Genomic DNA, 121,896 nt, shown 5'->3' with positions numbered 1-121,896 from the left:
CTCCTGCGCTCAGCAGTGCTTCTCCCTGTGCCCTGGTCCTACACAACCACTGCCTGAGTGCCTTTCCTCCTGGTCCCTCTCACCTTGCCCTTTCACTTCAGTTAAGCCCCAAAGATTTCAGCTTCCTCCCCAACAAAACTCCAGTTCCCTCCAGGCTGGCTGGAGGCTAGAGGAGAAAAGCATCCTTTGGAACCTATTTAACCCTGAGGTATGAAGAACTAATGTCTCCTGCAGGGACCAGAGGCCTGATCAAGATGATGATAGCATTTCTGCAAGTGAGGGGAAGAGGATGGAAAGCATCCCCTCCAAGGATCGCAGAAACAGATGTTCTCTGTTCAGCCACATGGTGCTGAACTGTAGGAACAGGGTGATGTACAACCTGAAGAAATCAAGCGTGGCAAATTCGACTAAAGGCTTGAATTCAAACGTTCACAATGGCCAATCAGTGCAAAGCAAGCATAGCCCACTGAGGTTCAAGCCAGCCTTTAGGCCACCCCTTTTCATCTCTGCATCCAATGCTGAGGTGATGTGGGGGGCCCCAGAAAACAATTCTGCTGCTAAGCACACTTGAGACCACAAAGATTTTAACTCTGGGAATCAAATATTCTAACCATAATTTTTTAAAAAATTAAACCAAGTAGGCAAAATGTCAACATTTTCAATGTGAGACTTTTAATAAGTTTAATAGTCATATGAGAAAGTCATATCCTGTGTGCAGGCTGTGTTTTTGCAATCAAGGTAAAACAGGACATTTATAAGTTATCATTCCCTCCCCCCCATTTCCACTAGTGCACCAACGTCAGGAACATCCTTTATATTAGATAAATGGCTGACTATCCTATCCATACACAAATTCAAATGCAATCCTAATATTAAAGAACTCAGAGCATTTTTTTACATGAATCTAATCTACTGGGGTGAAAGACATTGGCTTTTGGCCAGTTAAATATGTTTGAAATACATGGAACTGAGGAGGGGGAGAGGGAAGGAAGAGGGGCAACGGGGAGAAGTGACCCAAACAATGTATGCACATGTGAATAAATGAATAACTAAAAAAAAAAGAAATGCAGTTGCAATACTAGCCACAATTATTTGATGTGATTCTGTCCTTATAACTCTGATAGAAACATTTTTATTTTTAAATACATTTTGTCTTCTGTGTACAAATGTGTAGAATGTTTTCTAACTATCTCCTGTTAGTCTATTAGCTACACCTTTATTCCTTTAATCATGATGCCAAAGAAAAGGTGTCATTTGAGAAGAAAAAAAGCTTTGACCAACAAAACATCAGCTGCTCAGATCTCTTCTGCACATGAGACTGGGTTCTCTTCTTATGAAGGGTCTCAGTTCCCTTAGAGTATTTTTCTTAGCATGTCTGTGATTGTTTGAAATTCCATTGTTTAATGACTTCTGAATCTTTCCACCAGATTGAGATAATCCTTGCAATGCAAAAAGCAGTGAACAGTACTTAGGTCTTGTGTTATTCAGCTTTTCATAGCTATAACAAAATACCTGGGACAATTAACTTAGAAAGAAATAATTGATTGTGGCTCACAGTTTTGGAGCCAAAACTATTCTTTATTGATTGGCCTCATTGTTTGGGGCCTGTAACAGGGATGCACAGCATAGCAGTGTTACTGGAATTGGCAATGCTCCAGGAAGGAAGTCTCCAAAAAGGAGAAGGCCTCTACCTAGCCTTTGGGGACTGAGTTCATGAGTTCATGAGGTTGTCACAAAAAAGAATTTTAGGACACATTAAGGTAGAGACCAAGAAAGTTTATTAGTAAAGCAAAGCAAAGAAAGGACAGTCACAGCCTAAACATTGATGCAGGCACATCTGATAACAGGTGCAATGAGTGATCTGGCATAAGGGGTGTTTACAGTAAAAAAGTGGGTTGAGGGTTTGGTTCAGAGTTAACGTACAATGAGTGCTCCTCTTTGTTCTGGACACCTGGTACATTTAATCATTCCGGCTCTTACACTATTTTGTATCAGTTGGGCCCAGAGATATCAAGGTTGGTCCATTTATTAAATTTGGGTCATTCTGATACAAATGTCTGAGTATTCCTTTAAACAAAAGATGGGTTCTTCCAGATGAGCCCTTCAAGACAGGTATTCATCCGTGTGATAAGTGTTTTCCTTTCCTTTGCATACACTTTTGTGATTAAAGGAGTCATTTTCCTGAGTGTTCTTTCCCAGGAAAAGTGCCTTTCTTCAAGACATCCTTGCTCAGTTCACAGAGCACCTAATTATTTGGACAAACAGGCAAGGTCAGAGGGTAAGAGCTTCTCTTTTTCCTTTACCAAATGTTGAAGCTTATTGAGGGGGTGTACCTCTTAAAGCAAAGAAAATAGTGCCTGTGTGCTTTTAATTGAGCTATTCATTAATACAATGTCTGTCTCTGAATTCCTGACCACTATCTCCCATGCCTCATTTTCCTGGATCTCTCTTGCCTCAGCAGGAGTATGTGGCAGAGCAAAACTGCTTACCTTATGGCCAGGGAAGCAAAAAAAAAAAAAGAGGAAAAAGAGGGCCAGGGTCCTACAAGCCCTACAAAAGCACACTCCCCAAAACCTAAGGATCTCCCATTAGTTCTCACTGCCTAAAGGCTCCACCGCTCCCAATAACACCACCCTGGGAACCAAGCCATGGAAATACATCTGTCCTGTGCCTAGGAGTATGTTGACCAATGTTGATCCTCCTTTTATAGATAAGGGAGCAAGTGTCACAGAGTAAAATACTTGTCCACAATCACACCACTAAAAAGTGACCTAACTAGGATTCAACCAATGCTCTCAAACTCTTAACCTTGTATAAGCTTGGACTACAGTGGAGAAAGCTGGGAACAGGTCAGAGATGAACCAGAAAGAAGACTAGTTATAAGAAATCAGATTCCAGATTAGATCGGACCACCTACAAATATGAGCCAATGCTGAACTCTGTATCTCTCCTGACAGAGGCTTCAGGAAGTCCTGAGACAGAGGCACAATGGAGTCCAGAAGTGTAGGGCAAAGTGTGTTGTAAACAGATAAGAACTACAGAAAGTCAAGTGATCAACATCTCCCTAACTCTGCTGAGATGCAGACCACCTGTGCAGGAAATCATCACTGAGGCTGGCCATATGTTGTCAGCGTACACACCTTTCTCCCAGGAGTTCTGGAAGGCCTCCCAACCCACTTGGAAGTCCTCACAGAAATGTCTGCTTTAGTAGGCTTCCTACCTCCCAAGGATGCTATCATGAGAGTTATTGTTTCCAGAGGGAGCAAGAGCAGAGCTGTCCCACTTGACAATCTGTGACCCACAGGTTGTGGGGGAGCTGAGGTATCCTGAGAAGTTCCTACTGAAGCATTTGCCTAGAACCTCTGCACTGAGTCTGAAATTCTACTTGTGGACTCTCTCCCCCTTGATGTCTTCAGGAACAGGTTGTTTTGAAATGGCTCCAGGGATAATTTCAGTTTAGAGCCTCCCAGCATCCATTCGTTCTTTGAGCATGTTTTGTGCAAATTACCTCTTCACTTTTGGATCTGGCATGCTGGGATGTTAATCAGGTCCTCAAGAGGTAGGCTCATGACATAAGCTAGGTAATTTAGATGTTTATCCTAGATGAGAGTCTCAAGGAGACAGGCCATGGTCTCTGAGTTACTTCTTTCTTATACCACAAAGTTATTTTGGTGTTTCCCTTTCATGGGGTGGGGGCAGGAGAAATGGAATAAAGGGTACAAAAGAGAGAGGATCAGAGGCCACTGACTAACTTGGCATTTCAACACCTGCTCTGAGCCTTCCATGACCTTCCAGCTATATTTTCCCTCACAGCAAGAAGTTGCAACATCTGAGGATGCCAATGTGTGGGTTTACCTCGAGCAGGGAGTAGGAACTTGGGTGTATGACACTCTGCCTCTTGTAAATACTCTGTTTGCTTTCTCCTTCCACATTCCCCTGTCAAAATGCTGTCCAAAGTATTACAATAAAATATTGAATTACAATGCACACAAACCATCATTCTAGCTTTTGAAGAATGGAGTCTTTCAGTGAATTTAGGAAATGAAGGACTCAGGTGAATTTAAGAAATTTCCTTAGAGACAACACCCATCCCTTGGGTTTCTCCAATCTTTCTTCAATCCCTCCTCAGGCCAAAATTGAGTAGGATGCCTCTTTTTTTTTTTTTTTTTTGAGTTTTTTTCTTAGTTTTTTTTTTTTTTTTTATTCATATGTGCATACAAGGCTTGGGTCATTTCTCCAGTAGGATGCCCCTTTACTTTTTCTTTCACCTCTGAGCTGGAAATCAGCTCATGTTCTAGTAGACTCAGGTCTGATGAACACTAACACTTCCACTTTCATCTGTAAGACCTGGGGTACCCCTCTGTGCCTTGGGTCATAGTCCTGCAAAGGCTCTTTGTCCTTTCCAAAGTTAGCCATGAATTCTGCCTCCACTGTGCTTCTGGAGGGTAGGGAAGGACCAATCTCAGTAAATCTTCTAATAGTTATCTTTATGCCTCATAACATAATTCTTCTTCTTCTTCTTCTTCTTCTTCTTCTTCTTCTTCTTCTTCTTCTTCTTCTTCTTCTTCTTCTTCTTTTCTCTCTCTCTCCTCTCTCTCTCTCTCTCTCTCTCTCTCTCTCTCTCTCTCTCTCTCTCCCCCCCCGCCCTTCCCTCCCCCCCACCTCTCCCATCTCTTTTTTGGCATTACTGAGGTTTGAAGTCAGGGCCTTGTGCTTGCTAGGCAAGAACTCTTTTTAACACTTGATCCATGCTCCCCCACCCAGAAATGATTCTTCTTTTTTCTTTGGATAATAATCTTCTAAAAGACAAAAAGATTAAGTTGATACTGACTCATTTGTTGGTAATTTGTAGTTTCAGACAGTATCATGTTTATGTGGCAATATAAAATTATTTCATGCTCTTTTCTGAGCCTTGTGAGTAAATGTAAAAGAAAGGAGAGGGAGAAAGAAAATGAGAGATGAGAGCAATTCTTTAATAAAACCTATGAGAAGTGACTCACTGTACAATATATCTTTGTTACCCAGAGCAAAATAAGGGCAATTACATCTTGGGTGTCTCAGAATATGTATATTTACTTAACAATAATGGCTCCTTAGGGAGCTTTATGAATTATTTTGAAATAAATATTCATAGGTGTAAAACTGAAATTATCCTACATGAGTTTCCCTGGAGTTTAGACCTATAGAACACATTTTTTGTTGAGGAGAGGCCTGCTTGGGAGTTGGTATGCTCAAACACTCATCATAAATAATTAAACATTCTGCATCAGCAGAAGATCTCCTCTCAAAGCAAAGCCAGCCAAATCTCTCAAAATCACAGAGATTTATAAGATTTTAACTTATATTTCATGATTCCTAAGGATGAACAAAGAGAAAAGGGCTAAGGGACTTCCGCGGGTGGAGGAGGAGAGGGAGAACTCAAAACAACCAGCAGAGGACCACTTCTGGATTCTCCATATCAACTATATTGGCCTGAAAGTGAAATGATTTCAAGGTCATGACCACCAATTTTGACTCAATGCAGGAAATGCCATGCTTTTAAATAGGTTATTTTGGGCTGGGTATAGTAATGTACACCTATAATCCTAGCTACTAGGGAGGCAGAGATGATCAGGAGGATCTGTTTGAGAAACGAACAGATCAAGATCTGTTATCAAATAAGTAAAACTTACCAAGATCTCATATCAAATAAGTCAGGTGTGGCAGTATGTCTCTGTAATCACAGCTATGTGGAGGCAAAGATAGGAGGATTGTGGTTAGAGATCAGCCCTGGTTAAAAATGCTAGACCGTATCTGAAAAATAACTAAAGCAAAAAAGGTCTGGGGAGGTGGCTTAAGTGGTAAAGAGCTCAACAAAGAGCAGGGCCCTGAGTTTAACCCTCAGTACTGCCAAAAATAAACAATAAATGAAAAAATACAATTAAATGGGTATTTTGGAATGAAACTAAACATCAAAAATCCCTGCTTTTTCAGAAGAGGGGAAAGAGGCTGTGGGTATCATAATGCCAGGGATAGAGAGAAGTTGCTACTATGGGGTGGAATGAACCCTAGCAGAACAAGATGAGGGTCTGACATCAGCCCCATACTGCTCAGCACAAATGCTGGAGGAGGGAGGGACCATGCACTTCTGCTTCCACCTGAAGCCCCACCCAGACTCTTTAACAGTTCCCCCAACTCTCCTTCTGCTTCTGGGCTTAGAGGGACCCCAAAGCTGCCACAATCTTTTGCATTTGTCCTTTCTGAGGGACTATGATTTTTCTCTTGGGTTAGTATGAACCCATCTGCTTTTATCTTTTGGGGAATCTTCATGAATTCTGGTCCAAGCAGACTACTCCCTTCTACAGTGCAGCACCAATATGTATATACACTGTGCAAACATTTTTCAATCCTGCATTACAAATACAGCATTTTGCACATGCTGGACTTGGAAGGTATACTCAAGAAACAGTTTCACTTCTTCTTTCATAGCCACCTTCAAGTATGTTCTGTCAAATCTCTCTTTTGATCCTTGAAAACTATCTCAAGTTTCTCTTTAACTCTGTACCAGTCCAACAGTCTTAACAAGACTTCCACAAGGGTGTTATGTGGGTGAACTCTTTCTCTGGTTTCTTCTGGAGATTGAAGTTGAAGGAGACTAGAGCATTCTCTCATTCTGCCACTTAGTCTAGTCTTTCTAGAGAAAAATGCTGAAGTCAAGGATTGTTAAAGCAATGGGTAAAATGAATGAAGAGTTCTCCCAGTGGGTTTCAGTACTCTGCATTTCTGCATCGTCTCTGCATTGCCAGAGAAGGTTGTAAGTAAGAACAACCTTCATTTCTAGGTCCAAGCCTCATGGACCTTATGGCTTAGTCTCCTTCTATCCAAGGCATCCTGGAATTGAGACACCTCTCTCCTCCACCCACAACTCTAGGGGGTTTGCACTTTGTTATGATTGCAGAGAAATATGCACCCATCACAGTGCTTGACACATAGTCAGCATTCATATCAGCAAATACAATGAATTAGTCATGGTGAGAGAAAGTCCAAATTCAATACTGTACTCCTGGGTGCTTTACTCTATATACAATTCATTTGTCTGTGGGCTCTCCAGTTTCCTTCCCTGCTCTATTCTGTGTCACTAGTGGGGACTGGCCTTTGAAAACTATTTTCCTGACTTCCCTGTCTGCTGTTCCCAGATAGGTTCAGTTGCTAAGAGGCACTAGCACTAAGAAGGAAAAGCCAAGGTGTCTCTTCCCCTTTCTCTTCTTAAGAGGAAGAGAGAGCAGTGGCTGCTGCTCTTCTGTTTCCAGCTCCTTGTCTGCAAATCCTGCCTTCCTAGCCCACAGAGGTTTCCCCTTCTATGAAGTGGCCTGTGTTTGTTGTTTGGAAGGATCACACATGCTTCCTTAATCTTTTCATTGGCAGGGGTGTAGTGGCAGCCTCCAGCTGCTAATCTCTGGTTTATCCTTGCCTTTTCTTAATTGGTCTTCCAATGTTTCTAATTCATGTATGTTATTTCCAGTATCAAATTCCCTTTATGGGTTTTATTTTCCAGGTGGGACCCTGATGGATAAACCTATTTGAGAAGCTATGTACAAAATGATGTTTATTCTAAATCCTGGTTCCTATAGATGTGTTTGTTTTCCTCCTCAATTCTTTGAAGGGATTCCTGAAAGACACTTTTCCCTATAGCTTTCTTTCCTCTCTCTCTCTCTCTCTCTCTCTCTCTCTCTCTCTCTCTCTCTCTCTCTCTCTCTCTTTCCCTGTGTGTGTGTGTTGGTACTATTTGAGATAAGATTATAATATCAGAATATTATCGACAATCAAAAGCTAAGTATGGGGCTGAGGTGTGAATGACTCAAGTGGTAGAGTGCCTAAGTTCAAAACCCAGTACCAGAATAAATAAAAAAATAAAAGCTAAGTCTGCTCAATATTGTAAAGATGTTAGCTGTTCCTATAATAATCCATACACTTGATGTGCTTCCTGTCAAAATCTTAACAGGGTTTTTACAACTGGAAATTGATGATTAATTCCAATATTTATTTGTAAATGAAAAGGGCCAACAGTGGCCCCAATAACCTCCTGAAAACAAAAACAACATGGGAAGACCTCCACCACACAAGACTTTTAAAAAATGATATGATTTAGAGAAAGTGTGGTGCTACTCCAATAAGGAGAAGAATGAGATGTGATGTGTCAATGTTCTAGAAGCTTTCAGAAACACATTCATGCACATATGACTCTGTATTTTTTTTCAGAGTGACATTGCAGGAGAGGTAAGAAAGAATGGTCATTTCAATAAAGACTCCCAGGACAGCTGGGTAATGATATGGTTAAAAAAAAAAAAAGACAATGTAAATATACCCCTGTCTCAAACCATCTTTATTCTAAGCCATGGTTCCTAAGAAACCATTGGTTCTTCTCCTTCATCTTGCATTGAGAGAATTCCTGAGAAACGCTCCTCCTGGTACAAAGTGATTTAAATGTGAAAGGCAAAATCATTAAAAGTTTATAAAATAATTTTTTTTAAAAAAGGAAAGCTGTCTGAATGTGGAAACTGGCTGTAACACAGGACTGCCTTTTTTCTCCAATCCAGTTGGCAATAATGACATCTTTCCTCCATCAAGACTTGTCTTGATGAGTAATAAACAGTCCCACGCTAACTTGATAAGCCATAAGATAATAACGTTGTTAAACCCTGTGCTTTTCAGTGGAGCGAAAAGAGAAGGAAAATACTGGAAAACTGGAGTGCAGATGCTTCAAGAAGCATTTTAAAGAATGATTGGCAATAGGTGTGTTTTAAAGAGCAGTTTGAACCCTTAGTTATTTCAATGGTAGAGAAAGAATTTCTCATAGATCCACACCAAAGAAGGGCCCTCACTTGACATTTCCTTTTTCTGTCCCCACTCCTTTACAGAGGTTTTTTAACAAATTCTTTTGTGCCCAAAACATTCTTTTTTGTTTGCTTTGGAGAAATTTCAGATTTTAGAAAAATGTAAAAATAGTATAAATATTCTCGTATACTGTTCACCTCATTGCCCAAATGTTAACACTTTGCTCTACTTCCCTTCCCTTTCTTTTTCTCAGTCTATGGTTTTCCTAAAAATTTGACACTAAATATAAATCCTTTTACCTCTAGAGACCTCGATGTGCATTTCCTAAAACAAGGACTTTCTTTTACATAATGGCAGTACTAATTCTCAAAGCCAGCAAGTTAACATTAATATAATATGATGATGTAATCTATACATCTTATTCAAATTTTACCAATTGGCCCACAAATATCCTTTTTAACACTTTTTAAATATTCTGTAGTTGTGGTTTGGGTGAAATAATTCCCAGCCCTTTCAAGAAGATGTATCCAACTACTCAGCACATGAAAAAAGAATTTGAGCCTCATTGATTTTCAGGAAAAGGGCTCTGAAACCTCATTTTGTGCACGTAGATAGCTTCATTAGCTGAATGAAGAGATCTCAAATGAAATCTCACTCTGTTCTCCCAATCCTGTGTTATCAGAGAGGATCATTTCTCTTCCCTGCAGAGCACCCGCCTGATGCTTTTTCCTGATTCCTCATTAGGCTGTGGAAATCCATGACAAAAATATTCTGGAAGAGGCTTTCATCTTCCTTTCACACATAATAACAAAGTATAGTCCTATCTCAATTTCAAAGCAAGAGAGAATACACAGTGCTTGTAGGATATACTAGCTCCAAAAGCACGTGGTTCCATAACCCACCTCTGAGCTATGCCTCTATTATAAAGGAGTAAAGGCCAGAGTAACAACCTAAATAAATGTCCATTAGAAAGGACTAGTAAAAGTACAGTATATCTATTCAGTGTCACACACAGCAGCCATTCAAAAGAAGATTCAGCTGTGTATGTTCCAAACTAAATTAAGCCTAAACTACAGAAAGTGGTTAAGTCATACTGATTCTTCAGAGGGGAATTGAGGATCTTGGAAATTGGTGACAGAAGAGGGAGACTATTTTACATCCTTTTATACTGCCTGATTTTTTTTTTTAAACCATGTCAATGTTACGTATTGGGAGGTGATCACGAATAGTACAGAGAATGATAAATCGGTAGATAGACACATAAACCAAAAGTCTGAAGAAGAGCAGGTTCCATATTTTCCAACAGCACTTTTTATTTTTGAAGCCATCACTGCCTTATTTCAGTTTCCTCTACCGACTGTTTAGCCTTCTGTTGTTAGCAGGAATCTTTTCCTTAGCTAGGTAGAAGTAACACAAAACAGATCTAGTTATTTTCACACTCTCAGCAGACCCAGAGGCATATGCACAGCTTCAAACGCACGTTTTTAGATATGGAGGTGTGGTGTGTGTTGGGGGTTGGGGTGGGGAGGGAAGATGGCGAGCAAGCTTGGGCAATCCAAGCGAAACCTCCGCCTCTCTCACTGTCTCAGATCTACCCTGCCTCCCTTCACTCTTGCCATTCCTCTATCCGCCTTCCTCTCCACCTCCTTTGCAGGCTGTGCGCACCCAGGCCTTGGGAATGGCGTAAATTTCCGCCTGCTTGCGCCGCCGCCCTGGGGGCTGCTTCTGACGTCAGGGCTGAGCGAGGGGGCGCCTCCTCCCGGCTGCTCGCCCCTCCAGGCCTGCCGGCCCCCACCTGCCCTTTAAAAGAGGCCGGCCTGCGCCAACCGCGCCACACCGCGGGGACCAGGACGCAGTGGTGTCCTCGAGCATCCCCAGCTCGCCTTCCTTCCGCACTCCGCCGCACCGGTCCAGCCGCATCCTCCACCCGCGAGCGGGGCCATGCAGCCCATCGCGCTTCTCGGCCTCCTGGGAGCCGCGCTGCTGGCCGGTGAGTGGGCGCAGTGCGCGGTTCAGCACCGCGGACAGCGCCGGCCTCGGGCTTCCCCCAGGATCCCCGCATCCTCGCTGGCGGATACTGGGTGAGAAGGGTGGAGTGTAAGGTTCCTCCCCTCACTCGAGGTTCTTCATTTCTTCTCTTTCCTCGGTGTTTCCCTTGGACTACCTACCCCGGCCCCGGTTTGACTCAGAAAGAGCCGGTGGGCTTCCAAGCCTAGCCAGGACAGTCCAGTGTTTTCCTGCCTGAATTTTCCTACAGATAGGAAGAAAGCATTTCCAAGAAAACCCCGCATTTTGTGCTCACTTCTCTCCCCATCTGGAGACACGCTAATGTAGTCTGATTTTGTTTGAATTTTTATAGCCAGGTGAGCACAGAGAGGAGGGAATACGTGTAGTTTTACATTAGTTGGTACCTGCATAATTTCATCTGTTATTGTTACTATTATTACAGAAACAGGAAGAGGTAAAACAAATCCCATAGGTATATAAGACATTTGGTTTTTTCTTCACGTTTTTATATGTATATATTTTGTTCATATGTCTGTATGTAAAGGTTAATATATCTCTGCTTTGTATTTCCAATCTAGACAGAGGTAATTTTCAGATTTAAATGAATCCATTTTTAAGTTATGAATGGAAACTACACTAGATATTTTGATTCTTGTACTCCAGGAAAATAACCAGAGTATAAAAATAATCACAAAAGTATCTCTGGAGTGGTAAAAAAATAGTTTTAGTCAATTCAGGAGGATGAAATTCAATAGTAGATATTTGATAGCTTCTCTTTATGTGTGGAGATTGTGACATTCATCTTTAAAACTACTATAAATCTCAAAGAAATGATCTCTGAATATTTGGATCGAGTGTGTGTGTGTTAAAGTAAAGTTGCTATGAGTATGGAAATTGTTGAGAAATAAGCATACCATAACCACATAAAACTCAAGCTTTTCTGCAGCTGTTTTAATGACCTAGAGAAAACCGTCTCTGAGATTGAGATTCCTAACTAGACTTGAGATATTGGGTATCCATATTCATGGCTTTTATTGATAGCAATTATTGGATCAAAAATGTTGAAACAAAATGAAAGTCAGATGTAACCTATTTTATAGCAGACTACAGACATTCAGAATTTTCTAAATTTTTGTCATTCATACAAATTGCTAATAAATGACCTTAGTTTAATTAAAGAATACTAAATGAATAATTCAGAGTTATTTCTGGTTAAAGATATTTTCAGAAAGGAATTGCTAAAGGAGCCAAAGCTATGGTACATTGTGTTATAGACCACAAAATAGTGACATTTTGGGGACTTATTTAACTATAGTGGTAGAATTCTTCAGCTCTCTTACATAATAGAATATTTCAATAGCAGCTAAAGTGGATATATATTATATATACTTTTATTGAGGTATAATTCACATATCATAAAATGCACCCTTTTAAAATATATAACTTATACAAGTATAACTTACACTCTGGCTTTTTTCTTCAGCTAAAAATCTTTCACCTTTTTCAAAGTATATAACTCAGTGGTTTATAGTATATTCACAGGTTATGTAACTATCACCACTATCAAATTTCTTCACCCTAGAAAGACACCCCCCGTACCCACTAGCAGATACCTCTCCATTCTCTCCCTTCCCCAACCCCTGGCAATAAGACATGATAGCCTTCAAGTACAGCTTTTTACTTAGCAAAATCACAGAGCTGGGGGAAAACCTCAGGAAACAATTTAGTCCATTTTCCACCTGTAAGAGCTTCTAGAGGGAGATCTGCAACTTTCTGTACACTTTAAAAATTAATATGAGTGAAGTAGACACATGGTATCCTTATTATTCTGCTGCTATACTGGGTGGCTTCTGCTACCCACATCTTGCCTGACCTTGGTTTTAGGAGGAATTTAGGAGTCGTCATAGCTTATTAACAGAAGAACTTAACAGATTTTGTAGCTCTTCTTTAAATCTGGGGTCAAATCTTAATAGCCTTATGAGATATTAATACCTTAGAGATTATTTTAAGATTTATCATATTATTTGATAGTTTTTGCATTTGGTTACTTCATTTCATTGTTGTTGTTTTGGTGGTACTGGGGATTGAACCTAGAGCTTTGCAGATGCTGGGCCAGCACGCTACCACTTGAGCTATGTTTCCAGCCCTGATTACCTCATTTTTAACAGAAGCAGATTTTTTTCTTTTGTGCCCCATAATCTTGCTTTCTACAACAATAAGTTACACTACTTTAGGGGAATCAACTTTGCTTCACAATTCTATTGAAAGAAATATGGTGGCACTTAGATGTCTCACCAAGATGCACAGGTGATTGCACAAGTAAATGCTAGTTCCTTTCCATTAAAAAGAGTCTGAAGATCCTCCGACAGAGAATCAGGGCTGTTCTGCAATAACAAGTGTAACCTACAAATTGTCTAGGATAACAAGAGAAATATTTCTCTCCCTCAAAATCTGAAAACTATCAATACTTTGGCAATATAAGTAGTTAATAAAATCATCTTTTACATTTGTGAAAAAAGAGAAGTATTAACATGAAACTGCATTACTAGAGAAGGTTTACTGAACTAAAATTTTAAAAGGGCAACTCGTAGTTTACTAGGGGCAATTCTCTCATATTTATTTCTTTCCAGAGCACTTTACTGATTTCAAATGAAAAGAGAAAGTTCTGAAGTGACTATGTTCTCAAATAGCATCTATTTTGTGCATAAAAGAAAAGCTCAGCATATATTGGACCTGGACACCAAGGGTTGGTTATTCAGCTCTCATCTGATCTACATTTTAGGAAGAACTCAGGGTTTTCACAGCTTGTTATGTTCTTCTCAATCATTTTAGAATAATTTAAAAATTATTCTAATCTTGGATAATCTTGGACCTCTTAAAACAATTGGAGTGAATTCCAGGCCTTGCTTTGTAAAGGAAAAAATTTGCAAAGTGAGCAAATGAGATAGGTGTTTTATTTCTAGGATAGGCCCTATGATATGTAATTGATGGGCTGGGGGAAGGTAGGTGTTTGAAGAGGGCTGAAAAGCAAAGCATTTTGGAAAGGAAGATCAAGTTCCTGGTCATAAGAAAACTGCATTTGAGTATCTTCCATGCCTGATGTCCAAGGGGTTTGCTCCTTCCCAGCTAGTTCTTTTATCTCAGGGACCTAGAGTAAATTTCTGAACTGAGTTTCTTCTATCACAATAGCGGTTGTCTACTCCAAGAAGTGCCAGGAGAACTAGCACCTATATGCAAATGCTTTGAGCTTTTCTAATGGAAAGGGCTTAGACAAAGCAAAGTCAAAGTGAAAGGTAAGAGGATCAAAGCAGCATTGAGAAAAAAAAAATGGCTGTGGAAAATTCAAATCACCAGCAGGCAAAGGGGGCTGGTGGAGTGTCTCAAGTGGTAGAGTATCTGCCTAGCAAGGATGAAGCCCTGAGTTTAAGTTCCAGTACCACCAAATAAATAAATAAATAAAGCAAGCAAAGGGCTGGAGGCATGGCTCAAGTGGTAGAGTGCCTACGTAGCAATCATGGGTCCCTGAGTTCAAACCCCAGTACACCAAAAGAAAAAAGGTAGCAGAATCTCATGACATTTGAGGTAAATAAATAAATTTTTTTGTTCTTAACATATATTATAAGCCAGTTGTTAAACACCAGTTTACATGTGATATTGCAGGCTTGACAATGTCCTAGGAGAACTTGATACTTTTCCATGTTCTTTACATGTTGGAGACAACCTAGGGGAAGGTAAACACAGTACTGATACAAATGTATAATCAAGCTTATTTAGGCAAAGGCCTTGGATAAAAGTCACGGTAATTAATTATTTAATAACCATGTTTTTATAAAGTGAGCTTGAGGGAGGCTATTTTCTTGGGAACAGGGATAGGCAGAGGGAGTCACAAATCTGTACCCATTAGGGGTAGGCAGAGGAAAAGGATTAAGGAAGGCAGCTTGATTCTAGTTAGATAATATATAGAAAACTGCACAGATCATGAATATACAGCCTAACACATTTCTCATACTGTGTAATCAGTAACCAGACCAAGAAATGGTATGTTACCAAAACCCAAGAAGCCTCTGTTTGTGCTCTATATTTTATTTATACTGGATGTAAGTCAACATTCATTTCCAAATGTATTTAAGCCATTACTAGAGTAAAACAACTGTGCATGTGCACACACGTATGTATATTGTGTGTGCACGTGCACACGTGTATGTATATTGCATGTATACGTGCATGTGTACACATATGTATATTATATGTGTGCATGTGTACGCGTGTATGTATATTGTATGTGTGTATGTGTACACATGTATGTATATTGTATGTGTACGTGTGTGTATTGTATGTGTGCATGTGTACACATATATGTATATTGTGTGTGTACGTGTATACGTGTATGTATATTACATGCATGCATGCACGTGTACACATATGTATATTATATGTGTGCATGTGTACACGTGTATGTATATTGTGTGTATGTATGCATGTGTACACATGAACTGGGGCCATTATGGTGACTGTTGCAGTCATGCCCAGATACCTTTCGGTACTCTTTTGGTCTTGACTCTGCCCCCCTCTCCAAATAATGGGGGGTGATTTTGTGAGTTTGGGTTTACATAGCCTCCAAAAATTAACTCAAGCTGTTTCCATTCTTTTGCAACTTCAAAGCTGTCAGTTCTGTGCCAGTGGATAACAGAAACCACAATGAAGAAATGGTGAGTTAAAATGTCAGTCTAGAATATAGACTTGTGTCTAGACTCTAGATATTTCCACTCCCTATGCTATCAAACCAAACACACACATACAGATACAGCCTAGTCTTACAAGGCTGGATTTTCATCCCTGAGAGAACAGGAGTAAGGGATGTCCCTTCTTACCCCCACATTCTTCCTGGAGAGCTTAGCCCCCCACCCCTTGAGGATAACTGTCATCACAGCATTTTCCTTCTGACCTGCTCAGAAATGGGTGTTCATTTCCCTTCTCAGAGTAAACACAACCCAGTGCCTTCTTGCATCATTTTTTGTAGCAGCTTCAGAGGCTTCATCATAGTCCTGGATATCTGTATTCCTGCCCTAAGAGATGCATGGTCCTGCATCAGTATAGGTCATAGACAAGCCTCCCTTGACAGCAACTCTGGGTTGAGTTGTGTTCTAGTGACATCAACTTTTCCAACTTGCTTTTGTGTTTTCCCCCAGGTGACTCGCTGTATCATTGAGGTCCTCTCAAATGCCCTGTCAAAGTCCAGCATTCCACCTGTCACCCCTGAGTGCCGGCAAGTCCTCAAGAATGGTAATTGTCCCACACTGCATGTAGACCCTGGTCCCCAGTTTTCCTTGCTCTTGCTTTCTCCACTAACCTGCAAATGAACTTGGGGGCATAATGCACTACGAAGAGTGTTAACTGACTAGAGTAGCTCCTGAGGAAACAGAGTTATGACTTCTAGCCTCTGCTCTACTACTTTGTAGATGTGTGACCGTGGGAAAGACCCCTTGCCTCTCTGGGATGAGTCTTCAAAGTAAAGCGGGGGAGTCAAGCTCAGTTGTAGTCTTTGAGATGTCTATTCGTTCTAAACTTCTTGGTTTCATGTCTTGGGTTTTCAAAACAGACTTCCATTTGGGTGGAGAGAGGCGTGGGGAGTGCTTGTTTGTGATTAGATGGGGAGGGGGCTGAGAGGGCTGGATGATGAGAGGAGAGCAAGATTTAAGGATTACTCTTCTCAAAAAAAGAAAAAAAAAGAATTACTCTTCTCTTTACCCTCCACTCTTCTGACAATGAGAAGTTAGAAGCTTAGAAAAATGACTTGAAAATTTCTGGCCTATTTACATGACAGATTAGTTAAGATATTTCAACACATTGCTTTGTAGACTGGAAGGCACTACCAAACAGCACCAGAAGTTCCAAGTCTGAAGACAGGGAGGGTTTAGAGTAGAGGCAGGGCATCCCAATGAACCAGACTAACAGTTTTCTGAGTCTACACTGGTTTTCCTCTGCACCAAAGAGCCGCAGTTGAAAACAAGTTTGAACGGTGATATAAGCAGTATTCATTGGTAGCTGACATCATGAGATCAGTCTTACAAAACTACACAGTTGCTTTTATGCAAGAAGTCAAAGTGGTTCGAACAAATTCTAAAAACACTGCTTCTTCAACACCTACTCTGCTTTTAAATTTTCCATTCTGCTGGGAACAGTGAACTTCTTTTCTTTATTCTTTTCATACTTAAAATCTCTCCTTGCAAGAAACAATCTCTTGCTATTGCTACACATGGGCTTTTGTGCATAAAATGGTAAAAACAAGTATTAGCCGTTGGCCCAAAGCCTAACCTACACTAACTTACTCTGCCTTTGGGAGAGTCAGGGTAATCATGGTAGATGTGTGGGGCGGGGGTGGGGGGGGGGACTGAGCCATTGGAGGTTCCAAAAAGGGGAGCCTATCACTCAGGCAACACACTTCTTTCTGATTTCTGCCCAGCTTTCTTTGCTAGCTAAAACAGAGTGGATGTCCAGCAGGGCATAAAGGCTGTTACTCTGGGCAAACCCATTTTGCTACCTCCCTCTCCCTTTCTTTGTTTACCAGATGAATGTAAAAGTGAGGGGTTTGTTTATGAAGTTATCAAATAATCTTGCTTGCTTAGGAAAAGTTTTTGACTGTCAGTGTCTGCTTGTCTAGCAAAATCAGATGACTGGCCCTTAGGCTGTCGCCATAGCTTCTGCCTGTCACTGATTATGTCCCGGGATCTTTTTAGTATCTGTTGAGAGAGCCTCAGGGAACTGGTAAAAACCAAATGACCCATGTCTATGAAGGACCTTGAAGAGAGATAGAATGCTGAAACAGGGAAGACTTAAGAGTGTCTATGGATTGTAGCCTCAAGCACTAGTCAGGGCTAGACAGATAACATAAGGAAGTAAGGCAGAGATTGGAGGCATTGCTGAAATAGTAGAGTGCCTGCTTTACAAACACTGAAGCCCTGAGTTCAAACCCCAGTCCCATCAAAAAAAAAAAAAAAGTAAAGCAGGTCAGAAGAGATCCACAAAGTGGAGGTCACATGCCTCTTCTGAGGGGAGCATATAGTTCTCAGATTTCATCCTACTAGGGAGAACAGCAGACTGTTATCAGATTTCATGAGTTTTCAAAAGCTGTTAAATTTTTTACTTTATTTTATTTTTTGTTGTTGTGCTGTGATTGAATCCACAACCTAAGCAAGTGCTCTACCATTAAATTATATCCTCAACATAAAATTTTTAGTGAACTCTCCTGGCATTGAAATATTGTCTCTGGATTTGAATTTACTAAAATGCTGTTTAGCCAAATGGAACTTATCTCTAGGCCACCAGTTTGCAACTTCTGTCCCGTTCTAATCTCTCTTGGCAATGTGTCCTAAGCCAATCATAAGACCAGAGGAGCTTTGGCTAACTGGATGAATTCCTCCATGTGGCCTTTGCCCCAGTCCACACCCATCTCTGCCCCCCACTCTCTCCGGAAGGTTCCAAGTCAGTGTTCACTCAGTGGGCAAATGAGCATCTGGGGAGGATTGTTTCATGGACATAGGGAATATGTCCAATTTCTTCTTTTTTAGGGGGAGGAGGAGGTATTGGTACTGGGATTTTTGAACTTGGGGCTTTGTGCTTGCTAGACAAGCACTCTACTACTTGAGTCATGCCCCTCCCAACTTTTCATTTTGGTTATTTTTTTAATAGGGTCTTGTGCTTTTGCCCAGGCTGGCCTGGACCCTGCTCCTCCTATTTATGCTTCCTGTTTAGCTGGGATGACAAACGTGTGCCACCATACCAGGATTGTTGGTTGAGATAGGGTCTTGGAATTTTTTTGCCCAGGCTGGCCTTGAACCACAATCCTCCTTAGCTCCAACTCCCAAGTAGCTGAGATTACAGCCAATTTTGTAACAGCTATAAGATCTCTTTGACCAGGGTTGGTCTGGTCATCTTTGCAGCATGACAAAGATGAAAGGTGCATTTTTCTTTTTTAACTTGAAAGCAAGGGTGAACTTCACACCTTGGGTTTACAGCTTGACAATGACTGTGCTGCTAATCACAGCCCTTTTCCAATCTCACCCGCAGGGGACTAGAGCTAAATTTAGGAGGAAGTGCTAAGCCTTAGGCATAAGTTGCTATAGGCAGGAAACAACAAAAATACTTCTGTTCCTGGCAGCTAAGAACCCCGCATACCAGCAGACTGTGACCCCTTCCCCTTGAGGCTGAGATTCTGTCTGCTCAGATCTCTTTCAGCATACTCAGAATGACATCAGCATCTGCCATGTGAGTCAGCCTGGGCTGCTATAACAAATATCGTAACTGAGTGGCTAAAACAACAAATATTCATTCCTCACAGTTGCGGAGGCTGGCTTATAGACAACCAACTTCTCATTGTATCCTCACTTGGTGAGAGACCATCTCTCTCATGTCTCCCCTAATTAGGTCACCAATGCCACCATAAGGGCTCCATCCTCATGGCCTAAGTACCTTCCAAAGGGCCAACCTCCTAATGTCATCACATTGCTGAGTAGGACTTCATCATATGAATTTTGGGGAGGTGCAAACACTCAGTTAAGAGTACCACACAAAGCTTCCCTGCCTGACAGTGTTCAACTGGTTAGGAGCCCCAAAGCTGCACGCACCATGATGGGCTCTTAAAAGGCATGGGGACTGTGACAGATGGGCCAGCCCTCAAGTATTTTGATGTGGAAGGTCAGAGACAATCCCATTGCCTCATAAATGTGAGAATGTTATTTATTATCTTGACATTCTGGGCTTTAAATAGAGGGGTACATATAGTTCACTATTTCTTGGACATTTTTATAAAACATACATTTTTGTAAATATAAGTTCAACATGACTCATCAGTACCATTCAATAGAAAGATAATGTAGCCACAAATATAATTTTAATTTCAATAATATATCTCATTTTTATCCATTATATTTTATCTAACATACAATTTTATATATCCAGTCTATTTATAATATATTATCTAATAGATCCAAAATATTATCATCTCAACATATAATCAACACATAAATTATTGAAATAGTTTACATTCCATTTTCATATGAGGTCTTGGAAATCTGGTTTGTATCTTACACATATAGCATGTTTTAGTTTTGACTAGATGCAGCTAAGACCTCCATAGCCCCAAAGGGCTAGTGGCTCCCAAAATGGACAGTGCAGAGGTAGACCCACAGCTGCCAGTGGCCTTGACTTCAGACTTTCTTCTTGAACTTATTGAGACAAGTTGAAATCCAAACCCTCTCAGTAAACAATGGAGACAGTGTTGACTGTATATCTCTTTTCATGGGGTGCCCTTGAATTAAGGAGGATTTAGTAAAGGAACTATAGATATTTGGAAAATATGGAAGAGAACAGCAAAATATCAGTTACACCATCTATTGCTGACTCATGGAACACAAAGACAACTCAGTCTCCTGACCTGTACCCTCAGCAGCTAAGAACATGTGGAGTGGATGGGACCTGAGTGAAGGAAGAAATGTCCTTTCCATTGCTGTGTACTTTTCTCAGGAAAGAAATATATACCTTTCTTATCACCAGTTATAGCCATGCATCTCTTAATGATGGGGTACATTCTGAGAAGTGCTTTGTTAGGCTATTTCATTGCTGTGTGGACACCATACTATATACTTATACTAAGATGGCTACAATATCACTGTTATACACTCTTATGGGACCATGATGGTAGATGTAATCCACTGTTGACTGCACCATCATTATATACTTCTATCCTTGCTAAATATGCAAAGAATGATCCAGAATTATAACACTCTGAATTTCCATGTCTTCCCCATCTGCAAAAGTAGGAGGTTGAACTGGATGAATTCTAAGACTTCTGTTTCTAAATTCTGATATTTCATAAATCTGTAACTGGGTTTTGACCATTAATAGTACCAATGAGAGGTTCTGATTGGGTATTATGAAAACTTACAAATATAGGGTTATTATTAGATTTAAGTACAACCAAAGAGCTTTTATAGCACTTGCTTTTTTTTTTTTTTCAGTACTGGGGTTTGAACTCAGGGCCTATACCTTGAGCCACTTCACCAGCCCTTTTTTGTAATGGGATTTTTCAAGATAAAAGAGCACAAATTATTTGTCCAGGATGGCTTCAAACTGTGATCCTCCTGATCTCTGCCTCCTGAGTAGGTAGCATTACAGGTGTGAGCCACCAGCGCCCATCTAGCACTTACTTTTAAAATGTATCAGAATGTATTCTTTAATAACAATAAATTAAGCAGTTTCCAGGGGCCTTGGGATTTATAATGATTACCAAGGCTGGTACTTGTTGAACCATGGCATTTCTGAAGTTATACTTCCACCCATATTTTCATTGTAGATGGAAAAGAGGTCAAAGATGAAGAGAAAAATGCAAATGAAAACACAAAGTTTGAAGTAAGATTGTTAAGAGACCCAGTTGATGTCTCAGAAGCCCATAGGCCCTACAGTAGGGAGGAAGCAGGACCTCCAGGGGAGGAGGACACTCAAGGCCAGACAAAAGAAGACACAGAGAAGCGGGCAGAGGGAGGACACAGCCGAGAGGTGGTGGATGAACCCCGGGGGAGCCTCTTTCCCTCTGACAGCCAAGTTTCTAAAGAAGTAGACACACACCATTCTGAGAAAAATGAAGGAGAGGACAGGGAGGAAGAAGAGGGAGAGAACTATCAGAAAGGGGAGCTCAAGGAAGATGCCAGTGAAGGGAAACACCTTGAAGAGCCAGGAGAAACACAGAACGCTTTTCTCAACAAAAGAAACCAGGCTACGGCTAGGAAAAAAGAGGAGTTAGTGACCAGATCAGGTACATACTCTGCTGGGCACTCTGAGGAGAAGACACACAGCAGGGAGAAGAGCAGCCAGGAGAGTGGAGAGGAAACAAGGAGCCAGGAGAAGCACCCTCAAGAGTCTAACATCCAACCCCAGAGCCAGGAAGACTCTGAGGAAAGTGAGGAAGACGCTACCTCTCAGGCGACCAAACGACGCGTGAGGCCCAGACACCACCATGGGAGGAGCAGGCCTGACAGGTCCTTCCAAGAAGGGAATCCTCCCCCTGAGGAAAGGGGACATGCCCTTGAGGAATCTGAGGAGGACAATGTGGGTTTAGGGGAAAAGAGGGTCCACCATTCAATTCACTACAGGGCTTCAGAGGAAGAACCCGAATATGAGGAAGAAGTGAGGAGTTATCCAGGTGTCCAGGCTCCTGAGGACCTGGAGGAGGGACACTATGGGGGAAGAGGAAGCGAGGAGTACAGGAATCCAAGGCCTCACAGTAAGGAGAGCCAGGAGGAGAACAAGAGAAACTATCCCAGTTCACAGCTTAAAAACGTGGTACACAGATATAATGAAGAAAGTGAAGAAGAGCGGGGCCGTGACGGGGGAAAGGGACGCCATTACAGAGTCAGAGGAGGGGAACCAAGTGCCTATTCTACTCCTGACACCAGAGAAGAGAAAAGGTTTTTGGGCGAAGGATACCACCGTATTCAAGAAAGCCAGGTGGACAAGGCAAAAAGGCATCCCCAAAATGCATGGCAAGAGCAAGGAACCAATTACCTCAACTATGGTGAGGAAGGAGCCCAAGGGAAATGGCGGCAGCAGGAGGACATGAGAGACCCTAAAGAAAACAGGGAGGAAGCCGGCCTTCAAGATAAACAATATGCCTCTCATCATACCCCTGAAAAGAGGAAGAGATTAGGGGTGCTGTTCAACCCATACTTTGACCCTCTCCAATGGAAGAGCAGCCGTTTTGAGAGAAAAGACAACATGGATGATAATTTTCTTCAGGGTGAAGAGGAAAATGGGCTGACCTTGAATGAAAAGAATTTCTTCCCAGAGTACAATTATGACTGGTGGGAGAAAAAGCCCTTCTCGGAGGATGTGAACTGGGGATATGAGAAGAGAAGCTTCGAAAAGGCCCCCAAACTGGACCTGAAAAGGCAGTATGACAGAGTAGCTGAGCTGGACCAGCTCCTTCACTACAGGAAGAAGTCAGATGAATTTCCCGACTTCTATGACTCCGAGGAACAGATGGGTACAGGCCATGAGGCAGAAAATGAAAAGGATGAGTCTGACCAGAGAGTTCTGACAGAGGAAGAGGTACGGTATGGGGCTTTAACTGAAAATTAACTTACAGTGGTCGATGTTAATATGTTATGTTCAACAATATCTGGTATATATATATTATATACAAGATAATATATATATTATTCTAGAGTTGAGTCAAGGTTGACAGCCACTGTTCTGGTGTCTTTCCCGTGATCATCTCACTGTCCATCACTGTCTCCCACGGTGGGTTGAACAGCTGGTACAGAAATCAGATGTTTTGGTCTATTTTTATTGGCTCATATCTTCCTACCATCACAAATTTACATGCAGGAGAAGTTGTATTATAGAGCTTTACCCTATCCAAAACATGTTTTTCCTACTGTTATTTTGGTTGGTGCTTCTCAAACTTGAATGTGCATGAGTCACAAGGGATTTCTAATCCCTAGAGTTTCTTATTCAGTAGGTTTGGGGTGGGACTCAAAAACATGCATTTCTGGCAAGTTCCTTGGGTGATGTTGGAGGTGTTGATGCCACCAGTCAGGGGACCACACTTTGAAAACCACTGATGGAATTTGACTCAGGCAGCGTCTAACATACCTAAAACCCCCTTTCTAATCATACTCCTTCAAACTATAGCAATAGAAGTTGACCTGGAACCTCATGTCTCTACTTTTCTGTATTTTCCAGGAAAAAGAACTTGAAAACTTGGCCGCAATGGATTTGGAACTACAGAAAATAGCCGAGAAATTCAGCCAAAGGGGCTGATGGTTGTCGGAGCAATGGCAGTTTTAAGTAGTTCTCACACTATCTGTTTTGCACTACTTCACTGAATGGCAGCATTTATTTAGCCAAAGGCAGAAAGTAGAATTTACTTCTCATTAAATGTTTGACACAATTGGAAATGTCTTTAATCTTTGCTGAATGCTATTGAAAATATGAATAGCATGACCTGTAGCATACTCTTTTTTGCAAAATAGACATATTAATATGCTTGTGGCAATGACTGTGCTACTGTCTTTGAAAAAAGTTTGTTTCAGTTTGAAATAATAAAAGATTCACCTGAGACCAAAAGCTTCATGCTTCTCAGCTTCCTTTGGGTTAATTGGGAGGAATGTGGTTTTCAAATCCACTCTTTAAATTCTGAAAGGTAGCATTGGGATTTGTTGGTCTTTCAAATGCATAAGGCAGAGGGGCTAAAAACAACAACAAGAAACCCCCCCCCCCCGATTCTTTTAAGGTAAAACAATGTGCCGGAAATAAAGAGAAAAGGATGCAGGAAAAAAAATACATATATTCTGTCCTGAGAGAGATTAGATAGGCTTGAAGAACCTGTTTCAATAATAATCATATTATATTTTAAACCTTACAAACTGGGTGACTGAGGGTATAGCACAGAGGCAGAGCACTTGCCCAGCATATGTAAAGTTCTGGGTTCCATTCCCAACACTGGAAAAAAATAGGGCAGTATGAAACAGAAATGCAGCCAGTTCTCATTATTAGCTGTGTGCATCACTTGAGCTTAGGAGTTCAGCAGTTTGTCATCCTGGGCAACACAGTGAAACTTCACCTCAAGAAAAATAAAAATGAGCCTGATGCTGGTGGCTCACACCTGTAATCCTACCTACTCAGGAGGCAGAGATCAGGGGGATTGTGGTTCGAAGCCAGCCCATGCAAATAGTTCATGAGACCCTATCTTGAAAAAAACCCATCACAAAAAAGGACTGGTGGAGTAGTTCAAGGTGTAGGCCCTGAGTTTAAGTCACAGTACCCCCCCCAAAAAATAATAAAATAAAAATGAAACCTATGAACTAGAGAGCTCTAGGAATAGCAGGTTAAGGCTGAAAGAAGACCTGGGTAATGGGAGGAACCCTGAATTTGTCTGGGTATGGTGGCATATACCCCTAATCCCAGCACTCAAGAGCCTGAAGCACAAGCTTCATAGGGCTTATAGCCCAGGGCTGCATAGCAAAACCCTGTCTCAAAACAACAACAACAAAACAAAAACAAAAAGCCTCTCTGGATCAAGAATCCAAGCGTCTGGTCTATCCAGATAGGCTCCTGGTCCCTCCCTCAGGGCCTGTTGAATTTTTTTCCCCATAGGAAGACGGAGCTCTGACGTAACTAAGTAGCTGTGTGGCTTTGAGGAAGTTGCTTTTCCTCTCTGGATCTCAGGTTCACCATAAAATAAAGATTATCTGTGTCATTGGGTTTTTACAAAGATGATATGAATTTATGTAAAACAATCAGCAACACATACATAGACAATATAGCTTTTTGCTCCTAGGGTCATGATAAACAACATAAGATCAAATGAAGTGCAAAAGAAAAGGATGTAATCAAGAGATGAGCTAAACATGATATAGGAGGCTGCTGCAGGCATAAGTCAGTCTACTGTTTTATAGTAAATTGGTTTAGTTTTGAGGGGGACAGTACTGGAGTTAGAACTCGAGATCTTGCTAGGTAGGCACCCCCAATCCTGTTTTGCTTTAGTTGTTATTCAAGTGGGGTCTCAGCTTGCTTGTGCTTTTGCCACGAGATCCTCCTATCTAGATCAGTCTCCTGAGTAGCTGGGATCACAGGTACGCACCACAGCCTGCTTTTACCGGTTGAGATGGAGTCTCACTGTTTGCTCAGGCTGTCTTCAAACCATGATCCTTCCATTTCCTCCTCCCAAGTACCTGGGACTACAGATGTGACGCACTATATCTAGCTTTAGTAATTTTTTTCAGTACTGAGGTTTGAATTCAAGGCTTTATGGTTGCTAAGCAGGTGTTCTACCACTTGAGCCATGTCTTCAACCCATAAATTTTCTCTTAATAAGTAGGAGCATACCCTAAAATAATGATTAAAAAGTATAGCCTAGTAAACACATAAACCAGCAACATAGGCATCTGTTCTCATTATCAGGTATTATGCATTGTGCTAAACCTTTACACAACTGGCAATGGTTTGTTTTCACAAACATGACCCAAATCATGTGACTGAGGCATTGGATTCTGACATTACAACTGCAATAGCATTACAAGGTGATAGGAATTTTTCAGCTTTTTTATGTCCATGGTGCCACTGTTGTACCCATGGCCCATCACTGATCAAAGAGTTGTTAAGCAGTACCTGATTGTATATGCTTATGGTACCTGGGAGTGTGAGCTTATTTGGAAATAGGGTCTCCACAAATGCAGTGAAGTTCTGATGAGGCTATTAGGGGAGGCTCATATCCAATATGACTAGTGTACTTTAAGAATAGAAAGATTTGAGGCACACATGGTGATTCATAGCTGTAAGCCCAGCACTTGGGAGGCTGAGGCAAGAGGATGGCTAGTTCAAGGCCAGCCTGGGATAAAATGTGACCCTGTCTCAAAAAAAAAAAAAATAAGAAAAAGAAAAAAAAATACAGAAAGAGGAAAGTTTGGACACACACACACAGAGAATGCCATGAAGACACAGAGGCAACACAGATGATGACAGAGGCAGAGACTGGAGTGAAGCTGCTACCAGCCAAGAAACACTGGAGTCGCCAAAAGCTAAAAAGAGGTAAGATAGGATCCTCCACTAAGGAAGGCTGACACTGCCCATACCTTGATTTTGGACTTTTAGCTTCCAGCACTGTGATGGTATAAAATTCTGTGGCTTAAAATTCTGTGCCACCCAGTTTGTGGCACGTTGTTATGTCAACCCTGAGGTCCTAACACAATGAGAAACAAATGGCTCTATCAACCCCCCCCAAATCCTCCTGTAACTATAGCCCCCTATAATTATTTTAGAGCTTTTATCTGAATATTTTAACTGCCATGGTCTCTAATATTGTATCAAGGAGTTATAGCACAGAGATGGGTCAGTAGGGATGGGTCAGTGTCATTACAAAGTAAAAACACTCATGCCATGGTAAAGTGCAGTATAATTGGAAGATCTCAGGTGCTGAAATAGTTAACTAACTGCAGTAATTACAATTCTGCAGTCTAGGAACCAGCCACTCAGATATAGAACAGGCCTCACTCAGAAAGCATCTGCTGATGAAGGACCTCAAGGAACTGAGAACATAAGCCATGTAGACACCGAGGGGAAAGGCATTTCAGGCAGAGGAAATCACAGGTGCAAAGGCCTTGAGACAGGAATGAATGTATTTGACAAGTTTGAAGAAAAGCAGGAGGCTAGCATGAGGGAACTGTTAGAGAAGGTGGATGATGTTAGAGAGGCACCTGGGCCAAGTCACTCAGAGCTTTGTAGGTCCTGGTAAGGACTTTTGCCCTTGTGATTGCAGAGTTCTCAACAGAAGAGTGACATGATTTGCTTTACATTATAACAACACTGGCCACTAGGTTGACAGTAGACTGTAGGGGAAGTGAGAAACCAATACAGAGGGCACTGTCATAATCTAGCTGCTCATCAAGACGGCTTAGGCCAGGGTGGTAGGGTAGGGGTAAGTACTCAAGTCTAGATCTACTCTGTGAACAGGCAGGGTTGATGGATTTGGTGTGACCTGAGGGAATAAGAGGCTGGCACCAGGTTTTAGGCCTGAACAACTGCGAAAACAGATGGGGAAGACTGTAGGAGGGACTAGAGAGTGGAGGGATGGACAGCTCAGGCTTGGATACGTTAAGTTTGATTTGTTGAGTTGGGTACACAGGGCTGGAGCTGAAGGAAAAGGCCAGTGCTGAAGGTGACATGGATGCCATCATCATTGAGATGTCATTTAAAGCATGGAAACTGGATGTGATCACCTAGTACTAAATAAACGAGTTCAGGATGGCCTCTGGGGATTGGTCCAGAGGATATTTAATGCTTGACTAAAGGCTGGCTTTTGTTTTGATTTCTGTACCGGGGCTTGAACTCAGGGTCTCACACATGCCCAGCAAGTGCTCTCCTCCCTTTCATGCCTAGCCCTCTTTCTGTTTTTGTTTTGTCTTTTGAGACAGGGTCTCCCTATGTAGCCAAGGCTGGCCTCCAACTTGTGGTCCTCATGCCTGAGCCTCCCCAGTGCTGGAATTACTAGCCTGTGTCACTGTGTCCAGCCTGCAGGTTAAGTAGCTTAAAAGCCTACCCAGGCCAAATACAGATTTTTTACAATACAATTATTTTAATCACACTTTAAATAAATTTCCTTGCCCCCTAACACACAAACTAAACTACATCCAACAATGGTCAATACTGGAGGCCATTGGTAAGACAGAGCCTTGTGGTTGTGAGACCCCAAGCCACTTCCCACCAACCTCCCAGACAACATCACCTACACATGCAGCCCCACTCTGATCTCCTTTCCCTGGGTGGGCTAGGTGGCGGGGTTTGCCCTCTCTCCTCCTCTTCTGAGTAGCAGCCCAGATGCTGTGGGGAAGGACTATTTCTTCTTCCCCATGTAGACCTGTTAGTGTTGCTGTCACTCAATAAAGCATGTGTGGTACTGCCACCTCATGGGGATACATTTTTCTTTGATCAGTCTCCAAGTTCCTTAATTACTATAGGTATTACCTGACAATATTGCTAAGAAAAAAAAAACCAGGAATGAGCATAGTAGAGAGGGAAGAGGGGAGTGGAAAGTATTTACAAGTCTCAGAGATGAGGAGGAGCCAGAAAAAGAGAGGAGGTATCCTGGGAGACAGTGAGGGAAACTGTGGCCAGGAGAGGGGTGGACAGTGTCCAATGCTGCTAGTAGATCTGGAGGGCCGAGAAGGAGCTCAGGATTTCACATTATGACTTTGACCATTGCCCACCCCAAACCATATCCACTGTGGCTGTTTCCAATTGCCACCCTCTGTCCCATTCTTGCCACAATCCATCTCATGGCTTCACCAAAATTAGGGATCATCAAACTTTTCTTAAAGGGCCAGAGAGCAAACATTTTAGGTTTTGAGACTGTAGGGTCTGTATCACAAATATTTAGCTCTGTCATAGTGGGCCGCAAACAAATGAGAGTGGCTGTGTTTCATTAAAACTTCATTCATATGGGTGTGGCCTCAAGTGGTAGCCACACTACAGAAGTGGCTAAAGGCTAGCATGTCTATCAACCTGGAGATAATACACAAGGCTGTGTCCACACAGATTGCTACTTCAATACTTTACCCAAAAATACATGGTGGGCCAATGCCATGCAAGAGAGGCATGTTGGAGACCTGGGCAATGTGACAGCTGGCAAAGATGGTATGGCCAAGTACTCATTGAAAATTCTCTGATCTCACTCTCAGGAGATCATCAATGGTCATACGATAATGGCCCATGAAGGACCAGAAGACGTGAGCAGTAGTGGAAATGAAGAAAGTACAAAGATGGGAAATACTGTTAATCATTTAACTGTGGTGTAACAGATCACCCAATGGGCAGTCCCTATAATGTACTTTGAGTCCTGATAACTCATGTGATATCTGCTAGCTGTAGAAATTTAACTTGATAAACATGATAAAATTTAAAATGCAGTTGTGTGACTTTATAAAGTATTGCTTTAAGTACCTATAATGAGAACTCATCTATGATCACTTGGAAGATTTGTATAATTTAACAAAACTCAATCAAAATGTCTATTTCAGTAGAAAAAGAAAAGATTTGGTTCTTCCTCATAAAAGTATCAAAAGCGGTGGGTGGTTAGTAAATGTTGATAGCTTACCTTTCCTCTTGAAGTAGCTATCCAAGGACTCACAGCTCTTGCCATATGACCTGTGCTTCAGTTATGACCAAAGAACATCTGTAATCCTCTTACAAAAATCCATTATCTGCCTAGAGACATTGTATTTCAAGTAAGGCATTAGGTACATTCTGTTCCTTTGAAGCACAGCCCTTTAATGCATTACAAATCAGGAACATTAAGGGCATTGTCTCTTGACCAGATTTTTAGGATATGCTTCCTAGTATTTTATATTGTTCTTGCAATATTTACAACCAATGCTTTAAAACAAAATGTAAAGTCTTCTTGGTTTCATATGTATTAAGACTATTTTTAGCTTTTCCATATCCAACCAATATAAAAATACTCAGTAAGATTTGCTTCATGAGTGTATCTTCCAGTTAAAAACATCCTTTAATGGCCATTATCAGAATAGCACATACTACTAGGGAAAAGATTTTTTTTCTGAGATGTTCCTCCCTATCCATTGAGGAGATACACTTCTATGAGGATGTGAACAATGCATATGGTTGTTCTTAACTTAAATGAATGGTATATTGTTAAGTGCCCTAGGCTAATGGAGACATAGGATCGACATTACAAAATGATTTAGTTGCTACTCATTTAAGTGCTATTCCACATAATTCCCCCGGTGACTGAATGCCCTGAAGTCATAAAATTATCCATTCATCTGCTCCAAAAACAGATGTTCACTTTACACAGAAGGTAAGGACATCCTGTATCTTGTTGCATCCACGATGCAGGAGCAGTTAATTGTTCTTGAGGGAGTGGCTCCCAGAGAGCAGAACCAGCATGTCACCTGGACACTTACCCCAGACCTACTGAATCAGAAACAGTGGGTTAGAGGGTCCAACAATCTGTTTAACAAGTCCTCAAGTTTCTAAATGTTCTAACACTAAATTTGTAGATTGTTGTGAACTACTGAATTAAGTCATCTATACTTAAAAGATGGAGTAAATCCTGATTGGGAAAAAAATAACACGTTAATTTTTCTTGGTGATCGTGAGAGTTCCTGTCATCTCCCAGGGCAGCTTCATGGGCACAGAGCCTTGGTAGCTCAGATCTGACCCTCTCAAGAAATGCTGCAATACAGGGTATGGAAGGGGATATGGAAACAGGTGTGTCCCATTTAGGAGGTTTTACCAGTTGCCAGTGGAGAACAGAGTACTGAACCTCATCTATGCAGTCCTGTGTTCTCCTGAATCAACTTGACTGTATGGGAGTGACAACAGTTGTCAGTTTAACGAGATGTCAATCCAGGTATGTTCTCTACTACACACAGACTATCTGTCACAATTAGCTGAAAGCCAGTCCATGTGGCATCACTGGCTGCATCATTTATCATAGACAGATCATAGTAGGAAACTTTATTTTTGTATTTGAGCATACAGGCAAGAAGTTTATTAAGAGGAAGGACAAAGCTTCCATGTGAGATAGGGAGGAGACCCAAATGGGCTGCCTAACACTTTTGTTCTTTAAAAGGAACTGCTTTAAGAAAAAGGAATCAAAACTGTACTTGTTGGTAATCACATCAGCATTATCAGAATAGCAGATGCTATTAGGGGAAAGAACTTTTTTTCTGAGCCGCTCCTCTTTGGATGATACATATCTACTCTACCACAGGAACAGTACTTGTGCTGAGCATATTCTAGTGAGCAAGACTCAGATTCTCAAATGGATGAGAGCTATGGCTTAAATACTTTTTATTTACTGCAACAGATGGTCAAACTATTTGACTAGTTTTTCAGAGCCTATAAAGGTGAACCACCTAACCATGGGAGAGCTTTCATACCAGTATTAATCATCAGAAAAAGGCACTTTAAAATACGCTTGACAACGAATGTGATACCAATGCAATGAGAACTGCTCTAAGTCTGGCATAAAGCTTTACCACGGTTCAAACAGTGTATTGTCTCTCTGTGTGGTATATTTATATAGGTAGCACAGTCCGTCCCCGTTTGTGTGTGCATGTGGGGTGTGTGTATGTATCTGTCTCTGGGGATGGGAAAAAAACTCAACTGTTTGCTTTAATTAAATATTACACAAAAATTGGAGTCACTTTATTTGGAACAAAGTACAAGAGGACTGGCAAATTAAGAGAAAAAAAAAAACCCTACTAAACCTTTCTACACACCAAAAAAAAAGAAAGAAAAAAAAAAGCAATAAATACTTGTAACTTTCCCAGGTTGTCAACCATTAAAATAAAATCTAGCATTAAAAAAAGTTTACTCCACTTCAGAGAGCAGGGTGGACATTTTTGGTACTGTAAATCTCATACACTCATACATCCATATTGCTTAGGCTGAAGAGAATGGAATGAACAAAGGAAATTTCATCCACAAATTTCTTCCTTTCGGAATCCACTAAATTTTAGCTACATCATGACAATCCACTTAGCTTAAAATATAAAGTCTTGTATAAATACATTTCAGGATGTTGAAATTTCCAAGGTATTCGCAGAGCGTTCAGAAGTACTGTTAAATAAACAGAGTTGTTGTATCAACCCACGAATGCACAAATGAGTTGCAGTTTTGACAGATTACACTCTTCTGTGTCAGAAGTGGACAAAAGGCTTACTCCTCCTTCCCAGGAAGGGGTGTACGTTCTTATTTTTAGGATACAAAGAAATAGTTAGTAATGGCATTTAAAGTTTAATTACGAACTACAGAATGAGAACAAAGATCAAAGCAATCCTTGAAGAGTTAAGACCCAGACTCCATGCATTTCTGTTTTTTAGGTGCTGGCTCCTCAGCCTTGGGAGATTCTAAAGTGCTTGTGCTGGATTTGAGGCTGGGGTCCACTCTAACGTTGTCCAAGACAACGGTGAAACCTGACAGAAGGTACCCTCCACCTCCACTCATCAGCAATTTGGGATGACTTCGATCTGGCAAAACCTAATCAAGAAAGAGAAATAGACACTCATGTTTTCTCAAGATGACAAAGTACATGCCAATAACACACCACTAAATTAGAATTCAGATGACACAAATTCTCTTGAAGATCTGAATGAATAAATTTCTAAGTAGCTCATTCTTTCATATTATGGTGAAAAGTGTAAAAATTGGTTATATTTACTTATTTATTTAATAAAATGGAAGCGCTGTTTCTGTCAAATCTTAAGCGAGTTTCTGTGGAGAATGGGCAAATGGTTTGTACACAGCTCTCTTCCTCTGGGCTCCAGGAAGCTTTACAACCAATGATGGAGCTTGGGTCTGGAAAAGCGGCTAAGGAATGAACATTCAGAACCTCCCTTCCCCGCTATACTGTTAACTTTGACAAGAATTCTTCTGACCTGTTACCTTAACTAAATAAGATGACTTCCATAAAGAGTAGGATTACTCAGGGCTCAACATGAAAGGTGCCTTCATGAGGGCACTGGTTACAATGTAGTCTGGGAGCAGCAAGCCTCCGGTTGCTCCCAGCTGGTAACTGAGCATAGGTTTTTGCTTTTAGACCATTTCTGTCCATCTAGGTCCCCTTTAACTCTTTGTTCCTGGGCTTCCCATCAGACTGGCTGAGGAAGAATGCTTCCTCCATCCCCTTCTTCCCAGGAGTCAACCTGCACCAGCTAATCCTGCTCCCTCTCCCTATTTTTCAAAGGCATTTCTCCCAAGAAATCTCTTAACATTTCCACTTCTATCTTTGCAATTTGTGGTTGGGGATGTAGCTGCATGTACAATGCCTTGGGTTTGATCTCCAGTACCTCAAAAAGGTAGGGGAGTGCCGTACGGGGATGGAGAGAAAGGAAGGAGGGAGTGAGAGGGAGAAATGCACCCTGTCATGCATGAAAAGAGAAGAGAGTCAGGAAGAGCCAGTGGCACTTTCTCTGATTCACAGGCAGGCAAGAGACTCTTCCACTGCTATAACAGTGGGAAAGAAATGGCCATTTCTCTATACAGCAACTTCCAGTATTACTGCAAGGAGCCAAAAGCTCCAGGGCCTGGCTGTAAGAATACACACCTGATAATTTCTGAGCCAGGTTTCAGACAGCCTGAGGTTGATGACGCCTCCCCTCTCCCGCAGTTTTGTGTAGCATTCCAACAAAGGCTGAAGGCAAAAATAGGGTTAAGAAATATTTCCTAGGCTGCAGTTTGAGGCTCAAAATTCAGATGTAAGGACTGCTGTCCATTTTGTCCCAGTATTACCTCTTTATACTGACAATAGACCACAAATGGCCTCGAAGGAGCCACAAAGTCCAACAAAGACAGCAGCAGAGGAGTGGGATGGAAACGACTGGCCACAATTAAACTGCAAGAAAAATGTCAGACAGATTATTTTCCTACTTCCCCAAAGTCAAGCATAGGTTTTAAGATGCATTTAATTCATGATTCACACAAGGGAAGGTTTAATATAACATTTTAGAAGTTAAAAGCTGAAGAAAATCATAAGCTTTTTATTTCTATGTGACACAAATCGGGCTATAAGTTCTCATGGTGCTGCCAACTAACTCTAAGTAACAATGACATTCTTAGTTTTGTTTTAATAATTTGGAAGCAAATCCAATGCTGTATATGTTGGTTTTGCAGATACCTCAATTTACCTCTCCTTGACAGGTTTACCTTAGCCCTTGCCATTAGCTAGTGCCAGAGCCATCTGAATGGAATCCTGCACCTAGTGGGACTACACAGCCCCTTCTGAGGTATCATCATTCAAGTACATTCAATTTCTTCTAAAACCTTCAATTTCCCACCTCTGCCAGATGCAGTATCCTTTCTTTAAAAACCCAAGATAGAATTCTCATCTCAGTTCCCTCCAGAATCACAGCAAAGCAGAAAGAGAATTCTGATCCACTAGAAGCAGAGCCCACTAGCACCAAGAAGTATCCTGCATTCAATTTTCATCAGCGTACCCATCCGCATTTCTTTCATTAAGCAGAGCAGCAGCCTCTAAATGTCTCTTCCTCTGTTCTTCTTGTCTCCTTTGCTTTTCCTGAACCTTCAAGGGAAGAAAGAAACCAATGTACTGAGGTAATTCAGTAAAGTTTATGGAAATGCTTTGGTCTATCAAAACAGCTCAATAATCCAGGCACCAGTGGCTCACACTTGTAATCCTAACTACTTGGGAGGCTGAGATCAGAAGGATCATGGTTCTAAGCCAACCCAGGCAAAAAGATTTGTGAGACCCCATCTCAATGGAAAAAAAGCTGGATGTGGTGGTGTGCATGTCATCCCAGTAATAGTGGAAAGCTTAGAAGGATTATGGTCTAGGTTGGCCTGGGCAAAAAGTGAGACCCTATCTCCAAAATAACCAGAGCAAAAAGGGCTAAAGGCATGGTTCGAGTTGTAGAATGCCTACCTTGTAAGCACAAGGCCCTGAGTTCAAACCCCAATACTGCTAACAAAAAAAATCTCAACAATATTTATCAACTTAAAGGAGGGTGTTTCAAGGAAGATGAAAAAACTCATTACACTACCTAAGCAATACTTCTGTATCCTAGAGCTCCCTCCCAAAGAAGTCATACACTTGTGTACATGTATATACACACTTTCTCTCCAACTTTGCATTTTTCTTTTTTGGCAGGGGTTTTGAGCTCAGGTTCTTGTGGTGGGTGCTTGCTAGGCACTCTACCACTTGAACCATGTACACAGCCCTTTTTTGCTTTAGCTGTTTTTCAGGTAAGGTTTCTTCTTCTTGCTAGGGCCTGCCTCAAACTATGACCTTCACATAGCTGGGATCATGGGTGTGTGCCACCATGCCTGGCTTGTTAATTCAGATAGAGACTATGAAGTTTTTGCCTGGGCTTGCCTCAAACTGCAATTCTCTTGATCTCTGCCTTCTTACAGATGTGAGTCATCATGTCCATCTTGGAACTGATGCTCTAAAGCCAAACCTGATCTCATTACTTAAAAGAAGTTAACTGAGGCCCTGAAATTATTATGAAGATAGTGACTCTTAACATGCATACATAATCTTTTTTGCTTCCTCTCTCTTTAGGCTCCTTATATTCTGGCTCTTCTTGAGAAACAATTTCCATTGTTTCATGCTCTTCTGGGTGGTTGTTCCCTGGAGCCTCTGCCATGCTGTCTTCATTGTCTTGTTCAGAAGTCTGCTTTTCCTCAAGTGCACCATTACTTTTCTCAGTCGGAGTACTGTCTTTTGACTCTGAAGATAACATCTCAGCAGAAAATGTTCCATTTAGGAGACTGTCCACTTTGTTGAGGGGGAATTCATAAAGACCACTGAGGAAGGATTTGGGAAATCCAAAACATGCTGTTGCTACCCGAACAGGTCCATCTCCAGGGTATAGCTGAATAATGGAGCCAAAACCTGAAAAGATAAAAGAAAGAAATATCTGCACAAATGGAGACAACTCTGGACTACGCAAACCCCGAGTCCTCCATGTAATGAGACTGAATGTCTCTCTACCCTGTTTACAGGCTGAAGAATGATGCAACTCCTGGCCAGGGGGCACTACTTGGGAGTCTACATTCCCAATGGAGATAATATAATCACAAAACAGATGAACAGAAGTCTTAAAGAAGCTTGCTCCCAGCTGGGCACGAGTTGCTCATACCCACAATCCTAGCTACTTGGAGGCAGAAATCTGGAGAATCACAGTTTGAGGCCAGCTTGGGCAAATACTTTGTGAAACCTCATCTCCAAAATAACCACAACAAAATGGACTGGAGGTGTGGCTCAAGCAGTAGACCACCTGCTTTGCAAGCTCAAAGCCCTGAGCTCAAACTCCAGTCCCATTAAAAAAAAAAAAAAAAAAAAAAGAAGCTTGCCTCCACCTGGTATTATGGTAAAACACTATGGTCATGCAAATTTGTATGTCACATGACAAGTGACTGGCTTTCTGCTTTCTCATACTCCAATCTTTAAATGGGGTAGTTCTTATCGTCTATAGCATCACAGACAGCACAGGGAAATCAGGATGGGTTGTATTCCAGGAGAAAGTAGATGACAAGATTGAGTCTTTCCACTCAATCCCCTTGTTTCAGGCCAATAAAATGTGCAGCAGCCATTTTACCAAAATAAGTGTACTGAAATCATTGTCCTGAATGTCTTAATCAGCCACAGATTCCAAAATCATCCCCACTGATATGGAAGCTGGAAAGGACAATCACCATCGTGAGGCATCAACACAGCCTAGACTAGGAGATGTGGACCTCACAGGAAGGCTCTGGGACAGGAATTATAAAGGCAAGCCAAGTCACTTCATTAACCTGAGTAATTCAGTTCAGCTTTCTTCCCCTTTAAATTTTTGGACCTCTCTGCTCAACAACAGGGTAGGGTTTAACTGAACTTGAAAATGTAAGTTCTTACCTCCCATTCGCTCCATCATTGCACCCAGCACCAAGCCTGAACACGTTTCCATTACAATCATTTTATTGCCAGCACGGATATTTCCCAAGGTCAACATCTGGGCTAGTGTATCATATCTCATGTGGCTAAGGAAAAAAAAGGATGATTAATTTATTTTTGGCTAAGAAAAGACTGTAATTTTAATCATTATTTTTCAAGTTCTGTTTGTTTTATAAAAATTATGTTGATAAGATTGATTGCTTTGGAAGTGACAGTAAAAGGACTTACAATTTATGAGGTAGGAGGACACTTTATGCAGGTGAGCAAGTTTTTCATTTTACTTAAAATCATGACTTTCTTAAAGACATATTTTCCCCCAATTATACTTTTGAAAGGAAACAAAGCGTACTTAATTTTTCCAGGTTCTCTTGCATAATACATAATTGAAAGAATACGGGTGGATGGCTTCAAAATAGTAATGATGGCTTCATATCTGGAGGAATTAAAAACAGAACATCAATTTGAAAAAAATGATTTAAAACACGTTTAGTAATATATAGTTCAAAATCATGTAAAAAGATTTAATGTTTTCAACTGTTTCAAACCAAAACTACTTACTTCTTTTTCTTCTTCTTAATATATTTATCTTGAGCAAATTCTGTCTTGTCTCGGAATGTTGTACTATTTTCAATTAACTGCTGAACTATTTCCTGTAAGAAAAGGAGCAAGCAGATATTCTGAAATTTCACTTTCATAGTGCAAGTAACTTCAAAGGTTTCTTATGCCAGAATATATCCACAGGTCTGATTCTTCAGGCCCTCTTCCACAGAAGTCCAAAAGGAACAACTCTGTATTTCTACCTCTATTTAGAATTTGTAACATATTACAAGTACTTTACAAATCTATTTAAACAAAGATAAAACAACAGAGATGCAATAAAGGGAGAAGAGAGATAAAGAAAGCTATCATTCCTAAGGACACTGGCTGAAAATATTACTGAAAGTAAAAGATCCTGATATGTACTGATACTACATTCTCTCCCACTAGTAATATTATTATTGTCATTCACTTGTATTCCTGCACATGAAAAACAAAATCTTGATATCCTGAGTTGCATGTACATCTCAACCTATTTCTAGCAAAAGCATAACACTAGTTTTTCATTTTGCCCTAGGCAAACCAAACAATTTTAAAACCAATTTCCTATATACCAAATAAAAAATAAAAACAAAATGAAAAAATCCTTTGACTATTACCTCTCCTTTAATGCCCTTGTCTTTCAAAGCTTTTATGTCATCTTGAGTAAGTTTCTGAGATTTTCCATCATCAATTATATTTCGATTATCAGTGCCTGCTTCTTTAGTTTCTAAGGAAAGAAAATGCTGATATTTATGATCTGAAATTACTGTACAGTCTTTCTTTTCCTAAGTTCATATCTGTATCCAGCCCATCAGTCACTCAAGCATGGCCTTCTAGTTCCACTGCTTCCACTGGCGTCTACGATTCTTCCTTGCCAGGGCTTCTCCAAGCCTCTAACTCATCTTCCTGCCCCCTTACTATCCACTTGGGTACCACCATACACACTGACCAAGGCCCTCAGTAAGATTTTGGGACTTGCTGCTCCACTGGGAGAAGAGGTATGAGACAGGATCTCCTGTAGCCCAGGCTGGTCTTGAACTCACAATTTTCCTGCCTCAGCCTTCCAAATGCTGGAATTACAGTCTAGCTTATGAGCTGTTATAAACACAGTGCTTAATCATGCCCAGTACTTATTTGGTATTTAATAAAAACACGGACATTAATTTAAACGTATCTTACTAACTGGCTTGGCTCAGAACTCTAACAGTATTTTAGTAATCTAATTTTTTAATTACTTAAATGTTATTGTTAAGATGTTTAAGTTATTTTAATAAATAAGCATTTACTTTTAATTAGGTATAGTAGCTAAAATTATGGTACCCTACTTCTGGCAAGGCACTGTCAAGATCTTCCTATAAGTGTTATCACTAAATACTACGACCCAAGCATTAAGTATTTCTTTATGGCCTCATTTTGTGGAAGAGTGTATAAAAATTACAAAAATCAAATCACCTGCTCAATGTTGTAAGGCAAGTGATGAAGCAGGCACTTAACTTAACCAGGTGGATTCAAACCCAGACCTCTTAATCACTACACTATCTGCTAACTAACCTGCAGGTGTTTCCTAACTTCTGTGTACTAAAAGGGCTCTATACACGTCCTTGCAATGAAGTGGACTCAAAGTCTCTGCTCAAGAAGCTCAAGGTCAAGAAGCCACTTAATTGTGCACTGGAGCTAACATTTCATGCACTTTCATTGTCAAAGGTAGTACTTGCCTCATTCCACTAAGCTACTGTTGCGGGGGAGATAGCCTGGGCTGGCACTTTGGAATTAATTAGAGATCTGACTTAGCCAGTTGGAGAGCATCTATTTCATATACCCAAAGTGGTGCACCTGAGGTGGGCTCTTCCTTCTTCTTCTTGGGCTGAAGACTTCCTCCATTGGTTACTTCAAATGTGGTTCCATAACTATGGCCAATGGCGTTATCCAGGTAGAACCACTGTTTTTCAAAAGTTACTTTTCTGGGGAAGAAAAAACAGGCAATTAACAGATTTCTTTTACATTTAGTACATAAAAGCCATGCTCATCCTATTTTATTTCAGAAGTATTCTCACAATGAATGTTCAGCATTAGTTCTGTGACCACAAACCCACAATAAACTAGAGAGAACCGGGGTGGGGCAGAAACGGAAGATTAATAAAGAAGCCAGGAAAAAATGAAAAAAAAAACAAAACAAAAAAAAAACCCCAAAAAACCGACATTCTTCTTCTGGGGCACCAGAATGACCCCATTTTGCGCTGTCTTCCAGGATGTCTGTACTAATGGGCTCACTTCTGGACAGCAGGCAGGGATGCCAACATTGTCAGGCCACTCTAGACATGAACTGTGACATCCCCTGAAACTCACACTAGGAAATCTCAAGAAAGAACACTCACTGAGATGACAAGGGTTTTACAAACTTCCTGAGTCTTGGTCTAACTGGGCATTTTACCGAAAGATTACATGATACAAACGTATCACATTCAAATCAATATAACTGGCAATCTACACATTTGGAAATGGAACCTAACACTGATGATACTCTATTGAGGACCAAGCAAGTTTAGGTTTTCCTATTACTTAGATTTGTACCTTACAAGTTAAAAGGGAAATCCCACAAAATATCCTTTCCTTTCAAAGGAAGAAAACTATTATCTGCTGAGTATCAACAAGAGATTAGGCAATGTGTGCCATGTCTGTTTCATACCTTTTAATTCTCATAATCCTAGGACACAGATCTCTCTAGAGCTGTTCCAGAATCACAGCTGCAAGTGCTGGGATTCAAATCCAGGTTTGTCTCATCCCAAAGTTTGGTTCTTTCTATTACATTGCAGAGTCTAGCCCAGCAAAGGCCACAAGACCCCAGGAAGCACCATCTAGCTTCAGGACCTGGCCCACATCCACATAATTCTGAACTCAAGGAGATGAACTGGTGAACTATTTGTGCTCCACCTCACTCCACTTCCTTCCTCTTTGCTCCTACAGACTGATAAAATGCACTGCTGCACCGCCCAGATTTCCCTATCAAATGTTTCCCACCACTGCTAGTTCCTGGGTGTGTGACCTTTCTTTCTGGATTCCCTATATTCTGCCACTGAGTGTCACAACTCTATTAATGTCACCCAAACCAGTGAAGTGAAATCTGGCAAGATCCTAAGTGATCCAGAAAGGGCCATTCTTATTCTTTGCTGGGTCTCCAGCAATCGGAACGTAACAGATAGTCAAAGTATTTGAGCTCAGCCCAGATATGCATCTTCACATCCTTTCACTCGGAAGGAGTAGGTCTGCACTGTCCTCCAAGAGCCACGACTGTTTCTATATGCACCATAGACAAAGAGGATGAGGGAGTTTGGCCTGGGATGCAGCTGAGTTCAGAGGGCCATTTTCTAAATAAAACAGAAATCTCTACGATGGTTCTGCCAAGAAGAGGGATTGATAAAAAGTATTTCTAAGTAATGTCTAAAGAGTACCTTTTAGAACTAAATATGTTGCTGTCTGTCTCCTTAAGAATCAAAAAGCTCTTGTCTAACTGAGCACATTATAACAAACACATTCAAACCATCGAAAGCCAGGCATGGTGGTTCTTCACAGCTGTAATCCCAGCCCTTGGGAGGCTGAGGCAGGAGGATTGCCATTTTTTTTTTATTTTTATTTTATTCATATGTGCATACAATGTTTGGGTCATTTCTCCCCCCTTCCCCCACCCTCCCTTACCCCCCCCACCCGGCAGAAACTATTTTGCCCTTATCTCTAATTTTGTTGAAGAGAGAGTATGACCAATAATAGGAAGGACCAAGGGTTTTTCCTAGTTGAGATAAGGATAGCTATACAGGGAGTTGACTCGCATTGATTTCTTGTGCATGTGTGTTACCTTCTAAGTTAATTCTTCTTGAACTAACCTTTTCTCTAGTTCCTGGTCCCCTTCTCCTATTGGCCTCAGTTGCTTTAAAGTATCTGCTTTAGTTTCTCTGCGTTGAGGGCAACAAATGCTATCTAGTTTTTTAGGTGTCTTACCTATCTTCATACCTCCCTTGGGTGCTCTCACTTTATATCATGTGATCAAAGTCCACATATCTAATGTGGATCTAATGTCTGCATATGAGGGAGAGGACTGCCATTTAAGGCTATCTTGAGCTATACAGACTTTGTCTCAAAGAAAAAAAGGGGAGGAGGAAGAGTGAGAGAAAAGAAAATAAAGCAAGTTACAAGAACAATGTGAAAAAGAAAAAGTTACTCTTGGATGTTCATTACACAGATGTGTAACATTGGGCTTACTCATGGAACTATGTACCTATAATCTAAGAACTCTGCTGCACTGTGTTAGACTTCAACTAAAAGGTTAAATAATTAGTATTGACAAACTCCAAAAATTATGTACTTGGAAGCAAGCACAGAATTTCTAACGAAAAATTCTGAAAAGAAAAAACACTAGCTTCAAGAACACACAAATACAATAGTGATGACAGACAGTTATTTCTCTAATTTCAAACATCAAAAGGAAATAAAATTTAATCAATGGGGAATTTTAAAAAGCTTAAAAAGTTGAAGATATTCCATTTCTCCACTAGAAGAAACATACTCCCTTTTAACTTTTTCTTTACCAAATTGTTGCTTGTGCAAAAAAAACCAAAAAAACCAAAAAAAACTTGGTTATCACCAGCTTGATGCTTTGGGGACTGTTACTTGACTAGTTTTTAATGTTTCCTGCTTCACTTTAAATACTAGTCAATTATTTGATGCAAAAATGGTAAAAATTTTTTTTATCTGAAATGAGCATTTACCAGAAATTTCAAGTTCATAATGCCTAGCTTTTCTGGTCTGACACTGCATTCAACTTACTGTTTCAATACAGGGCTGGAGATGTAGCTGAATAGTACAGCACTTACCTAGCATGCATAAGGCCCTGGGTTACAGAGCCAGCACTGCTACAAACAAACAAGAATAACATAACAACCCAGCTCAAAAGAAAACTTGGTTGGTCTCGCATAAATTAACCTAAACATCCCAATACGTTCTCACCATTAATAAGCTATTAGGATTTAATAACGTCACCATCTCTGCCATAAAGTTATCAAAATCTCACATCTCTAGTACTAAAACAGTGGTATTAGTCTTCAGGTTAACACACTAAACCTAATTTCAATTTTTGAGACCTGCACAAGCTGTTTTTGAGCAGTTCAACTTTCCTGGACCGTGACCACCTTGGTGTACAATAAGGATCCCCCTTCCTCCCCCCTACACTCTATGGGAAGTTGTCTCCTCTTCTTATTCCATATAGGTATTTTCATTTGGATAGGGTGAAGAGGCCTGCGAGAAGTCAGACCAGGTGGAAGAGTTCTCACGTTTTTTGAGACTCGTCCTGACTGAGGAATTCGGGAGGAAGGAGGATTTATGGGGAAAAGTGGGAGCTGGTAGGAGAGTAAGAGGCAATGAAACGATTCCAAAGTGAATGGGGGGGGGGGAGAGGTGTTTCTTTAAGAACATGGAGATCCTAAGAACCTAGAAGAAGAACCCACGCCGAGGGGTGGGGGGTTGTTTGTATCCGGGCACCCGAGGACCAAGAATGGAATTCTGGGGAAGGGACTTTGTGGCAAGTCTGAAAAGAATGCTGAAGGTAGAGGGCTGGGTATGATACTATACAGTGGGGCTTTGTGGGAAGACAGAAAGGGCAGAGAAGATCCCGAGAGCCTACGGTGGGAAAGGATCACCGTGAAAAATGCCTAGATGACAGGAAGGTCCAAACGGAGACAACAAGGACGAAGGAGGGGGAATCCAGGCAGCCAAGAATAGACCCTACAGGGAGGGGTCGGGCCTATGAGAAGATCCTGAAGAGAGCACCTACGTGGGGGGCGGGCGACCCCCAAGGCCAGCAACCTGACTTACTTTCTGCGCTGCACCTGCACTGCTTTAAACACATCTTCACGTTTCAGCACCACGAAGTCGCCGTCGTGGATGCGGTGGTCGCCGGGATGCAGAGGCTGTGGTGGGCTCGGCTGCTCCCCTGAGCTCTCCATGATGCTCGCTGGGTCTTCGTGCTTCGCGACGTCCCTCCAGGACCCCAGAGCTTTGCCCCTCCCCACCGTCGCCACAGCCACTCTCACCTCCTTCAACTAGGAGGGACCTAATTGCCCTACGACCGGCACCGCCCCCACGTGCCGCGCGCCGCTTCCGCTTTCCGGTCTGAACGCCTTGACCGCTTCCGAGAGCTTCGCGACGTCCGTTTAGCCGAACTCTTTCATTGGCTACACTACGCCCGCCCCTTCCGTCTGGCCGCTCCCTTGGACGGAAGTTGCGTCACAGAAGCGCCAAAAGAGAATTTAGAGGGAAAAGTGAACCGTACCTTGAGGTGTTTTTGCGGTGTTCTAAGCCGCGGTGAACGGCAGCTCTGAGCCGGAAGGGATCCGCGAGACCTAGCGGGGGTCGTCCGAGGCACTGGAGGCTCCTTGTAGCTGGGTGTGGGCGACAGAATCGTGCGTGTCCGAGCACATTCAGGCGTGACCTGGGAGGCTTGGGGACCTCTTTCTCGTGCCAGGAAGAGCTTCGACTGAGGAGGCGTAAATAAAGTAGGGAATTTAACGAAGCACAGCTGGCTGTTGGTGACTCTTCCTCTTCCCCTTACGTTCGCGTTGGATTAGTGGCTATTCTCACCATATTATCTCGTTTGAGAAGGGTATGGCAATAGCATTGCCAATAGAGCGCCTCAGCTTGGGAGGCTGAAAACAGAGTTTTGATCTCTGGACTGTCACCAAACAGTTTTGGTCACTTTGCTTGATTGCTCTGGGCTTCGGTTTCTTTTTCGGTTGTTTTGAGGAACAGGGGCTTGCTATGTAGCTCATGCTAGACTCGAACTCGCGATTCTTCTGATCACAGTCCTGTCCTAATTGTGAAACTTTTAAGTTACTGACTTACCTAAATTCCTTTAAGTGAAAATTCCGGTAGACTCTCTTGTAATGACTTGCACTACGGTGTATGAGTATTTTCTTATTTGTATACATAAGATATGAATTTTTAAATAATTTTTTAGAACAGTGTTAGGTTCCAAAAAAATTGCACAGAAAATCAGTATGACACTGCAGGATTGAGAGAATGTAAGGAACGATGATGATGCAATTCACAGGTCAGGATAATGTTCAGCCAGTACTGCCCTTATCATAAGTCACAAGTGCTGCAAACAAGTTATCTTTTTTATAATTTTCATCATGGTGGCTCCTTGAAAACTGGTACAATGCAGTATCTTTCCCTTTTTTCTTATCACATGAGCATTTAGTATCTTTAATTGAGCATCAATAGTATACTTTAAAAAACGATTAGGGCTTAAAAATCGGTGCCTAAGGATCCCTGTTCGAGGCCAGCCCAGGCAAATAGTTGGTGAGAACCCATCTCCAAAATAACCAGAGCAAGGTGGACTGGAGACGTGGCTCAAGCTGTAGAGTGCCTGCCTAGCAAGTTTGAAGTCCTGAGTTCACACACACACATAAAAGGACAAGGATTAAAAGGATAACTGCAGAATGTTTGGGTTTTATAGCATAGTATGCAAGTTTACAAGCCTTTATGCTAGTTTCAAACATGGAATACAGTAATTTCCCTTTTTTTACCACGTGTATACTTTTGTTTGGCAATAGTGAGGTTGGAACTTAGGGCCTCCCATTTGCTAGGCAAGAGCTCTCCAACACTCCAAGCCCCTTTTGCTTTAGTTATTTTTCGGATAGGGTCTTGGTGCTTTTTGCCTGACTGGCCTTGGACTGAGATCTTCCTACCTAGGCCTCTCACATACCTGGGAGTACAGGTTTGAACCACCACACCTGGCTTGTTTGTTGAGATGGGAGTCTTGCTAACTCTTTGGTCTGTTGGCCTAAGTTTCTGCCTCCTGAGTAGCTGGGATTACAGGGGTAAACCACCATGAATCCAGCTTACATTAATAAATTTTTAGGAGCACTATTTCTCCAGTTTTGGTAATGCCTTTTGGTTTTTTCTTCTTTTGGTATCTCTTGGAAGATATGAGTGGAGGGTATAGAGGCAGAGGATTTGGACAAGGACGATTTCAAAGCTGGAAAAAAGGAAGAGGTGGTAGAAACTTCTCAGGAAAATGGAGAACAAGAGAACACAGACCTGACTTGAGTAAAACTGTGGGAAAATATGCTTCTGGTAGGTGAGGTCAATGATTGTCAATTTTTTTTTTTCCTTCATGAAGAAGCAGTTCATGCCTAGCAGCCAAGGCAATTTAATTCAAACTCAAGTCTGACTCTCATTTGATGAGCATTTACTCCTGTGCAAGTATTTGAAAGTTAAAATTCAAAATTCCTACTGAAACCTCTATTGTAGATGCCATTAATGTCATATAAGATTCTTATTGTTGAAAGATGAAAAATTAGGAAAAATGACTTTGTTTTTATTAATATGGTTTTTTTTTTTTTTTAAAATAGGACAAACCCCACAGCCTTTACTACAGTCAACATTGCATCAATTCATACCATATAAAGGCTGGAAGCTTTATTTCTCTGAAGGTAGAGTTAAAAGTACAAAAACTGCCACAAATTATATATTTGTTAACTTGTTGCTACTATAATTCATTTAACTTACTGCAATATACCCCTTCCAAACAAATAAAAAAAAGCTTTATATTGGTTAGGAAAACAGAAACCACACTAGGTATTTCGAAAAAGGATTTAATATAAGAAATTGTATGTACAGGTGGAAGACCCAAAGAGCAGAAAGGGAAGAACTTTTGAGTTCCTGAAGCAGTAAATTCAGGAAACTGGTCCTGAAGTTACCTCCCTATGGTTGAGGGAACGAAAATTAAGAAATTCCAAGGTTACCGGAATGTAGGAATTCAAAGGTGAGGGGCACCTACAAAGCTGTGCTTGGGTCCCTGAAAGTTACCCTTAGACCACAGAGGTGAATGAAGCTGGTTGTTCATGATAATGGGACATGACTCAGGTGTTATGTGGAGGCTAAAATGATACACGTCCTGTGCAACTACAGAGGTGCTATAAAGAATTGGAAACAAGAATAAATTCCTTTCTCACTTCTGCCACCTTCCAGTTTCTAGAGTGCCTCCAGTTGGCAGAATTTAAAGGTAGTGTGGGAAGTATAGGGTGCAGATCTCAATCATACTACAGAACAAAACAGAATGATGGACTTGGAACTAAGCGAGTAACCAGCACAGGTGTGCATAGAAACATAGTTAAGGAACTCTCTGTGATGATCAAGAACATCAACCAATATCATACATCTGTATATAAAGCTATAGGGAACTATTTTTTTTATGTACTCTTATAGAATCTATGTTCATTACATCTCTTAGGCGGTATGGGTATTGTTCTTGCTACATGCGCTCACACACATCTGGGTTTTTTCCCCACTATACTATACTGCTTGAGGTCTAGGACCCTGCCCCATACCTAGCACTTGGTATTCATTTCATTAATGAATAAAATACTTTACAAATGCTTTTCACATTGGGAGTCTTGTTTCTGTTTTTCCTATTAAATAGATGTGTTTCCTAAGTGTTCATTTGTTGCTTTAGGATGAATTAGCCATCAACATTTGCATTATTTTCCTAGCAGTTAGCTAAGAACACTACACTATGAGTGATCTTTGAGTTAGCCCTAGGTTTGACTCAGCTGTACTTCCAAACTACTTCATTATACTGCTTCTCTGTGAAAGGCCAATTTGAAAAAATTACAAAACCTTAGGATATAAAAACATACAGCTTTATAGTTTTGAGATCAGTGTTAAGCATTGGTCTCTCCAGATCTTAGGAAGGAGTTTGACAAATGACAGTTTGGACTGGTAGAATTCACTTTGCAAAGAGTATGATTGTTTTTAGCTCTGTTTGAAAATAAGAGTTTAGTTTCTGTGTCTGGCTTTGACTTCATTATGTTTGCTTTAAGCTTATTGTGTAAGTTATTTGAACTGATAGGTCCTATTAAGTATCTGAGACTCAATACCAAGTTTCCCAGATATTGGGGCTTTTAGAGAGAGACACTTCCTGTTTGCATTTCAGATTATGCAGACCTAACTTGTTTTAGAATCTTAAGTATGCTTTAACACCAGTTCTTATCTAAATGTAACCAGGATGCAACTGGAAAAAAAAAAATCTACCACATTTATAGTGTTTCTTCTGTCTCATGGCTATATATGCTTGTAAATATGTGATTATTAGTGTTAATGCTGTATTTGTTGGGTTAGTTTACAGGGATAGCTCTCCTTTTATTGAGAAGATTCAAGCATTTGAAAAATTTTTCACAAGGCATATTGATTTATACGATAAGGTAAGATTCATTTAGTTGTCCACCTTTATGTGTCAGCTAACTGAACAGTATATTTGAGGCACTGAAGTCAGACTGCCTGTGTTCATATCCCAACTCCGCCATTTACTTGCAGTGTGTACTTTAGTGAAATACTAATCTGAGCCTCAGTTTTCTCATCTATCACTTGGAGACAATAGTAGAAATACCTACCTCAAAGGTTTAACTACATTAATATATTTAAAGTGTTAAGACCATGCTTCTCACAAAGCTGATACAGTACTTACCATTATTACCATATAAACATCATATGCCTTCTCAAAGTACATAATTGAATGCTCAGTTATTATAATTGACTCCATAAAAGGAATTGTTCTTTTCAAGCCTTAACTTTTTTTTATAGGATGAAATAGAAAGGAAGGGAAGTATTTTGGTGGATTTTAAAGAACTAACAAAAGATGATGAAATAACTAATTTGATATCAAATATAGCAAATGAACTAAGGGATGCACCTGAGAAAACCTTGGCTTGCATGGGTCTGGCAATACATCAGGTAAATATTTGCTAGAATTTTAAAGGAAGATTTTACCGTGTCAGTACTTGAAAAGGTACTTAGCTTTAACAAACAGATATTGGCTAGAACTGAGAAGCTGCAATCTTGTCCTAAAAGATACCATTCATCCCATATACAACAGCCTATCTAAATATAACACTTATTTCTAACTTACTTGAATTAGTTTAATCTCATTAAAGATGGTACAGAAATTAAACCCTGGTTTTGAGGAACTATCCAATCTCATAGGGAGTTATGAACTTGGAACAAAAGACCAATCTCAGATCTAGGTTCTATGGCATGAGGCAAATCACTGTATTTCCCTGACTGTCCCATATATAAAATGGAAATAATGTATCTGTGTTTGCCTGAGTTTTCTCAGGGTCAGATGACACAACAAAGTGAAAGCATTTTTTAGACTAGCAAACAGGTAAATGATTCAAGGTAAAGGAGATAAATCTCAGGACAGGCACAGATAAAGTACTGGGTTTATTCGGAGGCAAACGTAAGACATTTTCTGGAGAAGAATGGAGAAAGCTCAGAGGAAGACATGGAGTTGGTTTTTGATAGGTCTTGAGCAAGTAGCCAGAATTTAGACACAGCAGGAGACTTAAGGATATGTAGGTGCAAGGAACAGTTCATTACACAAATATGTACACTGCTAAGAACGCTAAGCTGGGAAGCTGGCCTCTTGTCTTCAGGCCCATTCATCTCATTATTATATCATATCCAGGCAAACACATTCTTTTATTTCTTTTTTTAAAAATGTGCATGTTCAAATCCCAATTTGAACTCAGGGCCTCCTGCTTGCTAGGCAGGTGTTCTAGCACTTGAGCCACACCCCCAGCCCTTTCTAGCTTTAGTTATTTTTCGGATAGGGTCTTACATTTTTGCCTAGGGCCGGCCTTGGACTGTAATCCTTCTATCTATGCTCCCTGTGTAGTTGGGATCACAGGTGTGTGCCACCACGCAAGATGGGGTCTTGCTAACTTTTTTTTTGTTCTGGACCTACCTCCTGAGTAGCCGAGATTATACGTGCCTATCTTTCATTTCTTCTAAAGTGTTTCTTAAGTTCACTGCTTTCTATCCTTACTGCCTCTCTTAAGCTAAGCCTTCATTATGCCTTTGTAAAAAATCTTTCCTTGGAAACTGTGGTCACTGCTGTCTACTAAATGACATCTAAACCCTTTATATGGCATTGAGAGCTTTTTATGATGTGACTCAACTTCATCTATCTATTGCTCTCCTTCGTTCTATATGATCCTCTAGTATTATCTAAATACTGCCTTTTGCTCATGCTGTCCATTCAACATAGAATTCTCTTCACCTTACATATCTAAATTCTTGTGGGTCCAATTTCATTGTCTGTCTGTAAAACCTTTCTTATGACCCCTTTTCAAAATTCACATTGTATTTTGTCTGTAAATCTCTATGGCCCTTACAACAATTTTAACTGGGCATATGTATCCTATTTTGCCTTAGATTGTCAGCGTATTGTTTTGTATATAAGTAAGTGTTAAATATTTAATGTTAAATGCCAAGGGAGCTAGTATTGGATATTTTAAAGGTTGTCTTTGTTTTTTCCATCATGATTATTCAGTGAATATGGAGGAGTAGAAAAGCATTTATTAGTGGAACCCAGGCTGTAATGGCTATGCAGACTACTGTCTGCATAGGTTATCACTGTGTGGCACGGCTGTCCTAGAACTTGGAATCCTCTTGCCTTAGCCTCCCAAATGCTGGGATTACAGATGTGAAGGACCATGCCCAGCTCCAATTTAAGGACAACCCCCCACCCCATTGTTTTCTAAGGATTTAATGCTAAGTTTATTTAGGACAAAATGTAGCAGATAGGAATGTTGGAATTTTCCAGTGCAGGGGACACTAAAGTCCCAAGTCAAATAATCCACTGTAAAATAAATAGTCATAATTAAATATCAGACTTTTGAAAGGCTATTAGACTTGTTTATTTTGTGTTTTGTTTTAAACTGTTTGTATTAATAAACTTTAGATTCTTTATAAAAGAGTTCTGCTTAATGAGAATATTTTATTTTCAACTTTTGAGTGTCTGTCCTGTTTAGATACTGACTAAGGACCTCGAAAGGCATGCAGCTGAATTACAAGCCCAAGAAGGATTGTCTAGTGATGGAGAAACAATGGTAAATGTGCCGCACATTTATGCAAGGTGAGAAACTTGCTGGTTTTATTTACTTATTTATTTATTTGTTTGTTTATTTTGCAGAGCTGGGGTTTAAACTGTTGATAGGCAAGTGCTCTACCACTTAAACCATTCCACCAGCTCTTTTTGTGTTGGGTTTTTTCGGGATACCGTCTCATGAACTATTCGCTCAAGCTGGCTTTGAACCACGATCCTACTGATCTCTGTCTCCCAAGTAGCTAAGATTACAGGCATGAGCCATAGGCACCCAGCTCTTGCTGATATTATTTAGAAGGGGAATTGAAGGATGAGAACTTAATTTTATAGAAACAAGGAAATCAATAAAAATGGTATGAGTTCTTTGGTAATAATCATACCAAAGTGAATCCACTGAAAGTCATTCCAAGAGAAAATGATAGAAATCAACATTTTCTGCTCAAATAAATTGATTTCCCAGCATAAAAATTTTTGTAAACACTGTTGCAGATGAGTACTTACCAAGACTGATGTATAAATTTAATACTCCTTGTAATACACAGAGTGACATATACTTTGTTACCTTATTAGTTTTCTGCTGGATACAAAAGAATAAGTGAAATTATTTTTCTTGAATTCATCTTTGTTGTATTTTAAGATTTCAGATTCATTGAAGTAAATAAGAAAATCATCAGGGTTTTATTTTTTTTCCAAAATTTGTAGGAGATAGGAAAAATTTCCTATCAGTTCTTTGAAAAGAATTTAGAACCCAGTGGTTCTGTTGACATTTTTTTTAACCACTCCCTTTTCCCTAGATAGTGGCCTATGCTTTAAGAAAAGGGAAGATTCAACATTTTTTATTTTTGAGAATAATTTAATTCTTAGCATGCCTATAATCCTAGCTACTCAGGAGGCAGAGATCAGAAGGATCACAGTTTGAAGCCAGCCCAGGCAAATAGCTTGCGAGACATTCTTGAAAATACCCAACACAAAAAAGGGCTGGTGGAGTGGCTCAAGGTGTAGGCCCTGAGTTCAAAAAGAAAGAATAATTTATTTCTTGTAAAATTTCTTATACGTAAAGGTACAATTCCATAGTTGCTCCTAAAAGAAACATGTAAAAATACAGACATCCTTAACTTCCTGTTCATTGTAAATTCACAAATATGTTCCTGTTTTATTTTTAGGGTGTACAACTATGAGCCCTTGACACAACTCAAGAATGTCCGAGCAAATTACTATGGAAAATACATTGCTCTTAGAGGGACAGTGGTTCGAGTTAGTAACATAAAGCCTCTTTGCACCAAGATGGCTTTTCTTTGTGCTGCATGTGGAGAGGTTCAGAGTTTTTCTCTTCCAGATGGAAAATATAGTCTTCCCACAAAGGTGATATATTCTTTAACTGCCTCTTTATTTATCTTGGTAATGAAGGCTAATCAATTCACAGAGAACAATTTCCAATGTTCTGAACACAGAGCTTCTCTTTATTTTTTTAAGTTATGAAATACTTCAGGGTACAGCAAATACAGAAGTAAATAAACATTCCTCTACCTGCCAGCCAGAATTTACATTTTTCAGCTCCATTGTGTTTTTATAGAGCATCACTTTCTCTTTTTAACCCTTTGCTTATAGCATTTCCAGAGTCTATTACTATCCTAAGTTACTGTGCATCTTTTCCATTCATATTTATTTTCCTTTTACTTAATAGATAACACACATCAAGTTTTCTTTTGCTTATTCCTTCTACCATTAGGAAATGACATGTTTTGTTCTTTTTCTCTATACTGACTTTTTTTTAACTGTAGATTTTAAAACTATAAAAAAAGTGCAGAGAATAATGTAATTGATACCACTTTGCTCATATGGTTGCTGATGGCTCCAAGACTAGGAGGTCCAGTTGATAGGCAGAAATGGCTTTGCCTTTTGTAAGCTAGCATTGAAAGTCATGCATTATGACTTCTGTCACAGTTTCTTGATTACAGAGTGAGTCACAAGTCTACCCAGATTTTAGGAGAGGGAATTAGACTCCATCTCTTGATTGAGGGAAGAGTTCTAGAAAAGTTTGAGGGGAATATTGTTGCAGTACAATTGGAAAGTACATTCTGCCACAATGTCTGGGTTTACAAATGCATCTTGAGGTCCAAACAACTGATGTATGAAAGTTGAACACAATTTGCTTACATGTTGAGGACTGTTTGTGTGGTACAGTAAATACACCATAAAAACAGTACAAAAGGAGACTGAATGGGAGTGGGAGATTAAAGAAGGCCTAGAAAACGCCTTTTGAATGGGAGAAGATTGGGGCTGAGTATCTGGGACTGTAGGAGAGGGATCAAAGAGCCCAAAGAGTGGGAGGCTGCATTAGTACAGAGGAAGAAACAAGTGCATAGTGTGAGAGGTGGGCAAGGAGACTTGTGTGCCCACAGCAGACACAATTGGAGAGGGACCAGCTAGAAAAGGTCCTCAAAACCTCGTGGTATCAAACCGTTGTAGAAGGAAGTAAAGAGTCATTATAGCTCTTAGTGTTTGTACTTTAATGAAGTATTGTAACTTGAATTTTCCTGAGATATGATTACAGTAGATCAAAATCTGAATGTGAATTACTCTTTTGCAGTGTCCTGTGCCTGAATGTCATGGGAAGTCATTTGCTCCTCTTCGCAGCTCTCCTCTCACAGTTACAATGGACTGGCAGTCCATCAAGTAAGCAGTCAAATTGTTAAATAAAAGGCAGGTTTTGGGGTCTCTTATACTGCTGTGTAAATTCTATAATTTTACTATGTTATACTGTAAACAATGATAAAATACATAGTAAAAGTTTATTTGGTAAGGATTTTATGTGTTGAAATAATTAACCTTTTTGAAATTTATTCTCTATCATATTCCAGGAAGGATGCTTCATACTATCACTACTGAGAAATAGCCCATTTTATATATCAATTATGTGATTCATTGAACTGAATGTAGGCCATAAACAAAGCTATAATTCATTCCATGATGAGTTGTGATAGAAATAATATTGAAGTTTTGAGATGAAGAATCCCTTCAAAGTGGATCTATTTAATTTCATTTCCTCACTGTCCACTAGGCATTTTATACTATTTACTATAGGCTTTAAGTTTTTTAAAATTTTTTTTTCCAAGTCAGGTAGTTTTCACTCTGTATTTTTCATCCACTAATTTATTCCATTTTTTTTTTTTCTGGGCATAGGCCCATAATTTATCCCTTAATACAAAATAATTTTTTTTTTTTGTATATACAGGGCCTGTGTGGCCCAGGATGTCCTCAAACTCAATATCATCTTGCCTCAGCCTCTTAAGTACTGGAATTATAGGGATGTTCCACTACACCCAGCTACTGACAGGTAGTTTTGAAGTCAGAGTGCTCTCTAGGAAGCCTGGTCCATAAAAACTAAGAACCTAGGGAAAAGTAGCTTTCTACTGTGCCCTGTCCACCCACTTCTGCCCTGTTAAAAACCAAGACCAACATATATAATAAGTATTGTGTAATATGCTGAGCTCTTTACAAGCACCTGGCTTTATAAAAGAGGAGGTGCTAAGACTCTTGAATGTGATTGTGTGCCCTGTGAGTGGTACAGCCTAATAGGAGATGAAGGCATCAGAGTTCTACAGGGTTCACAGTTGGATGAACGCAGAGAAGACCCAGGGCAATTTAACTATTTGATCAAAATCTCTTTGTTTTTAGATAAAAATAGCAGATAAGAAAATAGGCGTAAGTATTTTAATTAGATTTGAATGATGATCTTCTGATATTGGGAAATCATACTTAATGGTAGACAATTGAAAACAGGCTATTTAAATCCTTTTCTTGGGCAGGAAATGTTATTCAGTGGTAGAATGCTTGCTTAGCATGCACAGGGCCCATAGGTTCATCCCTAGCATCACACAAAAGAAAAAGTAAATAAATAAAAATAAGTCCTTTTCTTGAATCTTTAAAAGTAAGGTATTGCTCATATTCTAAGTGAGTTACAGCAAAACTTTATCAATGATACTAGTAATTTCTTCTATAGATAAGTGACTTTGCCTTAGAAGAAAATTCTTCTTTTTGCCATTTATATGGTAAATTTAGTTTCTACTTTCTGAGACAGCTTGGCATGCCCATAGGAATTGAGTTGTTGTTTCTCAACTAATGCCTTGAAACTCTTGTTGGATTAAGATGGTGGCCTTAGAATGTTAAAGCTTCACAGTTCCAGCAGTCTCTGTTCTTAGAAGTTCATCTAAAGAAAACAGTCATATGTCCAGAAGTAGTTTACAGAAAATATGTTTTCATAGTGCTGGTAAAAAATTGGGAACAGCCTAAAGCATCTGAAGAAAATTATAAGGAGCATGGTAAAAGTAGATTATTGAATGACCATTAAAAGTGGTGGTGTAGGAGAATATTTTTAAGTAACAACCAAAATATGTATAAAATGTATTCAGTGATAAAGCAGGTCATAGGAATGTATAATCTTGGCTTTATGTTCTGAAAAATCTTTTTTAAATTACTGGTAAGAAATATAAAAACATATCATTTTTTTACTGTCTGGGAGGTGAGAGCCATTGTTATTTTCTTCCTTCTGTTTATCTTGTGTTTTAAAATTTTTCTAAAGGGACACATAGAAGTATATGTTCTTGCCAAGTGTGGTGGTGCACACCTCTAATCTCAGCACTCTTGAGGTTGGAGCAGGAGGATCACAAGTTTAAGGCCTGCCTGAGTTATATAGCAAGACCCTATCTCAGAAAACCACACCCCCTGCAAAAAAAGAAAAAGAAAAATACATGTTCTTTTAATAAGAAAAGAACATTAGATGGTCATCAGATGGTTATCTAATGTTTTACAGCACAGTCATCTGGACATGTGTCATTCTAAGACTTTTCATTTAACTCTGCTAGTTTTTGAATATGTATTGAGAGTGAAAGGCAGTGGTTAACCATGGAGCAAGGTTTGAGGTCATGCAGATGATAGATGCAGGTGCCTGGCTATTTCCTGTAGCGCATGGGAGATGTATAAGGAATATTTCAAAGTTAGTATTTTAATGTTCAACAATCACATTTATATTAATTATTTAAATAAATGAAAATGTTTAATGTAACATTTAAATGTGTTAAAAAGGGGGTGGTGGGGAGGTGGCACAATGTATACCCATGTAAGTAAATGTAAAAATGATAAAATAAAAGGAGAATAAAAAAAAGAAAATAAATTTTTCCTGGACAAGTAAAAGCTCTATGATAAAAGAGACCAATAAAAATAAATAAATGTTTTTAAAAACTCAATTATTAGGCTGGCAGAGTGGGTCAGGTAGTAGAGCACCTGCCTAGCAAGCTTGAGGCCCTGAGTTCAAACCCAAGACCACCAAGAAAAAGAATTTCAATTATTATAGAAAGTCACATTCCCTGCCACTTCCTGCTACCTTATAACATAATTTTGGATAACATTCTTCGTCTCTTTTTTTTCCTTGCTTTACTAAATTCATCCTCTCTATGTAAATAGAGAACATTAGAGATGCTGTGTTTGCTTTCATGTCGTCTACTTCTAGACTTTCTGAGTTCCAATGTTACTTTAAATTGTCAAGGTATATTTTCTGTTTTCAAACCACAGTTTCTTCTCTTTTATAGATTATGTCTAACAAAAACAACAAATAGTATTTTCTTTTTTTGAACTCAGACGTTTGAACTCGGGGCCTCACACTTGTTAGGCAAGCGCTCTACCACTTGAGCCACTCCACCAGCCCTGTTTTATGTCTGGTATTTTCAAGATAGGGTCTCATGAACTATTTGCCCAGGCTGACCTTGAACCAAGATCTTCCTGATCTCTACCTCCTAAGAGATAGGATTACAAGGCTGGCCAATATTGTATTTTATGATAATGTAAATGTTGTTTAGCAGGGAACTAAGTAAAGGGAATCAAATTTCAAGAAATGGAGCTATAATTTATGGCTTGTTTGGTTTTGTTGTTTTTGTCACTTAAATTAAAATGATCCAAGCATCGGTCAAATGATGATATACTCCACTGGTTGTTCAGCATTATCCTATTTTAATGTGCTTTGTGTGTGGACTGTAACTTTGTTGTTTAGCACTTTATTTTTCCTGAGGTTTCTAGTTTGGGTTTTTTGTTTATTTGTTTTTTGGTGGTACTGGGATTTGAACTCAGGGCTTGTACTTGCTAGCCAGGCACTCTACCACTTGAGCCATACCCCCAATCCCTAATTTTAGTTAAAATTATTATTTATTTTACAGGTAACTTTTTTTTTTTTTTTTTTTTTGGTGGGACTAGGGTTTGAACTCAGGGCTTAGTACTTGCAAAGCAGGCACTGTACCACTGAGCCACACCTCCAGTCCCTGAGGTTTCTAAATGATGTTTTTTTCCTATTGTATGTCTTCATCATTTCACCATGATTTTCCATTCTGTAGTAACCTATTTTTCTTTACTATAGTGAAATACCTGAAGCTGGAGCTTATAAAAAAAAAAGAGATTTATTTAGCTTACAGTTTTAGAGGCTGTAATTCCAACATTGTAATGAGGATTCTGGCAAAGGCCCCCTTGACTACATCACTAACTAGCAGCAGATAGCACCACAGTGGCAGGAAGCATGCCAGAGGGAGAGATCATGTGGAGAAACTGGAAGTCAGAGCAAAGATAGGCCCCATCTCTGGCCCAACTCATAACCTCTCAGGAGACATATTCAGAATGTAAATATACTATTGAATGCATGGAATCCGGCTTTTATTTAAAACAAACAAGCAAACAAACAAAACCAAAAAATGCATCTTCCTGTGCTCTACTTGAATCTGGGCCACTTGTTCTCTAGACCTGCAGCCCTGCTTTACCCTGGGGCTCTCTTCAATGCACTGTTGGAATTAGGCCTTCTATTTACCTGGGCTTTGTCTTCTAGTTTTGAAGATTCTAAATTTGTTTTTTCTAGATGAATTACCAAGTAAATTTTCAGAAAATGTTCACAGGAGGTAAAATGTTCTGGGTCCTTAGCATATCTGGAAATGTCTTTGCTTCTTAATGGGGGTAAGAGTTTGCCTGGCTACTGAAGTCTATTTTGTTAAAATCTTTCCTGCTGTTGATGACAGGTCTGATTCTCATTCCTTTGAGGGAACTGGTCTTTCCCTCTCTTTGTGATCTCTAGCTCTGGTGTTCTGAAATGGTGAGGTTATATCCAGTGATGTCTTCCCCCTCCTTGACACAGATGGATCCTTTTGTCCTAGAGTTGTCAACTGCATAATACATGACTTTTCTCTTTTGGAGCTTCCTGACAGATGTATGCCAAGCATTACTTGTTTGTGTTTGCCTCACCCTTTCATTTTCTTTATGCTGTTTTCTAATTTTTTTTTTTTGCCTTTTCTGTCGTTCCTATAAACTTTGATTTTTATATACATATTTTTAACTTTCTGATTCCAAATTTGTTTTCTCATAGTTCCTTTCTCATAGGAGCTTTTGTTTACAATGGCAACATTTTCTCAAAACTTTTACACAGTTCTTTGTTTTAAATGTTTTCCCTGAATTATTGCTGTTTCACTCTGCAAAGTTTGCTGAGAATTATTTGGATTAGATGGGGTAGGATTCCTTTCCTATTTTGTAGATAGGAGTTTTTCCTCCTAAGTCCTTACCAATGAATAAGAGAGTAGGAGTTTTTACTATTAAAAATGTGTTTTTGAATTGATTTGGGCTCCTCATGTGTCAGAATGAGGAGACTTTATTCTGGAGCCCTGATAGCCTCTCTTTGAGTCTCAGCTGTAGAGGGAATAGCTCCACTTCCATACAATAGTGCTCATTCTTTCTCTATCTGGCTATTCATTTGCCTTCCAAAAAAATCTAAACAGCTGTTGCCTTTTAGTTGATTATCTTGTTTTCTTTTTACTCTCTATTCCTGCCTCCTGAAAATTGGGAGCTTCTTAGACTGAGTACACTGGCTGCCACTTCTCCTTGTACCCTTGTAATTTTTGCTTGTGTGTATTCTGGACTTCATTTTGTTTTATCCATGAGTACTTTTCCCATTTGCTGTTTTCAAAAATGTCACTAATACTTCATTTGCTGATGACACCTGCATGCCTCCAAATCTCTCTTCACACTTAGTGACTCTTATTTTGGGAATCCCTGAGGGAGGCTAGGTAAATACATGTGTTCTTTTTACCATCTTGAATTAGAAACTGCTGAAGTAATTTTAGATGCACCATTGAACTTTTTAAAAATGAATCTGCCCTTTATTTAGCTCAACCCCATGTAGACCCTGAATAATTAATAGTCAAAGAAACAACTGAAAATATGTATTTTAACTGAAAATCGTTCAACTTCTTAGAATCCAGGAGCTTATGTCCGATGCTCAGAGAGAAGCAGGTCGGATTCCACGAACAATAGAATGTGAGCTTGTTCATGACCTTGTGGATAGCTGTGTCCCAGGAGACACAGTGACTATTACTGGAATTGTTAAAGTCTCAAATGCTGAAGAAGGTATGGAATAATTATTTCCTCATGATTGTCTTTCAATAACGATCTGTGAGCATTCACCTTTTCTCTTTATACGATACTTTTGAATCTCAATTTAGGGAATACCTTGTTCATTATGTAAGATGGAACTTTCCCTTTAAAACAAAGGTTTAGCCTGAGGCTGATGCTCATGCCTATAATCCTAGCTACTTGGGATGATGAGATCAGGATGATCATAGCTTGAGGCCAGTTTGGGCAAATACTTCTTGAGACCCCATCTCCAAAATAATAAGAGCAAAATGGACTGGTGGTGTGGTTCAGGTAGTAGAGCACCTACTTTGCAAGCATAAGGCCTTGAGTTCAAACCCCAGTTTCATCAAAATCAAAATAAAATAGAAATAAAAGGTTTATTTGTAGCTCACTGTGACTTTAACATTCTAGTTGAGTTATTGTAGGGAAAATTAAAATACTGATTGTTACACTTAAAACTTTTAATTTACAGGTTCTCGAAATAAGAATGACAAGTGCATGTTCCTTTTATACATTGAAGCAAATTCTGTTAGCAATAGCAAAGGACAGAAAACAAAATTGGAGGATGGATGTAAGCACGGAACATTGATGGAGTTCTCACTTAAAGACCTTTATGCCATCCAAGAGATTCAAGCTGAAGAAAACCTGTTTAAACTCATTGTCAAGTATGTATCAAGTTCTCTGAAGTTTTGCCACATATCTGCATGTCTTGGCGTTAAGTAACAAAACCTAGTCAGAATGATCAACAAACAAGTCCATGGGTCAAATCTAACTTACCACCCATTCTGGTATGACTTGAACTAAGAATGTTTTTTTTTTTGTTTTGGTGGAACTGGGGTTTGAACTCAGGGTTTCACACTTACATAGCAGATGCTCTACCACTTCAGCCATACCTCCAATCCAAGAATGGTTTTTAAATTTTTTAATATTTGAAAAAAATCAAAAGAATATTTCATGACATGAAATTATATGAAACCCAGGTCTCAGTGTCCATAAATAAAAAGTTTTATTGAAACATTGCGCCATACTCATTCTCTATAAAAGCATAGTTGCTTTTTGTACTGTTGTGGCAGGAGTTGAGTAGTTGTAATGTTGTGGCAGTATAGTGAGAGGAGAAACCAAGCGACACTCGGAGTAGAGAACTCAGATTTTAATTTTACGCTAGTGGGCCCAGACATGTACCTGTGTCTGAGCCCTGAACAAAGGATTCACAGGATATTTAAAAGGCAGTGCGGGGTATCAGGCAACAAGGAATGTGCTCTCCCATAAAGTAGGGCTAGTAGTGGATTAGAGACCTAAAGTTTAGATAAGAACAGCAGGGGAGTCCTGCTTTGGAAAGTTTATTTACAAGTGGAGACAAAGGAATGCAGGAATGGGTGCTTATCTCTGCATGGTGCCCTTCACCTGGATCCTGAACTTTTGCATGGCTCTAATGGGCAATTCCTCATGTTTTACAGCTCTGTTTGAGGTTACAGCTTTTAATTGACAGTTTACCATGTTTTACAACCCTGTTTTAAGGCTATCTTCCTCTTCAGCAACAGAAAACATTATTCATAAATATGTCACTCATCGCTATTTGTACTATGCCTCCTTATAGGAAAAAGTTTTTGACCTCTAAATAATAAAGAATATTTAATATCTCACACAAAAAGCGTGTTACTCAACCTACTTCAGAAGGTTATTCTGAAGATTAAGTAGGATTTTATAATATATTCATCAGAATTAACACCCCCATGCCATTAGATCCTTATCTGATAATTTTTTGGATAATTTGAAGAAATAGGAAGAAACAAAAGACTGAATAATAGATATGCCTAGGGTGAGGTAAAGAACTGAGAAGATTTTGAAATGCCTTGCATCAGAAAAATTGATCTTGTAATGCTTTCCTTTTTACCTAGGCTTTGGGATCCAGGAGAATTTGAGACTTTTCTTTCTGCTTTTGTATGCCAACTGAGGAAATTATTGAGTTGCTCCAAGATTCTGTGCTTTTAATCCCTCAGAGACATCCCTCTAAATAGTTATCCACACCTTCCCTGGGGGAGAGAGTACTCTAATTTAGGGTGGGATTGTATGCTGGGCAGGTGTCTAAGAAGCTACCATCCTAGAGCATGGTTGAGGATGCAAACCCCTCTTTGATTATAAATTAAGACATTTTTAGTGGTCCTTCTTTAGCCATGGTCATAGAAGATAAATTAGCATGGAAAACTTGGTTTTCTCCCCCACCCCATGTTTGTGAATTCAGCATCAAAACTAGAATTTTCATAGTCTTCCATTATTAATCTGTAGCTTGGCAAACTAGGCCAGCTTCCTTTTTTTTTTTTTTTTGGCAAGTAGTTTTTAGTGGGGCAGTCTGACACAATTCCTTTGGAAGCGGTGATTTGGTTAAACATCATTTATTTGGGAGGTGATCCCAGAAATGTTGGTAGAGGAAGGGAGAAATAATTCAGAGAAGGGATGACAGTCAGCCTTAATGAACAGGTTACCACTAGTAGCCAGGACATAATTCTCCTGAGGCCCCTGGAACACTACTCTGTAAAACTAGCCCCAGGATTCCTTCTCCTCAGGGCCTGCATTTGAGGCTACTCCCAGGAAATGAAGCGCTCCAGCACTTCTGACCTGCCCATCCTGCCTAATGATGAGGCTTCTATGGCCATTAAAAGCACTTTGGCAAACAGGTGCAGGTGCTTGGTAGGAATCCAGCAGTGATGAGACTGAAGTATGCTGAACAGTGAATGCCATGGGGATATGGGCGGGACACCAGTCTTTTCTGTGTTTACATATATTAAACAGGAATAAACATTCACATTTTACTCCTGATTATATCTCTACCACCCCATCCATTTTGGCTTGTTCCTTGTTTATAAATGGATAAATGTAAATATACTTTATATTCATATTTTTATTTAATCTGACCCTTTCAGAATTAAACTGAAAAGATTATCCCATCCTAATATATCTCATACTGAGTTTACTTCTTAGTCTCCTTTTAGTGACTTGACTATATAAGTCTAACAATGTCTTTTTATATAAAGTACAATATAAGCCTATAACCTAAAGTGGAAGACCATGATTATAGTGAATTTTAAAGGCTGATTCTCTCAGAAGATCAATAGTATTTTTGGTTACTTTAATAAAGATTCCTTGCAGATATCCTGTTCTCCCTTTTGCAGGCACAGTTTTTAAAGCATTTTCCCCTTTATAGATTAACTAAGAAGTTTTATAAATTTACTGTAAGAGTAAAATTCCTTGAGTTGAGGGGATTTAAACATTTTTGTCTTTTTTGATGCTAAATAAAGCATGCTAAGCAAATTTGTAAAGTTAATCTTTGGATCAAAGTATAAATTAGAATTTATAAGTTGTATTCTGTCTTTCAGCTCCCTTTGCCCTGTCATTTTTGGTCATGAAGTAAGTATTTTACTTTTATCTTCAATTAAAAAAGTATGGCAACATTAATACCTTAAAATAGCTAATTTTTGTGGGCCAGTTATTCATATTTTACTGAGTCTTTATTTATTAATAAGTTTGATGATGTGGGAGACAAAGTACAGCACCTTTTATAAGAAAAAGCTGCCTGCTAGTTACAGTATAAGGAATGGGTTTCTTTTAGAGTGACTGGACACTAAATTAAAATGGAAACCAGCAAGTAGAAATCCATTTTGTGGAATGGATTGATGCCTTGAAAAATAGGATTTTACTTAGTAATTTCTGAGACACTTCTCTGATTTTTATATGTTTCAAATTTTTGCTTTTTAATCACTTATGATATAGAAGTTTGTTTCTAGACTTTTTTGTTTTGTCTTTTGAGATAGGGTCTTGCTGTGTAGTCCAGGCTGACCCTGACACTGTCTATTAAATGCTGAAATTATAGGCATGTACCACCATACCTGACTTTGGTTTTAGATTTTTATTATTAAAAACGTTAAAATTCAATCATGTTTAAAAAAAAAATCTTTTTTTTTTTGAAACCCCAACCAAAACTGTATATCATAGGATTATATGTGTATCTGTTTATATTTTGTATAAATAATTTGTTTTTTACATTTTCTTTTATTTATTTATTTTTTATTGTTTTATTATTCATATGTGCATACAAGGCTTCGGTCATTTTTCCCCCCTGCCCCCACCCCCTCCCTTACCACCCACTCCGTCCCCTCCCTTACCCCCCACTGCCTCAATACCCAGCAGAAACTATTTTGCCTTTATCTCTAATTTTGTTGAAGAGAGAGTATAAGCAATAATAGGAAGGAACAACAACAACAAAAAAATCTTAACTGGGGATGTAGCTCAGTGGTAGAATGTTTGACTCTCCTGGCTAAGGTATCCTGGGTTTGATCCCCAGCACATGTACACACACAATCCCCAAACAAATCAATGTTGTAAATATATAAGAAAGAATACCTCTTTTGCTAGTAATCATATTTTTACCTTTTTCACATTTGAGCTTGTTAAAGCAGGTTTGGCATTAGCACTCTTTGGAGGTAGCCAGAAATATGCAGATGACAAAAACAGAATTCCAATTCGAGGAGATCCACACATCCTGGTCGTTGGAGATCCGGGCTTGGGAAAGAGTCAGATGCTACAGGTAGAAGATCAGTTATTTAATATTTGACCTTTTGCTTATATAACATATGAATAATTGGTAAGCGAATTTTCTCAAAGCATGGAGTCTAGTATTCCATAGAACCTAGTTTATCTAGTGGTATAATTGAGTTGGAGTTTGTGTGAGTAATGTACAGTGTCTGACCCTGTTCTCAAATTGAGCCAGTTTCGTGTCACACAGGCTGTACATACATAACAATACTTTCTAGTTTTTATTGTGCTGTGACCTCAGCTGTGAACACAGTAGCTAAGGAATAGATAAGGAAGTAAGGCATGGCATTCATTCTCTTCCCACAAGTGTGTAAGCACTGTATTGGGCTTAAGAATAAGTCCAGTAATCATGGGATCAATAAACATGATAAACATAAGGGATCTGTATACCTCTCCACTGTTTCTCTTTGAATCCAAAATTAAGCAACTTCTTGGATCAGTCAGTTGTTGGTCACCAGGAAGATTCTGCCTTAGCCAAACAGCCCAGTGGTGTTTCCACCACTTCTGGCTCCAGAAGTTGTGCTTATTGGAATGCTTATGGTATCCTCAGAGTGATACCTGGTAAACCAGCCACAATGTCCTTTCTAAGAATGCCCATGAACCCCCTCCTCCCAACATAGTATGGAAAATGTGAACAGACCAAGGGCTTCATGGCCCCTTGGTGAGTTGTAGTCCTGTGACTACTGAGTCTTTGTCCATGGGTTGAGAACCCTGGTTGTATATCAAAGTCACCTTTGGAACTTTTTGAAAATACTGTGGCTAACCCAAAGACAACCAAATTAAGAGCCTCCCAGTTAGGATCCAATGTCTGTATACATGTAATACTCTGCAGTTGATTCTGGTGTGTAGCCAGGACTGAGACTGCTTTGACCTTGTCATTACATTACCATCCAACTGTCCTTTATGTGTGAGTTATTGGTTGAATGTTACACCAGTCATTTTAGTTCCATTAAAATATTGCATCCATGTTTGGTTTCTTTTGGTTAGCTGAGCCAATTTAAAAGGAAAAAAAAAAAGTGTTCTGAGCCCTTGCAACAGCCTGACAACTGATGCATAAGAGTGCCCAGTTGTAGGTGAAACAAAGTTCACACAAAAGTAAAAGCAGGATAGTTAGAATATTCAGGAGAGGTGCAGAATGGGAATCTGAATTGTTATAGCTTTCTTCTCTGCTTTTTGTAGTATATTTGTGTGTGTGTGTGTATATATGTGTGTGTGTGTGACTTTTGAATTAGTGTAGTATAGGCACTATGCTGAAATCCTTACAGTGTCTGAATATATATACAAATAAATCTTAAAATTAGATTTATACATGTTGCTTATAGTATATAAAATCTCCATTTTCTTTAGTACATCTTTTTTTTTTTTTAGGAAGTGCCTTGAGGCAGATAAATGGTTCCAAAATACTTTTTTCATATTATTGTTGTACTGGGGGGCACATTGTGACATTTACAGTTCTTATAATATATCATAGTTGAATTTATTTATTCTTCTTTATCCCTTCCCCCCCAGAATATTTTTTATCTCCTTCCTTCCTTCCTTCCTTCCTTCCTTCCTTCCTTCCTTCCTTCCTTCCTTCCTTCCTTCCTTCCTTCCTTCTTTCCTTCCTTCCTTCCTTCCTTCCTTCCTTCCTTCCTTCCTTCTTTCCTTCCTTCTTTTCTTCCCTTCCTCCCTTCCCTCCCTTCCCTTCCCTCCCTTTCCTCCCTTCCTTCTTTTCTTTCCCTTTCTTCTGGAATAGTGATTTGAAAACCCTTGGCTCGATTTAAAAATAAAAGGTGTGATATTGATGGAAGTTAAACATTGTAAACAGTGGAGGAGATTGCAAGTAAGCCAGGTTTTTAAAAACTAGGCTAACACAGGTATGAGCTGTTTACATTTTTAATCTCATTTTCCTCTTACCATTTAGTAAACTATCCCAGTCTCAGATTATTTTAAGATTTTTCAAAAGGACTAACAAGTAAGGAGTTGCAAGTTTATAGTAACCAGCACCATAGGTTTATTGAGCCAGCGTCATATGTTTACTTGGGATGTGCACTACACAAGTCCAGAGCACAGCACTGACAAAACAACATGAACACCATCCCCTGGTGCAGAGCAGTGCACAGCCAAACACAATGGTTTTGCACTGGACACTTACCATGCTCCGGGTACTAGCTTAAGTTCTTTGCATACACAATTTCATTTATTCCTCAGGGCAATACTAGGGTAAGATATAAGGAAGTTGAGCCTTAGTGAGATCCAAGTACCACATAGTTGAAATGTGGTAGAACCGGGATTTAAATGGTCTGCCTGACTCCAGAGATGTATGCTTTCAAGTCTTTGTGGTATTTACTTTTCTGATCTGCCATGACTTGTGTGCTCAGAGGTGAAGTTTAAAGAAGTGCTGGAACTTTCAAAATTAAAATTAGTACTCAGGATTTGCTATTTGAACTTGCAAGTGAAGCATACAATGGAAATGTGTTCAGTGTTCATATGTCCACAAACACCAGAGTCAGACTGCCTAGGTTTGATTGAATCATATAGCTTCCTGCCTTCATAGCTGTGTTAATTTTTCACCCTTTGTAGGTCTTGGTTTCTATATGAGTGAATTAGAATATGATAATTTCTTCCTCTTTGGTGGTGATAATGGTAATACAGTGAAAATCTTAAGAGGCCTGTAGCTAACCTTTGTGAGCAATTGATTATTAGCGCTTATTTCCGTTACTCTGAATGATGCTTTCAAACTTTTTTTTCTTTAGGCAACATGTAGTGTTGCACCACGTGGTGTGTATGTCTGCGGTAACACCACGACCACTTCTGGTCTGACTGTAACGCTTTCAAAAGACAGTTCCTCTGGTGATTTTGCTTTGGAAGCTGGTGCCTTGGTACTTGGTGATCAAGGTGAGTGTTGAAAGGGAATAGTACTTACTGGTTTGTTTACTTGAGACAGCCTCGAGCTCTCAGTCCTTTTGCCACAGCCTCTGAAGTGCTGGAATTACAATCAGGTACTACCACACCCAGCTTAACCTTTTTTCCCCCCAATTAATTTCTTTACATTTGGCTCAAGAGGCATTTGGACAGCACTGTCAAACTAATGAACTGACAGTGACTGTCAGAAATAATTGGAAATATAGTACTATTATTTTTATCTATACTACACAATTGAAATTAGTACTTAATGCCATTCATTTTCAGAATCTTATAGCAGATACAGTCATTTGTAAGAATTAAATAACTGGAATATGTATAGCTCCATACACTTCTATTTCATACCATCCATCACATTTGTGATAATTTGTTTAAAAACCTGTGTGTTTTTGTTTTGTTTTGTTTTTGGCAGTACTAGGGTTTTTGCACTTGCTTGGCAGGCACTATCACCTGAGCTACACACTTAGCCCTTAAAACCTGTTTTGAAGCTTTATAGTAAGGTTCTTATAAGGTAGGATTTGGGTATCTTACTGACTGCCTTGTTCCCATTGTTCATAACATAGCTGCACAGTAGATACTTTGCATCGTTGTTAACTTAGCTCAAAATAGTCTAGTTTTTGGAAGTAAAAAGAAAGTAAATGGCATCGTTTGATCGCACAGGACTTTTCGTAACAGCTGTCTGAAGCTGTTACTTTAGAATTAATAGTTTTACTGTACTTAAACCCATCTCATCAATTTTTTTTAGGATTTGAATGATAGTTTAGAAGAAATTCAGCAAGGCTCAACAAGGGATCCTCATGTTGGGCTTTACTACTTCAGTTTGTCTTTGTGATGCCTTAATCCAGATTCTAGCCCAACTGAGTGTGTTTGTTTTACTTTTGAGACAGGATCTCACATATAGCCCAGGCTGGCCCTTGAAGTCTCAATCCTCTTGCCATGAGACTGCCTTCCAAGTGCTGGGATTACAGGTGTGTGCCACCACACCTGATACTCCAACCCATTTGAGGTCATTCATTACATGAAGTTTACCAGTGACCTCCATTATTTCTGAATCCAGTATTGCCAACTACATTTGATGCAGCTGATCACTTTTCCCTCTGACACACTTGACTTGCTGGTTTCCAGGCCACCATACTTCTTCTAGATTCTTATTTCACTCACTGCTCCTTCTCAGTCTTTACTGGTTCTTCATCTCCTCAGCTCTTAACTAGTTGGTTCCTCAGGTGATTAGTTCTTGGGCCTTTTGTCTTTAGGTCTTTACTTGTCTTTTTGGAGATCTTCTATAGTGTCTGGTTTTAACTACTTACCTGCTAAAAATCCCCAAATTTATATCTCTTCTTTGAAGTTCAAGCACTTATTTCTTATTATCTACACAGTATCTCCATAGATTTCTTGAACGTAACATGCCTCAAGCCCAAATCCTAATCTTGCTCTTCAAATCTATTCATACAGTCTTCATCTCATTAAATGGCAACTCCATTGTTGTATCTGCTCAAATCAGAAAATATGGAGCCATCTTTGACATATTTTCATACCCCATAGCTAACTGTTGGCAAATCTTGTCCTTCTAACTTCAAAATGTGTGCAGTATCTACTTCACTGCTGCTTCACTGTCATGCTTTTTGATCACCCTTGCCTCTTCCTATTGTTTTTAATAAAGCAGAGTAATACCATAAAAACTTAGAATATGAGGCTTGAAGTATGGCTCAAGTGGTAGAGCACCTGCCTAGCAAGCATGAAACGCTAACTTCAAACCCCAGGATTTCCAAAAAACCAAAACAAACTTAGGTGTATTCTTTTGCTCACATCTCTCCAGTGGCTGCCCATTTTGTTCAGAGTGAAAGTCAAAGTCTTGAGAGTAACCTCAGGCCATTCACTTTCTGGCTTTCCATCTCCTCTTTTTTTTTTTTTTAAACATTTATAACATTTCCCTTTAGTAGTAACCAGAGGTTAGCAAACTTTAGTCCACAGGTGAATCCCAGTTTATGGCTGTCTTAGGATACTACACAGGCTGAGACTGGTTTTTATATTTTTAAAGGATTATAAAGAACAAACGACCTAAGAATATGCCAGACTGTGTGTGGGCTATACACACACACAGAGAAAAAAAATATATATATTTAGCTCTGCTGCTTTTTTAGAAAGTTTGCTATCTCCTGCTTTACACTTTGAAAAGTGACAGCCAAAGAAAGAAGTACCTTGACTTTGCTCCTAATCTGTCCCACCCTCTGAAGAAGTATACTTGTCACCTTGAGAATTTCTAATAACACCATGTAGTGTTATTAGAAGGGGCATGGACAGTCAGTGATAGCAGCTGTTCTGAACAGCTGGAGCAGGCTAATACCAGTCTAGACAAAATTGTAATGAAGTTAACAAAGTCCCCATGAATTTTTCATGAATTTTTGGCATGGGGATGTAAATCTTTAATCCCAGCACTTGGAAGGCAGAGGCAGGAGGATCACAAGTTTGAGGCCAGCCTGGAATACATAATGAGACCTTATCTGAAAAAAAAACCCAGGGGGGAAAAAGTAAAACATGACTAACAACATAAAAGTAGCCTATAAAACTTACCCTCCCAAGTGATAAATTATAGAAAGGCTTGAGATAATCTCAGTGAATGCAAAAGAAGAGAACAAAGTTCAAAATAGAGGGGAAATAATAGAGATAGAAAACAAAGAGAATTCAACATATGGCATAATTGGTCTCATGAAGTAGAGAACCTGAAAATGCAACCAGAAATGGATTCAAGGATATGAGTAAGTCTCGATTACCTCATGTGCATGAAGGTTTGGCATCAATCCCTGATGGAAAGAAGGAAGTTAGGGAGGGATGGAGGGAGAAAGGAAGGGAGATAGAAAGGAAAAGAAAATTTGACTACAGAGTAGATACAGATGAGTTTAACCACAGCAAACCCTCCAGAGAGGTTACTAACTTAACTTGTATGGGGAAGCAGGAGGAAGAATATTTACAAGCCAATGTTAGAGGGTCTCTAATTTATGGATTAGAAGTAACATTTCTGGCACATGAATGCCTTTAGTCAGTGGTGATACTTTGGGGCTTTTTTTTTTGGTGGTACTAGGGTTTGAACTCAGGGCCTCACAATTGCTAGGCAGGTACTCTACCACTTTAGCCACTTGCCAAGTATGTTTTATGTTGGGTGGTTTTTTTTCCTTTTTTTCTTTTTTTTGTGGTATTGGGGCTTGATCTAGGGCCTACACCTTGAGCCACTCCACCAGCCCTTTTTTTGTGTTGGTTTTTTTCAAGATAGGGTCTCAGGAACTATTTTCCCAGGCTGGCTTCAAACTTCAATCCTCTTGACCTCTGCCTCCTGAGTAGCTGGAATTACAGGTGTAAGTTACTGGTGCCCAGCTATGTTGGGTATTTTTGAGATAGGGTTTCAAGAACTATTTGCCAGGGCTTCAAATCTCAATCCTCCTATCTCTGCCTCTTGAGTAGATAGGATTACAGGGGTAAACCACTAGCACCTAACTTTTGTTTTAGATTTGAAGAAGTTAAGTGATTTTCTTACAAGTTATAGCCAGTACCTAGTATTACTAGGAATTGTGCCAGAGTCTTTTTTTTTTTTTTTTTCAGGCCTCAGTCATATGACCAAGTCTTATGATGGTAGAGTACAGTGCTTTTCCTCCCAAATCATACTAAACTACAGTCCCCAAAAGACCTAGCTCAAATAGCACTTTTTTCTTGAAACCTTTCCAGATTCTCCTCCTTCTTTAAGTATCCCCATTCCACAAAAGTCATAAAATTATGCATCTCATGTGTTTTTTGAAGTGTATTTCTTTTTCTTTTTCTTTTTCTTGGTGATCCTGGGGTTTGAACTCAGGGCTTTGCACTTGGTAGGCAGGTGAATATATTTCTTGAAAGTATATGTCTTATCTCACTTTTTAAATTCAAGTACTTATAAGCATTTTGAGGGTCACTCTTATAGCTTCATTTTTGGAGCCCTCATCACATAGTGCCTTTGCATATGGAAAATGGGGAAATGAATAAATATTGCACAAAACCTAGTTTTTAGGACAAGTATGTTATTTGCTGTAAAATAATTCTCCATTGTATGACATTTGATAATTTTTAACTGTTGGAAAAAATGTAAATAATTTATTATTGTGGAACAATAATAATAATTCTTATAAAATTTGGAATTGGGCCAAAGGAAAATGTTTTTGTCTATTACTCTATGATTGTAGGCATTTGTGGAATAGATGAGTTTGATAAGATGGGGAATCAACATCAAGCCTTGCTAGAAGCTATGGAACAGCAAAGTATCAGTCTCGCTAAGGCGGGCGTGGTTTGTAGCCTCCCTGCAAGAACTTCCATTATTGCTGCTGCAAATCCAGTTGGGGGACATTACAATAAAGCCAAAACAGTTTCTGAGAATTTAAAGTAAGTCTTTTCAAATACTTATGCCTTGAAGATATACAATCCCTGAAATCAATAAGAAAAAAATAATTGAGGACATAAATGGAGTTGTTACAGAAGCTATAAGTGTCCAGTAAATGTGCAAAAAATATGCTTGAACAATGAAGTGCCATTGGTACTGACCAGTTTGGCAAGAATTCTAAATATAATAATCATTGGCGAAGGGGTGGGGAAATGAGTTCTCCCATATACAATTTAGTACTTTGAAAGGACAACTTGGTATGTTTATAAAGTATTTTAAATGTATGTTCCATTCTTTCCAAACATTCTACTTTTAGGAATCCTGCTTAAAGATACATAGGACAGGTATTCCAGCATTATGACTGCCGAAAATCTGAAACAAAGACCATACAATGGAAAGTGGCTTTGTACAATGACAGGGGTTTGTTTACTATTAGTGAGAAGATTATACTTACTTAGTTACATACTTACATAAGTTACATACTTAGTAGCATGATCCCACTTTTTTCAAAAACAGTGTTTACATCTTACATGTGTGTACTTTCTCTTCTAATTCATTTTGTGCAGGTTGAACAAAGTGTGGAAAAGGGAAAACAGATTTAAGTGATGCAAAAGTGAGGAAAAGACAAAAGAGTACTTCATGAAATAATGAGAATCTTAAGCCTAAGGGGGGAAAATGTTTGTTTCCTAATAATTTTTTCTACCCCACCCCCACTCCAGATAGGTCTTGCTATGTTGCCCATGCTGGCCTCAATCTCATGGCCAAGTGCTTTTTCCACTTTACCTTCCCCAGTAGCTGGGACTATAGGTGTGTGATACCATGTCTGGCTAACTGTAATGTTTAACAACTTTTTACATTTAAGATAGAAATAGTCTTTGATGTATCGTAAAATACACAATTGTACTTGGAGGTTTGGGGCATTTCTGTACCACTGGCACCAAAAAAGTCACTTTTTCTTTAGTGAAGATCAAAAAGATCCTGTTGGACACAAATCCAGCATACTTGAATTCTGGCTTAGTGGTATCCAAAACCTGTTTTGGTGCCTTCATTAAATTCTTGAATCATTCTGGATCTCATTTTTTGGATCTCCAATAGAGGTGCTTCCCTGGGGTCAGGGAAGAGGACTAAATAGAACATAGCATTTTTATTCCTGTTTTTTTTTTGCCTAATATTACATTTATTTATTTACTTCTTTATTTTATTATTCATATGTGCATACAATGCTTGGGTCATTTCTCCCATTTTTATTCCTTTAAAAAAATTTTATTATATTATTGTCATACTAGGGGTACATTGTGACATTTATAAAAGTGTTCACAATATATCATAGTGAAAGTCACCTCCATCATTCTCCTTTATCCCTTCTTCCCCCATTGTTGCAACAGGTCTCATTTTTCTATTTTCATACATGAGTTCGTAAAATTTTCACCACATTCACCTTCCTACACCCTTTCCTTCTATCTTCCCCCCTCCACTTGTACCAACCCCAAGACACAGGACCTGTTCTCCATTTTTGAAAAAAATAATTTTTGGTTTAAGATAGCTGTACAGAGAGTTTCATTATGACATTTCAGTGTGTATATGTAGTGTAATCTGAATTGGCTCATCTCTCCATTTTTCTCCTTTCTACCTTAGAGCATTTTTATTCTAATGACTAGTCAATTAGGCATATAGATGCCTTTGAATTAAAAATATGTTTTTGTTTCTAAATGTGATATGGGAGCTTTGAGAGACTCAGTGTTTTGGTGAGACAAAAGATATAAAAGATGAAGAACTATTCAATTAGGTAATGTATGACATAATGTGTAACATCATCAGTTAGCATAATAGAACCTAAAGAACTCAATGGTTTTGATGTTATGAGAATCTCCAACCTACTGAGGGTATATGTGTGTAAGTCTCATGTACATTTTGGAGGGGTTCAAGTAAGTAGAAATATTGAATCCAAAAAAGTATTTGCTTATTTATTTAACCTAAAGCTTATTATTATTATTATTTTTAATTTGTTTGAGACAGGGTCTTATTGTATAGCCCAGGCTGGTCTCATGATCTTCCTGCCCAAGTGCTGGGATTATAGGCTTGTACCACCATACCTGAAAAAGCTTGATTTTTTTTTTTTTTTTTTTTTTTGAGTAATAAGCAAGAAAGTGAACAGTTTTCTAGGTTTTCTGGTTGTTTTGATATCAATCATTATTTCTTCTTTCTTTCACAATTTCTAGAATGGGGAGTGCCCTGCTATCCAGATTTGATTTGGTCTTTATCCTGTTAGATACCCCAAATGAGCAACATGATCACTTACTGTCTGAACATGTGATTGCAATAAGAGCTGGAAAGCAGAGAGCTGTCAGCAGTGCCACGGTAACTCGTATGAATACTCAAGATTCAAATATATCAGTACTTGAGGTGATTTCTGAGAAGCCATTGTCAGAAAGACTAAAGGTATCATGTTTTTCCTTAACCATGCAGTTTGGTCTGTTTGAATGTTAAAGTTCAGTATGTTGTAGAGAACGGGAGCATGGGGTAGTGCTGCAGCATGTGTTTTAGCATCTGTGGGTTACTGGGTCAATCCTTAGCACCAAACAAACAAACAAAGCAACACTGTGTGGCTTATTGTACAGTAGAAACTTTCATACTAAAACTTTATATTATGATACTAGAGTTTAAACTTACTTAAAATCATCTCAGTCAACTAGAATGAGAGCTGTATAGTGTTTGCTTTATTTGGAGAGGCTTTACACAAGTTATGTTAGCAGCAAGATTTTATTTGGTACTTATCTTGTAATCTTGAGCTGTTTTATCTGCTTTAGGTAGTTCCTGGAGAAACAATAGATCCAATTCCCCATCAGTTATTGAGAAAGTATATTGGCTATGCACGACAGTATGTCTACCCAAGGCTATCCACAGAAGCTGCTCAGGTTCTTCAGGATTTCTACCTGGAGCTCCGGAAACAGAGCCAACGGTTAAATAGCTCACCAATCACTACTAGGCAGCTGGAATCTTTAATTCGCCTGACAGAGGTTTGTGTGTTCATTCATGCTCTTTTTGGCTTAAAGAAGGTGGTAGGTTCTAGTGTGACTGCCCTTTTGATACATTTCTTCACAATTCGATTCAGTTTTTCTTCCTACTGAGAGACATTAGAAATGGGTGGATAAAAGTTTTTGAAACAATTTGGTCACATCTATAACATGTCAAAGTTACAGATTTCTTTTTAGGCACAGGACCAGTTATTTACTATGTAACTTTTATTTTCTTTTAATGATACTTAGATTGCTAGAGTTTCTGAAAAGTAGTTAGATTAACTAGGATTTTGGGATTCCAAGTGGAGTACATGTGAACGTGGACTGCATCAAATATTTCAAGTATAGGGGCTGGGCATGCTGGCTCGTGCCTGCAATTGCATCTACTCTGGAGGTTTATGGTTTAAGGACAGCCCAGGCAAAAAGAAAAAATTAATCAGGACCCTGTCTCAACAGACAATCTGGGCATGGTGGTACTCTCCTCTCATTCCTACATGGGAGGTAGGAAGTAGGATGATTCAAGACCAGGCCAACCAGGGCAAAAAGCACATCAGCCTACCTGAAAAATAACTAAAGCAGAAAAGGCTGAGGGTATGCATTGGCTCAGTGCTAGAGCACCTGCCTAGTAAGTGCAAGGCCCTGAGTTCAAACCTCAGTACTGCCAAAAAACAAACAAACAAAAAACATCTTGAGTATTTGATTTGATTACATGACATATCAGTAAGGATAGTGTCTGTTTGGTTTTTTTTATTTTTTAACAGCAATAATCTCTTTTCACATTGCAGAATGCTAAGAGAACTTTGGCAGTTAAAATTAATTCTGCCAGACATTTAGGCTTTTTGCTCCTAAAATCTGATTATGTCCTCTTTGTTCTAAAAAACTGGTTAGGTTCAACTTCCTGAAAATTAAAGGCAAGTTAAAACCAAATATTGTTGTACAAATCTGAAATGACCAGTCTCAAAAAGAAATGTTAGTAAGTAAAGTAAGTTTTGCCCATATTTTAAATGAGCTGCTTTTATATGCAAAATTTCTATTTTTTAAAAAATTCTGAGTTTTAATATTACAACTCTCAAAATCAGTTTTTATGTACAGTGAATAAATACACTTAGACATACCAAACAGTGGTAAAAGTATTTATCTTTTTTTATCTTAATATGGCTGTTTTCTTTCAAAGGCACGGGCAAGGTTGGAATTAAGAGAGGAAGCAACCAAAGAAGATGCTGAGGATATAGTTGAAATTATGAAATATAGGTAAGGCTAAAATTTTAAATGCTGTCTTGGTTTGTTTGATACCAGATCTTGATATGTAGCTCAAGCTGATCTAAAACTCTCATCCTCCCAAGTTCTGGGATTATAGGTGTATGCCACCATACCTGTCTCTTAAGTGCTGTTTTAAATGAAATATTGGTTACCTTTCAATCTCAAATTATATTTTTAATTAGACTAGCCAAAATTACAGTCACTTATTTTCCATTGAGCAAACTATACTTTCTTGGTTTAAGATATTTCTGGTTTTTGTTAATCTTTACATTAAGAAGATTTTTGGGTTTTTTGGCAGTACTGGTGTTTGAACTCAGGGTTTTGCACTTTCTGGGCAGGTATTCCACCACTTGAGCCACCTCAACCCCTCGAAGAAATATTTTTGAATGAGTTAATACATTCATATAGTTCTAAAATCAGTTCAAAAATATATATCCTGAGAAGGCTTATTTTTGTCCCATTAACTCCCACCCTCCCTCTCCACCCAGCCACCTGTTACTTCTCCGTAAAAAGTATGCTGTTTATCCTGCTGTGCACTGTTTTTGAATTTTACAGTATCTCCAGAGGTAGCTCCTCATTAGGACATAGGGAGTTCCCTTTTTATTCACAGCTACATGTTACTGTGTGTAGATATACCGTGGTTTATTTAATCAGATCCCTATTGCTAGCCACATGAATTTTTCCCATTCTTTTAATAATAGAAACCATGAAAGGCTCTATATAAGGTACTTCATATAAGGGAAGTTGTATATATACCTCAAATTCTCAGAAGTGATATTGCTGGGAGCAATGATTTTGATAAATACTGCTGAATTGTGTCCTTTGCATTTTATATTATTTGGTAGATCATGATATTTAGGTGGTAGAAATGATCAAAAATTCTATTTTAACTGAGCATATGTCTACCTTAGACAAAATCTTTATCAATAAAAGTGAAAGCCAACTATTTTAAGGTTTTTTTTCACTGCAAACTAAAATTTTTTTTCTTTTTTTTTTTTTTTCATTTTTCTTTTATTATTCATATGTGCATACAAGGCTTGGTTTATTTCTCCCCCCTGCCCCCACCCCCTCCCTTACCACCCACTCCACCCCCTCCCGCTCCCCCCCTCAATACCCAGCAGAAACTATTTTGCCCTTATCTCTAATTTTGTTGTAGAGAGAGTATAAGCAATAATAGGAAGGAACAAGGGGTTTTGCTGGTTGAGATAAAGATAGCTATACAGGGCATTGACTCACATTGATTTCCTAAAATTTTTTTTCTTTTTGCAGTATTGAGGTTTTGAACTCAGGTCCTTGTGCTTGCTAGGCAAGTGCTCTACCACTTGAGCCACACCTCCAGTCCATTTTGATTTAGTTATTTTTCAGATAAGGTCTCATGCTTTTTGCCCGAACTGGCCTCAGACCAAGATCCTCCTGTCTGTGCCTCCCACATACCTGAGATTACAGTTGTGAACTATCACACCTGGCCTAAAAAAAATTTTTTTTTTGAATAGGTTTATACATTCATTCATAGGCTTCAAAATTCTAGTGTTCAAAAAGTACATAGGAGACAGTTTACTCCTGCAGTTCTTCCTGCCCTAGTGAGAGGTTTTTGTGGGACTTTAAGATATGAAGTAAACATTACAAATATGTATCTGTGTATTCTTTTACCCTCTTTTGCAGACAGATGGCAACATACCATACACATTTTATTATACCTTGCCTTTTTCACTTGGAACGCATATTGGAGATTTTTCTGTGTCACTCCCTAAAGTGCTCCCTCATCTTCTTTACAACTGTATCGTAATTTAGAAATTAGCTTTATAAAAAATGTGCTGTCAGAGCAATTAAAATACAGATCTATTAGGAATCTATTTTTTCCAAGACCAAAAATATATTAAGGTTAAACTATTATATCTTTTGTTGGGTAATTTCTATTTCTTCAAAAGTAGATGGATTTGTTTTCTAGTTGATGTTCTGGGGCTTGCGTTATGTCAGAATCAGTTGGCTCTGCCCAATTGTTCCTTTTCAATTGTGAATAAAAGCAATGCTACGCCACCAGAAGAGCCAGGGATGTAGAGTCTAATCTGAGGCTGCCATGGCAAGTTACACTCTGCCCCTAAGTCTCCTCTTGTGTAAAAGCACCACAAACATTTGTGCTCTTATGTGTCATGCAGTAGTACCATATGGTTCTTGCACATTAGTGGACACTCAGGAATGCTGGCTGTGATGGTGATGTTAAGATGAGATTGAGCTGGTGGGGGAGGAGGATAAAGGAGAGTGATGGAGGGGGTGAATTCAAGTATGATGTATTTGATATAGTTTAAGAACTTTTGAAAATGCCACAATGTACCCCCCCCCAGCACAACAATAAAGGGGGGGAAAAAGATAAGATTGAGCAGATCCCTTTATCTGACTCACACCATGAACAACAGAAGGCTTCAAAACCAGGCAAGTCTTGGATTCCAGAAGTTTCAAAATTATACTTTCCAAAGAATTTCTAGGGTCTAGTCTTCAGTACTTTCCTTCTGAATTTTCCAGGAGCTCTGAGTTGTGGATCCTTTCTCCCTTTCCTAATAAGAAAGACTTTACCTGGTTTTCTTTATCCCCAGTTTGGTATTGGCCCTGTACCCTCCATCCCTGAAGGCTACCGCCATATGTATGCATATGGGTAGAATAGTACAGCCTCCTGAAGGCCTGAGCAACAATCTGGAGCTTATTCTTTGCTCTTATAAGCAACCTGTGGAAGAAGAGGAACCTTTCTCTTTAATTCAGTATGTCAGAGTTTGCTGACAACAAATTCTGGAAAAAAAGAATAGCTTGATTCCAAATGTTTGGAATTACCTAGCCATTATTTCCATGGTACAGATTAAGACCCAGTTAAACACACTGAGATTAGATTGTGAGTTACATTTTACCTGACATGCTTTCTCCTTAGTCTGTGAGAATAGGGACCTACCTCATCTACCAGTGTATTTTCATGGCCTAGAATCATGCCTGACACACACTAGACCCTTATTAAATGTACTGCGTCAGTACTAAAGCTGACTTTAATAACCATTGTCCATACTTTAATTTTCTATCTGTTTCTTTAGCTTCATTGAAAGCTTGCCCTTAATGTGGTTTTGAATCTGTAAAACTACATTTTACTGGGAAGCAGAAGTCTAAATAAGAAAAATGTAAACTGTGACATAGCTCATCTGAGTTAGCAAAGTGCATACATACACATTTTTTAAACTAAATGTTTATATTTTGTAAACAGTTCACACGAACATTCTAAAATTGAAAATATACTAGGAAGCAGAAGAGAACAGAATCACTTTTGAAAGTTAGAGATCATTTGGAGTCTTTTCTGTTTCAGGAAAGGTAACTCAAATATTTTATGAATCTTGCTTCAATTCTGAAGCCGTGTAACATAGATTAAAGTCTCACATATGCCACTCAGTAGTTATATAGCCTATGGTAAAGTCACTTAACCTTCAGACTTTGTGTCTTCATCTGTAAAGTGGGAACAAAATAGTCCCTGAGAGGGGGTGCCTATGGTATAAGTAAATATAACTAATATTACCTATTATTAACTAAAAGCATTTCTGACAACTTTCTTATGAGATAGAAGCATATGATAAATTAATCATAAAAGCCTTAAACAAGAGTGTACTATGTTTCAGAAAGGAAAATGCTCATGTATCTTATTGTCTTATCTTGTCATTTATTACAGTTGACTGACTGGTATTACAGTTTTCTTCAATATAGCCTCTTGTCTATTCAAAGAACAAAGTGAAGCTTTATTAGTAACAATTTAAGATCCTTCCTACCACCTCATTAAGGGCAGAGACTGTACTTGTTTTGTTCACCATTATAAACCCACCATGTAGCTGATTGATATGTATTTGATTAATTATTTCCTATTAAATAACTTTGCCTTTTAACCTGGCTGTGAGGTTTTACATGTCCCTTTGTACAGACAGGGATGCCTGTTCTTTGCCATGCTGCACTGGGATATGGAACCATGTCTTTACTCAGAAAAGGCTAAATTTATTATGTTTAGAGTTTCTTTTTTTTTTTTTTCAGAAATCAAAAAGAATGTTCCAGGAATTTATATTGCAGTTTATCAGTGCTGTGTTTTTATGTATTTCTTTTCAAATTTAGAAGTTTCTTAAAAACAGTAAACACTGTGTCCAAAATATTTTTATTCCAAACAGTCCATACCATAGTGAACTTCAAAGTGGACACTCAATAAACACATCTGAAACTTTGCTAGTGAGTCTCATGGCCACTTCCAAATTTTTCTTTTTTTTTGTTGGCACTGGGGTTTGAACTCAGGGCCTCATGCTTGTGAGGCAGGTGCTATTACCACTTGAGCCACTCCCCCAGCTCTTTTTCATGATTTTTTTTTTTTTTTGAGGTAGGGTCTTGCAAACTATGCAAACTATTTTGAACTACTGACTTCGAACCATGATCCTCCTGATTCTGCCTTCTGAGTGGCTAGGATTACAGGCATGAGCCACTAATACCTGGCAAATATTTTTCTTCTAACCTGGAAACCCAGTAAAATAATTTTTATAGCTTTGCCACATTGGGTAACTTTTTCTTTCCTTCCCTTTAAGCATGCTAGGAACTTACTCTGATGAATTTGGGAACCTAGATTTTGAACGATCACAGCATGGCTCTGGAATGAGCAACAGGTCAACAGCAAAACGATTTATTTCTGCTCTCAACAACATTGCTGAAAGAACTTACAATAATTTATTTCAATTTCATCAACTTCGGCAGATTGCCAAAGAGCTAAATATTCAGGTAGGGGTAACCTAAATACTTAACACGTCTTTTTACTTTTTTGTAATAATTTCAGGAGAGCCTTACTAAGGAGAACAAAATGAGTTTTTATTTATTTAGATTCATGCCTACCTCTTCTCAAGGCTTTTAGGGAAGTATTGTAGTGAGACTCAGTCCCCATGCTTTCCTGACAAGCCCTTTGGGTGAGTCATACTAACATCTTTGAACCTCAGTTTTCTCCTCTATTAAATGGACATGATTCTACCTTCTCTTTCTATAGTGAGTTAGCAAAAATCAGTGTAATTGCATTTTAAGCATGTAAAATAGGTTATATGTAAAAATTACTCACTTAATTTCAAGACAGTCTAATCTTTGTTTTATGCAAATATAAGGTTATTTTGCATATTGGAGTGCTATAAGAAGTACAAATTATTTTATTTTCCCAGAAACTTGATAGTTTGTCATTAAGAGACTAATTTCAAAAGTCATTATTTTAGCATATTACTCAGTGCTAACTCTTGATGTTCTCTTTCAGGTTGCTGACTTTGAAAATTTTATTGGATCATTAAATGACCAGGGTTACCTCTTGAAAAAAGGCCCAAAGGTTTACCAGCTTCAAACTATGTAAAAAAGATTTTTATCAGATTAGGACCTCCTAGTGTTTAATAGTTTAAAGCTGTCTTAATGAAGACTATCCAAAAAAAAAAAAAACAAATAAAACCAAGGTTCTCTGAAAAATGATGTCTCAAAGTAATGTAATAGGAAAAAAGTGTTAGACATAGTCAAGTAATTTAAGAAGGGATAAAGTTGTATGTTAATGTTATACAGTTTCTCCAAAAGGCTAAAAGTAACTTACAGTATTTTATCTAAATGATACAAATTATTTAGAGTTATATTCTTGACCTGTCTTATTTTTGTAATTAATAGATTTGCATGAGATGTCCATTAGGGTAAACATTCTGATAATCCTTAAACAAATGAACATGTGTTCCAATAAAACTTTATTTTTCAGCACTAAAATTTGAAGTTCATAAAATTTTCATACTGGCAATAAAAATTACTCTTGATGTTTTGAGTTGTTTAATAATTACACACAGTGGGTCTGATGTGGCCCACAATCTGTAGACTCTTGGTTGGGAATAATAGAAACTGACTGACTTAAGCAGGAGAAAGAATTTGGTTAGCTTACAGAATTGTAAGAGGGCTAATAATCCAAGAGGACAAGCTTCCTGGAACAGTTTGCAACACCATGGTTTAGAAGTGGTCTGAAAGGGAGCTACTGACCTCCCACTGCCACAGAAAGCATAAGAGGAAATACTTCTGTCCTACTCACCCCAGAAAAGACTCTTCAGAGGACCTCCTCAAACTGCTGAATTCAAAAGAGAAGTCTCATCCAGAAATGTGATTGAAGAAGACTGGGTTATATGCCCCTTTCATAGGATCTAGGGAGTTTTCCTGGTTCCCCTTCAAGGAGGTAATACCAATAAAGTCACATGGAACTGGGCTGCCAAACAAACACTTTAACATACAAGAACTCATTTTCCATTGTTGGAAAATGTAAACTACAACATTCAGTAGACCAGAAGATGAATGAAAAATTAAAAAAACAAAAAAAGCCTGGCAATGTATATTGAATATTTAACCAAAATAAGACCAAAAATACTGGTCTGACACTGGATATTTAGCCATCAGTAAGATTTAAAAAATAACTGGGATTATTGCCATAGAGCATAATGTAAATATTAAAATCTTAGTTTTCAAAAGGAAAGCTGGGTATAGTGGCACACACCTGTAACCCTAGCTACTCAGATGGCAGAAGCAGGAAGATGGAGAGTTAAGAGGCCAGCGTGGGCAAGACAGTAGCAATATCCTCTCACAGAAGCAAATGGGTGGGGGTGTGGCTCAAGTGCTAGAATGCTTGCCTAAGGAGTTGGAAGCTCTGAGTTCATTCCCCAGCACTACAAAAAAAAAAAAAAAAAGGGGGAGATAATAGTGTAAATAGGATGTCTGCAAAGGCTAGGGTGGGGGCTAAAAGATTTAAAATTGATAAATCTCAATAGAATTAAAACCATGTTTTACAAAGATACATCAACACAGGTGCCAACCAAATAAAAGTAGTGGACATAAGGGAAACTATATAATTTATTATTGTTCAAAGAGGAAATAAGGATTTTTCAGACAGTTATCTAAAAGGTCAAAGATTAAGCTGTTAAGTTACAGAGGAAAAAAGGTATAAACCTAATTCATCAGAAGTAAGTGCTTTTGTTTTTAGATTCTGTATCTAGTTAGCATCCTCTAATCACAGGATCAAACTAACAGCCAAAGTTGTTTACTTTCCCCTGCAGTCAGCTTCAGTGGATTTTCAAAACCCATTACAAACCCTCAGCCCATTGTTTTCACTTTCTGCCTAATAGGCCATATAACAGCTTCCCCCACTACAGCAATAAAGGCTCTGCCCACTTCCCCTTGCCAGGACTATCCAAAATCCACATCTATGTGAGAAATGTAGATGTTTGAGTCCAGTGGGTTTTTTGTTGTTATTTGTGTTGTTTGATTACAGTGGTTTAAAACAAAATTGTTCTTTTTACATTGCTAGCACAAAATTTTAAATTTTTCTCAGTATCAGTGTTCAGATGGACTTAAGAAACTGATAAATCTTTTGATACAATGCTCAGATCTACAGTTATGTCCCATTTCAATTAGTCTTTAAGAACAACTTTAAAGTACGGATGCCAGCGCAGGATGAGAGGGATGCTGTAGAGACTGCAAGAACCATTCATAGTCTGCTTGGTAAAGGGGAATAGTGATGTAGCTCAGTGGTAGATTGCTTGCCTAGCATTAGAAAGCCCTCCGTTCAAACTCCAGTACTGCAGCAACAGCAGAAAAAAAAAAGAAAAAAAAATTTCAGAGCCAGGTGGGTCCACGTTGTAATCCAAGCTACTTGGGAGGCAGAGATAGGAGAATGGTGGTTTTGAGGCCAGTCGAAATTAGCTTGACTCACAAAAAACGAGCTGGACATAGTGGTGTACATCTGTAATCCTAGCTACTCAGGATCGAGGTACATGGCCAATCTTGGAAAAAGCAGGAATTCTGGCTGAAAACCAAACTAAAAGCAAAAAAGGGCTGGTGTGGTTCAAGTAGTAGAGTGCTTGCCCTAAGCAAACGTGAGGCTTTAAATGCAAACCCCAGTATCGAGAAAAAAAGTTTGACACCGTAAGCAAAGTTGTAACACTGCAGTGTTAATGTATCAACAATATGTATCAGTTCTAACAATGAACAGATTACTATTTTGGATTTAAGAATACGTAAATTTCTTAATCTAAGCCTAAATGTCACTACCTGTAAAAGTAAAAATAGTAATAGATTCTACATTAGAGTTAGGATTAAATACAGTAATGCAAGCAGGTAAACAATTAGTAACTGCTATTATTGACATTTTTCCATTCCTCCTTTAGACATGCACCTTCACTTAATACTCAGGAAAAAAAAGAGCAGTTAGCTAGAACTTACTCCTTTTATACCAGACACCTTCCTAATGTCTTTGACCTCCCACAATGACCCGATAGTGCAGCACACATCTCGGAGGGCGGACACAGAGATGGCTCCTGTCTTTGCGGCCGCGTAGCCGCGCGGGCCATGTCCCTCCCTTCGCGGCGCACCGGCCTTGGCTCCTAGCTGCTGGCTGACAGGCGCTGACACACCCACCATTTTTCCAAAGCCCTCAGGGCCTCAACTGCACGCGCCTGCCGCTGCCGCCCGGGGACGCTGCGAAGCCGGGCCTCAATGGTGTCGTAAAAAACGTCGCAAAAGCGTCCTTCCTTGGCGGTTCCAGGCCACCTGTATAAGCCGAACGTGCCGAGGTCTGAATATTAGTATGGAGGCAGCAGTGGCCGTTCATCTCCGGTGTTGCTGGGGCTCTAGGGAGAAGCAGCTGGCTGGGCCCCCGGTCTGCTGAGCTTTCCCCACCTGCGTCCCCGTGGCGCGGCCGCAGGCCATGCTAGCGTGGCGTCTGGCGCGCGGTTCCTGGGGGTCCCTGCGCGTGGCCGCATGGGCGCCGGGGGCGCGGCTGGGCAAGGGGCGCGCCCGCGTGGCTCTGCTGCCGCCCGCGTCCTGTTTCCTGGGGTGCCTGGCCGAGCGCTGGTGGCTGCGCCCTGCCGCGCTCGGCCTGCGGCTGCCGGGGACCGGCCCGCGGAACCACTGCTCCGGCGCGGGCAAGGCGGCCCCGGGGCCTGCGGCCGGAGGAGATGCCGCCGCGGAGGCCCCGGGCGGCCGGTGGGACCCGGCGAGCGCCGCCAGCCCGGTACGTGGCGGGAGGGTGGCCCGGGGCGGGGGACGCCGGCCTGCGGGGCTCGCTCCTGGGCCGCGAGTGATCGACTCTGGGCGGTCACTTCCGTTTCAGAGCTCTCACGCGGATTCCCGGGAAGTTACGGGCAGGACGTTCGATCCGAGTGGTTTTCAGGGGCACCAGCCGGGTCCCCCTAACAGTCTCGACGGGCAAGTTAGCACCCCTACTTTAATCCGTCGCTGCAGGGGTATCTGCACATTGCATTGATAAAACCGGCCTTCGCTCATTAAAAGTCTAATTTTAGTTTTCTGAAGTGAATCCCCAATGTGGGTCTGGGGAAGTCTTGGGAAAGGCATCCGGACCCTTTTGATTGCTCTTGAGCAGGTTCGCTTCCCCATCATTTGACCTTTGTTAACCTTACCCGTTAGGCGGGGGTAATAAATAGCTTAGGTGGTAGTTAAAGATCCTTCAACTTCTGACTTTTTTTTTTTTTTTTTTTGACGTTACTGGGGTTCGAACTCGGGGTCTCATGTTTGAGCCACTCCACCAGTCTCAACTTCTAATCATAGAACTCTTGAGGCAACGGAAAGAAATACTTGTCCACTCACCTTTTGAGTTGTCCAGTCAGGAGACACCAGAGCATGCGTGTGGGGCAGCTTTTGATGTCATGTTAACAAGACTCACGCAATTATTACATCTTCAATTGTTAGGTCTTCAGCGGACCACTGAACTGCTTTCATCAGCTGTGCAGCATGGGTTAAGGTAGCCACATCCTGGCAGGGGTCTCAGCTCCACTAATAGCTAGAGTATGTTGGGGTTTGAATGCTGGAACCTTTGACGTTGCACTCATCCTGGCTGAAGTCCTTCCCAGAACGGCAGTAGTTGGTCGAGTATGCCACAGGTTATCTGGTTGGGTAATCTGAGATTAGCTCTCCTAATGTTAAGATTGAAACTGTTACAAGTTTGACAATTAGAAATTAATGAGGTACTTTATGTGAGATATTTTATTCGGAGTGCAAAAGAACCCCTTTCACTATTCAGCAACATCCCATTCTGTTTATTAATCAAATGAAATGATGTGGCTGTTTGCAAAATTTGGGGTTCATTTTGCCTCCTTAAATATCTCAGATTAATATTGGAGCTCTTCATTCTCATCTTTTGCTTTGTTAGTCCATTCTCTTAATCATAAATTAACTGCCTTTCTCTCCTCCTCCCAGTTCTGTGAGGTGCTGTAACATTGGATTAGTATTTGGCTTACTCTGTACCACGGTATGGTCAACAATCTTATCTTTCATTTCCTCTGGACTCTGAAACACACTAATCTTTGAACTTGAATTTGGAATATATTCTGAGAATGTGTTCATATAATTATATGCTACTGTCAATAAAAGAGTCCATAGCAGAGGATTGTATTGCTTTTTGCTTTGTGATTGATCTCTGGAGAATTGGAATTTGTTCTGTAGCTTTCAGTGACATATTCTGCTACATGACCCTAACAGAAAACACTCCATTGCCCTGCAAAGCTGAGGTGCTTTCCTGCTGGGTTCTATTTATAAACACAAAGGTAGTATCTTTAGAGAAGATCTTTTCTTATAAGGTGGTTCATGGGATTTTAAAAGATGTCTTTAGAAATGGACAATGCCACTTTTTTTTCTAAGTCAATGTTAAGGTTCAGGCAAGTTGGTTACTGATTTTAAAAAAAGGTTAAGTAGGATTAGTTCTTGATGACAGAGTTCCATAGGGTAGAACTGACAGTCTTGACTGGGGAGGAAATTTAGGCTTTGGGGAAAGGTATTTTCTTGCTGTTATTTCTGTACCTTCTTGTGCAGTGTATCTTGGGCTAGACTGAAACTTTTTAAAGTTGAAATACCTCTCACAGATCAGTTTCTGTTTGGCAAGGAAGGTTCTTCAGAGCAGCTGCCAGAGAGCCCTTTTGTTAGTGCCAACTTCTAACAGCTTGATTCCAAATGAAGTTTCAAGGAATCAAAGGTCACATGGGAACTATGAAAGCCCTTGGCTTCTAGTTGGGAGAGTCTTAACTTTTCCATGGCTGTTTTGAACAGATTTTCACATTTATTTTCTTCATTTCCATGTATCTCAATTTCCCATCTCTTATTTTCTGACTTGATGACTAGATTATAGAATGAAATCTGGGTCTCCGCCCTGCCCCCCTTTTCCCACATTTGCATACACTGCATACATATGGCAGTTAGCTTCTTTTTGGTGAATATGTGTAGGGGAGTGAGGATTAATAATTTGGCTTTTTTTTCTTTTCCAACAGGTTCTAGGCTGTTTATCTACTTAAGATCTTTCGGAAGTTTTGCTTTTAAAAACTGTTGAAAGTTCTATTAAAGGCTTAACTTTGTCTCTTCTGTTTTTGTGATGAAAACTTTCTCTTTCTATACATGTACATGTGTGTACTTATAGGAGCACTTACGCATAAGTGAAGTTTATGTAGCTTCTTACCCCTAAGTTGGTGAAGTGTATTTTTCTAATGTACAAAACTACTTAAAGTATGAACTTAATGGTATTTCATTTAAATTTTGTAATCTTTGTGTTTCAGTATGAAAATCCATGGACAATCCCAAATATGCTGTCAATGACGAGAATTGGCCTGGCCCCAGTTTTGGGCTATTTGATTATTGAAGAAGATTTTAATGTTGCACTAGGAGTTTTTGCTTTAGCTGGGCTAACTGATTTGGTAAGTTATAAATGCATTCTTGTTTGACTCACTTCCAAATCCCATGGTCTCTACTACTGCTCTGAAATAGCACAACTTTAGTCAGCTTTTCCTTAGAAGAAAATCCTCAAGATGAATTTGATCTAGTACTTTGTGTAAGAACTCATCTTTAGCATCTGTTTTAGACTTTTTATATGATCTAAGGGAGGAAGTAAAGGTTGTAGAGAGGTATAAGAAGGGGCAATCTTTACTCTTGGTGTCATACTTCTTCATGAAAGAAATAGCCTTAGAAATTTCTGAGAGCTGAGTGTTTGCTTTATAGATAGAAAGGAGAGAAGCTGCAAGAGTGTTTTCTATTTATTGTGATAGAAATAATATAATTTATAACAAGAGTTGGTTTTCCTAATAGAGAAAGAAATAGTGGACCAGTTGTTATGAACCAGAGAACTAGGATATGATCAGGGAGTTTGTAGAGGCCAGAACTCTGCTCAGTGTTAATGCCAGGAGGAGGCTGTAGATTCTGTTCCTAATTCTGTTTCATACCTCTCTGACTACCCTGCAGAAGATCTTGGTGTGGGCTGGACATGGGACATCCTTCCCCTTTCACTGGCCCAGCAGATGGACAAAGGAGAAAAGACTTCCTTGACACTACTGTGCCAGTAGGGAGATGAGGATTTGAGTGATCTCAAATTAGAACTGGAGGGATTGGAGGCGTGGCTCAAGTGGTTGAGCTCCTGCCTAGCAAGCATGAAGACCCGAGTTCAAATTAGAAGTGGGAAAATGATTTTATAACAGAAGATTACATTACTTTTATGGATTGAAGCTGTCATTAGGTATGACCTTTGTATTTATCACCCACCTTTTCCCATAAAGGATTTGAAATGGCTTATAAACACCATGCCTACCAAAACAGTTGGGGCCAGTGGGAAAAAGGAAGAGGAAGAATTTCAAATCAGGGCAAAGTTACCATGTGGAAATACATATGGTATCTTCTTGCACAGAGCTGGTCTGAGTTCCATGTAAGCGCCCAGACAGGCAATAATATTTTGGTGCTTCTTCAAACCAATTTATATTTGAAAAGTTTTGATTGATATTTATCTGGTAAGAGGAGAAACTAATTTTCTATAAGTAAAAGTTGTATGGTATCTTTCTTTGTAATGTCAGCTGTTCCTTTAGAGGTTCATATAGACAATTCTAGCTGGCGAGTAGCATAGCATTGATGAGCAATACAAACTTAGCTGAAAAATTTGAAGGTAAACAAAGGAGAGCATTGGCATTGTTGTATGGCATTTCCAAGTATGCATCAAATACAGCCTCTCAAATTAGCTCTTGTCTTTCTTTTTCCACAGTTTAGTTCCTGTTTTTCACCATCTCTTCCCATCTCACAATCTCTCATTTTCTTTTGTCCCTGCTTTTATCTCTGAAGCCTGAAGGTCTTCACTCATTGTTAGTGTGACCTCCAAGTCTGTCAAAGATCATTATACTGGTAATGAAATTTTTTATGTAACAGACAAAGGTTTTTTCAGTTTGGGGCTCACTTGTTTTGTTTGTCTGCTAGTTTTGGGAGGGTGTGCAGGGGTCAGCATGAGATTCCAATATTCACTTCATGGGAGGGAGATCTCATTAACATTTTTCTAAATGTGTAGGATGATGTAGATGGAAACCTGAGTTAACTGATACTATGTTTCACATTTATTCTGTGGAGGTTTTGATACCTACAGATTGACAGTTGAGCAGATGGCCCATCTCATTGGTTTTAAGCAGGAGAATGGCAGGGTCTGATTGGTATTGTGTATGGGAAATGGGCTGTAGGAGGGCAAGAGTAGAAGCGGAGCAACTGGTGAGAAAGCCTGCCTGGGAGAGAGATGGTGGGGGCTTGGACTGAGTGGGAGTTTGGAGTTAGAGGTGTATGGGTTTGCTCGCCTGGAGTCATCAGTTGGGCATTGAGTGTAATAGTGTGGAATTGGAAATCATTTTTACAGAAGTAAAGATTTGGGAGTCATCAGATATTGATGATCAAATCTGGATGAAGTATCTAGGCTGAGTTAGAATAAGAGAAATGAGCAATAAGTACAGAAACAGAGAAGCCAGTAAAGGATGCTGAGGATAGTTGGTGGGAAAGTAAGAAAATGAGGCAGTGAGATGTCTCAGAGAGTAACTGAAGAAAGTACTGTAATCATGACAAGATCATCTAATCTTAAAATGCAAAATTCATTGGGGACCTTTATGAGAGTCATCCCTAGAGGAGAGGAGCTGATTGGAGTGGGCTGGTGAGCAAATATAAGGTGGTAATGACAATTGACACTGCTTTAAGGACGTTTTGCTTTGTTGGGGAATAGAGAAATAGGATCAAGGAAGGGTTGTACCGTTTTAAAGATGTACTGGGAGAAATTTTGTTGTTAGCTGATTAATAAACCATCTGGTAGGAAGTGAGAGATAGATGGTGCAAAGGAATTGGAAAAGAGGGAGGCAAGTCGCAGAAGGTGAGGGCTTGAGAATAGAGATCAGGGAAGGCAGAGAAAATAAATGCAGCTGGGTCGTGGACTTGGGGGTAGGAATATGTGAAAGTGTTTTCAGTCTTTCCCCACCCCTACAAGGAATGAGGCTAGAGAGGGTTTAGGAGAAATGAAATAGGTTGGAGGTGAGAGCACATAGTACAAAAAGAGAAGGTAAATACAGTAGGCAGGTGTAGGATAGGCAGCCAGCATTGACTGCTCATGGGAGATTTGTGGTCATGAATTTGAAGTGAGATCATTTGGTCCTCTTGTTTATTTTTCTTGGGCTGTGTTCAGCTGCTAGCATGCAAGCCTGGGATGAATGGACAGTTGTCTTGTGGCAGGGCTGAGGTACAGTGAGGGAGTTGTAGATGTGTGTAGAGGAATGATGATACTGACTACTCTGGAATCTGCAGTGAGTTAGAACAATAGTGAGGAGGGTGATGATGGTAAAAAGTAGAAAGTTAAGTTCCCTGAAATCTGAAACTCACTGAAAGCTGGGTTTTCCAAAGCCCATTCCCCATTCTAGACACTTTGTTAGACAGCATTACCTCTAGTCTACTTAAGAAGAAAACAGAGCATTCCAATTGTGATAGTAATAGCTAGTAACTGCTTTTTTTTTTTTTTGAGGATTTACTAAGTATTGAGCATTGAACAAGTATTAATCATGTGTGTGCTGAAGATACACAGCCCTTTGAGGTGGGTAATATGACCTCTGTTTTACAGGTGAGGAAACTCAGGCTTAGAGAGGCCAAATAACTTACCCAAGGTCACACAGATAAGTGGCAGAGCTTTTAACGCTGTCTTCTATTACTGCTATCTCACTCATTGGAATACTTGTAACATGGAGTATTTTTCTTTTAAAAATGTATCATAATTAATTACATCTGAATTAATTATGTCTTTTTCCTTAGAAACGGGAATAGAAAATTCAAACATTTGTTGAGATTGTAGCTAAATAAAATGAGTAAAAGCTGGTGGGGCCTCAGAGAATGTCTGTCTGGCTTAGTGTCGCTAGGAAGTGCTTAGTTTCAGTCCTTTTCGTGGACCCTGGATGACCGGATCTTTCCCTTTCTCAGGTTAGGATGGATGGAGATATAGATTTTTATGGTAAATTTTGAATATTTCAATGCTGTCAACCAGTTAACTATTTCTAAAAGCTCTGGAAGATCAAATAAAACCAGCCTTCAGGTCCATTGGCCCACTGGCCACCAAGACCTCTGTTTTAAAATACAGTTTGTTTCCAGTAACAATAAGTAATGAAATAATTGAAGTATTACCATTTTAAGTAAGCCACCTACAAAGGATTGAGTTTTTAATCCAAGTACAGGTAATACAAATACAATCAGAACATAAAACTAACAGTGTTACTGACCTAAATAAATTCTAAAATTGAAAAATACTGTTCTAACATAAGGAGTTAGATCATATTATAGAAAAGAAGGTAGGATGCTGGGTACTAGTGGCTCACGCCTGTAATCCTAGCTATTCAGGAGGCAGAGATCAGGAGGATAGCAGTTCGAAGCCAGTCTGGGCAAATAGTTCATGAGACCCTATCTGGAAAAAAAACCTTTCACAAAAAAATAGGGCTGGAGGAGTGGCTCAAGGTGAAGGCCCTAAGCCTCAGTCCTGCAATAAAAAGAAAAAAAAGAAAGAAAGAAAAGAAGGTAGGGAGTGTGAAAGTTTAGTGTCTCGCAGTAAAGAGCAGTTCTTGCAACTAAATGCAACTGCTTGGGCTGTAAAGCAAAAGAAGCCCAGACATTAAAGATGAGGTTCCTTGAAACCCGGTCTGAGTCCTTAGAGGCAAAGTACTTAGAGACAAAGGTAGGAAGATCAAGAGTTTGAGGCCAGGCTGGGCTATATAGCAAGATCTGTTTCATCAAAAAAAAAAAAAGATCCTAGTCTGGGCTCTGTCAGTCAACCTTTCTGAGTACTTTATGGGTTCCTTACGTGTCTAGATTTGTGTCTGGGTTCATCCCACAAGAGGACATTGTAAAAAAAGAAATGAGTGGAAGCTCTTGGAATAAAAACGTAATGGAAAAACATGCAGTTATTTTAGATGAGTTGCTAAAAAGAATGAGTATGTTTTGGAGTAAAAAAACAGAAGCGATTTTAATTTTATTAACATTTTATGAAGGTATAGTTATTATTCTGATGTTTCTTAAGCTTCAAGATATATACTCTATTCCTATCGTGACATTTATAAAAAAAAACACTTTTATTTTCAGTTGGATGGATTTATTGCTCGAAACTGGGCCAATCAAAAATCAGCTTTGGGAAGTGCTCTTGATCCACTTGCTGATAAAATACTTATCAGTATCTTATATATTAGCTTGACCTATGCAGATCTTATTCCAGGTAAGAATGCCATCATGCATACTTTAAAATAGCATAGGGAAGAATGGCATTAGTCAGCTTAACATTTCTCTTGAGAAACAATTTTTGTTCCAGAAATATATTTTTCAACTTTAAACTGTTCCCCAATTTTAAACTGTTGAGCTGTTTTGCTTGTCAAGCTGTTTATTTTAGAATTAATGTTATTGTTATACTAGTAGAAGCAGTTTCTAATTGTAATTTTTAAAATTTAAAATTTAAAAAATTGTTTGAATTTTAAAAATTAAAATTAAGCAACTATTTCACAGTGCCAATTCATAGCACTCTAGAATCTTTCGGTGCTATTATATATACTATGTATATTTTAGTGTCTAGCTTTTTGGAAGTAATTTAAAATTTTCCTAAGTTTCTGATTATAAGTACAGTTTAATCATAGTGAGAACTCTGAAATTCTGATGATATGTAGATTTTCACCTTGTTATAATGTCAGCTTATTAGACAGTTGCGCAATTTCAAATTATACACTGTTTGACTACTTACTCTAATATAATTGTATGATCTTTTGCTTTCTGTTTTGCATGTGCTTTTCTGGATGTTCATTTCTACTTCAGCTGTATTTCTCTATCAACTTTTCTTTCTCAGTCCAGATTAAGCTGTCTTTTCCCAAGAGGTAGAAATAGGATCTGAGAATAAACAAGCTGCCCTGTGGTCCTTCAGTGTTCATTATTATTGACATTTGGTAGGAAGAACTCTAGTGTCATCTTAGTATAGTGCAGTCTCTTGAAGCTCAAAGTTCTTTTTCTTCTTGACCTTTAACCTAACTTAGAAGGCTACCAAATTAAGAAATAAATTAGAATGTTTATATTTGTGTGCTGCTTTAAAAGTCAGCATTGGGGTGTGTATGTAATTCAGGGGCGGCAGGTAGGGACCAGGGGTGCTCTCATTAATGCATATGAATAATTTTGAGAGAAAAAACCTGCTGAGCATTCTGTCAACATTTAAAATTCTTTTTTTTGTAGTATGTGTGTGTCTTCATACCTCTCATATTTCACAGTTATATTTGTGTTTTGTTCAGGTTGCCTAGGTCATTTCCTTTTGAACATAGAAACTGTTTCTAGGTTTTGGCACTATGAAATGTTACTGTGAGTTTTACTTAAATAATTGGTGTTAGTAATTGCTTTCTAAGCTGGAACTTCTCTTCACTGTTTTTTTCTTGTTCCCTTGTCTTTCTTTTCGCTAAGTACTTTTAGTGGTTATTCTCTAGTTTTTAATAAAAGGATGTGGTTTCGCAAAAAACTTGTGGAGGTCTTGAACATCTAAAATGTCTTTATTCTACCCTCCTCCATAAATTACACTATGTATAATTTTTCAGTTTTTGATTATTTTCACTCAGAATCTTGAAGACCCTGTTCTATAGACTTGCAGATTCTACCTTGCTATAGAAAAGTCTTGTGCCATTCTGATACTTCTTCCTTTACGTGTTTTGAATCAGAAATCTTTAAGGATTTTTTTCCTAGTTGATGTTTTAAATTTTTTTTTCTCTTAATTCATTTTCTAACATCTTATATATCCAGTTATCCCAAAACTTTTTATTAAGAAATGATTTCCAGATTTATTGAACTGTCCATAAATATGTAGGTCCATTTCTGGTTGTCTGGTTTTTTTCTCCATCTATCTTTGTACCAGTAAGACTCTTGTTGCTTTGCTAAAAATCTTGATATCTGGTAGAACAAGTCCTTCTACCTTGGATATTCTAGGCTGTTTTCATTTGTGTTTAAATTTTAGAATCAGCTTTCATCTATTTGTTTTTATTTATTTATTTTTGGTGGTATTGGCGTTTGAACTCAGGGCTTCGCACCTGCTAGGCATTTGCACCACACCCTGGGTTGGCCTGGACTTCTATCCTCGTACTTATGCCTCCTGCATAGCTGGTATTACAGGTATGCACCATCACAGCTTTTAAATGGTGGCTTTTAAGTTTTCATTTAGTGATAATTTCTATTAATGAGATGATAAATTATTTTTCTAATGTTGATTTTGCGTCTAGCAAAACTTGCTGACTTACTATAATATGAATCCTGTTGGATTTTCTACATCCTCAGTTAGGTACTTACTTATGGTTCGTGACAGCTTGTATTTCTTCTTTCCCAGTCGCCTTTCACCTTTTATTTCTTTTACTTTCCTCACTGCAGTGTGCAGTACAATGTTGAGTAAGAGTGGCTTCTGTCTTATTCCCAATCTCATGGTCAGAGTTTTTAACATTTCATTATTGAAGATGATTCACGTGTCAAGTTTTGTAAAGATCTTTTTTTCATGATAAGTAGTTCACTTCTCTTGGGAGTCTGTGAAGAGTTTTTATCAGGATTGAACATTGAAAACTCAGTGTATTATGATTGTCAAGTTATTTTTTTTTCCCTTTAAGCTGTTAATGAGTGATTAATTACATTATTGCTTTTCTTAGTGTTAAAGCAAACTGCATTTCCTGGTATAAATTAAACTTGGCCACAGTATGTTGCAAAGATATTGCTAAATTTGGTTTTCTAGAATTTTGTTGAAGATTTCTCATCCAGATTCATGATGTTGACTTGAATTCTTTTCTCCAAATACCTCGTTAGGTTTTAGTATCAAAGTTATAACTAGCCTCATAAAAGAGTTAGGAACTTTTTCTTCTTCTTTATTCTTCTATTCTTGGGCAATGTTTGTGTGAGATTATAGTTATTTCCATTTTAAATGTTTGATAGAATTTGTTGAAGCCATTGAGGCCTGGGGTTTTGGGGAGAGTTTTGAAAAGGTGATTTAACATTAAGTTCATCTTTTGAGCATTTTGTAAGTTGTGACATTTTCCCAGGACTTTTCCATTTCATCTGGATTATAAAAAAGTTAAAATTGATGGTATCCTCATTAAGGTTTTCATATCCATAGGAAATACAGCAATGTCTTAATTTTCATATTAGTTATTTGCCCTCTTCTCTTTTTCCTTGATCAGTCTCACCAGAGGCTTGTCAGTTTCATAACTCTTTTCAGATAATCAACTTTGGGTTTTGACAGTCTCTGATAACATTTATTATTGCATTAAATCTTGCTGTTTTATTTTCATTTTTTTTCTCTTCTTTCTTTGAGTTTTCCTTGCTATTCTTTTTTGAAATTCTTTAGATCAATTCTGTATAGTGGAAATAAAATACTTTAGTGACTGTATAAGAGGAAACAGGTGGAAATAATTTTAATGAGATGTTTTATTTATCCCACATTTCAACATGTAGTCAGTAAAAAATTGACTTTTATCCTACATCTTCAAAGTCTAGTGTTTATTTTGCATTAACTGCACCTCTCAGTTTTGACTACACATTTCTGGTTCTTCACAGCTACACAATGCTGTTGTATTGAACAGTGAAGTTGTAGATGGGTACTTCACTCACTGCTTTTCAGCTTTTCTGTTCTAAAATTTGCATGAAAGACTATATTCTCATCTAAGTATCATTTTCTCTGCATCTCAGATGTTTATGTTAATGCTTTTGTCATTGTCCAGTATAGAATATTTTCCCATTTTCATTGTGATTCTTTCATCTATCTGGTTAATAAGTATTTCCTGCCAAAACTGAGTGGTAGAGCACTTATTTAGCATATATATAAGGCCCTAGCTTCAACCCTTCAGAATCACAAAAAAAAAAAAAAAAAAAAAAATTTCTTAATCTGTTGTCAGCTTGTGGGGATTTTGTAGTTATCATTTTGTTAATAATTTCAAGCATAATTACCATGTATTCAGAGAACATGCTGTATAATTTGTCTTTCAGCCTTCTAGATAGTCAAATTTTATCAGTATTCCATGTGTGCACCAAGTGAATGTAAATTCTGCAGTGCTTCTGTGGTCTGTATATGCCCATTAGATTAAGTTTTCACTACTGTTGTTTACCTTTCATTTCTTTACTATTTCATCCCCTTTTGCTCTGCTGCTGTTGGTTACTGACACAGTCGATTAGCATTTCCTCTGTGAGTCTAGTTTTCCACTATTTTTCTTTGCGAATCTACTTTTGCTTTGTTATCTTTTGAAGTCATGCTGTTAACTACATATAAATATGAATTGTATCTTCTTGACGAATTGAATATTTTATTGTGAAGTGATCCTCAGACAGTTATATGTAGTAAAATGAGTCAGAGATGCTAATTGTCCCAGTGCCGTTAGAGCTTATGCACTGCCCCAAGCATAGCCTGGATTCCAGAGACCTCCATTCCTCCTAGATGCAGTGTGGCATGTTCCTTCATGCATACTGTACATAGATTTCAATTTTCATGGGTTGCTGCATATTAAAAATGTGATCATTGTTAGAATTTGCTAGCTAATGTTACTATAGAAAACTTTATAGGTTGCAAAATACTTCTAAAATCATGGCTTGCTGTTTTCTAGCCTGATTAAAAATGTCTTTTGTTAGCTCCCAATGTTGTCAGTTGAGAACATAGCATTTTCTCTTTGGAATATTGTCATAGAGGACTAAACCAAGGACCAGCATTTACATCATAGCTATTACCAGCAGAGATTTAAAGTTTAAATCTGTAATCCATTGTGAGATTTAGTTCAAATTGCAGAACTGTTAGAATGTAAAAAATATTAGAGGATCATAGATACAACTTCAAATATTTCATGAATTGTTTGAAGGTATTATGGAAACACTGAACTGAGTTTTGAACTCAGAATTTTGTTAATTAAAAAATTTGGGGGGGGAGCAGATTGGGAACATGGCTTAAGTGGCAGAGCAAGAGTGAGGCCTGAGTTCACACCCCCGTACCACCAAAATTTTTTTTTTTTCTTGTAAAAGATGCAGGTTTGTGGTTAAAGCTTCCTGTAGCGCAGAAGGTAATGAAGTGAAGTAAGTTCTCAGGCTTCCATTCTCATTCAACAAAGGAGTACAGGTGCCTTAGATACCCATCTAAAATATCCTCAGTCAGCTCTGGCTCTGAGAACATGCTGCAAAAAAGCTTAGCATCCCTAATGATATTTCACCCAGTTTTGAATGTTGGAGCGTTTTGGATTAGGGATGCACAGCTGGTTAAAGTCAATCAATGCAAATACTCCAAAAATTTGAAAAACTCTGAAATCTGAAACACTTCCTGTCTCAAGCACTTGAGTAAGGGATACTCTCAACCTGTAATAAGAGAACTGCTAACAAATTGATTCATTCCTGCCTGGGCAGGAACTCGATAGAGAAGAATGAAAATATTTCTGTTTACTCACATGTTGTACATGTAACAAATTTACTGTTTAGAGAATAGTCTTAGATGCAGATGTAAATAATGAAAGCTTCTAAAACTCCAGAACAGTTTAAGTCCTCTGACATCCTTTCTTGTCTCCTTATGACCTCTTTCCATTTAACCATAATGAATATGGTGATCTTTTTTTCAAATTCACAAAGCTGAGAATTAAAAAGCAGAAGATGATGGTGGAGGTGAGGGAAGGTAGCACTGATAATCTTCAGATTTGTAGTCTGTAAACACTAAGGGAAAAACAAAACAGAGAGGCAAGAGGATCAACATTCTGAAAGGCAGATGTAGACTTCCAAAGTCATAGCTTGGATTTCACTTTATTTTAAAAAAAAATAAAGGTCAGTGGTTCATTTTAGAGTTCTTAAATCATCAAGTAAATATTTATTATAAAATTTTTACTTATGAGAAACATCAATTTGTGGTAAGGCTGAGTAAGGCTTTACTATAGGGATAATGTCTATTACTAATTTTCAAAATCTTCATTAAAATTATTTTATATTTGATTTTCAGTTCCACTTACTTATATGATAATTTCAAGAGATGTAATGTTGATTGCTGCTGTTTTTTATGTCAGATACCGAACTCTTCCAACACCGGTGAGTTGGTTTCCGAAAATATTCTTTTAGCATTACTGATGACTTATGGCAAAAGTAAATACTCATTCTTCTGAATGTCATTTCACTTTGTGGGAGTTATTTATGACAATTATTATTGATTCATTTACTAGGAATTTTAAAAAATTAACTGCCCTCCTGTTTGAATTACACACTAAGGTAGTTATTTAGTGAACACATCAATAGTCACTTTCCAAAATGCTGAACTCTGTGTTAAGTCTAATTCTTCATTGATGCACATGAAAGTCAGTCCAGCTGGCTCAGTCCCTAACAGCAGAGTGTTGGAGGTGTTTCATGGAGCTCCATGTCAACTGGATTTTATTTAAAAATCAGTTGTATGAGCATGGGATGGTTTGCTTTCATATTTATACATTGGTTCTGTGAATATTTTGAGCATATAGCTATAGCATAATAACCTCTTTTGGTTCCCAAACTTGTAAAGGTAGAGCAGTATATTACTCATTTTGTTTTTTAACTGTAAAAGAAATACTGGTAAGTGAGAGTTCTTGAATTTCTTTAGTAAAAATATATGATGAAGCAAACTTTATGGATAGCTATTGTGTTAGAATTTTATAGGTCTGGAGAAATAAATTGTAGATTTTAATGAATGTTTTCAGTAGCATATGTATGATTTATAAAGAATATAAATACTTCTCAATTAATGTAAAGAGCTACGTATAAAGAGCTTTTCTAGCACAGGGCCAGGCATGTAGTAAGTACTAGATAATTATTATCTACACATAATAACAGAATGTTTGTTTTCAACTTAAATAATAAATTGAAACTTTACCTTTTTTTGTTCTCTGTCAGCGAACGCTAGCTAAGTATTTCAATCCTTGCTATGCTACTGCTAGGTTAAAACCAACGTTCATCAGCAAGGTAAGAGGCACACAACATCTTTTTAAGTTATTGCTTTGTGAATTTTTATTACAATGAATATAAATCTTGGTCAAGAGCTGCTGAAAATGAGACAAATTTAACTGTATTAAGTAGAGAGGATAGAGAGTAGGGTCAGGCAGATACCTCTAACCAAATCTGTTTGTCATCTAAAACTTTTTTTTTTTCATTCTCTTAAGCTTTTTAGACCTTTAATGTACACATTTTGTCTTGCGTTGGTGGTCTGAGCCAGGGAAGGGGAAGAGAATTGAAATGTAGTGGCTTTTTTTTTGTACTGGGATTTGAACTCAGGGCTTCATGCTTGCTAAGCAGACACTCTACCACTTAAGCCACTCCACCAGTCTTTTTTCTGTGTGCATGCTGAATATTTTCAAGATAGAGTCTCGGGAACTATTTCCCCAGGCTTCAAATCTGATCCTCCTGATCTCTGCCTTCTGAGTAGCTAGGATTATAGATGTGAGTCACCGGCTCCTGGCTTGCCTCTTGATTGAGATGTAAAGAGGAAGAATCTCTTGTGGTTTTTCTCCCTCCCTCCATGTGGTAAAAACACCACATAATAAGGCCCTTTTATTTCCATGATTGGCTGTTTCGTAGAAAGGGATAGAAGAAAGTTTTATTCACTAATAAACACCTCCTCCTCTTACTTGTCCATTTCCTCTGTCTTTCAAGTTAACAACTGTATATCAGACTTTGCACATTAAAAGGATACTATTATTGCCTCTCAAGTCATATTTGTTTTCCCAGTAGCCTTGATAAGTTTACCTAAGTCATCCTTTTATCCCATCCCTTGTGACAGAGATTTAACAGGTTAGGGATGCTGATTATTTTGGGACAAAGGAGCCATTGCTTTTGTACCATGACTTCCTAGGGTGGCCTGTTATCCACATATATAGGGACTTTTTTTAGCTTCGTGTGACTTGTATTTGTAGCAAGTACAGCAATTTGAATGTAGCACTCCATGGAAAGTAGCTTAAGAAAATGCCAGGACAAATAAATCACACAAATCTTGTTCTTGTTAGAAGTCTTCCAGAAATGCTTTATCATTTATTTTTAAAAGTGAGGTGGGATCCTTGTCATCTGGCTGCAGATGGCTGATGAACCAAAAGTCTTTTTTATACACTACTGTACCATATTCAGAGATTCTTCCGCAAACACTTCTCATGTCTCTAAACTATTTCTAGTTCTGTTTTTTGTTGTTGTTTTTTTTTTTTCCCCAGTGCTGTTTTTTAGGATAGAGAGTCCTGCTCATATCTTCTTGAGGTTCTTTGTTGGAGGTGAATGTATTTCAGTTTTCTGACCTCACAGGGTTTGACAGGTAGACAGTAAAACGGAACATTGGGTAAAGCATCAGGAAATCTGGGTTACAGTTTGTTTTGTGGTCTGCTATGATTGCAGACAGACCACATAACTCATTTCCTTCTCACTTAGGAAGAGGCAGCTTAATTATTTTTATATTCACAGGGTTGATTTTTGGGGTTTTCTTTCATTTTTTTTTTGTTTTGTTTTGTTTTTTTGGCAGTACTTGGTTTTGAACTTAGGGCCTTATGCTTGCTAGGTTAGGTAGGCACTCTACCACTTGAGCCATGTCCCCAGTACTTTTTTTTTTACTTTAGTTATTTTCCAAAAAGGGGTCTTAAGTTTTTGCCTGGGGCTGGCTTCAGTCCCTGATCCTCCTATTTGTGCCCTCCTGTGTAGTTGGGGTGACAGGCACTGAGAGGAGTATACCACCATACCCAGTTTATTGATGAAGGTAGGGTCTCCCTAACTTTTTCCCTGGGCTGCCTTCAAACAGCTGTCCTGTTTGACGTCTGTCTTAAATAGTGTGAGCCACAGCACCAGTCTATAGGGCTGTTTTAATGGATGGCTAGAAAAAAGGGAAAGAATTTTGTTAACATTATTGAATTGCTATGGAAATTCATAGTGGTGGCATTTTTCTGGTAGTTGTTAATATCTTCACTACAAAGAGCATCTGTGTGGACAGGTGAGTCAGTCTGTGAAGCTGATACTTTTTTGTGTGTTCTCACCTGGGAATGCCAACTTCTTTGGCATGGGTATTGAAGACCAACATCAAACATGCTGAAAGTATATTTTGAAATAGGATTCAGTTGGCACTATTCATTTATAACTTTTTTTTTTGTAAGGTAAATACAGCAGTCCAATTAATCTTGGTGGCAGCTTCTTTGGCAGCTCCAGTTTTCAATTATGCTGATAGCATTTATCTTCAGATACTGTGGTAAGCTAAATTTAGAATTACTCTTTGAGAATGTCAGCCCAATGGCTTATTGTGATGGTCCTAGAATGACTTTGTTACTTACATGATTAATGTACACAAATTGGGTAAAATTGTGGCCATGTTTTATGATTGATACCATTTTTTTAAATTGTTGTACTGGGTGGGGGTTCATTGTGGCACTTAGAAAAGTTCTTACAATATAGCAGATATATACTTGAATTCACCCCTCCACCATTCTCCTTTCTTGATTGGTGCCATTCTTAAGTTTACTATCAAGCCTGAGGTGGGGAAGTTAACTAACTAACTCATGCAAGTTCAAAGGAATGAGTGGTACTGCTAATTTGTTAGGGTTTCAGAGGAAGAAAGATACTTTGTGATAGGAAGAAGAGGGTTAACTTCAGAGAAGTGTCCTTTGAGCCATCAACTGTAGATAGACCTTGCACAGGAAGAGACAGATGGGTAGCCTTCAGCAGTCAGTGTACAATAGTTGTAGGGGAAGAGGAGTCCAGCCTATTATGGGGTGAAGTAGAAAGGACACATAGAGAAAGGACTTTGAATTTTTTTATTATGCTAATTGCTTATTTGTAGTCTTAAAAATGTGTCAAATTAAAACTTTTGTTCTAAATATACTGCTACCTTGATTTAGAACTGTGTTTTGGTCCACTTTGAACAACAATTAAAATGTGCTTGATGCAGTCCGGGCCATAAAGTAGGTGGTTATTCAGTCAGTTAAGCTAACAACTCTCTAAAAATGGTAACTACGCTCAACTTTTTATTTTAATTGAAAATATGTGTATATTCATTCTCATTAATATTTTCTATTACAAGATGAAGGCTTTTTGGTTGTAGGTTCAACAGTGGGAATTTTCTCTCCAATAAACTAATCCATAATACAACCACTCTGATACTAATTTTTCTTCAAGGTGATGCAAGACACAGGCAAAGCAATCCATGCAGGAACCATCTAGATTTTTACCATACTTCTCTAGTCTTTTCACATACTTCTCTAGTCTTTTGTTTTGTTTCTTCATTTGTTTTTTAGTATTTTTGAGACAGGGTCTTGCCATGTGCCCAGGCTGACTAGGAACTCACTATGTAGTCCAGGCTTACATAGTAGTTATTTCGACAGTGTTTTTGTTTGTTTTGTATCAGGTTGCCTTTCTTGACTCTTCCAAACTATTCATCTTAGTTCTTAGAAACAGCGATTCTTCCTCCACTTAATTTCACTGATTTACATGTGCATTTAGGATACCAGACTGATAGGAGCAGGTTTGGGATCAAACAAAAATGATTCTGTCTCACTAGATGGATGAAGGCAGAGGTGTTTGGGTGTCCTAAAAAGGAGCCTGTTGTTGACTGCAAATATTCAGCATGCCGTAGGCATCGCTCATCATTTCAAGAAGAATCTGGTTAACCTGGCAACTCACTTAAGGAAAAGCTGGTAAAGAAAACTGAAAGCCAAAACCAAGCCAGGCTCCAGTTTGGTTCTCTCAACTTGCTGAGCAAGTTCTCTGGGTCTCCAGTTCTTATCTGTAAGAAGAAGTTTTTGTGAGAATAAAATGAGAACATACAATACCAAGAGTAGTAAATGGGTAAAAATACATCTGCTAATATTATCATTAGGGTTCATTAGTTATATTAATTTTTTTTGGCATTACTAATTCGAATGATGTCATAAAAGCTGCATATGTAGATTTTGATTGTTAAAAAATTGATCACACAGCCCTTTGTACTTTTGAAGTAGGTGTTTTACATGTTTACAGTATGATCCCCATAGTTAATTGTATTTTAGATTTGAATCTGAATCCTGTTTCTTCCCTTCCATAAAAGGTGTTTTACAGCTTTCACCACAGCTGCATCAGCTTACAGTTATTATTATTATGGTCGGAAAACTGTTCAGGTGATAAAAGGCAGATGAAAGTCACCCATCACCATTAGCAAGGGAGCGATACACATCGGCAGCAGCGCCAGTGGAAATCTACAGGAGTTTCCCTGTTCTGATGTTCAGCTTGAAAAGGGACTTGTCAGAACAAACCATGTCATCAGAATCGAAGTGATGTGCATTGAAAATGAGCTTGATCATGGCATACGCAGAATTTCCAGTGTATTTTTAAATACAAATAAAACTATAATTTAGAATTTTTAATCTTAGGTTTCTGGATTAATTTTTAAGAGGTGGCTTATTCCAATTATTGTCAGTTTTTTAAATTTTTTTTTTAAAGTAGTTCAGAGCATGAAAACTGAAGAGTTGGCATTTCTCTAAGCAGAATTAAGATTGCTCACAAAGTAGTAAGGAATTTCCTAGGATTAAATATATATCCTACACAACTTCACTGTATGTTTTTATATTTGATTTTTAGATCTGTGTACGCATTAACAGTCCATGTGCTTAACATATGATCATTTAGAATAAGAATAAAGCTAGCTTAGCTGTGGATGAAGTTGTAAAGAGATTTAAAATGCAGTAAGTTTTAAATGTGAAAATAAGTAAGATTAACAAAATAGAAGGTATTGAAGTTCATCAGTAGTCTTCCAACCTCTCAGGTACCTAATAGTTTATGTATCAGGTAACAAAGGTTATTGAAATATGAGAACATGTCCATTTGCCTTTGCATCTAAAAGGCAAAATTATACCTTCCCACTGTGTTTCTAATGTAGCAATGTTTATGATATTGGAATCTGTACTCATAGTGTGTAAATAATATGAAACTGTATATTTTTCAAAGATTTTTTAAACTTTAGGGAATCTTTTTTGTTAAGATATTAAAGGAATAAAAGAGCTGGAAAAATTGTACCTTCAACTTGGATTGTTCCATGCTACATATTTATCTCTGCTAGTGCGTAAGTTTCCTGACTCATAAAGTCCATTCAAATGCATCACTTATATTTATAGTTTAAAAATAATTGGTTTGGGACCACCTGACTCAGAAGATCTTACTGCTACACCATCTTGTTTAGGATGGTGGGTGATTCACGTAGGGAGAGGAAGATGATGGCCAATGCTGGTTAGTTCCTCTTAATAGTGGAGGCTTACTGCTGCCTCTTGTCCCTGGTTTTAACCCAAGCGTAATATGGAATCCTAAAGTGAGATTATCCAGTCAAAACCTGTTGAGCTGTGTTAAAAATGGAAAGCTTAAAGTAAAACCCATACCTTTTGATGCTATTGTGCATATCAGTGTGCCCCTCTGTTGCTTGCTGTTGCTGGTTTCCCTGTTCCCAGACTAGCAGCTCAGCTGCCCTGGCTTAGAATATTCCAAAGGAACTCTACCACTGAATCATATGGATGAGGTAAGAGGGAATGGAAGGGTGGTGTGTGACCCACTGTTCTTCTTCTGAGACCTCCTATATGGTCTCATAGCTAGGAGATGCTAAGGCTGGCTGACACTGGTGGCTCACACCTGTAATTCTAGCTACTTGAGAGGCAGAGAGGAGGATCGAGGTTCAAATCCAGGCTGGTCAAATAGTTCGTTAGACCTTGTCTTGAAAACACCGAGTATAAAAAACAGGGCTGACAGGGTGGCTCAAGTGGTAGAACCCATGTCTAGTAAGCATGAGGCCCTGAGTTCAAATCACAGTACAGCTTTAAAAAAAAAAAAGGAAAGCTTGTAGTCCTTATGGGAGAAATTTGAACTTTGTTATTCATGGTTTAGTGTTGATATTTGGAGCGATTTGTGGGTTGAACCTGCAGTCTCCCTAGTTTTAAGGTCCATGTCTCCTCAGGTTTCTGAGTACTGAATTGTCATAAAACAAATTCTGCTGTAATTACATTTAATTGAGCAAGTTAAAGCATATATACATGTGTACAGACTAAAACATGACAAATTTATTTTGGTGTGTTCACAGAATAGACTCAGTCGATGGTAGGATAAAATCATTGGGATCATCTAATTATGTGAGGATTTAACACTCACACTTTTGGCTTTTATTTTGTAATTTTTAAGCAGGAACTCGGATAGTTTTTAAATCACTCAGTCCAATTCTCTTGGTTACATATGTGATGAAATTAGGGATACATTTTAGAGTTTTGAAAAGCTCTTTCAAAACTTCAAACAGTGGAAATCCATAGTGTAATTCAGTTTTTCAGGCCAAACACGGTGTTTTTACCTTGTTTGGAAGCAAGGTATGTGAGAATCATACTTGGCTTTTTCTTATGATAGAAACGAGTGCTCTTGTGGGTTGAATTGCATTTCCCAAAAAGATATGCTCAAGTCCTCCAGGAATGTGGCCTTATTTGGAAATAGTGTCTTTAACAGCTATGACCAAGTTAGGATGGACATAATGGATTATGGACAGTGGGCCTTAATCACATAACTAGTGTCTTTCTAAGGAGGGAAATTTGACATAGACACAGAATGCCATGAGATGATGGGGGTCAAGGTTGGAGCCATGTTTTCAAGCCAAGGAGCTCTGAGGAATGCTGCCAACCATCAGAAGCTAGGAAAGGGGTGTGGAATGAGTCTCCCCAAGCCTCTGGGAAGACCCAACCCTGCTGATGATAGTCTTGATTTTGGTCTGAACTGTAAGAAAATAAGTTTCTGTTGTTTTAAGCCACTTAGTTTGTGGTAATTTTTCACAGAGGCCACAGATTTGTTAATAAATGCTGACATAGAAAATTAAACCTAGAAATCTGGCCCCAATTTTAATTTTATAGAATACTTTTTCCCTACATTCATATAAAAGTGAAAAAAAATATAGTAGACACTCCACACCAAGACACAAATCATAAATACACTGATAGATTTGGGAGTGGAGATGGTCTGACTTTTAGGGAGAACCCAGAGATTCTCTTTTTGCCTGTTTCTCCCCTCTAATTAAAAAAAGTTCTGAGCTTTTTGTCCAGCATCTTAGTGAGGCTGCAATGGTCGCCATTGCTCCCCAAGATTTTCGATGCCGTCCTAGGACAAGAAGAGGAGGAGAGACATGGGAAAGTTGGCCAAGAAAGAAAAGGACCCAATAAACAAATCTGAGGGCAAGGCCAGATAGAAGTGGTCCAAAGGCAAAATTCAGGACAAGCTCAACAACCTAGTCTTGTTTGACAGAGCCACTTACAACAGATTATGTAAAGAAGTTCCCAACTATAAGCTTGTAACTCCAGCTGTGGTCTCTGAGAGACTGAAGATTTGGGGTTCTCTGGCCAGGGTAGCCCTTCAGGAGTTCCTTAGTAAAGAACGGATCAAATTGGTTTCAAAGCACAGAGCTCAAGCAATTTACACAAGGCATCCTAAGAATGGAAATGCTCCAGCTGCTAGTGAAGATGCATGAACAGGTCCAACCAACAGTACATTTGAAAAAATAAAACTTTATTAAAAAAAAAAAAGTTCCTGAAAGTGAGTTTATTATGCAACCCCTACCTCCTCAAAAGGAATTCATAATACCTTTGTCTACTTTGTCTTGGGTGAAATGCTTAAGTGCTAACATTTAAGCAAACAGCTTTTTCCCAAAAGACCAGTTTTAACTAAACCTGGAAGTACATTTTTTTTTTTTTGCCATACCTGAAAATGCAATTAATAAACGAAAGAAGGCTCTAGGAAAACCACCAGTGGCTCTTCCCCTGGCTTCCAGTTCTTGAGTAACATGAGGAACTTTCGGTGAAAAGACCTAAGGACGCCATCGCCAGTATGGCGGAAGAGGCTGGATTATGTTACTGCTCTGTTTTATCCCTCAGTATCTATTATGCTAGATACTGAGGGTGCACTAAATGCCGAAAAATCCAAAGGAGACAACACAAACATGCCAGGAGCCAAGGGGAGTATCCGGCATGTGGTTTCTGGGAACAGTGTAAAGTTGAAGGAAGAGAAGGCAGTTGTTCCTTGGAGAGAGAAGCAGTTGGTGTGTGCCACAGGCAGGCTACCTTCAGGGGAATTAAAGCTGACAGGACTGGTTTGGGGCCCTCATTTTCCTTACTGCATGCAAAAGAAGGAAGCTGGGCTAATAGAAGGTCTGGAACTTCAGTGGGTAGTCAAACACCAGCTTGTTTGGTTTGGGTGCTGGGATCAAGCCAGAGCCTTGCATTTGCTACATAAGCATTCTATCACTGAGCTACACCCCTAGTAGCTCAAAAAAACATGGTTTTTGAAGTCTACCAGGTGCATGTCATAGTTCTGCCTGTATGGCATCGGGCACTGTCTGCAGAGGAACACGGACAGCACCAGGGTACTGACCAGTAGCAGGCCACTGGCAGCACTCAGCACAGTAAAAATGACCACTGAGCTGGGCTTGGTGGTGAAAGTGACACATGGCCTTCTCCAGTCCGAGGCTCTCAGTGGGCTCAGGCCTGCCCTGTTAGCTGCCAGCACACACACCCTGTAGGTGGTGCCCGGTGACAGCCCATACAACGGGTGCTGCCGGGCAGTGGCATAGATGTCCCCCACCACAGACTGGTTCCCCACCCCACCCTCTGCAGAGTAGAGGATCTGGTACCTGAGCACTACTGAGTTGGGGGCACACCAGTGGATAAGTGCTGATGTGTCCGTCATCTCCAACACCCCCTGCAGCTTGGGAGGGTCCGGGATGGTGTCCTCCCGGCTGAGGCCAGGGCAGAGGCACCGTGAGCGCCTCTGCAGTTCTGCACATGGGATCTGCAGGTGCTTGCAGGGGTGATAATCACATAAGACATTCTGGGGAGGTGCTCCCACCTTTTCCGTGGTCCCCTCTTCCTCTTCACTGTCATCCAACAGCAAGATTGGGATCCCATCCTCCGTAGGACTTGGTTTGGGAGCCTGGGTGGTGATCTGTGTCCTCTGGTGGGGCTGAGACGTGTTCATGGGGTTCTGTGAGGGAGGGAAGGGACCAAGGCGTTTGCTGGCCGGTGGGGTGGAAGCAGGTGAGATACCAGGCTCAAGAACAAGCCTGACAGTTTGTTCTCCATGCTGTGCCCCGGCTGTGGGGGAAGTTCTGAGTGGAAGGCTGTCATAATCTGCTGTAGAGTTGGTAGTGGACAGGGCAGTTCCCTCCCCAACATCATTGTACATCCATGCAGCTTGTGTGAGGGGAGCCACCGTGTGGGAGGGGACCTTGGTGACACTCTGCTGGCCTTCCACAGGCAGAATAGAGTGGACTGTGTCTTGCCCAGTGGAGAGACCCTGTGTCAATGGTGCATAAGCTAAGCTGTCCACATGGGGTGGGGTTGAAACCGGGAGGCTGGTGTTTTGATTAGACTTGCACACACCAGGCAGCTGGGAGAGGGAAAGAGGAGCTGAGAAGGGGACTCCAGATCCCACCACTGGTATGCACACAGTGTCTTCTGCCCTAGAGGGGAAGCCAAACAGTTAGAAAATGTCTAGCTTTGGGGCTACTTTCGGCTGGGCTTTGAATCCTCAATATGGATGTCATCTCCTGCCATGCCCCTGTCAGCACATCTCTGCCAGGTAACAGCTAGAACACAGTACACACTCCACGTGTGTCACTACACTGACTCTCAGGAAGACTTTGGAGGAGGTTCCTATCACTCTCATTGGGTAGTTCAGAAAGAGGAACTAACTACCCAAAATCCATGGCTAGCAAATGGCAGAGCCCAAACTGGGGGCGGGCACTGTGAGGGGCATATCCACATTCTCTAAGGGTAGTCTATTGTTCTGTTCTCATCTGTCTGCTTCCTAGCAGTGGTAATGTACTCATACTAGTTCTAACATTTCTGAGCACTTGCCATGTGCTGGGTACTATTCTTCACACTTCTATCAACCAAGTTAATTTGTACTACCTTATGAGGTAGGTGCTATTCTCCCCATTTTATAGACAAGGCAGTAGGGGTAAAGAGAAGTAATTCAGCCAAATCAACAATATTAAATGAACTGAAGCCATCAGAGTCTCTGGCTCCTATCTGCACTCTCAACCTCTTCATTAATGCCATGATGAGACTTCTCACTGCAAAGAGACTGGATGCTTGCCTTTGGGAGCAAAGTGAAGAGGGTGATGTAGAATGAACCCCACATCACAGTCAGGCTTGGGTGGGAGGTGAGAAAACCCTACAGCATGAGGGTTGACTCAAGAGGAATGATTAGGTGATGGATTTTGCTCAGGATGGGACATGGCGCTAGCACCCCAGCCTCCATCTTTCCCAGCCAACTGCCTTCCATCTTTCTTAAGAATTCTTTTTTTCCTGTCCTATGAGATAGCTTCTTAAGCCTACTAGCCTTGGGCTGAATGTCCTAGGAGCAGGAAGTGAGACTCCATCTTGAGTGTTCAAGGGCCCAGTGGTAAAGAACACAGATTAGGAAGAAGATAGATCCTGCTTCCTCTATCCAGAAGCTGCATGAATTTAAGCAAGTTCCTTACTTACTTGGGCCCCGTTCTCCTTGTCTATAAAATGGAACAATGGTACACCTATTTCAGCAGAGACAAGCTAACTGTTCACTTAACCCACTTTCTTTTCCCCCTGGGTACATGGCAGACCACATTGCCCAACATCCTTTGCAGTTAAGGGTGACCTGTTGACAGACTCCTGGCCAATGAATGTGAGTGTAAATCATAAGCAACCACCTCCCAGCCTGGCCCATTAAAATTTCCCAAGTCAGTTCTTCCATGTACTTTGGCCTTTCCGGCGGGCTAGAATGGGGGGTAGAGCTTCCATCACTACAGAGCGTGACTATGTTGGGGGAGGGCTGCCTTGCCCAACACTGTCCAATGCCTAGCAAGGGCACATGAACAAGTTGTAAACTGGGACAACTTCAACTCACCAACGCTAACCCTCAACCCTCAGCCATCTGCTTTGTAAATGTGTTACCTGCTTAAGACAGTTCTGTTTGCATCCATGAGGAGCCAGGACAACTCACAGCTACAAGTGAGAGGGTTTCCAAAGAGGTTGACTGTTAGGACCTGGGAGGAATTCACTGTCCAAGGAAGGAAGGAACTCAAGTTGCAGCTGAAAGAATACACACCAAAAATCTATTAAGCCAGACTTTTACAAATGGATTGAAAATGTTCCGGAGAGCAATCCGGTGGTGTCATGGACAAACCATTCTGTTAGGTATTTAAATAAAACCCTTAATGACTAAGGTTCATTTTTGCCAACCCAATTCAGTCAATGTCATCCCTCATATGAAAGAGGGTAATACCCCTTTGCCAACTGGTTATATCAGAAAGATTCTGTGATGATGAAGGCACTTATAAATATAAAATCTTCTCATCAAAGTAGGTATTGTTATTATAGACCAGGGCAGGGGATCAAATCCAGGGCCTCATACTTGCTGGGCAAGTCTTCTACCATTGAGCTACACTCCAACCCAACATTCTCAATGAGATCTCTATTGCATGTATGCTATTGTAATTGGACAGGAGCTGATGACACACAATATCAGTCATTTAGAAGATGCCTCACTTAGCTCTTGCTAAGTAGACTATCACCAAAATTTAGTTGTTTAAGGCAATAATTAATTTTTTCTCTGTCATGATTCTGTGGGTTGGCTTCATGGTTCCTGTAGTCTGGGTCAGCTCAGCTGGGGCTGAATGATCTAAAATGGTCTCATATATATGGAGCCTGAATGGGGTGTGCCAAGACCTCTTCATGTACCACTTGGGAGGCCAGCCTGGACCTTCACATGGTAGTGGAGGGGTCCCCACCAGCAAGAGAGGATAAGCACTAATGCTCAACTGGTTTCTAGTTTGTGCCTACATCACATTTGCTAATATTCCACTGGCCTAAGCAAGTCATATGGTCGTGTCCAACTTCAAGGTATGGAGAAATAGACACCAACTTTTTATGGAAGGAGCACAGTCACACTGCAAAGGGGTGTGCCTACAGGGATGGGAGGAATTACTGTGGGCATTTTGGCAAATAGACCTTCACATCCAGCAATGGAAGATCTTCTCCTGGCTCTCTCCCCTTTCTTCCATAAGGCCACACAGAGTATTTGGCCTCAACTCTCTCTACTCTCTGAGTCTCTTGGCTATCCCAAATTCTGCTTCCTTTACAAACACTCAGAATTCATCATGAGCAACATCAGCTCTGCTTTACCTTCATGTCCCTTCTGGCCCAAGGATGGCTTTTGGCTTTTGCTTTCCTCCATCTGTCTGTGAGCCTGCCCCCACCTCCTTCTGTTCAGAGGCTGACACTAATGTCCTGGGTGAGGAAGGACATACCACCAGATCTGTGGGCAGGTGAAAGTCATCACATCTGGAATAATAGCTATGTGTGTGGTATTGAAACTTAAGCAAACCCACATAGACAAGACTTACCTTTAGAGCTATGGATCAATCATGTTTTTCCTGAAGAAGCCTCTCGGATCCAATCTGATGGGTCATTACCTCCACCTACTTTATAGCACAGCACACGGAGTGTGCCTCTGCTATTGACCACAATGTGTTGTGATCAATATAACTGGCCGATGTCTGCTGCCTCTACTAAATTGTGACATAGTAGGACCTATGTCATTATCACCATCTTTACCATGACCACCACCAACAGCATCCTCACCACCACCATTATTATCCTACCATCATCCTCACCACCATCATTGTCATTATATCACTGCCATCACCTCTACCATCATCTTCATTAATTGTATAGGACACCTACCCTATGCCAGAAATGGCGTTCCGTGCTCCACATGTACTACCCTTTCTTCCCTCATGAAAAGCCCCAAAGTGAAGTATTATTACCATACCTCTTTTACAGATAAATAAACTTCACGTTTGTATTCTGACACTTCACATAGTTTTTGGATTTTTATCAAGCTCAAAGGAGTCAGAGTCAGAGATGTAAAGCATTTTCCCTCACAACATGGTATGCTATCTTTTGAATGAAGGAACAAAATGAATGAATGGTTCTGGTTTGCTTTGGACGACTATTGATCCTTTCAGGAGAATAATTTCATTTTTAGTGACTGTGTTGAGTAAAAGAGAATTAAGAAGACATGTCCCTAGACATCCCAGGGATTTTCTACCAATAACAAAACTTTCATCCAGTGATATTGCAAGACTCTTCGGTGCTTTCACAACACTATCTCATTGGCAGGTAGAGAGGTATTCCTACTCTTTCTTTATTAATTGAAAAATGTCAGGCTCCAAGTATAATATTTTATACATGGCCAATGCATAGAAAAAAGCTGTTAAATAACAGGATGTTCAAAGTGGGGCTGTTTCAGGCTCAGTTTCAACAAAGACTATAAAAAGCTGACAGCGTTGAGTGGGGTGCTGAGGATGGCCGTATCCTAAAATGAGATGCTAGGCCCCTTATGTAGGACAAGAGAATAGACTGTGAAATGGGTTTTGCTGGAGCAATTATCTACCTTCAAACTCTATGAGAAGGGGTCAGAAGGTAGAAGAGGTTGGGCAATGAAGACCGATTTGGAAACTGTCCAAATCCCCATCCCCAACCACAACATAGGAGAGAAAAGAGCCTTCTCAATCCTTGAGCCAAACTGGGGGAGGGAAGTCCTCAGGACTACAGATATCCCTTGGAACCTGGGTGATACAAAGAACTTGTATGAATCACACATGAGAAATCTAAAGGTAAGTGGCTGGACAAAGCTAGCCGGGAAAATGGGGAATTGACTACTTTGGGACTAACAACAAAACGAAGCTGCCTGCTTTTTAGGGCATAAATGTGGGCCTTGAGGAACAGAGGTGGCCTGGGGTCATCTTCAGAGGGATGCTGCCCTTCCTGTTAGATGTCAAATCACCAAAAAAAAAAAAAAAAAAGTCAAGTCACTGGTGCTCCTGGGCACAAGGGTGAGTGTAGGGGACACACTGGACATCTACCAGGCCAGAGGCCTTTCTACCCCCTCAGCTTTCTTCCCTAGGCCCACTCAAACCCTGGAAGGGACTGAATTCGCATAACAGGTGGGGAAGGGGGAGAATTCAGTAGGGTGGATGCCTGGTGTCCCCATCCCCTCCTCCACTGCAAATTTCTCAGCCTGGGTTTAAAAGAAACTAAATGCATAAGACTTTGGAGTTTTAATATTACTACATAGAGTTTCTGGTCCTTAGGCTGGATGGACCATCTGGGACCTGCCCAAGGTATCACCCAAAAGATGAGGAACAGCAGAACCCCAGAGAGGATTTGGAAGAACAGTAGGAGAAAAATCAAGGTCCCATTTGTTCTATAAAATACAACAAATAGTGTAACAAGCAAAAATCAATCATGTGATTAAGATGTGCCTTAGGAACACTTACTTCTGAAGCAGAAGGATCTGTAGATGAGGAGTGTCTTGAAAGATATGTGTGGGAACAGAAGTAAGTGCTGAGGAGTCTTGACAATCCAGCTGCCGCAGGTTGGGGGTCATCTTGAAAATGTCTCCCTCTAGGACCCTCAGCCTGGGCATCTTCCTCAGGAAGAGGGACATGAGCTTCGGCAAGTCTCTGATCCAGCGAGACTCCACTGAAAACACAGTGGGGAAGATGTCAATCACTCAGAAAGACTCAAACCTAGGGGGACAGCACATCATTTAGGAAACAACAATGCTGGGTGCTGGTGGCTCACACCTGTAATCCTAGCTACTCAGGAAGCAGAAATCAGTTGGAAGCCAGCCCGGGCAAATAGTTCTCGAGACCCTATCTTGAAAATACCCATCATAAAAAAGGCTGGCGGAATGGCTCAAGGTGAAAGCCTTGAGTTCAAGCCCCAGTACCACAAAAAAAAAAAAAAAAAAAAAAAAAAAGAAAGTGGTAGGACCAGTGTCAAAGAAGGTCACTGGCACAGTTGATGGTTTTGGGAATCTCAGAAGCATGGCATTTCATCTGAAAAGACCACCATGGATACCCATCCTTCCTTTCTTCAAGCCCAAGTTGGCTAAGGTCAAAGAGGAGAATGATTGGCCCAAGGCCACACAGCTGAGAAAGGACATTGTCTTCAAGCCCACTACTTCCTTCCCTGCCCTCTGGTAACCAGACATCACTCCAATGGCCCAAAGGAGTGGGAAGCTTTTAAGGAACATAAGGAGGATAGCAGAAACAAGGCTGGAGAAGGCTTGGAAACTTAATTTGGTGGCTCTCTCCCAAAGAATGGAGAATGTGCCTCTTGCCTTCTGAATTTCCCACTCGTGCTCTTTTTTCCTTTTTGTGGTGGAATAGGTGGTTATAGATATATGAATTGCTTCTTAAAACCAGTAAAACCGACTTTATGAATCAAAGTCAGTTTTAATGACTCCACTTCCTAGCCAATGGAGTAGAAGAATCAGTGAGTTCATCTTCCCACCACCCACTTTACACTGTCTGTTGGTGCCAAGTTCATCCATTCACAACCAGTTGCAAAGCCAGGGCTTGTCTCCATTCTACAAGGATTTATCCAGCCATGCAGGGAAACAGCAGAACACAGTGGCTAAAGTTTTGAGCTCGGGCTGCAGAATGGCTAGGTTTGGATTTAAGGTCACCAAGCACTTAATGACGGGTGAGACTTCGGTCAAGTGGTTCCACCTTTCTGTGCCTTGGTTTCCTCGCGTGTATAACGGACATTGTGACAGTTCACACCTCTCAGGGCACAAGAGGTTAAAGCCTGCGTGGCGCTTCGAACAGGGTCCGTGTACTAGAAAATGCCGCTGGTGTTCTTTTTGTTGTTGTTGAACCCCTGGAAAATCACAGTCCTCCCCCCGGAAGGGCTCTGCACTCAGGACCGCTGACAACTCAGACTCACCTCGTTCCAGGTACGTGCCACTGAGGTCCAGGACCTCAAGCGTGGCCAGGGGCTCTCCGCCCGCTCCGGTGAACGCCTGCTCAGAGATGCCCCCTTGGGCGCTGTGGCCCAGCGCGCTGGAGGACAGGTTGAGGAGCTGCAGCGCCGGGAAGCAGGCGAAGGCCCGCGGCTGCAGCACCTGCAGCGGGTTCCCGGCGAGCACCAGCGCGCGGAGGCTGCGCAGCGCTGGCCCCGCGCACGGTGGCAGGGCGGCCAGCAGGTTGTAGCTGAGGTCCAGCGTGTGCAGCCCGGCTGGCATCCTGCGGCCCCAGCGCAGAGTGGCGATGCGGTTGTGGCGCAGCGTCAGCACCTGCAGCTCTGTCAGGCGGCCGAGTTCTGATACGCTCAGCGCGCGCAGCAAGTTGTGGCTGCCATCGAGGCTGCGCAGCGTGCGTGCCAGGCAGCCGGGGAGTCGTTCCAGGCTGCGGTTCGTCAGGATCAAAGTGGTGGAGCCCGCAGCGGGGAGCCCCTCGCAGGGCGAATCTGTGCTGTTGCTGCCACTGCTCTCCGAGGGATCTTGCTGAGTGAGTCGGAAGAGCGGGACCCTCTCCTGGAGAGGCCCCGCTCGGTTCTGGCGCCACAAGGTCAGCAGCCACAGCTGCAGCAGGATCAATCGCATGGCGAGTCTCTGGGGAAAAACAGCCGACAGCCCATTAAATCCAACGGAAACCCCAAACGAAGGGCAAATATACCCTCCCATAGAATTCTGAGGAGGCGCACAGGTCCTGCATGTTCCCTGAAGAGCACATTCCCAGCGTTGCGTCGCAGGGTGCCCAGTGACTTTTCTCCTTCCCGCTTTCCCGGAACCACCTCTCCCACTTGCACTGTAATACCTCTTGCTCTTCCATCTCTAAGAGATGCCCTTCGTTCTTCTTGCTGGAGGCCTCCCTCATCTGTTCACTCTGGGACTGAATCTCAGTAACCCCCTCTGTTTTCCTGTCCCCATTCCATGAGCTTCTGCAGAGACTGTCCCCCTTTCCCTTTGAACTCCCCAGGTAGAGAGTGGCAGCTCCATTAACTCGAACACCCTCAGCTGGGAGACGCTGTGCTGGGATTAAAATCGTGGGACTGGAGGAAGATTTCGTTTCCGTTTTTCTCATTATAAATGCCCTAAGTGAGTCCCAGTTGACAGAAAGTAGTTCTGGGGTCCCTTTTGGGAGAGAGAGCTCAGGGTTGCTTTCAGGAGAAGAAAGAAGCCCCTAAACCACCGTGAGACTGAGAACCTCCTTCCACATAGGTCCCACAAAAGCCAGGCCCCCAGTGTCAGCCCTTTCCTTCAGGGATTGCTGATAGCTGCTAGGTGTGAGTTACTGGAGAACCCAGGATAACAGAGAAAGTTGCCAGGGGCTGGCTTGGAAGTGGCAAGCTACTTCTAAGCAGGCCTTGAAGTGCCTGCTTGATATCCCCCTGTTCTTCCTCCCTGGCTCTCTGATTGCCAGATCGCTGAACAACTATCCAGGCTTCAGGGGAAGGAGCTCCCTCTTGCTAGTTTGGGGTCAATGCAGTGAGAAACACCCTGGAGATTCAAGCTAGGAGTTTACTCATCCAGCAGTATATCACACTCACCTGAAGCTGCCCTTTTGGAGTGTGGCACTCCTGGAGCCCCCTTTACAGTCCTCAATCTTGTTTCATATATCCCAGGAACCAGTGATTTAGACAGCAGCTCAGCTACAAATGCCAGAGAGAGGCCTGCCTCTCAGCTTTTCCTCCCCCTCCCCATCTACTGAGAGGGTCTGAGATACTCCAGTTCTCCCTCCCAAGGCCCTCCTTCCCCACCAAGATCTTGTTGTCTTTAGCCAATACTCTCATTGCTGGTATTTCTCCTCCCCGCTCTGGGGCCTGCGCCTGCCCCTTTCTAGGCCTGACACCTCCACCCAGTCCTTCCCATCTTCATCTTTCCTTACTCCACCTTTCCCAGGCATGAGGAATGAAGAGTCAGAGTTGGCAGTGAGGGCTAATGGCGCAGTGAGGGCTAATGGCGCAGTGAGGCAGGGGCAGCTCTGTCACCTCTCAGGAATCCAATCCTCTCTGCCAGGTGCTTCCCATTTCCTGGGAAGGTTGGAAGCTGAATGGTAAGCCAGTAGAGGAGGAAGACTGCTCTTCCAGGTCTAGAGGAAGACTCCTAGAGATCCACAGGAAATTGATAGGAGAGAGGATCCTGAAAGGTGTCTTCTGGCACGTACAGCTCAAACTAGATCCAGAAAGCCCCAAGAAGAGTTTGTTTGGTTGCTCTGAGTGCTGGTGTTTGTCTTTCATACAGGGTGGGAATAAGTAAAGAGAGCAGAAATGCGGAAAGAGCGTTCCTGCCCCGAGGCTGGGATGGTGGATCCTGATTACCAAAAGCCTCAGGTCTCCCTGAGATATGAGGAGGGAACATGAGATTTGTCTACAAGGCCTCTGTTTAGAGCAGACAGCACTGTTTTCCCCCAGAGCTCCAGAGCAGAGATGGCTCATGTCACCTGAAGGCCTTTCTTTAATTTGCACCCCTCCCTTCACACAGGCCCACTAGGGGGTGCTGGGAGCAGGCTGATTATCCCCAGCTAAGACACCACACCCCCACCCCTGCACAGACCCTGAAACCAGAACTTTGCATCTTTCCGCCTGTCACTCCTTATCTGCGCAGCCCTGAGCAACCCCAGGGCACCTTGGAAAGGTTTCTGCTGGGTTGATTGGATAATTGGAAGTCTCGGTTTCCTTTGAGGCCATCTCCAAATATCCAAGGATATTTTTGAATACTTTTCAGTCTGGTGCCTCCCAGGGCCTTGCTGTTCAGAAGCAGCCGGTCATCTCCTTGAGCTGGGGTAGGGGAGCCTGGTCTGTGATGCCTTACCTGTGGGGCCTATGCAGTTACCACACAGGAGTCTGGTCCCTGGCCTTAGAGGTATACAGAGCCATGGGTAATCAGGGGACTAAGTAGGAGGGGAAGTTGTGGGAAAGGTGCGAAGGTGGCAGAGGAAGGGGGTTGATTCAGAGAGACCAGCCTTTGGCCCTTTGGGAGCTGTGGCAAGGCCCTTAATCCTGCCTTTGCACAGAGAGCTCTCTACACAAGAATCAAAGCTTCTGGTTTTCCTCAGAATTAAACTGAGGAGTGACCAGGTGAGGAGAATGACTTCCCTGTGGCCTGCAGGGGATTGTGGAGTCCAGGCAGGGCTGACCAGATAGGGGGAAGTTGAACCCACTGAAACTCACTCTGTTCAAATAGAGTGCCTAAGAAGGAAGAGGGTTGATGCACCAGAAAGGCCTGTAAGATAAGGCCACAGGGAGTGACGTCAGCAGTGCTCCTCTGTGCACCAGTTGGGCAAGGGGTGTGGAGAGGTTCTGCCTAAAGAACTCTGAGATCATTCCCCTGTGCTTGTCTAGAGCCCAGGCTCTCTTGGTTACCTTCCTTGCTGGCTATGCATCAGAGTGCGAGGACCTGGCCTGGGTAGCTTGATGGATAGTGCTGTCTGAGCTTGGTCCTCTGGGTTGCTCTGGTCTTCTTCAGTCCTAGCAGACACATCCTTAAGGGCTGGCTAGTCAGGCTCCTGAGCTGGGAGGTTGATGGAAGTTCCTGCATGGGTTTGTTTATGGTCCATCCTCAGGAAATGGATTGCCTAGTGGGTAGTACGTTCTGCTTGTCATCACTTCCCTCTTTACAACTGAGTACTTACTGTAGTCAGACCTCATTCCATATGCATTATCATAGTGAATTCTCTTTAGTACTGACTGTGATTCCCAAATTACAGATGGGAAACTGAGCCTCCCAGAGGTTGACTAGGTTCTGCGGCATACCATCTGACTTGATCATTGCACTCAGTTGCTCTCCATGAACCTCAACTTTTGACCATGTCATATTCCTCTTTAAGCACAAGAATACCTTTTTCAAATAATTACATAGATACAAAGCATTTGAAATGCTGGGACAGTTCAGAAATGTCCTTTTGTAGTTGGGCAGTTCATTCTCAGGATACACAGTGCCTACTTCTTGGGTTACTGGGTACAGGATTGAAGATTCCTAGGAAGGACCACTTGGGCAGTGGACCTCTTGGGGACTTCCCCAGCCCTCTTTTACAGTCTCTTCTCTTCTTTTAGCACTTTTTGGAGGTCAGAAAAGATGGCAGAAGTGTTTGTCCCCTCTTAGGACCAAAAGGATGTGTCTTTCCAATGCTACACTACATGCCATGCCCCATCCTGTCCTCTGTGCCTTTCCTTGAGCTGTTCCCTTGTCTGGGTGTTCCCTCCATCTCTTGATCAACTTCCTCTCCATTTTAGCTCACTCCTCTATACCTAGTGTGGGTTTCCTCAAAAGAAGACCCTGAACTAGGGACTAGGATATGGTGAATTTATTTGAGAGGCAATCCCAAGCAGAACAGAGAGGCAGTCTGACAGTGTGTTGATGAGTTAGTAGCTGTCATGGGCAATGGGACCTGAGTTGCACAGGGAACACTCTGAGTGATATGTAGAGCACACCTCGATTGTTCCACCAAGTGGTGAGGCAGGAGAATTCATCCCCTGGATTCTGCTTATTGTTGATTTCTCCTGCTGCTTTAACCTCCAGGCACCCTGAGCATGGAGTGCTATGGGATGTGGGTGGATACTGACAGTACCTGCTATAGCTCCCATCAAGATTTCACCAAACAGACCGTCCTTTTCTTCCCCCAAGCTGTGTTAGGTGCTGTTCCCTGGTGTTTTGTCACAGGTGACACTGGCTACAGGCCATCAGGTGATTGACATGGTTCTTCCATCCCGTAGGACTGAACCTCCTGAGAAATGGGCAGCATTGTTCATGTATTAGCCCCAGAGCACAGGGCAGAGTGGGAAAAGGCCTGACAGGATGTGGTGGGTCATGTTGTTCCCCTAGCGTCTGGGGGTAGATGGGGCAGGACTCAAAATAGGACAAATGAAGTTCAAGTGCCTGAGATTTACAATCTAGGTCCTCTAGCAACTCAGCATTGAGAAAGGTTAAGGTGAGGGTGGAGGTGGCGGAGGGAGAAAATTGAGTCACAAAGAGTTTTGCAATCAGATTCCAAAATGCTCATTGCTCTCTGGAGGAATTTCTCTTAGAAGATCACAAGGTTACAATGTTAGAAAAGCATAGGCACAGGGAAAGAGCCGAGTGTGTACACTTGCCTACATTTCTTCTCTGGAAGTAGATAAAAATCAGGGCCATTGATCCTTGGGTTTAGAAGGGACTTTAGAATTTGTCTGGTGCTGCCTTGTTCTGTCATTTTAGAGGGAGAACACTGAGTGCCACAAAGGGAAATTGGCTTGAGTGAGGTTACATAGTGGGAGTTTCCAATCATTCAGTGAGAAGGATCGATGAGCTAATTTTCACAATTCCTTCCTGAACTTGTTTGCATGGTTGTCCCAGTTTTACCTTCCCTGGCACATTACAGTGCGGGCTCCACAGTTACTAAGTCCACATACCTGGTGAGTGCCAGGCATTGGGAAAAATTCTAGGAGTTTCAATGCCTTCTGACCTGTCCCACTGAGAACTTCAAGAATACATACTCATAATACAGATTGCCCAAGAGACTCTGTAAAGGGGTCTTGTCTGGCTCTTTCATAGCTATGGTGGTTTGGGATGGAGTGACAGGGGCTGGCTCAGGCGACAGGTGACTGCTTAGCCAGCCTTCCAAGCCCTGCCCTCCAGATGCCCAGCTGGCTCTGCTGCAGGTTCTTCCCCCAAATGGTGGAGTTGGAATGTACATTTTTCTCTGACACCAGAGATAACACCCAAGGAACGGGAGGGTGATCGTGGGAGGAGATGGTACCAGGTTGTTGAGTCTCCGGGAAGAGCCCACTGTCCAGGAATGGAATGCAGCAAAGAGGTTTTCAAGTGCTGGGGACTGAGATATAGAAGTGGGCTCCCTACAATGGCCAACCTTCCTGCAAGAAAAATGATCTTGAGGAAATAAAATAGTCATGGGTTGAGACTCAGGCCTATTTTACTATTGAGATGTCACTTGCTTCCAATAAGATTTCAACAAGGGGATTTGTAGAATGCTTAGAATACTGCAAAAAAGTATGTTTTGAGATCTTTTAAAAATCCATAGTGGAGGAGAAAAGATTCAAACTGAAAGGGAGGTCAGACTTAAGACTTCCACTTACTTTGCACATGGCTTTAGGAAATAAGATGAGACAGAGGGTAAGTTGTTTTTACAAACCATGTTCTAGAACTTACTATGGCCAGAGGCAACACACTGTAGTGGGGACACAGGATGCTGGATTCTTATCCCAACTTGGCTCCCATTTTACTTAGTACAATGTCTGTAAGTGTATCTGAATCATCTGTAAATAAATGAATTGGTGTAGCAATTCAGCACACATCCTGAGGACACACCAGTACATGCACTGGGTGCTCACACAACAAATGGGGGAAAGATGAGTGAGACTTGGACCCTGCCCTCAAGTAGGTCTAGAAGGAACAGAGGACAGAAACCATCATGTGTAGTGTGAGCCCACCATCAAGTCACAAAAAGGTGGCTTGATGTCACCTTTTAACTTGGGAACGTGTTCAGTTTGTCTCCTGCTGCGCTCCGTATCTGCCAGATATAATACACATGCTGCAGTTTGGAGATGAAATGTCCCCCAAAGGCCCATGTGTTGATGACTTTGTCCCCAGTTCCTGACACCACTGGGAGGTAGTGGAACCTTTAAGAGAGGTCGGGCCTAGTGGAAGGGAAGTCAGGCCATTGGGGATGTGCTCTGGAAGTAGATGTTGGGATCCTTGCTCCTTCTCTTTCTCTTTCTTTGCTTCCTGGCTACCATGAGATGAGCACATTTGTTCTGGGACATGCAGCTGCCATGATGTGTTTCCTCACTAAAGACCCTAAAGCTTGGTCCAATGGGTCAACTGACCATGAACTGAAACCTCTGAACTGTAAGCTAAATAAACCTTTCATCCTTGTCAATTGATTACCTCAGATATGTTGTTACAGTAATAGAAAACACAATGTGCTTAAGAGATACATGCTGAATGAGTGTTTATTAATTGTTTTCTTCCCTTTGTCTACTCTCGATATTTATTTATTTATTTCAGTGCCAGAAATTGAACCCAGGGCTTTGCACACATGCTAGGCAAGCGCTGTACCACTAAGCTACAACCCCAGCCCCTTTCTTCTGTTTCTAGTCAGTTGGATTTCCTTATCAGAAGTTTACGAAGTCAGTTTTCTTTTTTGCCTGTGTATTTAGATTTCTCACATGTTAAGGAAAACTCTTTCAAAAGAAAAGTACCCTAGATGCACAAACAAAGCAATGATTTGGAATCATTCCCATGGCAACTTAGATGTGTGATGCGAATATTCAATAACACTGTGTTGAATGAAGAAATGCATGTTGTCCAGTAAACATAGGAGTATGTGCCTAGCATCATTACTCAACATGGAAACGCAGATGCAGGCTACAACGAAATACAACTATGTACCACCCAAATGGCCAGAATTGAATGAAACAAAATAAAACTAAAAACAAAATAATACTAACACTCAGTGTTTCCAAGGATGAGAAGCAAAAAGAACTCCTATGCACTGCTTGCTTTGGAAAACTTTTTGGCAAGATCTATGAATACTAATTGTCTTCTGTACTGCTCAGTAAACACAATCCTGGGTTTATACTCAAGGGAAATAAGTGCATATAGCCACCAAAAGGATATTTACAACAACTTTATTCATAAATACTCAAACTGGAAACAACCACAAAGGCTTTATAAATAGGAAAATGGGTGCATCAGGAGGAATAGGTAGGAGGATCACAGTCCCAGGGCATCCCTAGGCAAAAATGCAAGATTCTGTCTGAAAAATAACTAAGCAGAAAGGGCTAGATTTGTGGCTCAAATGGTACAGTGC

At 40.1% G+C, this 121,896-nt stretch overlaps 5 protein-coding genes and 1 pseudogene across 15 annotated transcripts; 4 read left to right on the top strand and 2 right to left on the bottom strand.

Moving 5' to 3' along the window:
* Nucleotides 1-10,608: 10,608 nt before the first annotated feature.
* Nucleotides 10,609-23,943, top strand: Chgb (chromogranin B). 2 transcript variants are annotated; one of them, XM_074074381.1, is made up of 6 exons: nt 10,609-10,804; nt 11,264-11,293; nt 15,484-15,530; nt 16,011-16,104; nt 21,173-22,923; nt 23,560-23,943. In XM_074074381.1, exons 1-6 carry the CDS (start codon nt 10,756-10,758, stop codon nt 23,635-23,637), a joined length of 2,049 nt encoding a protein of 682 aa, XP_073930482.1. In that variant the 5' UTR covers nt 10,609-10,755; the 3' UTR covers nt 23,638-23,943. The 2 variants fall into 2 exon arrangements, with proteins under 2 accessions (XP_073930482.1, XP_020022421.2); XM_020166832.2 differs by lacking the exon at nt 11,264-11,293 and having other exon boundaries at nt 10,610-10,804.
* A 6,896-nt stretch (nt 23,944-30,839) lies between these two features.
* On the bottom strand, nt 30,840-43,541 carry Trmt6 (tRNA methyltransferase 6 non-catalytic subunit). 2 transcript variants are annotated; one of them, XM_020166834.2, is made up of 11 exons: nt 43,235-43,541; nt 39,206-39,333; nt 37,990-38,099; nt 37,352-37,443; nt 37,143-37,226; nt 36,755-36,879; nt 35,391-35,752; nt 34,335-34,420; nt 33,631-33,733; nt 33,446-33,532; nt 30,840-32,379 (listed from the first exon to the last, which is right to left on the bottom strand). In XM_020166834.2, the coding sequence occupies exons 1-11, from the start codon at nt 43,363-43,365 to the stop codon at nt 32,188-32,190; spliced, it is 1,500 nt and encodes a 499-aa protein (XP_020022423.1). In that variant the 5' UTR covers nt 43,366-43,541; the 3' UTR covers nt 30,840-32,187. The 2 variants fall into 2 exon arrangements, with proteins under 2 accessions (XP_020022423.1, XP_073930480.1); XM_074074379.1 differs by lacking the exons at nt 37,352-37,443; nt 37,990-38,099; nt 39,206-39,333; nt 43,235-43,541 and having other exon boundaries at nt 37,022-37,155.
* Nucleotides 43,542-43,611: 70 nt separating this feature from the next.
* Mcm8 (minichromosome maintenance 8 homologous recombination repair factor) lies at nt 43,612-80,390 on the top strand. Of its 6 annotated transcripts, XM_020166838.2 has the most exons (19): nt 43,612-43,914; nt 45,347-45,496; nt 45,775-45,855; nt 47,543-47,625; nt 48,005-48,154; nt 50,236-50,339; nt 51,473-51,671; nt 52,900-52,985; nt 58,588-58,739; nt 59,218-59,410; nt 62,120-62,150; nt 63,187-63,327; nt 66,071-66,212; nt 70,445-70,640; nt 72,858-73,077; nt 73,446-73,655; nt 74,830-74,906; nt 79,502-79,691; nt 80,206-80,390. In XM_020166838.2, the coding sequence occupies exons 2-19, from the start codon at nt 45,349-45,351 to the stop codon at nt 80,296-80,298; spliced, it is 2,496 nt and encodes an 831-aa protein (XP_020022427.1). In that variant the 5' UTR covers nt 43,612-43,914; nt 45,347-45,348; the 3' UTR covers nt 80,299-80,390. The 6 variants fall into 6 exon arrangements, with proteins under 6 accessions (XP_020022427.1, XP_073930475.1, XP_073930476.1 ...); XM_074074374.1 differs by lacking the exon at nt 45,775-45,855; XM_074074375.1 differs by lacking the exon at nt 48,005-48,154.
* Nucleotides 80,391-83,411: 3,021 nt separating this feature from the next.
* Crls1 (cardiolipin synthase 1) lies at nt 83,412-103,265 on the top strand. Of its 3 annotated transcripts, none has more exons than XM_074074380.1 (7): nt 83,415-83,530; nt 86,519-86,656; nt 91,359-91,488; nt 97,231-97,316; nt 98,145-98,213; nt 100,373-100,464; nt 102,295-103,265. In XM_074074380.1, exons 2-7 carry the CDS (start codon nt 86,546-86,548, stop codon nt 102,380-102,382), a joined length of 576 nt encoding a protein of 191 aa, XP_073930481.1. In that variant the 5' UTR covers nt 83,415-83,530; nt 86,519-86,545; the 3' UTR covers nt 102,383-103,265. The 3 variants fall into 3 exon arrangements, with proteins under 3 accessions (XP_020022434.1, XP_073930481.1, XP_020022433.1); XM_020166844.2 differs by having other exon boundaries at nt 83,421-83,970; XM_020166845.2 differs by lacking the exon at nt 100,373-100,464 and having other exon boundaries at nt 83,412-83,970.
* Nucleotides 103,266-105,351: 2,086 nt separating this feature from the next.
* On the top strand, nt 105,352-105,792 carry LOC109688470 (small ribosomal subunit protein eS25 pseudogene; annotated as a pseudogene).
* On the bottom strand, nt 105,676-116,324 carry Lrrn4 (leucine rich repeat neuronal 4). Of its 2 annotated transcripts, none has more exons than XM_074074378.1 (5): nt 116,078-116,324; nt 114,032-114,698; nt 112,576-112,780; nt 109,187-109,324; nt 105,676-107,712 (listed from the first exon to the last, which is right to left on the bottom strand). In XM_074074378.1, exons 2-5 carry the CDS (start codon nt 114,687-114,689, stop codon nt 106,512-106,514), a joined length of 2,202 nt encoding a protein of 733 aa, XP_073930479.1. In that variant the 5' UTR covers nt 114,690-114,698; nt 116,078-116,324; the 3' UTR covers nt 105,676-106,511. The 2 variants fall into 2 exon arrangements, with proteins under 2 accessions (XP_073930479.1, XP_020022432.2); XM_020166843.2 differs by lacking the exon at nt 116,078-116,324 and adding an exon at nt 115,637-116,034.
* Between the last annotated feature and the right edge of the window lie 5,572 nt (nt 116,325-121,896).

Source organism: Castor canadensis, chromosome 5 (genome assembly GCF_047511655.1).
Source record: "Castor canadensis chromosome 5, mCasCan1.hap1v2, whole genome shotgun sequence".
NCBI classification, from domain to species: domain Eukaryota; kingdom Metazoa; phylum Chordata; class Mammalia; order Rodentia; family Castoridae; genus Castor; species Castor canadensis.
The sequence above is the reverse complement of the archived record's forward strand: the minus strand, read 5'-3'. Positions and strand labels throughout refer to the sequence as shown.

What these genes read in the sequence shown, in the direction of transcription:
- Chgb (XM_074074381.1), top strand. Translation starts at nt 10,756, where the DNA reads ATGCAGCCCATCGCGCTTCTCGGCCTCCTGGGAGCCGCGCTGCTGGCC. An exon ending in AGGTAAAACAAATCCCATAG is followed by an intron (nt 11,294 to 15,483) that starts GTATATAAGACA and finishes GCAACTTCAAAG; the next exon opens with CTGTCAGTTCTGTGCCAGTG. An exon ending in CCGGCAAGTCCTCAAGAATG is followed by an intron (nt 16,105 to 21,172) that starts GTAATTGTCCCA and finishes TTTTCATTGTAG; the next exon opens with ATGGAAAAGAGGTCAAAGAT.
- Trmt6 (XM_020166834.2), bottom strand. Translation starts at nt 43,365, where the DNA reads ATGGAGAGCTCAGGGGAGCAGCCGAGCCCACCACAGCCTCTGCATCCC. An exon ending in GAAGGAAGAGCCCACCTCAG is followed by an intron (nt 38,100 to 39,205) that starts GTGCACCACTTT and finishes TTCTTTCCTTAG; the next exon opens with AAACTAAAGAAGCAGGCACT. An exon ending in CCTGGCTCAGAAATTATCAG is followed by an intron (nt 32,380 to 33,445) that starts GTGTGTATTCTT and finishes TTTCTTGATTAG; the next exon opens with GTTTTGCCAGATCGAAGTCA.
- Mcm8 (XM_020166838.2), top strand. Translation starts at nt 45,349, where the DNA reads ATGAGTGGAGGGTATAGAGGCAGAGGATTTGGACAAGGACGATTTCAA. An exon ending in TGGGTCTGGCAATACATCAG is followed by an intron (nt 48,155 to 50,235) that starts GTAAATATTTGC and finishes TGTCCTGTTTAG; the next exon opens with ATACTGACTAAGGACCTCGA. An exon ending in GTGCCGCACATTTATGCAAG is followed by an intron (nt 50,340 to 51,472) that starts GTGAGAAACTTG and finishes TTTTATTTTTAG; the next exon opens with GGTGTACAACTATGAGCCCT.
- Crls1 (XM_020166844.2), top strand. Translation starts at nt 83,665, where the DNA reads ATGCTAGCGTGGCGTCTGGCGCGCGGTTCCTGGGGGTCCCTGCGCGTG. An exon ending in CGGCGAGCGCCGCCAGCCCG is followed by an intron (nt 83,971 to 86,518) that starts GTACGTGGCGGG and finishes TTTGTGTTTCAG; the next exon opens with TATGAAAATCCATGGACAAT. An exon ending in ATTTATCTTCAGATACTGTG is followed by an intron (nt 100,465 to 102,294) that starts GTAAGCTAAATT and finishes CTTCCATAAAAG; the next exon opens with GTGTTTTACAGCTTTCACCA.
- Lrrn4 (XM_074074378.1), bottom strand. Translation starts at nt 114,689, where the DNA reads ATGCGATTGATCCTGCTGCAGCTGTGGCTGCTGACCTTGTGGCGCCAG. An exon ending in CAGATCCTTCTGCTTCAGAA is followed by an intron (nt 109,325 to 112,575) that starts GTAAGTGTTCCT and finishes GTATTCTTTCAG; the next exon opens with CTGCAACTTGAGTTCCTTCC. An exon ending in AACAGAACTGTCTTAAGCAG is followed by an intron (nt 107,713 to 109,186) that starts GTAACACATTTA and finishes CTTCCCCTCTAG; the next exon opens with GGCAGAAGACACTGTGTGCA.